The sequence below is a fragment of the Streptopelia decaocto genome (genome assembly GCF_964273445.1).
Source record: "Streptopelia decaocto genome assembly, chromosome: 21".
NCBI lineage: Eukaryota > Metazoa > Chordata > Aves > Columbiformes > Columbidae > Streptopelia > Streptopelia decaocto.
Genome location: NC_138676.1, coordinates 2,705,236 through 2,848,868, shown reverse-complemented (window position 1 = coordinate 2,848,868; position 143,633 = coordinate 2,705,236). Strand labels below are relative to the sequence as shown.

Below are 143,633 nucleotides of genomic sequence, written 5' to 3'. Positions count from 1 at the left end.
GCAAGCATTTGAAGTCACTGGGAAATAGAGATGCTCAGCAAAGCCTTTCCTATGTCAAACAAAAACTGAGTTTAGAGCTTGAAATAGAACAGGTGTGTGCTTAACTTGCCAACTGCTCTGCTGAAGTTACTCTCATTTTCTAGTGAGAATGCTGTTGGTGTCATTGCAGTGTTGGTAATAAATTGAACCAGAAAATGTTCATTTCCTGCTTTGCAGTGATTTTCACTCAGTTCTGAGTAACCACTCCAAACAAAACATGCTGTTTTTTTTCATCTGGCTCTGTTGGGAAATCCAGATTTTTGACCCTTCATACAGTGTTTTTGGCTGAATTTGGTATTGGTACTTCTTTTTAAAGATCAGAGTGTAGGGGACCGTGCATTGGAAGATGTTCTTTTGAATTTTGCTGTTTTTTCACAGCTAATTTACAACACTTCAAAGAGAAACCTTCAGCCTCTGGTTGTACATGGATCTGTCGTAGTACTCATTTTTGTTTGATTGTGGCAGGATTAACCTCTCTGGCCTGCATTTCCAGTGGGGTTTACCTCTTTGGGTTCTCTGCTTGAGAACACCCTAGTGCAAGGGTTGACAATTTCCAACACCATAGTGTTTACCTGGTGATTGCTTAATATACAGGTATAGCAGCACACTTGGGAAGCCTTATAGTCAGGCAAGATGAGACACGGCAAAAGCCGTTTTGTCTGAACACGTTTCAAATTCCCTACTAAAGAGAAGGTGGATATATGTTGCTCTTAAACTGTAGCTGTTCCTGTGTCCTTTAGCAGCCTCAGCCTCCATTACCCAAGTTATCTTTGTTGCCAGGATAAGAAATTACACTGTTGAGAGTGTTGTGGACTTCCTAACATACCTGCCAGGTGTGAAGAAGTCAAAGTTGTCTTCAGACAACTGGTTTGTGACTGTCTATAAGCCTGTAAATATCAGGTGAAATTCTCTCTGAAGAGACAGAGCTTTCTGTTTCCTCAGGGGTCTGCCTTGATTTGTCACATCTGGGGATTTAAATGCCATTCTGGTGCTTTCTGCAGAGGGCCATGCAATCACTAGATATTTTGGTTGTGCATTAAGCTTTAGTTCTTGTAAAATCAAGGGAGAAACAGAATATCAGAATAGGTACAATGTTTTATTAAAGTATTTTAAAAGAGGAGGAGCTGTCCCCCCTCTTTTTTCCCGGGATGCCCAGGATTTTGATTTTGAAAACAGTTTAAACCATAGCAAAGAGCAGTAGCTGTGTCAGGGTGTATGTGGACAGTAGTGTATCCTTTCAGAGAGAAGCAAACAGATGTTCAACCAAAATAAATAAAAGTAATTGAAAATGACCTTTGCTTTGCATTAGCTGCTGCTGGATTGACTGTTTCCTTGTGTTTTCAGCAGGTTTTGAATTTTATATGGGAGTTTGAGTGTTGCTTTAAGCATCATCTTGCCTTGACTTCCCCTCCCTCTGCCTCCACGTTGTTTGGTTTTGAATTAATACCTTTAGATGTCAGACTATGGAGCACTGAGGCAGCAATATTGTCATAGTAACTGGAACTGCAGCACTGGCTTTCAGCCAGAGGAGATGGCCATTCATGGCTTGATGTGGGTGTCTGGAAACAAGTTCTGATTCTCAGGTGAATCAATGAAGTAGTATTTGTGTGTGGTGGGTTTTTGTTGTGTGTTTTTTTTTCACCTGGGAGGTATTTTGAACATCTTACATGCCCACGTACCTTTTTTTACTTCTGCCGTTTTAAAAGATAGGAAGAATGTTCTCTAACTACATGCTCGACATCTGAGCAGTAAATACAGCTCTGTGTGGCGAGCAGCAAAAAGTATGAAACCTGTAAGCTGGAATTTTGTAATCTAGCAATTTGATTTAATTATGGGCAAGTTTGAGGACAGGTTTAGGCACCGTATGTGTGAATGTGGTCTCTGTGTAGGACATGAGAATGTGATAATTGCAGATGAGGGTTTTCTAAATGCAACCTCAATTTCTATAAATGGTGTGTTTGCCCACACTGAATCCTACATTTTGTTTATATTTATATATTGAAAGAAAGTAGTTGCAGTGTGCACACATACACAAATGTAGAAGCGAACAGCAAAGCTCCGTATGGGCACCCGTGGTTTCAGATGCTGCCGTTGTTGGAAGGAATGCCTCATCTTTGAAAAGTGCCACAGGAATGGTGCTGGTTCCCTTCAGTGTCTTTATATGATATATTTCAAGACCCTCATAGAATCCCTCAGTTGTATTTAATTGTACAGGAATTGAGTAAAGTTTGCAATAAGAGGCTAAATTCTGCTGCAGACCTGTTGTCTGGGGTCTCTGCAAAATGAAGCAGTTGATGTCTGAAGATATTTTGATGTCAGGTTCGTCAGGAATCTAATCTGTTGCTTATCTGCTTTGATTTATTTGTTTCGAAGTTGCTGCTCCTGTGGCCAAGGAATTGCCTTGCTCTGTTTTGTGGCGTTCATGAATTTGAGAGAGTGTAAGATGCATTTACTTCGGGGAAAAACCTTGTGTATTGGCTGTTTTGACCATTGTCTTTGAGTTACAGTGCTTTACCAGTTAATAAGTAATTGTGCCTGTCGGCAATTTAAGGCTACAGCGAACTAATTTAACAGGTTTTACGAATTTGAGTGCCACATGTTCTTAGTGATTGATTTTTCTGTTTAAATCTGTTATTACAAGTAATACACAGGATGACCTTTTCCTCCATTTCTTCCTACTCCGTTGCTGTACTAGTCTCGTTTTCTTATGATCAAAAGTCCATTTTGTTGCTAGACCTGTGGCTTTGTCACATTCCTGGCAGAAGGCAAATTCACATCGATGCTGAGCTCTTGGAGTGGTTCTTACACGATGTGTTTGTCAGTCAACAGGCTTTGATGTCTGGCATTTTGGGTTTGTTGCTGCTGAGATCATTTTTCCCCTGGAAGTTTGCAAGAGGTTTTTCAGTGCTGCTGTGAGTTCCGCGCCTGTGGTGTAATACTGCTCTGGAAGGCTTAAGTCCCTTCCCCAGCTGTGCGTCAATGGGAACACTCAAATCCCAGGTTCAGTGGGGCGAAAGGCTTGGCATGGGTGGATCTCCTGCCCAGCTGTGTGCTGGGAAATGTGTGGAGAAACAAGAAATGGGTTACGCATCACAGCAAAATCTGCTGTCTTGTTGAGACCACATATTGGTTTGCTTTCCCTTCTCAGAACCTGTTTCAAACCACTCCCCTTCTGCCTTTTTAATTAAGCAAGAGAACCAAATTGGTCCTTAATACAATTGATGAATTATATTCTGAGGTTCGTATGTGTACAGCATGTTCAACTAAGAGAGATTAGATGTGGGGGGGAGGAGAAAAGGAAACCTCTGTGGCCCTGTGTGCTTTAAAAAGCATCTCTGTATTTCTAACTTGTCCTAATATGCTTTGTCTCTGAGTTGTTGTGTGTGAGGTTTTCCCACTCTCTGCTAAATTAGTGGGGCTATTTTTGTGTGTGTTTTTTTGTTTGTGTGTGTGTGTGTGTGTGTTTTAATATTTTGCTCTAGGGTAGATGTTCTTCAACGAGAGGAGAAAGCTGGGTCAGCTGTGTAGGGAGAGGTCCCTCTGTCTCCCTGCTTTTCCTGTGCTGTGAGCATCTTGCCACTTCATTTGCCTGTTTTCTTTTATGAATAGTGCGGATTTTATAGCATTCTTCCAACTGGGAATGAGTGTGGAGGAGGAGAATGAGGTAACGCTTCCTCAGAGGCGTCTGTTGCTGCTATAATACATAGTGTGCTGCTGTGCTTCCTCCTCACCTGGTGAAACTGCTGTCTCATAGCTGCCGTGCTGAATGTCTGCCTGGCACCCATGGCGCGGGTTTAATAGTAGATATTTTAGTCATCATTGAATGCTGTGGCTTTATTGTTTTACTCACATTGACAAGGATGCCTGTCCTATGTAGAAAATGTTTAAGAAGCCTGCATATAAATAGGGCTCGGAGTATCTGCCAGCAGCCAGAGGAGATGTTTCTAAAGAATTAGCCGCATGGTGTTCTGACTCTTGAGAAAAGTGGTAAAGTAGCAAGTATTTGTGTACTTTTACTGTTTGCCTTTTAGTCAGAAAGGAGCAAAACTAATCAATATTTGTAGTATGAAAGTAAATATTGGCCTCTAAAGTAAACAAGAGGTACAAATAGTGGCAATTATTGGTCCTTTCCTGGACATCTTGGAGATATTTTATAAACATGTCTTGTTGAAGGCAAACAGACATGGGAGAACACATCATTGGTTAGGAGGAATCCTACGTCTTGTACTTTTAGTTCACAATTAGGATAAAGGAGAGAATTTCAAGACAGAGTGAGGTGGATTTTGTCCTTTGATAACCAAGTTTGATAGCGTAGCACCTGTGCTGGAAATAACTTCATGCAGACAAGTTCTTCTGCAGAGCTTTGTTTGTCTTTATCTCTAAGGCTACTGTGTTTGGAATCCACTTGATTCAGCTGTTCAGAGCCTGAGCATGAAGCTTTTTATGCTTTCATAAAGCTGAAACAACAACAATAATCCCAAATTGCTTTCCTTACCTTAATTCTGGGTTAAATTGTCACCTTCATTTTAACCAGATTGTAGCACTTTTTGTGTGTTTTGAGTCCTGGAGCTTTTGCTGACAATATTCCATCAGTGGCCCAGATTGAAGGGGTCAGAAGCCACCTTCTCTGGTAGGATTCATCTGCCTTGACTTGTGCGTGTAAAAATGGGATGGCTGTGTCTGGGCTTCGGCTGCAGCTGATGCAGACAGATAAGCACCTCCCATGGGTGATAAAGCTGACCTGTCTTTAATGCTTGCCTTAGGAGAAGATTAATTCCCCCTGAGCAGTGGTGTCAGGTGTCTTTTCCATGAACTATAAATGTAATCTAGAGTTGATAGCTTGCACTTAAATTTCTGACACAAATCGTAATAAATCTGTAGCACAAAAGCATCCCACTATTGCCGAATGCTTTTTGCAGGTGAAATGTATTTTTCAAAGTCTGTGCACCAAAAAAAGGAGTTTCAGAAGGCTACAGGACTTCATAGCTAATCAGTGTTTAATTTTGTCCCTTCTCAGAGGAGATCTTTTACCTCATTGAGCTCTAAAAGTTCTTTTTGCTTCTCTTGAGAAAAATTGGTGAGACTACAGGGACTGGGATGTGATTGAAATCGGTGTAATTGCTCTCATGTAAACTGAGATTGTTTTTAAGGCTCCAGTTTACTGAAGTGTAGTAGTATCAGTGCTTATTTTTTAATCCTCCCAAAATTCAAGGTCAAGTTGGAGTTTAAGAAGGAGAGACTGTAACTCAAGGGGGTGGCTATAATTCAAAACAACGCTAGTTTGGTTAACTAGAAGGCCCAAAATCCCCAGCCCGTTCCCAGTGGTGGTTCTTTTCAAGTGCCGTTATTCCTCACTAACCAACCCCTGTGTTTGGGGGTGATGGGTGGAAGTGCACAAATAAGAAATGAGTAATTCTTGGCATTTAGGGGTGATGGTGGTAAGGAACAGCTTCTACTGCAGCAGCGAAAATTGGAAACCAAAGAGGGGTAGTAGAAAATGGTGACAGCAGCGATTGCTGCTGCTTCTGCTGGTGTAAACAATTAACACTCTTCATTTTGGATAAAGCCCAATCAGTAGCATTTTCCAGCAAAGGGATGATTCTGACCTACCAGCCCTTATATTGAATACAAGCAAGCATACAAAGTATGTTATGGTGCACAATTCTTAGATGGAGCAAGCAGGGAACTACCATTCTGTTGTTATTAAATTTTTAAAGCCCCATTTCCTATCTCTGTATCCTGTTTTCTTTCCTTGAGGTTTTTTCTTGGTGCAGTGCTGTATTTCTTCTCTGATATTTGTGTTAGTGCTCCCTGCTCCCCATATGTCCACACTCTTCTTTCTTTGGGATGACAGTTTTGACAGAAGGGGATGTTTGAGTGCCACTGTTCGGCCAGACCGTGTTTAGCGCTGTGTCTAACCAGGGTGACGTGGAAGCAAAGAGCAGAAGCAGAACCAGATGGCAACTGCTGCAGGAGCTCTCGGCGCTGCGGGAAAGATCCGCTCGCGCAGTCTGGCTGTGGTACAAGTTCCAAGGGGGCAAAGGAGTTGTTGGTGGAGAAGTAGGACACATCTGGGGTCAGGCAGCTGTTCCTGCCCTGTGGTGTGTCTCACTTGCATTTTCTCTTTCGGCCTGTCTGCACTTGCAGTGTGTTGGAGTTGAACTTATTCTGTAAATTAACAGAGCTTTCTGCCTTTCTGTGCATGTGCTCTGGCATTTTACGGCCCATCCTGGTAGTTTTGCTGGTGTGCAGAGCTGAGCAGGTGCGGACACTTCAGAGCCCAAACCTGGTGTTACTGTTCTGCAGTGCTTTTCCGCTGATATTTATACTTCACTGCGCTGTGCTTGTGTGTTCTCCTTACCCTCATCATTATTTTGACTGGACATTGCCTTTTTACTTTAAATTCTGGAATGAATTCAAAGCCTTTCTTTTAAACACGCTGCAAGCTGCATGTGCCTTTGCTATATCCATTTATTCACTAGGAATTCACTTTTCTCCGAAAAATACTATTCTTCTGAATTGGAACAATTTTTTCTTGGAAGCTAAATGCGAAACGAGTGCCATTTAAACTGCAGGGAGGCACAAAAAGTTCCGTCTGGGCTGCAGGAATGACAGGTACTCAAGGGAAAGGTAATGCCTGCAAGTACTCCTAATGCTGTTTTTACATCATCAGTGACTATTTCTGCTCTGTCAACTTGAAGTTACTTTATCTGAAGTTTGTCAAGTGTGAATGGTGTCTTACTGCTTTTATTGTGTCTGTTCTACTTGAACGTCGCCTCATCTGCTACTTACTAATTCCATTTCCAGCGTTTTTCCGTCCCTCATCTATTTTCTGGCTTGCCAGACAGCACTGCAGAACTCTGACTTGATTTCCGTTTGAAGCATTTCAGCTGACTTCACAGCCAGGCTTTGCAGTATTAGTCAGGAAAACCTGTGGCAAAAGTCTGATTTTTGAAGCAGATGTGGCTATTTCAGTGAAGGGATGTGCCAGAGTGAGATCCAACCTGCTTTTGTGCAGGTGCTGATACAGATAAGGGCACTGGAAAGTCTTTTTGCTTCCTTACAAAAGATTTCATGGGCTTATTCTTCTTTGCTCCACAAACCGCTGCCTATTTCAACAGTTAGTGGGGAAATAAACATGTTGAACAAAGGAGGGATACAAAGCACAAATGTCATTTACTGGAGGCGCAGGGCAGAAACATTAATCCATTTGGAAATGGACAGTATGCCAAGTTCTAATTAAAGTCCTTGTAGGTTTCTTCTGCTTTTCTTTTGTCATGTTGACTATAAAGGGGGTTTTGTGATAACTCACCTTCTGGACAGAATAGATTTGGTAGCAAAGCTAAGGGCGTCTGAGAGGGAGATATAAAGGAAGACCTGGGTATACATGAGTAAGAAATGAGTAAGAAGTTATTCTTGTGGTTGTGTGTTGGTGTGTGGGTTTTTTTTTCCTGATGTTTTAAGTCAAAAATGGGTTTCTGACTTTATAACTTTAGAAATTGCCCTGGTTTTTCCTTTTTTTTTTTTTTTTTTTTAGCAATCCAGTTCATGTATTAAATTGAAATCGGTACAAATTACAGTTAATTATAGTGAGGCCTAAAATAGGTCACATGCAATTTAGAATAAGATGCACTGAAATCCTTAAATCTGTTTGGCTCATGCCAAGATACATTCTGAGGTGTTTCATCCTCCCCTGGCTGCGGTTTTCCCATTTTCTTGTGTGCCATGACCTGAACACCAAGGGGCAAGATGTGCTATTTACTCTTCTAGAAAACAGCTAACATGAGGCTGTGCTGCCATCCAGAGACCTGGACAGGCTGGAGAGCTGGCAGGGAAAATGTAATGAAATAGAACAAGGGCAAGTGTAGAGTCTTGAATGTGGGCAGGAACAACCCCAGGTTCCAGTGTAAGTTGGGGAATGACCTATTAGAGAGCAGCGTAGGGGAAAGGGCCCACACCTGGAATCTTGTGTCCAGTTGTGGCCCCTCAGTTCCAGCAGGACAGGGAACTGCTGGAGAGAGTCCAGCGCAGCCACCAAGATGCTGGAGGGAGTGGAGCATCTCCCGTGTGAGGAAAGGCTGAGGGAGCTGGGGCTCTGGAGCTGGACAAGAGGAGACTGAGGGGGGACTCATTCATGTTCACAGATATCTAAAGGGTGAGTGTCAGGAGGATGGAGCCAGGCTCTTCTCTGTGACAACCAGTGACAGGACAAGGGGCAATGGGTGCAAACTGGAACACAAGAGGTTCCACTGAAATTTGAGAAGAAACTTCTTCCTGGTGAGGGTGGCAGAGCCTGGCCCAGGCTGCCCGGGGGGGTTGTGGAGTCTCCTTCTGTGCAGACATTCCAACCCGCCTGGACACCTTCCTGTGTAACCTCATCTGGGTGTTCCTGCTCCATGGGGGGATTGCACTGGATCAGCTATCCAGGGCCCTTCCATCCCTGACATTGTGTGTTTCTGTGATTTAACTTACTTCATGCCTTTATTTTTTTTCCCCTGGAGTTGCATTTTGGGTCCTGACTTTCAAGGGACGTTTCTTCTGCATCCTGGTTGGAGGTGATAATGACTGAGCTGCCTTGGTGCGTCAGCAGAATGTGGTTTAACCCCAGCGCCAGCCAGGCCTGCAGTGATTTGTTTGTTTGTTTGCAGGGGATACGCAGTCCTTGGAATCCTTTTGTGCTTCACAGGAATTACTGCTTTATGCTAACTTCTTTTAAATGACTCTAAATGCTGTTGAATTAATTATATTGAAGTAACTTCACCAGTGACCTTGAGCAAAAGTTACTTCCAGCAGAATATCTCCTGCATTTATGTACTGAATGAATGCCCGTGCACTTCTTCAGGTTCAGCTATTGTTTCATGTACCCACACGTATGTCCTTTATGGGAACTAGTTATTATTTTAATTGTATGCAAGAATATGTATACATCTTTTTGAGCATTATTGTAGTAGGGATTGCAGAACTGTCTGCCAATAAAAATACGGTATCTAAATATGTGCAATGCAGAGACTTACCTGCAGATGTACCTAAAAATTACTTTGAAAATAGCAATGTGGACTTGGGTTTGTTTATTAGTTTTCTGACAAAGTATATCTACAGTGTAAAGAAGGTTTTTTTCCTTTGCACAAACCTGGGTGCTCAGTAAATTCAGCGGTCTTTTCCTCCTGTTCTCTATCACTAACCCAAACTTCTGTATAATCATTGGTGACAGAGAATCATCGAGCCAACCTGCATGCTCAGGTAAGCCTGAGACTCTAAAAGTCCGTCCTGGGTGAGCCCTGCAGCCCTGGTGTTGCTCCCAGTGGATTAGCTGTTGGTAAGTAATTGAAGGAGTAGGCAGTTCTTGTTGACCTGCTTTTCTCACTAAAGCAAGGAGGCATGTCTGACCTTGGACAGCTTTCAGGAGCTACGCCGGTGAGCAGAAGGCTGTTTACGGTCTGTTATTTTTAAGGATGAAGCTGTGGTTTAAAAATAGTCCTTTCCTAACAAGTATTCTTTAATACAGTTCAAGATGCACAGACAGGAACCTAAAGAAGATACTTGCAGCTGACGTGAACCTGATATGAGCATGAGCATGAGCATCCTAACTGCAGAAGGTGCAATTTCTACCTTTTGGGAAATGTACATCATGCAAAGTAAAACATTGGAGTGTTGAGGTTGTTTTACTTCAAATTTTATCAGAAACTCACCACCTACCAAGTTCATTTGTTTTCCCTTGGCTGCCATCACTGAAAATGGAGCAGCTTTCCATACTCTCATGCCTATGGAGCACTAGTTCTTAGTGCCATCTTACACTTTGACTCCTGCTGATTGGGCTGCTTTTGTTGTCTGCCTTCTCTTTCCAGAAGGGCTGTTGTGTTTCCTAATTCATCAGAACTTAACAAGCTGAGCTTGGAGGAGAAAGGGCGGCTTGAGCAGTTGAATTCTTGCCATAGGAACTGGTTCACATAATGAGATAGTTGACGATGGCATTCTGTTAAAGCTTCAAAAAAGATTGATAATGATTTCCCATCCTTGAATAATTCAGTCTGAGGCCTTTTTATTTTCAACTTGTGTTTTTTGCAGCTGTGGTTTAGCAGGATCTCTGAGGAAATGAAAGTAATTAGAACATTTTAGATTTAAATTTCTAGCTGTGTTAAGTCTGTTAAGGTTTCTTGATCTAACAGGGCTATGCAAGCATGGGGTTGGGCTTTGTGAGGGCAGCTTGTGCACGTCTCACTGCAAACCCATGAGCAATTCGTTGTGAATTCGGTAAGGGGCTACATCATGGTCACATCCACATCTCCGCATTTTTGCAGGAGAACAAAAAATTTATAGTCCCTGTTTACTTAATGGTAGGTCAAGGGGCCAGTCCTGCAAATCATTTCTCGTTGTGGTTGCTTTTGTATGGAAAATTTTGTAGGAGATTGTCTCGAGCTTTTTTCTTCTCCATTTTTTGTTTCCTTATGCTGTTCTTTTAACTTCTAACACTGTAGGCCACAGAGACGCTTTGTGGAGAATATAATATTGGAAAAGAACACTTGATGAAGCAACTTGTGCAAGAGAAATACTCCGTGTAAAAGGAAATCATTCATGGCTTTTAGCTCTTTAAAAACCCATCTTAACACTCCTGCTGAGTTCCTTTCACTCTCAAGTAATGCAGAGGATTAGTCAGCATCATCTAATTAGGCAGCAGCAAAGCAAAAATTTTGTTTAACTGACTCTGCCCTGATTCAGTCTCCTTTCATAGGACTTGCCCATTGAAACCAAATGCAATAAGGACATTTTATTGATGGCATTTGAAATGTCAGAGCAATTGTGAGGTGAGACACTTAAATGAGTTTTGCACCTGAGGAGGAAATTCAAGGTCATCCTGTGCAGTTTCTGTTCCCGTGTTCTGTGGGAGTCTGCGGGTATCTGGAATACCTCTGGGCTGCTTAATAGCTCTGGTGGTTTGAGAGCTTGGATTCCGCTCCATCATTCTGGAAGGATTGGAATAAAAGAGCTGCCGGAGAACCTTTCCTTCCCATTCCTATAAATCTGTGCTGCCCACTCAGCAGTGGTACCTGGCAGGCCCGCAACAGGAGAGCGTGTCTTGGATTCTTCTAGAGCCTCAGGATCCAAGAAAACTGCATTTCACAATATAACAACAAGGACCAGGAGAAGTGGCTTCTATTGAGGTTTGTCTTGGCTCTTCATTTCACAGAAGCACTTCAGCACATACTTAACTACCCATAGACCTGCGTGTTACGTGCCGAGCAGCTTTCTCTGCCTTTGGACCTCGCTGAGGAATGCTGACACTTCAGTTCATGTTTGCATATGAGGACAAGCTGGATTTTACTGCTTTCACAGTGGTTCACATAAGATTACTTACAGCTGAGGAATTTGGGAACAACTCGGCCTTTTCTGAGGAGAGATTATTACTATTAAGTTTTGCCAATTGGGGCATTAGGTCGGCATGAAGGAAGAAATTGATCTTGAGCTTTCAAACAAACAAGCAAACCATTTGTTCTTATGAAAATGAGAGGTTTTTACAAGCATGTAGTTGACACTGTATGCTTTTAAATGAAAGACATTGCTGTGGATGATATATTACCTGCAATTAACTGAAATAGCTGGCATATGATAAGACAGGACAGGATAAGAGTTTTCTGCTTGATTCTGTCAGAACTGCTTACTGCTTTCTAGGGGGAAGTGGCATTAATCAGATCAGCCTTATCGCTGGTATTGATAATGAATCAGTAAATTGTTCCTAAGCCATTATGAATTTTTGCAACTCCCAGTTTCAATGTGGGTCCTTGAAATGGAGCCCACAAACAATCTTCTGGGGAGGGAAGGACATGTCCCCAAGGAGCACCGATTAATGTCACTGGAATGTCCCTCTTGGTGGCCGTGAGTCTGTCTGGCTGTTCTGACCCTGCTACACGAATGAGGTTGGAGATAAAATCCCCTCCTTGTTGTAGAGCTGATGAGGAGCTCTTCTGAGGAAGCTAATTAACCAAAAATGTAGAAGTTGAAGAAGTGAGAAAAATCTGATTATTTTTTACCTTTTGGTATCGTAGAAAGACTGAATATGGAGAAGTTATTTTTCCCTGCCTCCCACAGCCCCTCGGGAACACCATCTGCAAATCATTTCTCTTTTACGGTCTATGGACTACCAGAGTAGATTGAGCCTGTTTTTCCCAGACTTTAGAGGAGAGATTTCTAGGGACAAGTCTACCGAACTTTCCAGTCAAGCTTTGCTTTCTTCCTTATTTTTCTTATTTTAAGGAATGTTCTCAGTGTAACAGTAAAAACAACATAATAATTAAGGGGCTGCAGTAAAAAAAATAAGTATTTTACTTGTCCGACCCATTGAAGACACCTTTGAAATGATGTTCTGCATGCAGATCTTCTCATTCCTGATGCCGTGCTGGGCATACGTCAGTGGCATGTGGAATCGGGGTGACTGTTTCTGGTCCAGCGGTTCCCCTTTGCTCACCTGACACCCTGATGTCGTTTTTGAGCATTCTGAACCTTTAATATCACGTTGCCTTTACAGTCTGGTAGGAGATCTTATTTTCAGAGTATTTTCACTTTGTTATTATTTTTATTTTTAAGGGGTACCTCGTCTGAGGCGGTCCTAAGGTGAGTCACGTCTATATAAATAGAACTGCTGAGCACATTGGATAAGCTGCCGTGTGCAGAGGACAAAAACGCTTCAGAGGAAGGAAAGACGCCTCGTTAAAATAATCACATAATTGGAAATGGCTGTCCTTTAAGAATGCTGCCAAGGGTACCTGCCACATCATTTTTTTCCTCTGTGCACCCCCTCCTTCAAGTGCAGGTTCATTTTAAATTGTAATTCATGCATTTCTTAGACCACTGAAGTTTCAGCAGAAAGCATAAGGGGTGGAGACAGCTGCAGTACAGATGTGGGTGCTGCACGTGTGCTTTTCTGTACCGTGAGTGAAACTGTAACCTTGTTTATCCCCAGTTCCTTCACTCCTGATAAATTTGAGAGTCCACATTTTTATATTCCCTATTTCCAGTATAAGTTGGGGAATGACCTATTAGAGAGCAGCATAGGGGAAAGGGACCTGGGGACAGCAGGGTGACCATGAGCCAGCACTGGGCCCTTGTGGCCAGGAAGCCAATGGGACCTGGGGTGGGTTAGAAGGGGGTGGTCAGTAGGTCAGAGAGGTTCTCCTGCCCCTCTGCTCTGCCCTGGGGAGACCACACCTGGAATCTTGTGTCCAGCTGTGGCCCCTCAGTTCCAGCAGGACAGGGAACTGCTGGAGAGAGGAGAAAGCCTTTCCTTCTGAGCTGAAGTTTAGGGTACTGGGAAGAGCTCAGCACATCAGCTCTCTAGAGGTCTCAGTTTGGGTTCATCCAAAACAGAGGAAGCCTCTCTTGTTGCTGTGAAACCAAGTTTGCCCAAAAATTAGGATTTTAACTGTTTTCTATGCATGGTTCCTACTGTGGTGTAGCTGAGCACATTGTGTTGTGTAGCCACGTGAAATCCCATGATGTTGGAATCTGTATAATTCTTAACGTGATGCTGAAGTTTTTGTGTTCTCTTTTAGTTTGTCACTTGGTCTTTATTGCAATTATCTTGGATATAACATTGACATAAAGCAAGCTAGTTCTTATGGAAAAAATACGGAAGATTGAGTGCAGTGGAAATTCAGACCAGAGGTAGATCTTAGCTTAGTTCCTAGGCTAGGCTTTGAAAAAAGGAACTGTATATGCTTCGTTAGTATGCACCGGGGATTTCTGGAAAGGCTTTACTTGCTGAAAGTCAGCTGCCTCCATGTGATGTGTCAAGGTTTTGTTTCCACCCATTCATCCCTGATCCCACCCAGTTGGTGTGATGTGAGTAACTAAGGGCTCTGAAAAAAAAAATCAAAAAAAGCCAAATACTGGTTGGCTAATAGAGGAAATGGGGCAGCATATTGTGAGCTTTATGCTAGAAAAAAGAAAACTGGAGTCCTTTGTATGATTGTATTTTTAGATACTGGGTGCATGACAGCGACAAGATAGGTGCTTAATGGAATTATAACCTCTCTGCCATTTGATCTGTTTGCCTGTAGCTCAAACCCTTTAGTTCCAGAATCAGAACATTCAGAAGTGTGGCTCTCCATCACACTCTGGGCAGGCCAGTCACATCTTCCAACTTTAATGAGAAAGAGGGTGCTGATCTGTAATGCAGAGTTCTCTCTTTCCGTGTCCAAGACACATTTGAGGGGGATATATTTCATTTATATGCGCTGTTCCCACCGTGTTCCTCATTCCCTGGAGGGCAGGTGCCTGAGGTTTTGCCATGCTGACTATGAGCAGGTGGGTTGCACAGACACACCTTGGCCACAGCTTTGCTAAGCAGCTCTGCAAGCCTAAACTTGTCCTGAGCGGCGGCTTGCTCAGACTGTCTGACAAAGCAAGAAAAGCAGTGTGGGAATACTGAAATTAGTGCTGGTTCCTCTTCACTTTGGGATAAGGTTTCACCAAGTTGCAGGGTGTACCCATTTCATCTACTTCTGGCAGGGATTCCACAAGTGAAGATTGGTTCATGACTTAAAAACACGTGCCACGTGTCCCATGTGGGATATAGAGCCAGGTAGCTGCTCCTTAGCTTCCACTTCGTGCTGTTTCTAGTCAAGCTGTGGTTTTGCACTTGCACTTTTTATAATACAGAATTCAGATAAAGTATTTAAAAGTTTTCATTGCTGGTTCACCTGTGGACATGTCCAAGTCTTTACTGCATTAGTGCTGTGCAGAAGTGTCATCCAACACATCGTGTTGTGCAGATGCTGGTTTTTGCAGTAATTTACCTGCAGTAGAAATATGCAAAGGAATTCAGGGTGGCAATAACTGTCATGGAGGTGTAATAATGCATAGCTGTCTATATGGCCTTTGAAGGTGATTAATTGTGGAGGTGTGCAGCAGTGGCAACGGCCTGGGATTCTGAGTAGAGCCTTGAGCATGGTTGTACGGGAGAATGTGCAGGAATGGAAACGCCCTTTGGGACAGGGATTGGAAGGTGCTGCTGCAGCCTGCACAGCAGTTATTTGCTCTTGGTGGGGAAGGTATGGCTTGAACCAGCCCTTCAGAAATTCACTTTACTTCAACCATAGAAAAGGAGCATCTGATGTGAGGACTTGAAAGGCTTTTCCATTGTTTTGTCAGTCAGAAATTGCGTTCTGGTTTTCTCTTGTGTTGTGATTCACTGAGTCCTTCTGGTATTTAAAAAAATTCATATAACATGAGGTTGAACAGGCTGTAAATGACTGTGCTGTGTGGCTCAGAGAAGGCAAATGTCCTGTCACGTGTTCCAGCAGAGAGCAGTTTGTGACCTATGCCATCAATTAGCAATGAAATAGTTCTCATCTTGGGCCAGGGGCAAGACTTTCTTTTAAATACTTTAGTTTCTTGGTCCCAGCTGTCCGGTCGGTCTGCGTGTTGTCTGAACGAGCTCCAGTGCATGCTGAGCAGCGCCTCAGCTAAAACTGCCGGTGGAATATACGCTGGGAGAATGGAGTTACTTCAAGTCGTTTACTCAAACGCATATCTCAGCATCGAAATATTTTCTCATTAAGTTCATTTGCTTGTGGAATCAAAAGCAGTCCTACATTATCTTGTCATGTATATATTATTAATTGCGATCCATTTTAAATTTAATGAAAAATTATGTGAAGAGCAAGAGAGGAAGCTGTCCGCAGCATCCTTGCTCTTTGCCTGGATAAACTTAAGCAATCAAAGAGGTTAAATTTAAAATCCACTCTTGCTCAGCATTTTTCACTTCTTAAATGGAATGGTGTTGAAACTCTGGGCAACTATCAGAGGAGCAATGAACGTATTGGCAGAGGTGACAAGCCATGTTTGACTTGGATAATCTTTAGGTGGTTGACAGAAACTTCGGTTAGGAGAGAATAGTCTGAAAGAAGACTTCTTGGTGCAGTTTCCCAAAGTTAATTTAGGTATTAGAACACTGAATCATTATGCAAAATAATTATCATTTTTGTGAGCTATCAACCTGGAAGTTAGTGAGTTGGTCAAGAGTGCAATTGTGTCATAAAGAAGCTTTCTGGGTTGGAGACTTGTTCTTAAATTTGATTTGGCACTACGCTCTGTCACCCCAAGGACTAAGAGAAAATGTTTCCAGGCCCACTGGTGATTTAACAGCAAATTGGAGCTTGCAGTCGGTGAGATCATTCTGCCCGCTTCTCTTAATTAAAAAAAACACACCACAATTTGGGTCAAAATTTTAATTTTGTTTTGCTATTATTATGATAATTTAAGCCCTAAATAAGGATAAAATATAGCTGTCTGGAGACCAGATCTTGTCTATGAAAAATGATCCATTACTGTTGAGACTTGTCTCCAGCAGAAATAACGAAGCTTTCCTGCAGTAAAGCTGCATTAGTTTACATCAAACCATAGCAGTTTTGAGCCTGCTCCTCCAAGAGGTGCCTTAAACACCTTTTTAAAATGTGACACTTATGTGCACAGCAGTATTTCTTTATGACTAGTGGATTCTTGTTAGCTGTGAAACAAAATACTGATTATTGTTTAGTGATAGAATCCCAAGCCCTGGTCTTGAATAAAGGTTGTACTGAAAAAGGTACAAATCAAAAGTAAGAGAGAGTCTCTGGCCTTGGTGCATTTACAAAGTGCGAGACAACAGCTGGTATCTGATGAAGACAGAGCTGGAAGGAGGGGCTGGAGATGGTATCGCTTGGCATGACTGACACTGATAGTGTCACAGAGGCACAAGAAGCCACAGCAGGTATGAGCTGCTGTGTCCCAGCCACCTGGGTGCTGTCGGTACAGGATTGCTGTTGGTACAGGATTTCTGAACTGCTGTGCACTAGTAAATGCATCTTCCCTGGAATAGTAATTGGTTCCAGTGAGTTGGCGAGAGTCTCTTTTGGAGCTCTACAGTAAACGTATTTTAATTTTTCCCCACATCTACTTCTGTTTTGCTGTGAAGCACAGTAGTAGAACTTACACCTATCTGAGTTTTTGTGCTTTATGGCTTTGTAAACTGACAACTTTGTTTTTGCTTTGTTGCTGTTTCGTTCAGCTTGGATTGAACACAGATCACTTGAAGTAGCAGCTGCAGAGGTGGGTTTTAGCTTCACTCCTTGAAGGAGCAGGTTACCCTCTATGTGTGGTTACCTTGGGGTGCAGCACAGTATCTCACTGCACTAAAGCTGGGTGGTGAATTTGCACAGGCTTTCTTACGTTGTTTTCACAAGTGTTGGTGCTTTGGGGTCTGGGTCCAATGTGCAGTTCTGCTCCTGGCTCTGTCCTCATCTTCTTGTGCAAACACCTGCATTCTTGCTTCTGTTTTCTCCTGTCATGGAGTTAGACTCTAGTTGATTTAAGTTATTCACTCAAGTCAGGGAGGTCACAACCGCTAGTTGAGGGTTACTATCCCTGAGATGGATCCCTCATAGACTTTGGACGTGGTGGGGGTGACTGAGAGGGAAGGAGCATTGTGATGGTTCCTGAAGCCCAGCAGCTATTACTACAAAGTTAGTTTTTTGTCTAAATGGGCATGTTTACTCCTATTCAGTTGTTCTGTCTTTAGCTTGTCCCATTCCTGTGTGTCTACCTGGGTGAAGCAAAGAGAAGTTAGCATTGAGAGAGAGGGATTTAGAAGCAGTCCTGAGGCTTTCTAGGCACAGAACGGGTATAACCTGTTTGAATTTGCTCACGCTTTGCCAAGCTCGCATCTTCCCCCTCTGCTGTAAGTGCTGAACTGATGGCTGGCATGACTGTGTCCTTATGCGTTAGGTTTAATTAACAAGGTTATTGTCGCTCAGTTATACAGCATTTAGCAAACCACCTTTATCCAGCCATTTAAAACAAAAAACAGTTGCAGAGGTGAGAATAGCTCTGTGGTTTGTTCCAATACAGAGAGATTAAAAGGAGTTGATCAAGGTCACGCAGCAAACTAATGGCAAAGCCAGGACTGAGCGCCACTCATTCATCATCCAAGCTTTCCTCTTTATTTGCTAGACCTCACTGCCTCTTAGGGATATCTAATCATCCAGACTGCTGCAGTGGTGGTCGGATGAAAGATTTCAGTCTTTTAATAGGATTTGAAAGTTGGATAATAATACTCATTTCCTATTTATGGTTTAGAAATGTAATATCAGTTTTGCAACACTACTTTTAAAACTGGCTGCATAAACACAGAAATAAATTAAGCCCTACAAGTCTCCTCTAGGAACACGGTAAATATTTCCATTTTCAAAAGGGAGGATGCTGAATAGCAAACACATTAATGTGATACATCCAAGGTTATACAGAATAGTCTCCTGCTTCTGTGACTCTTACTGGTCCCTTGCATCAGAGTTGCTGAGATTTTATTATTAGGGGTACAAACCTGCAGAGCAGGTTCAGAACATCCCTGCTTAGGTACGAGGTTCACAGGAAAGAAATTCCTTTTCCTCCCTCCGCTCCAGCTCCGAAAGGGTTACAGCTCAAATGCCTGAAACAGCCTCAGGAAAACATGAATCAGTTGGAGTGAGGGAAGGCACAACGGGAACCCAGAATTGCAAGCTGTTGTGTGCTTCTCATTTATGTATCTATCTCTACAGCTTTTTTGGGGGGTTGTGAGTGTGTCTGGGTGTGTAAGTGTGAATGTGCAACATGGAGGGAGGGAGCGGAGCTGCTGCTCCTGCCTCCTCTGCCAGCTCCACGGCAGCTGGCACTGCGGGAACGGGAGGAACGGGCAGCTACCTGAATGGAACGGAAAGGTCAGTGCTGTCAATAAATCACCCACAGATAAATGCTCCTCCCAGATGCTTCACCCCCCCTCTTTTTTTTTTTTAAAACCCCTGTTTTCTCATAAATAGGGTATTAATACCATATCTCTGAGGAATGTAGTTGTTTCACAATTGGTCATAGCCAGCAATGTCTAATAAAAACGTAGAGCATGATTTTAAAAAGGCAAGCGTGCCGTTTTCACTCCACTTCAGTTTAATTTTTAGTGTATTCTTAAGTGTATGTATATGGCTGTATCTTTTAAGTGGTTGAGTATTTGAATGGAGAAAGGTTAATTACCTCCTTCGATCAGATTTACGCTGTGTAGGTTACATGAGCATGTAGAAAGCAGACAAAGTGTAATTTTGCATGCTGTTCTTCATGTGACAGTGCTCCCTGAGGCCTTTCTGGGTAGTGTGTACAATGTGGTTAGTAGCATGACTGAAACTTGCATTTCTTTAATAAAAAACGTATACGTCCTGTCTGTAGCAGAGCATGTACTCTATACTTTGGCTGTGTGAAGACAGCAATGGTCACAAGGGCTCTGTGCTGAGCTTATTTTCTTTCCTTTCTAATGGCTAACTAAGCACTGTTGATACAGAGTGGGCTTAGGAGCGATAGGTCTGGAGGGCCAGGTTACTGTGTCGTTAAAATTCTTGAGGAATGAGACAGCGCTGATTATCTTCATGGCAAATCGGCTCCTTCACCCTAGGCTTGGATTTGTTGCTGTGACTGATAGGAAATAAGCCTATTGCTGTTGCAGTTCAATTGGGATTTTCTACTTCACAGCTGAGAGTGCATAAGTATTTACTGGCGGAAAAAAGGAGGGAGTTGGGGAACCAGCATAATGTGAAACTTGCAGTCTTGGGCTTGCTGTCACCACATACCTGGTTTACGGATCAAGGCGGTTTATACCAAACTAAAAGTTATTTCTGAGCAGAGCTGCTGGAAGCTGGAGACACAGGTTCTTATTTCACTGCATAATGCATTATCAACAGAGTCTTGGTAATTTATGTGAACTCCACCCAAGTCACCTTACACCGGGATGTGTGGAGTTCACTCCGGATTAAAGCTGTAAGGAGCTGGGAATGTCAGTGTGTGCAGTGCCAGGTCTGTGCCTGCAGACAGACAGCGTTCAGTGATGTGATACAGCCTGTGCGTTCTCTTCCAAAGGGCTCTTGTATTTCAGGGAAGTCTGCAGATTCAAATCTGTTTTAGTTCTGGCAGTGACAGTCTCCTTTTTTGTTTTTGTCACTTGTGCAGATAGTCCAGAGCATGACAGAACTTCGTATTAGCTTATTATGGTTCCTCTCAGAAGGGGAGAGCGCTTACACATGTCCCCGCAGTGCCCTGCTCTTCAGTGGAGAGAGAAAAAATTGTATTGTTTATTAGAAGCAAGACTGGCACTTAATAGGATTATCGAAGTATTTTTAAGTTCATGCTCTCTATCTGGTGTTCCTGACTGATACTTGGAGTCCAGGGAGATTTCTGGTTATTGGTGTAAATCCGTCCAGAATGAACTGTGCCGATGTGTGTTTTCTTCCGGGGAAAAGCAAAAAGCATCATTCTCAGGGTTGCGGAATCCTTGCCCTACCTGCACCAGCAGCTTTTTGGCTGGAGTGGGACAGAAGCGAGCAGCTCTGCACACGCAGCACAGCGCTGCACGTTCCTTTGGATAGATAGCATCTTCTTCCAGGCCAGTCAGCGCAGGTTACATTCTGCTGAACCGGTTGTGGGTGACCCGGCACGTCACGGCGTTACCTGCGCTGCGCTGCCTCGGCTCCTGACCGCAGTGCATCCCAGCTCCCCTGGAAGAGCTTTCCCTGCTCTCCTCAGCCCCCCGGGTGATTTCTGGGAAAAGATTCCCTGTGTGTTGTCTGAAGGAGGGGGCAGTTTAATCAGAGAACTAGTGAGCATGTCCTTTGCAACCTCAGGTCTTTTTGCAACAAGCAGCTTATAAAATGTACTGCATAACCAAGGGACAGGTGGAGGAGTAAGGTGATTTTTGCAGTTGTGGGTGTGGACAGAAAGCAGAATTGGGGTAGGATCTGAGCTTTCCCATCATGAGTATAATGACCAAAGCAGGCAGCTATTGAGCTGCTGAGTCAGAACAGGGCAGATTGCAACGTGTGTTCATGTAAAAAGAAAGAAGTTGCATGTGCACCTTTTGTGTGCTCCTTGGAAATAGTGACCAGAGGCAGTGGCGAGGGATGGGAACTAGAGTAGTCATCTCCTCGGCTCCATTCATGTCAATATACTGTTATTACTTCACTGCTTGTTGTTCTTATCTGTTTATTTGTTGAAAAGACTTTCTTTGCACTGTCTGGAGGAGAGTTTGCAGACAAGTGTATATCCAGAAAGCAACTTAGAACGTAAACATCTGTGCATTTCACGCTCCTGCCTGCTGCTTTGTTCTGGCCTGATGGTCAGGACCAGAGCGTGTTTTAGAGTGGGGATGATGGGAGGAAAAGGGGGAGGAATTTGAGTTGGTACCTTTGCTTTGAAGCACTATTTATATTCTAGCTTCTCTTAAACCCTGTGATCATTTCTCGTGAAACTGAGAGTGTGAAGTTTGTTATCCTAGCACCTCCAGAGACACATCGGAGGTGATGTGCTACCTGCGCTTTCCATCAGTTGCTTTTTCTTATGCAACCCATAATCTAATCTGCTTTTCTTCCTTCTTTGCAAAACAGCAGGAAAAAAGCACAATACTTACTAAAAGATCTGTTACGGTTTTCTTTCAAAGCTGACGGTTACCTGTGGCTGGTTGGAGATGCTTAGTGGTGGCCAAGCCCACCCCCAATTACAAGAGGTGGTGGTTGCAATTGGCAGCACATTTGGCAGAGCCAAGCGTGACTGTTCGCCTTCCCTGGTCAGGAGCAATGGGTATGTGTTGGATCATTTAGGTTAGATTATTGTTGTGGCCTCCAATTTAATTTATAAAGGGCTGCCTGGTCTCACATTCCATGTCGGTAAGTCCCATGGCTGAATAGATGTCTGAAGCATCCATAAGATGACAATGCATCACCATAGACAGGCACTGGTAATGGTTTGCTCTCTCTTGGAAAATGAATTAAATGTGATGTGTAGTCCTGATGGAATTAACTGTTCTTCGAGTTGTGTAGTTATGACTCGTTCCCAGTCTCTGAGTGCAACTCACTGTTGGAAACCCAACTGATGGACTCCGGCACTGTTCGCTGCTTCTCCTGTTGTATTATACAGCAGTTTCCCTATTTGCAGTGCTATTGAGTGCTCAAGGATTTCTCAAGGCCTTTTTTTTCCTCAGAGTCTATAAATTAGTGCTCCAAACCTTGCTCAGGATTGGAATGTAGCAGATAAGATTTCACCCTGAAGGGGTATTTTAACCATGCAGACATGCTTTACTTTCTAGCCACATTGCTTCATTTGTTTATTTCAGAAGGTTTTTCCTTTCAAAGTGAAACATAAGAAATTACACAAACTTTTTTTCCCCGAAGCATAAATAAAATTTTTCCAAGCCTTTCGAACAAGGAGAGGAAACTCCAGTGTTACAGCTATAATTTGTACGTTTTCAGCTGCTGTACGGTGTTCACAGCTTCCCTTTTAAAAGGGTCTTTCCCAGCTTCTTGTACTTCCAAGGGAGCTGCTTCTGGGCACACACAAAAATACTTAGATTTTCACAGCTCAGAAATCTCCGTTCCCTATTAATGATTGAAGGAAGCAAGGCCAATGTGAGATATCAGTTTCAGAAGACAGTTGTTGTTAAATCCTGATGTTTGTGGTCGCATTGGGCCATTAACTTCATGCTCAGAAGGTTAACCAAAGCTGTGTTGACTTTTTTCATCTACAAACTAATTTGTTTAATACTGCCGCAGTTGCTCACAGCTTTTTGCAAGAGCGGTGTAATGAGATTAATAAACCTCTGATCGTTTCCATATCTGATACTTGAATCCCCAGGGGAAGCTGCGAAAGTGTCAGAGCTCTGGCAAGGCGAGGAGTTGTTCTTATTGGAGATGAGGTAGATTCGGTTGCTGGGATGACGGGGTGGCTGCTCTTCAATCTGTAGCCTTGGAGCCAGCGTGGCTTGAAGAAGCAGAGCAGAGAGGCTGAGGCTGCCAGCCAGGGGGTTCATTACTGGAACGCAAAGACAAACAGCCCTCCCTCCCGCTGCGATACGCTGAACAGGGAAGCAAGTTTCACAGGGAGATAATTACGCTACTGGAAAAACTGCTGTGACAGCTCCCAGCGCTGCAAGGGCAGTTCTTGTGGGGAGAAAGCCACAGCAGACATAGTTTTCTTCCCTTTTTCTCCTGGTTAGGGATGGGTCGTGCATAGTGTTGCCCTGAAGCACTTGATCCTCACCTCCTTGCCTTTGCTTGCTTTGCCTGCTTCAGGCTAAGTTTGTTTGTGGGTTTGTTTTTCAAGTGCCATAGCCCACAATCTGACTTGTGAAAACAGATTGACACCTGAATTATATTTTCCCCTGTTTATAAAAGTATCCATGATTGATTATGAGTGCAAAATTACTCCGTTTCTCTTTAAAAAATGGCAGGGAAGGTACTTTTTTCTGCATGTTTGTGTATAAACATGCACATGCTTTTTGTTTTACTGGTTTTTGTATATCGTGTTGAAGTACTGTGAAATATCGCTTTGACTTCAGAGAATGGAACGTGTTTCATGAGCTCCAGCTCCACAGCAGCACGAGGAAGACGGAGCGTTAATGTCACTGGGGCAGCAGACTTGGCAAATGAGGTTTCGGGTCTGATTACAGCTGGCAATATATTGACATAGGAGATGGTATTGGTAACAAATATCCATTGAGATGCAAAAATGTTGTTGAACACCAGCTGATGCCCACACGGGCTCTTTAATTAGTACCTGGCCTCATTTTGAATCGTGATGTGCCTTTGTATAGGAGGAATTTTTGACAAATCCAGTGGCTCATAAAATAACAGAAGGTAATTTATTTTTGGCCTTTCTTCTTGTGCGTATGCAAAGTTTTCTTGATAAGAAAATTATTACTGGGGAGTGTGGATGCACAGAAATTGAAAGACTCATAGGAAAGAGATCCTAATGAATAGAGCCGTGCGCTGTGTTGGTGAGGAGCACAAGGGCGAGCGGATGTTGTGCCCTTGGCAGAGTCGCCATGAGCTCCCAGCTGATGCTCCGGCCCCTTGGGGAGCTCCAGCCAGAGCTGACGTGCTCTGAGAACGGCCTCGGTTTGCATTTGAACGGTGTTTTTATCATCACTCATCGGGTTGTGGAAACGCTGATCAGCAGGGAGCGCGGGCATGTGTGCGGCACAGGGAGCGAACGAGAAATACCGGTTTGGGAAATAATTTCATCATCTTCGGTGCTGTTTGAAGAAGGGGAAATACTGAAATAGAAGCTGCAGGTACTTCTTAGTGCTTGTTGTATGCTGGCTTTTGATAATGACTTTACCTTTGCATGCGTGTTTCATAAGAATCGTGATAAAACTGTCTTTCGAAAAATATTTATTAGGGACTCAAAGGGGTCTAATAGTCAATGTCTTCAATATCTAGCACAGTAGAATATGTACTGATGTAACCTTTGACTAGGTGAAATCTACTTGTTTTTGGTGATTCTATAAATGTAATTCATATAACATTTGACGTTTTCCAGTGCTGCGTACAAACAGAACAGGAACTAAAACAGTACATATCAAGGAATAGCTTTTGCTACTATAGTGAAAGTCAAAACTTAATAGCAATTATACTTTTTACTCCCTTTTGTTACTATATAGATGTCCTAAGTATGCAAAAAGAACTGAGTTGACCTTGACCAGCTATCTGCATGGCAGTATGCTGCTGGAAAATAAGGGATCAAACCCAAGCAAGGGCTTGATTCAATGTTTTTTTGTCACCAGTTCTGACTGCACCGCTCTGTGTGCAAACCATTGGTGGTGGCTGTTTACGGCAACCGAGAAAGTGGGAGGTGTTGTCATGGTGTTAGTGTGGCCCAGCGGAAAGTTTTCAGTGCAAACACATGTGTGGTAGGAAATCTTTCCCTATCCTAACAGCGTATTAGAGCTGTTTGCACGTGCTGGGGAAACAGAACGATGGCATCTTTAGAGAAAATACACTGCTGCGTTTACAAGAAACCCAGAGTGTGCTGAAAGCCTTAATTACTCTATAATGGGTATACAAGTTGATATACATTTCCATCCAAGAACAGAAAAGATTGTCTTCTTTTACTAACTGCGCTCCCTCCTGTAGGTTTTCCAAAACCGAACGGGAGGCATCAGGTCTGGATGGTACGGCCCGTTCATTTACTACATGAAAAATAGAGCAGAGCCAAACTAGAAGAGGAAGCTAAGACTTAAGAGATCATTTAGATTTGATGGAAAGACTTTTGGTTAATGATGAGGATTTTTAAGGTTAACTTTGAACAACCTGGTTTAGTAGAAGGTGTCCCTGCCCATGGCACGGGGTTGGAAATAAACAATCTTTAAGGTCCCTCCCAACCCAAACCTTTCTATGATTCAGTGATCTCAGGAAACTCATGGAAATAAGTGCCAGGATGTAAAAATGTAAAAATTTTTGATTAATTACCTGATTAATTTAGTGTATTTGAGAGAGAGCAACAGAGCAGCTGATTCTTCTTTGTGTTCTGTTTGACATGAAGAACAACTTGGGTAGGTAGCACAAATGGTTTTCCAAACAGGGAAAGAATATTAAAGATAATAATAATTTCCGAACAAGGTTTGCAAAAAGCATTTCAATGAGCTCGTTTGTCTCTGGGAAGGAAAAACCTCCCAAGCCGAGCGGGAGCTCTGGCTCGGGCTGTCACATGGAATAGCGTCTCACTCGGTGAGCTGCCCCGGAGCATCGGGCTGGGGTTAAACCAGAGCGGAGAGGGAGCCGCGGTAACCCAGGCACAACCCGGTGAGATGCCCCCAGCTGTGCCCCGTGCGGCAGGACCGAGGAGCCCAGCGCCCGGTGAACCCCATCAGCCACGAGATCCAGCTCCTGGCTGTTCCTGCCAGCTCTATCATACCTTACCATTTTATTCCCCTTTTCACTATGTTCTTACCTTTTTATTTTTTTCGCCTATTCTCTCACAGCCTTCTCTTTTTGCTGAGTTATTCACTGGGCACTAAAAAAGTCTCTTTTGCAGGTGTCAGTTCTAAAATTATCATGGTTATTGAGAGGGGGAGAAGAAAAGCCTGAAGAGCGCTGTTTACTGCCATTTGCCTGGGCACTGAAATTAATGTGCGCTGGTTTCAACAATATCTCATTTCTTCGGGAAGGCTAATAGCCCGGTCACTTCATTTTCCTGCCTTTCTGCACAAGTGCCAATGTAATAGAAATGCTTTTCATTTTGCAGACTACCCTTGGGTGCCCAGGATTAATGCTTTCAAAAGCTTATCTGCACGTTCTGGGTTTTTTTATTTCTTATTCTGTCAAACTGCAAAAGCTATAAATCTGTTCATCACCTGCCCTTTTAGGTTAATGTATTGCACCTGGAACCCTTTTTGATGTCTTAAAAGCAATCAGCCAATGCTTCCACTAGTGGGTACTTTACCCAATCAGTTAAGGCTTTATTTGTCTATTTATTTCTTTTCCCAAGAGGGCATTTTCTTACTGACAGCATGAGTCAGGACAATTAAAGGTTGCAGTGAAATATTCCAGCTTCTAATGTGACGCAACATGAACTGGAATGAAATGTTACCTTAGTCATACTGAAAAAACCCATTTAATGTACTGGCCGCTGTGTTACCCGTGGGACAGAAGTTACCAGTTATCTCTTCCCAGTAGTTTCTTCCCCCCTGCAAGAGCTGTATGGATTAGGTCTAAAAATTACTTCAGGGCAAAATGTTACTTTATTCCTGTTAGTCTTTGGAAACTGAAAAGTGGATTTAGTGGCTGTGTGTAATTTCCAGCAGGATTGTCCGTGTTTATTAATTTCCCCTCGCAAGCCCTTGAATGATAAGAATTGGGCCCTGGGGAGCGGTGGATGTTGACACAGGTTGTCAGGATGATGCCACAGATGTTGTGGTTCTCCCCACTACATCTTCCTGGTTTTCCCTGGGGCTTATTTTGACACAACAGTCCAGGGTCCATGTTGATCCCTCATTGCCAGCCCTGCAGATACACAAATACCCGTGTTTTCACGTGCTGGCCATACACTCCAGCTTTCCTTGCCTCAGGACAGCAGTTTAGTTGTGTTTTCTTTTTCTCCTACAGTGGGAATGCACAGCGCCTTGTGTTACCCATAAAGGCTGGTATGATGGCGAAGGAAAGCATTTAGCAAAGAATTCTGAGTACTTCACCTGTTCAGCTACTCCAGTCAGATTTTCTAGCCTTTTCTGCCCCCCTTTCTGACTTGATGGTTCCCCGCTTTAGCCAACAGATCTATTCAGTTGCACAGAGGTGTTGGCATCCTCTCGTCTTTTATTACCCTGATGCATAAGCAAAACGGTGGCAGAGCTACCCTGTAGAATTTATACTGGTGGAACCACGCCAGGAGCGATTTTAAAGGCAGAGCAGAAGGAAGCGATAAGGCACGGTATTTTCAAGTGAAGAATGATGGAAAGGAATTACGGTTACCTGATATAGTGGTTTTTTTCTACCCCAGCCTTGCAAAGCACGTAAGCATCTGCTTAAATTTCAGTGAACTTCACCACGTGGCTCAGGCCGGGCAGGTACCGGCTGCTCCTCCAGCAGCTGGTTCCAAACGGAAGGGACAGCGATGGTAATGTAGCATTAAATGTTCTTGAAAAGCTCTTTGCATGCAGGTTCGCAAAGGAGAGAATGAGTGTGAGAGTGTGTTCAAACTGAGCAGTGAAATCTGCACAGCTTCATCTGCCTCATCCATCTGCTTGGAGGATTTTATCTATGTGTAACAGATTACATTGAGTCTCACCATTCAGGGCGAGCTGTTGAGCCTCAGCCGACACGGGAGAACCGACCTGTAAAGTTATGCGAGTAAAACAGGAGCTTAAATTTCATGCTGGCTTCTCAGGAGAACAACAGAGGAGGTGCAGAAATATCGTGTCATCTTTCTGTCCTGACCATGTGTGTTTGTTCGGGAGATGGGGGAGTGACTGTCTCCTGCTTTGCCACATTCCTCCTCCTCCTCTCCGCGGCTGTGCTGCTCCCCAGGCCAGCGGTTTGGCTGCTGTGTGCTTATCTGCCTTTGGTGCTGGGTTTAGCTGAGCCGGCGCAGCAGCTCCGCGGGCAGAGGCCGCGGTGACGCGGGGGTTAAAGCCGGCGCGGATTCCTGCTCCTCTGCTTGCTCAGGTGTGCTGCAAAGGGTAATAAAAAATGGCTGATTAGGAGAAATAACTTTGTGAGCAGAGCTTATGGGACTAGGCAGCATTCCAGGCTGCGAACTCTTCTTATTTCTCTTCATTTTCCTTATTTTTTGACGGTGGCTGTCGTTTCTTATGGAAAAGACTTGCCTATCTGCTGCTTTTTAAAATAATTTTTAATTTTTTTTTTTTCCTGCTGAGTCATTGCACAACTCAACAGTCATTTGTGTGGTTTGCTTCCTGGAGTCTCGGATGGGTTTGTCACGTCCCTTGCTCTTTCCTCCTCCGTTTAGTGTAACTGCACTCGTTTCGAGCGCTCTGCCCAGCGGAGCCCTTGCAGATGATCCCGTGCTGCCTCTCTGCGATCGGGGTGAGTGAGACGTGAACTAATGGCAGAATTTGTCCTGTGCTCAGTAAGCTGTTATCATAATGTTAACAATTGAAAATTATTCATTTTCCTTACACAGAGGCAGCCTGGGAATGCAGACATATGATCTCAAAACTGAGGGGACAGAAAACCTTTTTGCTGTCGCTTTTTCATACGTTCTTCTGGCAACTGCTTAGACAATTAAACACCTTAAATATCTTCATTCTCTATAATGCATTACAAACAGGGTCCTCTTTTTGTTGTTCTTCAAACATCTTTTCAGTCTTGACTTATCTATGAATATGTAGCTCAGTGTGTTCCCCTTTTTCTTTGTCCTCCCTTCTTTATGCCTTTAAAAGGGGGTTGGTGTTTCAGGGACGTGCTCGGCCCGCCTGGTGCATAGTTAAAGAGGTTACCTAAACCCACAGAATCGTGCAGCAGTGCAATTAATATGTTTTGTTTTCAAAGAGTGAAAATTCCTGGCTGACACGTTCTTAGTCACAGGTTGTGTCTGTTATGCTTATATTTATTTGCTTATAGTTTGCTTTACAAATTAAAAGAAACTAAACAGAAGTTTGACCCCTATTTTTCTCCCAAAGTGTTTGTGTTTCAGATGCTCCCTCCCCCCAAAAATAATTAAAAATAACAAGAAGAACAAACCTGCGGGTTTTTTTCTGGAGCTCTGGCATTCCTGAAGGATTTAGGTAGTGTTGCATGATGAAGCATCGCAGCGCCCTCGCGACCCCAGCCCCTCCGCTCCAGCATTTGCAAAGAGGAAAGTCCAAATTCTCCTCTCTCACTACAAAGAGACATATGCACACACCAAGATGGGATCTGCAAAAGCCCACCTGAGGGTTCACAGACCAGGAGGTGGCCCAAGTCATAAGAAGGGCTCTGAGAGGAGCGCATTAAGATCTTGCTCATCCTCTCTTTGCGAAGCTGCATCCTAGTGCAGGTCCATGGGGAAGATACATCATTAGGTGGTTGGGTGAGATGGGGAGCTGCTCCTTTTGGAACTGCAGAGCCCTTGCACAGCTCTTCAGGAATCCTCATCGCAGGATTAAAGTGATGTCTTGAAGCTGTGCTGCATGAGCACCTTGATAAAACTGATCTCTGCAGCCCAGTACTTCTGTGTTCCATGGTCCCTTTCTGCATGTACCTTATTGCTTTCTCTCCCCATCTGTCTGTTTTGAAAGCAGTTTGGAAGGTGATGGGGAAAGCAGAGGAGGAGGTATTGCATAAAACTGATTGGGAAACAGCAGACTTCAACACTCCTGAGCTGTGCAAGTGTCTAGGGCCCTAATTATTAATATTGGGTGGTCAGCTGGGCTGGGCTTTTGTTCTCTTTTGCATCTGGCCAGAACGTTTTGAGGCGAGGATTGCGTGAGAGCAGAGTGTGCATGGTCCTCTGCTCTGCACAGGGCGCTGTTCTTGTTCCTGAGCCTTAATTTTTCCCTCCAGCCCCTGATGTTTGGTTTTTACGTGCCTTAGGATAAAAGCTGTGCTACTGTGAATGGTCTTTTATGATTAGGAACTGCAAAATCAAAGTTATTTCCTACTTTAGGCTCAGTCTTCTCTGAAATACTGGACGAGTTATTTGAGCTTTCAGTTACTGTGGGTTTTTGCTCACCTCTTGTCTCTTTTAGTGTGTATAGTCTATGCCTTGATGTTTTAAAGTGCAGCATTGAGCATAATTGGGGGCACTAGACAATAGTGCTTATCATCAGAAGTCCTTATAATATAGGTTATGTGTAGTATTTCAATATGTGTTCCTCTGAGCCACCTTTAGAGTTAATGTTTTTGTTTTATGATGTACCATCTCTCAGCCTCTCCTCCAGAAAGAAAAATAAATCTAAATTAGACTGAAGCCTCAGCTAATTGTTCTTTCTCTCATCATCTCGGTGGCAGCAGGAAACCTAGCAGCAGGGTTTCCATTCACAGCAGACGTGCTGCCAGCTCGGCTGCTTTTGGACCAAAAATGCATGTGTGGGTGTTGAAGGTACAAAAATGATGGGACAGTAGTGGTTGCAGCTGTCTCCTTGAGAACTCAAGGCAAGGGAAATCAATGAGCTCTTTCCTCTAGGCTGGGTTTTTTTCTTTTTAATTTATTTTTTTATTCACCGTAAAGATACTTACCAATTGCAAATTATTCCAAAAGGGCAAAGTAAATGTCTTATGATTATCAAAGGCTGCATCAGCGCTGGGTCTGTTTGCAGTGCTGGCATTGGTTCTGCACAAGGGAAGAATGGAAATGTGCTCTGAACCACTGTGAGATATTTTGACCCCTATGGCACCTTTATCTTCCGGTCTGTCCTGTGCTCAGGTGCTGCATCCACCTGTCAGCCCTGCATTTTCTTTATTGTGCTGCTGCCACTTCCATTGCCTCAGCCCGTGCATCAGAAATTCAAGTAATAAGTGGCTGGCCTGGGCAGATTCGTACTGTGTAAGCCTCGGTATGACCCGTTGGGTTGCGATACACTGGTTTCTGCTGTCAAGAACTAATTACAGTGCACGTTATGCCCCTGTGACCCCCACCTGGTTACATCTGCCCCCGATGACTTACTGTTCTCATAGGACTCCGTTTAATTCCATTTAGCTGGTCAAGAGCAGTCCCATAGGAATAATAACAGTAGTGATTTCTAGACATAAAAAGGCCTGAGCAGCCTCCTCTTTGCTATTTATTAAATTATAATATTAAGGATGTATAACATATTTAATACCATTGAAAAGGAGTGATGATAGCACAGACAAGAGGAGCACTGCTGTAAATATGATGTGAGGGCCACCAGTCATTTTAGACTGGCTATTTAATCAGAACAGCTGGAACTACTCTTTATTTGTTTGCTTATCTTGTATTATTTGTTCAGCTAATCAGGTTCTGATGTCCCAGAGTTCATTTCCATTCTTTTCCTTACGAGAATGCACTAGAAAGTCTAGTTTGGATGGGTTTTTTTCCCCCGGCTTGTTCCCCAGAGTGTGCCATGACCAGCGGTGTCTCTACCTGGTTTTGCAGCGTTTTGCTTCGATGGAAGGAAACTGCCTCCGGACAGTGTTTCAGTCAGAGAAAGGATTTCCCTGTGCAGCATCTCACTGACTGGACGAGTTTTAAATGTTGGTTGATGTTACGAACAGTTGTCACTGAACAGCATGCGAGGCTAATTGCAACTGATTAGTTGATTGCACTTGATCGTTCCATGTGCTTCGAGTGTCTTTTTTCCAGTATGTGCTTCTGTGAGGGCAGATTAAATTTACGGTGGCTTTGTGTTGGCATGGAACTGCAAACAAACAGGAGATCAGCCCAGATAAGTATCTCTGGATCTCCCTTTAGGTTGTTCTTTACAGTTTTGGGGTATTCTTTGATATTTGCTGCATTTGGATTAGCCCATCTCTCTTCTATGTTGAAACTTGAGAGCTGCTTTTAGCAATTTATTACTTGTAAATGAGAGGACAGTGCTCTTTTTCCTTAGAGGTGATCTTCTGTAATACTTCTATATTTTTCCTGAATTAAACAAAAGAAATCCAAGCCAAGGCTCAGTGATTCTGATTGCGCAGTGATTTCCTAATTCCTTTTCTTATACTGGGCAAAAGTGACAAGAGAAGCCTATTCCTGAGGATGTTTTACTGACCATTACTGTATTCTCCTGAGAGAAAATGCCAGGCACCTACTAAAACAATATCTTTTGTGTGTTGTCGAATAGAAGAGCAGGTGTTTAAAGCAATTCCAGTTATGCAAAACCTGGACCCAGGTTATTACATCCCAGTTCAACAAAGCTCTCAGGTATGTGTTCCAATCCGTTCCAGAGCACCAAGTACACGAGACAGGCTGCCCGTTTGTTGAACCGCTTATTCCCCATGCTGCACGCATTGGGGTGCAGGCATTTCAGAGAGCACACCAATTTCACCCCTGGGGATGGGAGGCCTCCCAGCCTTCATCAGCTCTGGAGTGGTGCCCTACAGATGGACATAATGTCATCAGGAAGGTGTTGACAAAGCTGATTTAAAACATGGGAAATTAAACCCACTTTTAGGTCAGCGCTGTCAGCCTTCCGTTCCCATCTCTTCTTTCGTTTTTCCTGGGGCTCTCGAGCTATCTCTCCTTTCCATATTGCATGATGATTTGCTTCCTTTCCACTGTATTAGTTTTAATTTCATGGACACAGTTTGCTTGGAAAATTGGGTTGGGGGAGGGTGTGTGCGGTTTGATTTTTTCCGTCTCTCTCGTGACGGTTCCTCTTTGTGTGTACGTGTGGTGGAGGTTTGAGGGCAGAAATTAAGATGTATCGCTGATTCTGCCTTGATTCTCACTTCTTGCCCAAATATTCAGAAGCTTTTGGACAAATCTCAGTTCTTGTTTCCTAGTTTTTTAGGTTTGTGTCAGCACAGGCCTTACTTAAGTTTGGCTTTTTGGGTAGAATTTATATCCTGGAAAGCATCGCTTTCTGTGGAGCTCTAAATCCTCTTGGATCGTTGGTTCTGTAGGGCAGAGCTGTGCTTTTACACCGGCTGAGAAATTTCCAGGCACAACAGTGCTATATAAATAATAAATAAACTAATAAATCAGTTATCATCGGCTCTCACCTCCTAAATTGAGGTCAGAAGGAAAAGTCATTTGAGAGAGAAGCAGCAATGAAAGTTGAAATGCCTGATGTCCCCATGGGAGACCACAACCTAAAGATCACGCTTGGCATTTAATTTAAAAAATATATAGCCGGCCCCAAACGAGTATCTGTCAAGCAGACGATTAACTACCCGATATGAGGAGCCTGACACTGGAAATGCTTCGTGCTTCCACGCGGGCACGTGGCGTTCCAACTGTTGGCAAGTCATTTGTCAGCACCCTCGTGCCCTCCCAGGGGACAGCTGTTAATCTGCGTGTCATTGGCATCCCAACGACATTGAAGTCCATGACATTTGTGTCGTTCCTACAGCTGTGGGACATGAGACATGCCAAAAAACCTAAATTTTATTTTAAAGTATTTTAAATTTGTGTCCTTTCTCCTCCCCTGTTTAACTCCAGGAGTAGAGTAAGACTTGATGCTCAATAGCCAGCAGAACAGCACCGAAACGTTTAAATTCTTGATAAGCAGATACGATAAATGCCATAAATGATGGAACCAGCAAATTGGCTTTGAGAAGACGGAAAAGGTCATTAGATGTTTTCTTGATACAGTTGTAGCATGTAGAGATGTACAAGCTCGGACTAGAAATTCATCAACTTGACCTAGCAGAGAACTTGAAAGCACGGGTGTGAATGTGGGCTGCGCCTTTTGTGAAATGTCCTGTAAACATTTGTTCCAGTACATTTGATTCTTAATTTACAATGAAGAAGGATTCATTCATCTGAAGAGCGATTGCTTAATGGCCTTTATACAGCCAGAACTTTTATTAATATAATAGTGTCAGATTTCATTTGAAAGGCATTCAGAGCTGCTAAGCAGCTGAAGAAGTGGCATTTTAAATAAAATTATATTTCTGTTCTTATAGCTAGTATCAAATTTTGCAATGAATTTTCAGTCGTTTACAGCTCCCGTGAAATAGCCCAGTGCAGGTTTTATAGAACAGAGCAGCTTCTTTAGTTTGTTTGGCCGTTACTGTTTACCAGATAAATGTGTCAGTGTTTCGTACAAGTGCTAGTGTGACTCCAGGTGTTTTTCCCCTCCTGTGAAAAAGAATCCATGGCAGAAACAAGAAACTGAGTTGTATTACAGCTTGACACGTGTGGTGAATCAGACACGTATACGTTGTATTGTTTATTTGCTCTATACATTAAAATAATGTCAAACATGCATATAAAATGTTTGTATATTATTATACATATGTATATAATATTCCGAGCTTGTCTTGGGGTGAGCCCAGGGAAATCACAACATCTGACTGTTGGGAAAGCTCCTTCCCCAACGGGGTGGCACTAAGGTTTTACATGCCAGAAGACAATCTGTTAATGTGAGTGACTTATTACCTCTATCATCTTCAGCCTTCTTTGGGCTCAAGTCTCAGATGGCATGGAATTAAGTAGCTACTATTGAAGATTATTAAGGCTTCACAGATGGTTATCAAGTGCTTATAATTGTGTCAGAGAGAAAATCTTCAGTATCGTTGCCAATACTTTTGTGGTGCTCTGACAACGTATTTAGTTGCCATCAGTAGTAGAATATTCTGCTTTCAGCCAATGCTCAAAGAATTGATTTTATTTTCTTATTTCCAGTGAAAGTCCAAAACACCTTCAATGGGAAGAGTACTAGGATGGCGTTTCAATGGGAGGGGTTTGGGGTGTGCTTTTTATTACAGCAGAAATGCGATCACAAGATTAGGTATAAAATTATATGAGATATAATTTTGTAACCCAGACATGCCATTACTGCGAGTGTTAATAACTTCATTCCTAACCCTCTTGTAGGGTACAAAGGAGAGGTAAATGCTTTGGCCCAGCTGCCTCTGTCAGCATGGCAACCGATGTCAAGGGTTCAGAACTTCATGTCTCGATGCTTGTTTTAGCCAAATGGTACATAAATCAGCACAGTTACCATTCAGCGAAACCAGCCCTGCTGCATGCAGCGTTGATTATCAAAATAGTTACCCTAAGTAAATAAATGGCGATGTATTGATAAAATAAAAGCCTGCCTGAATCTCGTATTTGATGAAATCAGGATGGATAATACCAGACTTCCAACGAGTCTTTGGTACTTCAGATCTGCGCCGTAATCCCCACAAAGGCGCATTTATACAGCCTGCAAGTGCGATATATAATGATTGTCTGGCTGTTAGAGCAGAGCTGTCATTAGAACAGGCTGAGAAGCTGCTAGGAATACTTCTTAAATTTTGATTTTGAGCCTCTGATCTCTGTGCAGGCTTGAAGTGTACTTCATAGGGTGCTTGAAAGATGGCTCCTTCTCTGAAGAAAAGTTTATCTTGATAAAATGAGATGGATTGGAGCACAACCCTGCCGAGCTGTGGCCATTGAAGGTGGTCACCTTTTGGATAGGATCTGTAAGAATGATGAGTGCTGATGAGTACGATTTCTGGGTTTACGAAAGCATTTATATCGTCGTATGAGCCACATAAATGAGCACCAGAGTATCCCCAATGTCCCTGAGAATCAAATGTCTCTGTCTTCCTTTCCAGAATGATGAAGTCCTCTGTACATTCAGAAGAAGATGACTTCGTGCCAGAGCTTCAGAGGAGCATCCATCCCAGGGAGAGGCCGGACTGGGAGGAGACTCTCAGCGCTATGGTAAAACACCTTCTCGCCTTTTCTGCATGCGTTATTTTTGGTTCTGCACAACCTCGACTTATACTCTAGTTGGGCGTTAAATTATCTTCCCTGAGTTTCAGAGTTTTAAATGAATTACATAGTACTTTCAACAAGGCCAAAATATTTCCCTTCCCCTGGCAGCTTGTCAAGGAACGCTTCTGCCCTATTAATATGTGCCCCAAAGCGAGTCTAGTAACCAATTAAAAGGTCCATACGATGTCACAATGATTTTCAGTCTGCATTAACCTCTTTTTGAGCAAGGCTTTTGAGCACGAAGGGAGCTTCTTGTAAGAACATGCTCTTTGAAGCATGCAGCATTGTGGAAGAAGATTTTAGCAAGATGCTGGTTAAGTCTACAGAAATAAAAGCTCAGCCTGAAAGCTGACCTACCATCCGAGCAAACAGAATTGCAGAAAAGCAGTGCGGTTCTCATGCTCACGGAAGGCACAGACAACTCTATTACCTTGATCTATTTGTTTTCTTTTTAAATGAGTCAGTGAAGTACCTGCGGTTCCACTTTCCCAAGTCCCTCCAGCATTTGCTGAGTTTGGAGGTCAAATATTGTTTTATTAGGAGCCAAGTAGGGCGATCTGATGGGGAGGTTTTGTGAAGTTATCTTACCTCACAGAAGCTTGACCGGCCTTATTTCAATATAGGAATGTCTGGAAGTTGTATGTGCAGGACAGTCAGGTTCATCTGCTGTATGGGGCAGAGGGGTATTCATCCCAGTGGATGAAGTTTAAAGCACCGTTAATATCTGTCTGGGCATGTGAAATAGATCTTGGATTAGCTGTTCTTTACACAACGTTTGGAAAATGTGGAGGTAATCTCTGTGAGCCAGGTATGTATTTTAATTTTAAGCAGGGGAACAAAGATAAGTACTATGTTTTACTCTTTTAAAAAACATCATTGAACCCTATATAAGCCAATGATAATATTTTGTTCCAAACTTTACTTTCAACCCAAAAGATAACACCCCCAGTTCAGTGTCTCCGCCTGTAACATGAGTTAGCTGACATACCTCATTTGTTAGTGTTGGTTTTTTATGGTTGATTTACAATGAAGGAAAGGTTCACCTGCTCTGGTTTGATACTTTGGGAGAAGGCAATTTACACATTCACAGTTAGATGAACACATGCGAGTCATCCCTATGCTCTCTCCCCACTTTTATCTGCAATAGGTTTTGAAGTGCTTATTATTAATTTATATAAGTGCTTTGTTTCCAGAGCTTTTCCTTAACAAGAAATAAACTAAAGGTCTTTCTAAATGTGTGGAGGTTGAATGTCCTCCTACACTGTAAATATTAGGTAGGGCAGAAACTCTGTTTTTAATATTTCTGTCATTGCCAGTTTATTCTGGGCACCTGAGTACCTGCAGTCCTTTGATACTACTTAACTGCTCGTTTCTTGTTTGCGGTTTAGCAGAAAGACAACTGATTTTGTAATGGAGACCTGTTTTTTTTGGGGTACTTTTGGTGGTTCTCGAGACTTCCCTGTGGTTATGAAATCCCACGCCGAAGGAGATGCCGCAGCACATGGACAGACTTTACTGGAGTTAGATAATAACGCAGCTGCCCGGATGGCCCTCAAGGGCTGCTATATTTTGTATCCCCCCCGCCATGGTCTATACATTTAGAATCTGGTCGCGTTAGACGCACGGTTTTGCTCGCTGCCCCTGCCTCCTGTTCCCGCCGCGCTCCGCGTCACCGCCGCACGTGCCGGTTCCTTCCTCTCTGCTCCACTTTGGAAAGTGCGCTTGATGATACCGACTTTCTTTGCAGAACACCTCTGAGTTCTGAGGATGAAAAGTCGTATTTGAGCCAAGTAATATTGCAGTATATGGATTTTCTAACGTTTCACCGAGATAGTAATGTCATTTTAAAGGAAAAGAGTATCTTTTCCTTTTATGGTCCCGAAAAGTGCTCTATTTCTATGTTATAAGAAGTGAAGTTCTGAAAGAGAGCCTTTGTATCATCTTTCTCATATGAACCAACAAAACAACTGTCCTCAGTCTGTCATCAGATTGATATTTGTGCTTAATATGTCATTTTATGTTTTATGTTTATGTTACTGACCATCTGACTTACTCTCAACACCTCTTTATGAGTTCAGTAAGTTGCAGTATTTAAAAAGCAGAGTGAAAACAACCTCTCCCCAAGCAGCCTCGCTCCATCCCCATGGCCTTTTCCTTCCATTCGTCTAAATTTTGTGGGGAAGAAGGATTTAAACAGCGAGATAGAGATAAGATGTTTCCTTATGCACCCTGTTGAAATGGTGCTGTCACAGAAAGCTGCCACCTGAAGCTGCATTAACATGACGGGCACTGGAGATAAGGTGAATATACTCACTCCAAAGCTACCAATAGGATTTTCTTTGGAAAGTTTGTTTTTTCTGTAGCGTCAGCCATTTCTGTAATCTCGGAACGCTTTCAAATACAAGCTGTGGTAGGTTTATCTACAGTGAGATTTTTCCTAGTGCCCTGAGCACAAGAATACAGGTGATGGTTCTGACACCTGGTCACGTCCTGCAGTGATATCTGCAGGAATTCACTCATGAGTTTATCAGCAGGTTGCCTAGAAAAAGTGTGATGCAGGAACCTCTGAATTCCTGACGGGAAATGGTTATGAATCGGTAAATTTGGCAAATGCTAAGTGAGCAAGAAGGCAGGTAGTCGGATGTTGGTGCACATCATCTTTAACAGCTTCTGCTGCTGGAATGTTAGGAAGAATCCAAACCTACAGATGTTTCAGAAAGGCACAGAGGTTAAACCCCGTCCTATGAAGTCCCTGGAATAACCTTAGTTCTCATATCAGGTCAGATGGATTCCGAGAGCTGTAGTATTTTCGGCATTTGAAACTAGATAAGGTAATGTACCACAGATTGTGAAGGTAATAAAGGCTTTTTAATGAGACCTCAATATATCACTCTGTTAAATCTGGGGCATGAGAGAGGAGAAAACTATTTTTAAATGCAATTTATAAAAGCGTGTAGAGATTAGTAAATTGTAACAGTTTAAAGGAAGATTTTGCTGTCCTTAATGTGGGGTTTGTTTCTTATTCTTTGTACAGCACTTAACCCAGTGCTGCCCAGATCTTCATTGTGGCTTCTTCAGGGCGCCGTTTGTCACAAAGATAAGGATGGCACAGAAATGGCATTTTGGATGGCGTGGACAATGCAGGCGTTGATATGATACAAACGTTCCATACAGCACACCAAGGCTGTAATAATATTTTGGGCAAAACAGTTCTGGTCTGGCATTGCACCAGTAACCTATATTTCATTTTCAATTCACATCACATGTTTTCCCTGTTATTGCTGCATGAATCAAGTATTTTTCTTCCCTCGTAAGCTTTTGGCAAGACATTGGTTGGTGGCGTCTGGTTCTTTTGCCTGCTCTCCGCTTGGTTCGAGTCGTTTCTGTTTCACAGGCAAACTCCCAGCGTGAAGCTGGTCCCCGAGAATCTCTGAAAATTAGGGCAATCCCTTAATTGGCACGTTGGCTTCTATCTGGGTTTGCCAATTAAATGAATTCAATTAAACAGAATGGATACCGTATTTTTGGCAGTAAGTATTAATTTATAGCAATCATTTAATTTCCATTGGCGATGCTATAGAAGCGATTGTTTCTGGTTGCACTTACAGTATATGCAGTCTTGCGGTGTAGCGTTGACCCAGGAGAAAAGAATGACATTTTCTAAATTTCTGTTTATATGCAACATTTAGTAAAGAAGGAAGGATTTAGAATTTGCTGAGGCTGGATCAGTAAAGTTTGTTTTCCATCGTGATCACCAGTTTTAATGCATCCTGATTTTGCATTTTATCTGTCTATTGCAGAGTGAATCCAATGCACATCAGTACAGTGTCTTACTACGTGAGATGTTTGGGTCATGTATTTACATGCCACCACTAGTATTTCTTCTTTTATGGTCCTAGGGGGTAACAGCAATGAAAAAGATAGAGGTGGCACTGGAGTTTAATGGCTAATTTTTTGAACGCTCCCAGTAGCCCTCTGCCAAATGACGTAAGTGTAGGTAGGCATAAAAATGCATTAATGTACATTAGGCACTTAAGCCTGGGTTTACTGAGGCATTAGGGAGCCTGAGTGTGTGTGTGTTTATCACACTGTGAGTAAACCACTGGGTTGTGCTCTCTGTAGTAGCTGCGTGGCAATGAAGGCTACGTAACATTGTTATTGGCATAACCACTGGCTGGCCAGGGGACTCACCAAGGTGGGATTTCCTTGTTGATGACTGAATTAATCAGTTGTTGTTTGTGTGATGAGATATTGCTCTCTACCATAACAACGCAAAGCTCCACTTGTCCTTTTATGCCTAAGCCATGGTTAGGATCACCTCATCCCTCTGTGAAACAATGGGCTGTAGAAACTGCATCAAACAAGGGGCTGGGATTTTTGGAGTCTCTTTTTTTAAGCCAACAAGGACCTGGAATTGAAGTATTGTGCTCATTGACTCTTCTCTTTTCTCTGGCTTTTTTCTACAATTCATTTTACAGAAGAAGGACTCTAACCCCGGCTGTCTTTCCCACGCGTATTGTATGTGGGATTTTTGTTCCTAAAGTACATTCCTTCGCCTGTGTGCTATTATGCGAGGCTGTGTACTGTACCGCCGAGAGCTTTGGGAATGGTAATAAGGATCTCACTGCTGCTTCGCTATAGCCATGGCAAGGCCCAACGTAAAGCTGGCAGGTAGTTACCATGCTAATGTCGTCCTCAGGAGCTAACCATTCGCTTTTGCTTGTCGCATCCCTTTTTGTCTCTAAAACCAGTGAGAGCTATGAAAGAAAATACAGCATGGGACAGTTTTGCTGGAAATTCATTGTCCTTTGGGTACATTTGATTCATCTGCAGAGAATCAGTTCAAGTCCACGCGTGTCTTTAAGCTTCACTTAGGAAATCTTCGCGTGACATAAAATCAACCTGCTTTGCAGAGGTGAATTTTGGTCACAATGCCCACGTAGGTTCAAACAGCTGCCAAGCTGCTCGGTCTGTGTCTCAGCTCCCACTTACCAAATGAGTTGTTTTACATGTGAGCCGGGGATGGTTTTACCCATGGATCTGTGAGCCAGTGAACATTATCTGAAAACACAGGAGATGAATAGTTAAGAATTTGTGTTTTGTTCTTTCCAGGCTGATCCTTTAAACTCTGGTCAATGGATGGCCTGGACTAATGCTGAGTCTCAGGAATGAGAGGTTTCCCTTCATTTGCCAGCTCATGGCAGTGCTTAAAAGTGTTTTTTTTTTTTCCTTTTTCTTATTTTTTTCCCGCTTTGGAGTGGAAAAGCTGGGAGTAGAAAACACACATCCTGTGTGGTCTTTTGAAAGAGAAGAATTCCCTGTCAACCCTGGCATGCAGTAAGCACCGGCTAGAACAATTGAACATTGACAGGGAAGATGGAAAATGGAATTAAAAGTCCTCAACTCAAAAAACGATACACATGAAAGTATCTTTATTGAATGCAGATTTCTTGAACATGTGATTAGGAGTGTGTGTAGCCCAGAGTTTTCCTACTGGAAGCACTTGTTTTTTTTCACTGCCTTTCGTCTATTACATTTCTCATTTACTGTGAGGTTTTAAAGGCATCTCGCTGGGTAACTGTTTCCCTGCATTCCCAAGTCCCTGAGCTGGGAGCTAAATCTAAAAAGTCAGCACTCCTTCTAATAACCCCAGCAGTCCTGGCCTTGAGCTATGCCTGCACTTAAGCCAGTCCTACAGCTGTCCTCTGCCACGTCACAAGGGATAGCTCTTTTATCTTCGCAACAAGGATCAGGTTAAGGAGCTACGTGATGACTTAAATTTAAAAATATATATAAAAATTCAACTGTTTCTCGTTCTGAAAACCGCCTTTGTGCTTTTCTGTTGGATCTCAAAGGTGCTTTTTTGCATTGGATTGCTGTAATGAGAGCACGCTAGACCCTTGTCCTCTCGGGGGTGAGATTGACCTGATGCCTGCTCCTTTCTCGTGAGGATGTAGAGGTGGGTGCACAGGCCCCCTGGGCGTGAGGACAGGAGCCTGTCCTTGGTTGCAGCCTTGCAGAGCCGGAGGTGGCTGCTAGACGTGCCGGTGCTGCGCTCTGCCGCTCAGCCCCTGAACAGCACGGGGCTCGTTCTTCAGAAAGTCACTTGGGAAACGCACAGCTGAAGGGGGGGTGTTTGTTTGCCTTTAGTAAAGCTGCTGTAGTATAACAAGCAGATATTTTTGTTTAAGCTGCGAATGTCGGCCCCAGGTACATAAACCAGATACTATTGCTTCTGCATTTTAAATATGGCCCAATATCCTAAGCGGCTCTGAGAAATGTAGCTGAAATGTATTGAAGGGACACAAACATCCTGTATGAAAGTACTTGGAAAACTCATTTGCATCCACTAAATGAATCAATGGAAAGTGGCATTACAAAGAACTTGGCAAATACTTGATTTCCATCACGTTGTCACTGTGCCTCTGGCATTTTGGGATGAATGTTGCACCTTCATTGATGACTGTACATTCCTTAAAGAAGTGGCCCAGTCACAGCCTTCCTGTGCTCAGGTACATTTTAATCCTTTTCAGGATATTGCTTGGGGAGATAAATGCTGCAGAGTCGGGGACCTCTCACTTGGAGCTATTTGTAGCAGTTTGGACACGGTGACTTTCAGTTTAGTGGAAGCATTTTTCCTCTGCTTTGCTGATTTATTTATTGTGGAGAACCAGGATAGTTGCTACAGCACATAAAGTGAGAGTAGAGCTTTGTCTCCTTGGGGTGTGTTAGTGGCTGTGAAGTATGAAGCCAAGATGAACCATATTTATTCTTTCTTCATGCTTCAGGCTGAGTTTTGAGCAGTAATTGGTAGAAGCAGAATGGTGCTAATGGAGATCCTGTCTTCTACCTCGCAGTGATTTATAGGACAGGTTCTCGATAGCGTTGCAAAGTAAGATCTGCCAAGAAGTGGATGCTGACCCAGCTTTGTGTAGCTGGTTGGTACCCAAGAGCAGAAACACCAACGTCAGATCTCAAATGGCATAGACTGGCCGCTCCAGTTCATCCTCTTGATCACACAGTAACGACTTCTACTGAAACAACATTCCCATTTGCTGCTGTTCTTCAGTGAAGAAGTAAAACTCTAGCAAAGCTTGGTTTCTTTGGAGAGCTCTGTGAGGTTTTGTCTTTTTTATTCCCCTCTCTTTTTTCCCCTCCAAGAAAATGAAGGGGAAATGAAAATGATGTAAAGGAAGGACTGTCATGGAAACCAACAAGCATTTTGAGTCAGCTCTGCCGTTTTTAGAAACAAGGCCGTGTGCTGAAAGAATCCAGAGCAATCTGGTCCCTCCAAACTGGCTTTGCCGAGAGACTGATGGTAGGAAGATGCATAAATGTTGTTGCCTGTCTAATAGTTACTCTTGCTTTGTGTCAAGCTTGGCTAAAAGTACCTTTCCTCCTCAGGGATTTTATAGTAGTATTATGGAAAACCAGTTAAGTGGGTATGGGATTCCTGGAGGTCGATGGGAGTCCACCCTTTCTTCTCTGGTAGTGCATCCCAGTGCAATTCTGCGGCAGCAGGAGAGCTGTGGGGTTTGCGAAGGTTCCACATTGTCCCCTATTGAGTATATCAGGGTGGAAACTTTATCACATTATGTTCACTGGACTGTTTTCTTCAATTTTATGTGTATTTTTCAAATCGTGTTACATTTCTGGATGTGAGGGAGACAGGTTGACATGTTTTCTGATAGATACAATAAGACTTTTTAGGAGAAAATCCTTTCACATTATGCAGTGGAGTTCTTAGCTATAAATTATTTATGACTAAGGTTTTGTGTGCTAGAGAGCGCAAAGCTCAAGTTTTCCAAATGATGTCTATAAAGGCCAAAAATTTCAAACCTGCACGCTTAAAGCTGGACACCCCGGTTCCCAAGCAACACTTGAAAACTGCACAAGTGATGTAGCTTCTTCAGGGGTCCCCTGATACCCACCGAGCAAACGGCCGTGATGGTTTAATAATGCAATGACCGACCATCAAGACTGTCAGCGTGGGAGAACTGAGGACCCTGGTAAAGTCAATTGACTGTGTTCTGCATCAAGTCCTAATTTGTTTGTGAAGTTTTGGACCAAAGCAGATTGATGCAGCAGTGCCAACGAGCTGTGTAAATGGCACTACAGGATTTGCATAAACAGATTTGCTGTGTGCAATTACTGGGCTTCCGCAGAACAGCGACGCATAGAAAACAGGGAGGTGAGAAGCAACGGGTGATGCTAGCTCGCTAATTTTCAGGTGTAAATAATTCAACTATTTCAAAATGATTTTTAAAATTAAATTGCCGTGACACAAATCACAAAAGCTGACAAATCTCATTTGGAGTGTTGTGTTTGGACAGGAGGGTAACCTAGGGTGACATTGTGCCTGCCAGGTTTGGGATCAAAACAGGTTCCAAGGAGTGGTGAATAAAATGTGGTTTTCTGTAGCTATGTGTCTTTGGTTTAAATGGAAAGTAGTTGCAGTTTATTTTGGAGCAATATGGTTTCTAAAATTGCAATCAGTTTCTTTTTTGCTTATCTATCCAGCAATTTCTTCCTGGTGTTAGTACTTCATACTAAAGATTTTAGCTTGCACAAATTCACCGTGTTACCCTTTCTCCTCAATTGTGAGACTTACGAGACTGTCGTTGTACAGCCGAGTCCAAAGAGCTCACATCAAGTTGGAAAAGCAACCCAAGTTAATGACTGTATTGCATCTCATCGGAGTCCTTTTAAATGGATCCGTGCTGCTGGAAATGGGCTGGCAGGTATCTCCTTCAGCAGGGTCTGGACATAAGTGGGAAGAAGAGGATAATCCCCCTTCTTCAGAGGGACGCTGCATTTGGGTCTCCTGGAGGTGGGAGTTTGGCCTCTGCTGCTTTGAGCCGGATCCAGGGCAGTCTCAGGCTGGCTCGGGGCCCACGTTTTTCTGTCAGGTCTGTTTATCCATTTTTATATCTCACCAGCTTCTACTGCTGACAGAGGAGAAAAAGTATTTTTCTTCCTACAGAAATTCTGTTCCTTAGAAAATTAAGGCGAGCACATCCAGCTTTGCCTGAAAGCAGCTTACAGGAACTGCACATTTATTACTGTAATTAGTTATTTTCTTATGTAAAAGACCTGTAAGATTTATTAAATTGGTGATCCTATTAATGTTCAAATTCACAATGAGACTCTTAAGTGTCCTATTCCATACTAAAGCAATTGTGTGCTTAGTAACAGTCAGACAAGGATAGATTTATTTAAGAATATAAATGTTGTCCTTGCCTTTCTTCAGTGAGTTGGGTGTGCACGTTCTGCGGGACACTGGAGTTGAAGTATCGCTTGTGTTCAGGGCTGAGAGAGGCGCAACAGCAGCATAGGGGAAAGGGACCTGGGGGTCCTGGGGACAGCAGGGTGACCATGAGCCAGCACTGGGCCCTTGTGGCCAGGAAGCCAATGGGACCTGGGGTGGGTTAGAAGGGGGTGGTCAGTAGGTCAGAGAGGTTCTCCTGCCCCTCTGCTCTGCCCTGGGGAGACCACACCTGGAATCTTGTGTCCAGCTGTGGCCCCTCAGCTCCAGCAGGACAGGGAACTGCTGGAGAGAGTCCAGCGCAGCCACCAAGATGCTGGAGGGAGTGGAGCATCTCCCGTGTGAGGAAAGGCTGAGGGAGCTGGGGCTCTGGAGCTGGACAAGAGGACACTGAGGGTGACTCATTCCTGGGGATCAATATGGAAAGGGGGAGTGTCAGGAGGATGGAGCCAGGCTCTTCTGGTGACAACCAGTGATAGGACAAGGGGTAATGGGTTCAAACTGGAACACAAGAGGTTCCACTTAAATTTGAGAAGAAACTTCTTCCCGGTGAGGGTGGCAGAGCCTGGCCCAGGCTGCCCAGGGGGTTGTGGAGTCTCCTTCTGTGCAGACATTCCAACCCGCCTGGACACCTTCCTGTGTCACCTCATCTGGGTGTTCCTGCTCCATGGGGGGATTGCACTGGATCAGCTTTCGAGGTTCCTTCCATCCCTGACGTTGTGTGATTATGTGATTCAAAGGTATTCAATTATGTTGAAAGGAGGGAGCTCCTTTCTAACAGCCACAGCATCCCTTTTCCCAGGACAGTGCTGGAAATCACAGGAGTTTGCATGAGGAGAACTTGTGCTCTGCTCATGTTGGTTGGATGAATTCAGATGTCTGTGGTGCACGTCTGCATCTGAGCCGGGCTCAGCCTGGAGTCCCGGCGTCCAGGCAGACATAGATCCTCCTGCAGCAGGGTGGCTTTTCCCCCAGTCTGGTTTTCGGAAGCCGGTGACCCAGACCCAAGGTGCCTGTTCATCTCTGGTGCCTGAGTCGCCTGCGGTAGATGACGGCGTTGAGCGCGCACCGCGTGCATGTCTGAGCTGAACCAGGCGAATCGCTCCCTCCGGCTCTGCTGCTGTTGGGTAATGAATATGGGCATGGCGAATGGTTTTGCCTTATTTACTGCTGCTCTTTGTGATGTGGTGAAGCACATGTAAATTTGACCCGTGGCAAGATCAAATCAGAGCTTCAGGGAGGGGGATGAGCAAGATTCTCCTGTTGTTCATCTCATAGGTGGGCTGCTAGCTGGAATTGTGTAATTGTCTGACTCTAAAGTTTTGGAGGTGAAGACCTAGTGATTTCTGTGTTTTACATTGCAGCCTACAGCTGTTTTCTGTTATATGTGACTGTTCAGGCATCTTTTGGTGGAGCAGCTTAGGAACATTGGTGCTGCTCTGGATCAGGGAACTTATCTGCTCACTCCTGTCATTAGAAAATGGATTTGATGTAATACTTTTTGTATTCCATACCTGTAAGAGAGGCAACACTGAAGTGCCTCTTCCTCTTGCTTGAGCATTGTCTATTTTGGACATTAGTCATGTTTACAGTGCACTTTATAAAGCAGGAAAAAGCTCATTCAGCTGCTCATCACTAATGAATTATCTCTGGCCAACAGCAGAGACCATGGTTTCCTCCTTCAGGAATTTTAATATTCATGCACTTAGACCAATAGCTTTTTTAAAAGCTCACCTCCCACATTAATTGGATTTTCCACTGTATGAGCTATCCAGCTTCTTCCAGCCCCTCCGCCTGAATCTCAGTGCACAGATGTTTGGAAAATCAGGTACTTAATGAGCAGTCCAAATATGGCGTGTAGGAGCGCACGTTAGCCTCCTACCTCTGGAAATCTCTTTAGAAGCCAAAAATAGTAATGAAGAAATACTGGATCTTGCAGTTATTACTAAGAATTAACATGCAGTCATTTTTTTCCCCTTCTTTTTCCTTCTGCAGGCAAGAGGTGCCGATATCCCCGACATCGCGGGGGAGCTGCCGCTGCGGACCTGCGGCAGCACAGCCAGCATGAAAGTGAAGAATGTGAAAAAGTAAGAGCGCTGTTCTTTGATTTTCCTGTCTGTGGGGCTTCCAGTGTTGATATCCTGGCTTCTAGCTGTTGTGCTCCCATTTTTGATAGTGTCTTCATCAGAGCGACCAAAATCCATGCGAAACAAAGTAAATTATAGCTAAAACTGGGGACACGAGAGGTTTTGTTGGCTGTCTCAGCTGTTTCTGGCCATAGAAGCAAAGCTTGTCACAGTTTCAAACCTCCCTGTTGCTGCGGTTTTAAAGTTTTGTGATTTCTTCCTGAAACTGATTCATTTAAAATGAATAAATAAGCAAAGCTAAAGAGAAGCCCAGGCGATGTATAAATGAGCTCATTTTCCCTGCCTCCTTATGCTCTGGGAAGCTAAACCAGGACAAGTGGGTGGCCTAGATATATTTTATATTTGGCACTTTTTCCCTCTGAAGAGGTGTACCTGCCTCTCCATTGGAATGGATTTGGCACAATTTTTCTTTTTTAGGGATTTTTTTTTCTTCTCTGACCTCCCAATCTCATTTTCTCCCAGCGAATGTAAACCAATTTACGCTTGCAGCGAAGGTTTCAAACCTCCACCCTGCAAAAGCGATCAAAACTAAAACTGTTACCTGACTTCTCTTTGCTAAGGATGCGGAGTTGAGGACCAGAACTCCCCAATATTTCTCGATCTGTGCATCCTGATCGCCTCTCGTTGTGCTCTGATGCTGTAGGGGAAATGGCTCTTTGCTTGAGCGCTGAGCAGCCAGATGCTGCATCTCACTTCCCACTTATATTCCCGTGGGAAGAGAGAGTTAGATAATGACAATCTCATTGGCTCAGCCCCAGAAATATCTATAGGAGTCTATAATAGCTTCAGCAGAAGCAAGAGCATGTTGCAGAGCCAGAGGATCTCCCCATCAGCCATCACTGTAGCTGGAGACACTTGGGAATAATGATGCCTCACTTTTGAATTTTAAAAAGGCAAAGGATAAATAGCGTTTGTTCTGCACCCTCAGATACATCAACCCGGGACTGATGGGCTGTGATGCCTTTCACAGGTAAAGTTCTCCTTTCCTATGTGTCTCGTGTAAGGCTGTTTATTTGCACTGCAAAAATGCATTTGTGAAGGTAGAGCCGCTTGTCCCTGCACCGTTTCCTAAAGATGTGGGCTTTGGTGTTGATGAAATGCCACACGGTTCTTTAAAGATGCGGTGATAAAAACCACTTTGCAATTTAGTTTTCCTTCCTCGCTCAGTTCCTTTCTCACTGTTCTGGTGCATCAATCAGCAAATCCCTCTGTTCCCTTGGCTTTAGGATGAGAAAGTCGTGATTATTTTGTATCAGTAACTGCATTTTATAACAGTACTTGATGCTGAGCATTGTTGCAGTGATTTGCATCCATCTCATGGTGTGCTTTTGATGTGCTCCAGGTTATCCTTTACAAAGGGTCATTTCCCGAAGATGGCTGAATGTGCACATTTCCATTATGAAAATGTGGATTTTGGCAACATACAGGTGAGTTTGAGATTTCTTTTAAATACAAAACAACATTGTGTTTGGTTCCCAAGTAACCTGGTGGGGGCGGCAGCAGGGGGACCTCCGCTAAGGTTTGGTTTGTGTGTTGCAAAACGTTTAGTGATAAGAAGTTAAATCAATCAAGTCTCTTTACTTCTGTGTTCTGAGCCAGAATGTGTCCTCAGCCGTGTGGCCGCCCCTTGGAGGCAGGAGCTGCTTTTATTTCCACTGGATTTGACTGATGTTGCTATTTTAAGACCGCATCAAACGCTCATTATTGAGGCATCTGTAATAACTGCATGCATATTTTTAGCTTGTGTGTGTATCTTCAAACAATTGTGTGAACGTATTTATGTAAACATAAATAATTCCAATTTATCCATTCTCTTCACGTTGTCTTGGCTCTGCATTGTGCATTGCAGCAGCTGTGTCATCAGAATACAAGAAGTGGGTAGTCAGCCCGAGCTGCATTTCTAGAATCGCGCAGGCTTCGCTCCTTTGTGATCCAGCCATCAGAAATACAGGCAGGAGCGTTTTTCATTGAGCAGCACCGGGGAGGGCTGAGAACCCACAATCGCTGCTGGTTTCTCATCAACGGGGCACATCTTGTTCTGAGCTTCGAGAAGCAGGAACACCTCCAGCATCTGCCAGCCCTGTAGCCAAAAAGAGGTTACAACCTTTTCATTTGTAAAACATTTCCTGTAATACGGAGTGAATTATTTACAGCCTTTCATGTTTCCGGACTTGACAGTTTTGCAAGCGGAATTATGCATCCGTTTTTTCTCTCTCTGTAAAAATTCCTGCTGAGAATGAGTTTGGGTTCCTACCGAGGTCTCTGGACGTTGGGCTGCTGATGCAAACAGGAGCTTCTGAAGCAAAACCGTGTTTCTGTATTTTCAGTTTCTTTGTGTAGGAACGGTGTGATTCATCTATGTCCCTGTTTGTTGTCTCCTGGTAATCTTCTGATTTAACACCACTGATTTTTCAGTCGTTTTGGAGAGAAGTTTTATGTTCGAGTAGGTGTTGAGCAGGTTTCTATGACTTCGTAGAATGGGTAAAAATATCTTCAGAACAGAGCTTTTCTCCTGAAATACCAAAGGTTAGAGCATTGCAGTATTTCCTTAGTAGAAGACCAGTATTAATGGTAAAATAAATGAAACCTATTAATACAACAGCAGTATTAGTTTACAGACTTAAAAATAGGTTCCCATGGGGCTCATACATTTTAATCAAGTGGCATTTATTAGTGGCTCCTTTGTGATAGCAAGGTAGAGCAGAGAACAGCAGTAGGCAGGAGTGACTTGTAAATGACAGCTTGGCACCTAATAGTGAATTACCCGGTTGCATTGGAGGGGTAGTGGGTGTAAAACTCCTTTCAAAATCTATTCACTGTTAAAAATTTGCATAGTAGAAATGCAGTATTATCTGGCGGTGTCAGGAATTGTGTAATGCTGTCTATTAACAGCCTGGCCAAATTTCAGGTTGTTTTGTAACGTTTATGTCACTTTTAATATGGTCTCATGGTGCAATCGGTATTAATATCTTGGCTTTTTGCCTCATGAGATCGTTTTAAATTAACTTTCTGAGATGTATAAAAAAGGATTTGTTCTCTTCTTATCCTAGCACCCTGCTGACATAAGTAGGTGCGTTTTGGGATGCTTTTCCCTTTAGAAGTGTTCTGCTATGCTGCAATGTGTTTAACCTGGCCGGAAAGACACATGTTGCATCAGCAGGAAATTGCTGGTTTACCGAGGAAAGGTAGTGATGTCAAAGCCCTGGTTACAGGGTGAGCTTTACACATTGCATCACTGGCAGAAATTCACTGGCATTTTGCCAAAACCTATACATTTATTACTGCATTTAGTTTTTAAGGCCACATAATTGATTTTTATTTTTATGATGAAAAGCCGGGTACTGCGTAGTAGATTTATTTTAGTTTCACATTGGATACATGTTCAGGAGGCTTGTTAGCAGGGGCAGAGCTGTGGCTCCCGAAGGAGATGTCACCATGGCTGGGTGGCGCTTACATCGCCTTGGCCGGTTCTGCTGCCTTCCTTCTCTGTTCAGCTCCGCTGCCTTTCCACAGGCCCTGGCGAACGTCAAAACCCGGTTCATTAGGATACAAACCACACGTTGCTTGCACACGTATTGCTGCACAGGGCACCTGAGCGGTCAGTTCAGCACTGAAGTTTGAACTTTTGAAAGTCCTCAGCATCAATTCCAGGGCTGACATTAAGGCAGAAAGGCTGGACTAACGCGGAGAGAGTTGATGCGCACGCACCGAACAGCACGGTATCTTCCAGACACCCACTGGAGTTGCAGTTCAGTGCACAAACATGGTGCTGGGCCCTGGCTGATTCCATTGCACCATCCAGCTTTTCGTTTTTAGCTGTGGAGCTGCTCAGGTTAACGCATTCACACGTAATTGGAGCATCTCGGTCCAGCAGTTGTGTCGCAGGGCCTTTTAGTGAGCTCTCGGGCTTGTTAATACATAGGGTCTGAACTACTGCAACAAAACCCTGTGTCGCTAAGTTATACAGAGTAGAATATTCCCCCAACATGCTACAGATGTGATTTTTACTTAGTGCTATGTGCCATTAATATGAACAGGAGAAATAGTGATGGGGTGTTCTGTAAATATATTTACGTCCTGCCAGAAATACTTTGTTCTTCACTTGAAACAATTATGAAATGATCTTTAGCTGAGTATGTTTTAGTAGTGGAATATGAAGAGCTGATCAGCTCGGTGCTTTCCAGATAATATTATTTGCTGTCTGAGAAACCCATTGCTAAGGGACAGCAAGTGCAGCGTTTCCCGTTCCCATCCCTTCAGCAATCCTGACGCAGATGAGCCCTTCGAGCAGCACGCCCGTGTCCCTCTGTGTTCACATTTATGTCGCTGCCTTCTAAAAATAAACCCTGTTAGAACAGGGCAGGATTAGGGCGCGTGGAAGAGCCTCTCCTTATCTGCTGAGCCTTGGCACTGCGAGCGGCAGGAGCGTTAGCAGCGGCCAAGGAAGTCTTTGGAGCTGAATCGCTTCCGAGGCTTCGGCTGCCAGGAATTCCGTGGGTGTGTTGTATTGTTTGCTGTTTAAGGCCTTTGGCACGGTGCAGCGTCCAGCCGAGCTGACGGGCTGCCTTTCAGTGCCCGCCGTGGCTTGCTCCCCTCATTGTATTTTCCTGTTGTGTTTTAAGAGTTCGAAGCGTCACAAAGGGCAGTTCACTTCTTCCTGTGCCTTTTGTCAACAAAGCCTGTTGAGAAGGTGCTTTTCGGGGTCATCATCCTCTGATTTGCCTTTTTTCTTTTATTTAATAGTAAGGAGTGCGGAGGAGAGAAATGTGCTTGTGAAGGTATCTCTGTTAATTATACAGTAATTGTTCTTCCTGAGATGGATTGCAAAGGAAACAAAAGTGGTAAAGCCCGACCAGGTGCCTTACTCTGGACTTAACTGGGGGAGTTTAAGAAAGTTTCTGGCACAGGTGGAACCTCTCCATAGCTGGGCTGGGTCTGGGAGCAGTGCTCCCTGCTCTGTGTGTGCAGCTGGGCAGCTCAGCTCCAATCTCCTTCCATCAGTGATTCCAAATGGAGCCTTCTCAGTGCCTTTGGTGTAGGAGGCTTGTTCTGCTGTGGGCAGGATCGTTCTCATATCTTGGCAGTGTGAGCAGTAACGTCTTCATTTATTCCGCTCATTTGCAAAGTGTTTAAAAAGGAAAAAAAAATATTTCTTTTAAAAAGCGAAACATGAAACAGCAGTTAGGAAATACATCCTAAAAATCACAAAAACTGGCCTGAATTTTGCTCTGTATTGGTTTCGCAGCTCTGTATTGCTGCGAAAGCAAATATTGCTGGGTTTTGCTTTGTCTTTCCGAATGTATGAAGTGGCTATGACATGCGTACCCGTATTGCTTACAAAGTAGTGCTTCTTTCTATCTAGCTTTTCATCTCTGGATGCTTTTTATCTCCCCCCAAAATGACTTTGCCATATTCCAATATCTTATGTTCCCCTTCTTTCGATCAAGGGCTTCCTCTCTCACTCCCCATCTTTTCCATATGGTTTCTTTAATGTTGCCTTCTCAAGTGGTCGGGGAAGATGTCGCAAGGGCTGTTTTAAGGACGTGGGTATAGAAAAACAACTCTGCTCATAGTGTAGGTGGAAACTGCTTCTATTAACTTAATTCCAGCCACAACTCCCTGCACATTGGCACAGTCTCCTGCCAAGGTCAACACATTTCAAACATTTGGAGACTCTAGGCCAAGCTTCTTGATGCCAAAAAAGTTAGGAAAATATTCGAGTAAGTTCACCTCAGTTTTTGGATTCTTCTGTTTCCCAGTCTTGCGTCCAACTTGCCGCTAACTCCTCAGAAAAATTCCTCCTTGGAACAAGATCACACCTGCGAAATTCCAGCTCGCTTGGTTTTCTGCCACTGGAACGGGGAGCAATCCAGGCTGGGCTTTATCGTAGGGCAACTTCAAGTATGACTTTACTATTCCTGCTCACACATTTACTACTTGTTTTACAGTTGTTGCTTGCTGTGGATAAAGGGAACGGCCTTATTAGTGATCCAGCTTTATTGGGCAGGGTTGATGGGAATTGTCTACCAGTTATTAAAGCCCGCTCGACAAACTGGGAGGATATCTGGGGCAAAAACGGCAAATCTGGGATAGCCTTTTTATGACAAAGCTTTCATGGAAATCTGTGCATAGCGGGCTCTTCTCTGCACTCCAATTTGGAAACAGCAACCTGCAGAAATCCAGCCTCTTTCTTTCTTCCCCTGCATTTTCACTGAAAATATAGCAAACTTGTTTGTGGATTTGTAGTTTTTATTGCTGCATAGTGGCTGTTTGATGGCACAAGTAAATCTTGGAAGTGAATGTGTAATAAGCCCAGCTGTTAATGTTGGCATTGACCTCCTGCTGTTTGCCACCATCATAAATCATCTTTAGCAGCGTGTCACAGAAATGTATAAAAATTGTTTTAATTAGTAACTGGAATGGAGTTGTGTTGGAAATTTTTTCTTCCCTGAGGTTTAATGACCTGAAAAAAAACAGAAAGATGTATTATATATATAATTAAAATATATTAAAAATGTGAAAAGAATCCTTGGGCTCCAGAAGAATAATCCCTTTTACACTAGTGTTTCATAGTTTGAAAGAGGATTAAACCCTTGTGTTTTTGTAGGTAGTAAGCCATACTGGTAACAGGAATGGTGTTAAAGTGCAGCAGAACGTTGTGCTCATAGATGTGCGGGTGTGATTGAATCAGTAACGAACTCCCGTTGATACGATCCCCCAGACTCACAGCAGCAGGGCTGTGGTTGGGTTCTCTGCTGGAGGTTTGTCACACCGCTGGATGTATTAGCTGTTAAACCAAACATTACGGGCAACATTTACATTTAATGTTTACCTACCTGCAAAAAAGGCAGTTTGTTTAGATTGTGCTGATGTCCCAGAATTTTGAGGTTTGATGACAGAGTTGGCAGCTCAGGGGTAGCAAGTCTGGCTCTGAGTTTTTCAGCTGTTCATTCATTAGCTTTGCTTTCCAATGGTGTGTGTGTCCCTTCATCCCCTAGTTATAAATATTTCCTTCATTTCCTGGTGAAGAAGCCCAGGTAGGATATAACCCAATCTTGCAAAATTTGTATTCTTGGCTGTCTCTGGCTTTCTGATGTGTTGCTTTGAGCAGACCAGATATGGTCCGTGTGTGTTGCCAGGTAGGAACCCGATGGAGAAGGTTTATTTGTGCAGGTTGCATAACCTGGTGTCCAGGTAGTTTCCAGTCTTTGAAAACCAACGCTTAGTATTTAGGTATTATACATGGAAACATTTGCTGGGCTGTGACAGGATCCCTAATGCAATGTGTAAATCAGAGAGGATGATTCTAGATCTTCTAAGCTGAGGCCCAAGTTTTGTTGTTGGTTTTAACTGTTGGTTTTAACAGAGAGATTTGTGTAGATTCCTAAATTTCTTCCTTTCAATGTTTTGTTTCCCAGAAGGCAGAGGAGCCTGTTCAGGATCCGTGAACCTGCCTTAAAATTAATCATGTTCTGTTGGGAGACTGCTGAAGCTTATAAATATGGTTATAAAACAAATTACCTTACTGGAAATCTCACTTCTTGGGTGGATGGTATTGTCTGGTCCTGACAATTTATGTTTGGATACTAACAAAAATTCTTATACGTTACCTTGACGTTCAGTCCAGCTGTATAATTGACCTTTATGGTGCTTGAGTGTTAACCTTATTTATGGCCGACATGACGTGTCAAAACATTCAGGCTTTAAATTAAATGATTTTGGGCCAAGTTCCCGTTTAGCAGCTTGAAGTAGTTCAAAAAGCCAAAACATATTCTGTTGTTTTTCCAGCATGAGTCCAGGAATTTACTTTGAAATGTTGGTAAATTATGTACTATTTCTTTATCTGCAATAATTATAGGTGTAGCAACTCTGGAATGGGCAGGGAACCCAGTGGGAGCTGGAGCCCTGGGGTACAAAGGATTTGCATGAAGGAAGGGTCATATCAGGACGAGGGTGCTGCCTTGCTAAGGTGGGGAAATTCAGGGTTATTTAGGTGTAGGGAAGGTGTGAGGCTTGAGAAGCATCAGCGTCCCCTTCCACGCACCTTCTCCTGTGGCTCAATGTTTCAGTGTCATGATTTGCCGTTTGTTTTAAAACTAACTACAAGCTAGATGGAGTTTGGAAACTCTTTTTGGAGAAGCGAGCTCTTAGGCTAGCGCGTGCATTTTGAATTATTAAAGCATTTTAGCAGTAACACTAGACCTGCGATGTGCACTTTGAATACACCCCAGGCGAGCTGTGGTGGTTTTTATTTCCCCTGGTACAGGGTCCCTTCATTCCTCTGAACTCTTTTAAGCCTCCCTGTATCCCTCGGTTTCTAGCTGCTTGAAACTAAGTGGAGTTCAAAGTAAGCAGAAGATCTTTTTAGAGCTGGTTGGCGCTGATGCTGAATCAGAGGGCACAGTGAAGCTTTAGTCCCCGAGTGCTGCTTTCCTCTCAACTGGCTTCAATTTTTCATGCCTATCTAATATCATCAATATTAACAACATGGGCCATTCATCAGCCCTCTTAGAGGCAGTCCAGAACATAATGTTCCAATTTTCTATTATGATAAGATAAACAAGGAGAGATGGAAGACTTGGATTTTAACAACAAAATATCCATGTATTCTTAGAAATCTTTGTTGTGTATCATAAAGATGCGTGCACTGAAAAAACAATTAAGACGTGGATGATGTGTTAAATTACCTGCCAGGATGATGCGCGTGTGTGTCTTGCAAGTTGCTAATATCAGATTATGATAAAACAGCCACTGTAAAATAAACTGTATCTGCAACAGTAGCAGTAAGACTAGATCTCACTGTTTTTATTGGGAAACTAGCGAGTTACTGGTACCAAACTTAATTGAAATACCAGCATAAGAAAGCAAAACAAGAATTCAAATTTTGCATTTGTCCACAGAGCTGCTCGGGGGCTTCTTCTGGAGCGGTTCTGCTCTTTGCTCTCTGGCATAAAGTAGTGCTTTCCTGTGTGACGGCCCCAATTTGTCATTAGTAACCACTAATTGCTTCCCTAGTGACTTCAGCACTTGGCCGTTTACCTTGAGTTACTGCGCGTCGGTTCACCTGCCCGGGGAGGAGCTGAGTCACGCTGGGTGCTGTGACAGTGCCGCCCAGGGGACCGCAGCGTGCTGCGCCAGGTTCACACCGGCACCCGTGCTTCTGTTCAAATGTTGGTAACGGTTCAGTCATCAACACCCGTTTCCCTTGAAGTCTGCAGAAACTCGGATCGAGCGAGGGCTGCCTGTTTGTGCTTCTCCATGGAGAACAAGCGTCAGTTTAAGAGCTTCCAAAGAATATATCACCCCGTGGCAGGATTATACCGAAACCATTTATCTCGGGAGAGTGCAATTAAAAGCTTCAATGCAAAACTAAACGTCCAACCCTGCAGTTCCAATGGGAAGTTCTCAGGTCGAGTCTTCGGGGCATAGTCCTGTTTCCAGTGTGACCCGAGTGGTTCACAGCTCGCCTTCCCTGAACTGTCATCTGGGAATTTCAAAGGTTAAAATGTTATTTTGCAGGAATCCATCTTTAGCATCTTGTGACCGACAAAGTCCATAAAAACTCGGTTAAAAAAATCCTCTTCCCTTTGTTTTTTATTAGTCATAATGCTGCAGTTGATGTGTAGGAGCATGGGATGCTTTTCAGTGCGATGTAAAGAGTTCAGTTTCCCTGGACTGACAGCTCCAGTCTTTCTACAATAATGTCTTTAACAAATAATATAACTGAATTATATTAGAATGTATTCGGTGGTCAGTTTAATGACAGACTAACCTTTTTGGAAACTGGGGGCTGTGTAGCTAAATACTGAAAGCACCGGGTTTCGCCCAGCCCGATGTGTGAAGGTGAGTGGTTGTTGATCTTTCCCACTCTGTGGGGTCGTGGAGGAAACAGGGTGAGCTTCCCTCAGCTTCTATCGCTTCCTCCTGCCAGCTAAAGGGAGATTATTGCCCTTCATTTGCTGCTCCTCTTGTCAGCAAGACAAGTTGGTATATAGCCAGATAATAAATAACGCTTTTCCTGGGGAAGGAGTTCTCGGCTGTGGCTGTAGTGACACTGATTTCCCCCTCCCTGCCTTCTCTCTTGAGCTTGGTCCTGCAAATTCTTCAGTGTTATACGTGATGTGCAAGGCTTGTTTGCTTTTGCTTACAGTCTGTTTCTTTTTGAAAAGTTTTATTGGTGGCTGCTTATCTACTGAATGTGGACGGCTTCATTCATCACGGGTGAAGACCCTGCAGACCAGACTTGCAGTGGAATTTACTTGTGCAAATTGGGTCAGCGTTATTTATTCTCATTTATAGAATCTACTTTATCATTCGCAAAGGTAGACGCTGTCATCTTGTTCAGTTAATTCTCTTCATCCGAGTCTAGAGGGGGCTGTATACCTGCAGGCAGTACATTGAAGAATATGGATCCCTCTATACTTTGTGACAGAGACATAAAAATGGGAAATGTGGAGTAAAGGCCATGTTTTCCAGTGCTCCTGGAAGGCAGCGATGACTGATTAGAAACCACACTTCAGGAACACAGCAGGATAAGCTGCAATACTCTGGAATGACCGGACAGACAGGTCTGTGGTATAAAAGGTGTTGGGAGGAGATTGCGCAGCACCTATGGACAGCTTCTGCAATCTCATGAACGCTGGGTTTGCTTCCTCCCGCCTCCTTTGCCTGCTGAGCGATGGGTCCCGCTTGTTAAAAATGGTGAAGGGGGGCAGCACGCCAATGGAGCTGCTGCTACAAAACCCAGGAGGGTGCAATTCCTGATGAGATTGCAGATTTATTCATATTCTGCACCTCCGAATATGGTACAACCAGGCTCCTGCCTTCCAGGCTCTTCAGGGTATGTTTGTTTTTCCCTTGTGTGCATTATTAAGTGTTGTTTACTGCCTTTGCTCCTAAGAGCTTGATTCCTCGTTACTGGCGCTCTATAAATGCATAATAAGAAATGTTACTCAGCATAGCACAGTTCTTGATTTGGCCTGTGCATTAAAAACAACATGAATACCTTCCATTCGCAGGGCATGAAGGTGAGAAATCATAGCACATACTTTTCTGCACTGGAAAATGTGACAGAGACAGGATCAATGACTACCTTGAACTAATTAAGCTTCTCATTGCTGCAGTACTCTTTCTCCCATCAAAATTATTGTTTCTGGGGCTTTTTTGTTGTTCTTTCTCCTCCCCTGGAGCTGCTGCTGATATTTCAGGTACAGAAGGCATTTTTTCCAGTGTCTTTGATTCTTATCAGTGTGGGAAAAGAAGTTAATATTGATTTAGCGGGGGAGAAAACAGAAAAAGTGAGTAAGAGACTAATAGCCTGGCACGACAGGACTGTATCAATTTTCAGTTCTCTCAGAGGAATAATATGCTTGTTTCCAGCAAATGGAAAAGTAGAGTCTGACTAAAACTGTCACTGACCTCCCCCAGGATTTGATGGATTTTGGAGCCCAGAGAAGCAAAGGCGCTCATAAGTAACGCACTGATTTTAATGCACTTTCCTTGAAAGTCAGCAGTTTTATGAAATGCCGTATGCGGCAAGATGAAAAGTATCTATATCTTATAGAGCCGTTTAAAAATTTATATTCACTTGGCTTCATCTTTTTTTGACTATGGATGAATGCATTTCTCAATAAACTTTAACATATTATAGGTTCTAGGTGGTTTATATCCTTAACATATGTTGCCAGCGTATAAAATGAGCCTGTTTTAAAATGATGGACGAAAACTGTACAGCAATCTCATTCTTGGCCCATTCAAGTGGCTTTTCTGTGTAAGTAGTTGCTGAATGGGCTGACTATAAAAACGGGGCCTTTGGTCCGATGGAGGGAACGTTGCGTTTGTGCACGTTGATTTGCAACAGCCAAAGCATGGATCCTCTTTTATCCAGTGGCGGCCAGTGAAAGAAAGGGCGCTTTGTTTTGTGGCAAAGCCACTTTTCTTTGAAAGAAATAAATAAATAAGCCAGCTCCTTTAATTTAACTGCCTCTTTGTTTTTGCATGAAGCCACCAAGTAGCTGGTTCCTCTTCCAGAGCCGTCTCCATTGTTTCGGTGCTGTAAATATTCACAGTTGTGCTGAGCTTTGCTTTCGTGAAGGAGCGGGATGGCATGAGCCGGGAAATTGCCGAGGAACCGGGATCATTGCCGAGTCCCTGCGATGGTTTGGAGTGCGATGCCATCTAGTGCGCAAAGGGCTGTCGGGCTTCTCGAACGCTGGAATTGTGTGTTTAAATCCAGTTGGTTGTTACCGTTGTGCTTTCATTACTTAGGAAACAGAGTTATGAATCCATGCTGAGTTCACATCCCAACCTTCCCAAACTGGAGGCCATTTGAACGTGACTTTGCTGTTATTTTGTGTGTGACGTAAGGGATTTGCTTGCAGACTCGCTTCCTTTTCCAACACTGTTTTTGGTATCATTGTGTGATATCTGAAATGTTTCATTCTAAGTACTGCCAGGAGGGGGGCTGTGTCTCCCTGGGTACGACCCGACCTCAGCGCCGGAGAGAGCTCATCTCTGAATAACCTTGCTTTGCTTTCAGTTAATTGTGAAATCAGACTCCAATAGGGTGTGAAACGGAAATCCAGAGGGGTAACACCACATGCCTTTATTTACATGTGTTAATCAACACAGACCCAAACAGCAACAAATTAAACCGGAGCCATTCATAGAGCCTGAAATGCTCGACGTTTGGCTGGGAACTTGGAAGAATGTTTGGCTTTGCAGGTAGGTGGAAGGTCAGTGGCTTTTATTTTAAAAAGAAGTACCAAACATGCCAGAATACTATCAGAACCCTGAAATTACTGTAGTTCAGAAATGCCAAATGTAGCTATGGAAACCCATCATTACATCGAATTAGCTTTGCTTTGAACAGTAACGTGGAAGATATTTACTTTTCCCTTTTTGAACATAGCCTGTGGTGTAACGAATAACACACAAGAGCGGGCATGCGGACCTTGTATATCAAAGTGCCTATTTCCAAATGTCTGGTATTATATTCACCAGGGTCAATTAACTAGTGACTAAAGGTGGTTTCCTTTGGAGACAGACGGGTTTTGCATTTTGGCTGCTGGCTCTGAAATGGAAGGCATCGCAATGTGATGGGAATTCGTGTCGGAAGCAAAGTTTGGTTTGCAGCCAGGAATATTTTTTTACTTAAGTGTTTAATTCGGCTCAGGGAGGGAGAGAAGAAATGTTAATATGATGTTGATCATGCTGGAGATAGTGTTTAAGAGTTTTGTCTCTGGCAAAACACATTATGTCACTTCTGGCTAATTCCCTCAGTTGTTCAACAGATTTCCTGGGAACCTCGTGGATTTTGATGGTGTTCCTTGGTTTTGTTGGAATGATGAAGATGGTTTCCCTAGGAGAGCTGAGGCAGGTTCACGGAAACTTTTGCAGTATTCCTCTGGAGAACCTCACAATGCAGGGTGAACGGGATGGATTGTAAGGCACGTTGACTGCTGTGCTCACCAGAAAGTACATTTACACCTACGTGGTGCCAGGGCTAAGATTTAGCATAACACCCGTTAGAAGGAGCGGTCAATGGGTACAAGGAGTTGTGGCTACATGGTGTGGGACCCTCTGCGTACTCTTGGGTGCACATCCCTCAATGTACCAACATGGAGAGCTCTTCTGCAGAATTCCTCTAGAGTTCCGCGGGGGTAAACCTGAGATGCAGCCGAGTTTGTTCCCGCATCAGTACTCTCCATTGGAAACACAGATTTACTGTGCTACAGTATGTCTGAAATGCAATCGGGCTTCTTAGCTACATCCTTGGCTTGTGCAGATGTTTGTAAGGATGCACGCAATAATTTCATTTCATAAAGTCAATTCCGAGCACAGTCAAAATTTTGACTGGTTCAAATGTGATTTGTCAGCTGAGGGAATAAGAACATTTTTGGTTATTTGTTGGTGTTTGTTTTTCCCAGGTAGAAGGAAATTAGCTATCTGGTAGGAATGATGTGAGCAAGCAGCATAGGTGGTTTAAAAGGGAGAGCGAAATGTTTAATCAGGCTTGTCTTACACTGGTAAGATCCTCCACATACATGAATAATACATGCTACTAGTTAGCAAAATACACACAAAATAAGGCTGCTCCTGAGGTGGCTTAGGCCATGTAGTTTAAATGCACTGACATCTTTCATTCCCTGATGTTTTTCTTTGTGCCATCACAGCGCCCCGTAGTCTCATTTATTTAGATGTAGGAGAAGCAAGTTTTTTCAGCTTGTCATACCTGGAAATACAGCAGCCAGTGGTGCCTTCAGATAGTTTTCCGTTGTAAAAGTTAAGACGACACTTTGATGGAAAGGGGATTTCCCGAGGTTTGGGAGAAGCAGAGTTTTGGGGTGTGGGTGGGGAGAAGAAACTGAGTTTCTTTTTAACAGTGTTAATTCTGTATTTCTTTAAAGAGCTTGCATTGAGCAATACCAATTCTCTAGGGTATTTTCACGATGGGCTGCAAAGTTTAACTAGAACTTGGCCGGGGAGCTCTCTGGCCAACCGCTGTAATAAAGGCATGAGGTTGTACTAAGAAACCATCACATAATCTGCAAAATGCCCCTTTCTGGATAGAAATGACTAGACTTTGATATTTTGGACCAGCAGAAGTGCTGTGAAGTTGCAGCAGCACTATTACATGCTGTGGTGTTCGTTAGAACCAGTAGTTCTTTGGATGGTTAAATTACCATGTGCGCTTTCAAGCTGAACCCCAAATGTGGGGCTGAAGGGAAGGGGGGATCCCCTTGTTAGTGGTTATTGGAGCTCGGGTGCTGAGTGATAAGATCCTGCCAGCGAATAATGATCTGCAAAATTTGATTCATTCTGTGGTCACAGTACGGACCCCTTGGACAAGCACACATATTTATGCTGTTAACTGAACAGGGAAGATTTTGACAGCAAACTTTTCATCATTTAAATACTTGTTTACTTTAGGGAATACGTACAGCGAACAGAGAGCCGTTGTGCCTCGGCGTTGGGGCACACATCCTGCATCCATGTGCGGCTCGCACAGCGCCGGGGGCTGGACAGGAATGTCACGGAGCTTTAGTTGGAGCAGTTTGGAACAAGTGGCACAGACAGAGGACTCAGCTGCGTTGAGCCGCGCTGGCTTCAGGCATGTGATGGCAGTTTGCTGTCAGGCTTTTGTGCCGTTTGAGCTGTAGCAGCAGCCTCGTGCGCCGCGTCCGAGCACAATCCCTGCATGCATTCCCGCCCTCTCTGTTTCTCTTGGCTCTCGTTAAACTCCCCAGCTCGTCTTGTGGGACCTTTCCAATGAGCGAGCGAGCGAGGGAGAAAGGAACTCCACTGATTTCTCTGCAGCGCAAATTGAGCATGAAATGGGCAGTGTGGAAACGGCTAACGGGGCTATGGAGGCAGATCTTAAACGCTATTCATAGACACGTTCATCCGAAGAAGCAGCAGCACCGGGAGGAGACGAGAGCGAGTGAACCGAACGTGGGGAGTTTAATTTGATTTTGCTGGCCTGGAGTTGTTGCATTTCGGAGCTGATGCCTGGAAGGTTTTTGCAGTTACCTGCTGGGAAGCGGCGGAGAGACCTGGAGCTGTTAGGCCTTGGCTAGGGATCCCGTCCATGGAAAGAATAGATCATTGTAGGCAGGGTAAGTCATACTCAGCCTTTGAGATCCTCTGTGCTTGCTGTAAGATCCTTTCTGTTTACTGGCACAATATAATAATAATAATGCTAAAATAAAAACAGCTGGAAGAATGCTGTAAGGATGGCACCAAACGCTAATGTGATGGTAAAGAATGAATCAGATGACAGTTTCACAGGCAGTGTTTTCCTTGCAGAATGATCAGATGCAGTTTAAAGGGCGAGTTTATTGCATTTTTGGGTAGGCTGCCTTGCATTACCCGTTTTAAAGCTCAGGATAATGCAAACTGCGGCTTTCCATCCGGAGATTAACCTGTGGCCTTTGGAAACATTCTTGCACTGAGGACGTGGGTCGGAAAGCCGTATTAATGAGAAATATGGAATTAACTGGGGGTGGGGCTGGGGACCATCCCCGTAGTGGTTTCCTCCCTCCGCTGACATGCGTGGCTCTTCAGATACACGTTTTTAAACTTCTGCTGCATCTCCTACAAATTAGAGAAATGGCAAAACAGAAGCGTGTTGCATTTCAAGGTGCCAGATGCATTCCAGTGTTGCTAATAGTGCCCAAACCACTTTTCTTTGCGATGAGAAAGGTTTCTTTTTGAAATGAAGTTTTACATTTCATTTCCTTTTCTTTGATCTTCCATTCATCTTTCTTTAAAAAATAATCCTTGGAATATAAAGTGATATCTACTGATAAAGAGAATGCATATTAACTCTGAGCTTTTATCTGGATAATTTTATAAACCTTTATTACATGTTTCTTTTTGATGCAGATACATATGTATGTGAAACATAGATTTGGATGAATCTTTAATCAGGTGCAGGGACATAAAATACTCAGTTGCCGTGCTCACAGGAACCATAGGAAAATATGCAGTAGACAGATAAGTTTTACAAGATTACATGTGGTTTTTTCATTCATAGCCAGTAAATTATTAACTGGACAATATCAGCATCTGGGCTTTCCAGGAATGGCTTTGCCCACGTGTCCACCTCTGAAATTCCAGCACAGGCAGCTCAGTCCTAGTCCAGCCTCTCAGTAAGTGGTGCAAATTGGTGCAAAGCATCTACGAGACGCTTGCAAGATAATTACAGGATGGCCATTGCTCCTCCATTTGGAAATGCTCCCTGTGAGCTTGTAGGATGTGTTGTAACTTCACCCCTTGTGCTGGCTCAGCTCTCCTTGGCTTTTGTGTAGGAGAGTTGGACTTAAACCACTTCCTATTTCCTGCCTTTGCTCATTGCTTTTCATATGCCCCCAAAAGCCTTTTATCCCTCACACCCCGATTTGCATATGTGAATAGCAGGAATCTCTTTGCATACTTTTTATTTGCTCCTCTGTTAGTTGCGTCGGGCCGAGCGACACCTTTCATTGGAGTGTTTGGTTGGTGTGACAGGAGCTGGTGATACTTGTGCTGCTCAAAAATCTGAGCTTAATATTTGCCAGAAGTCAAAGAAACCGAGAGCTTTTTTGTGGATTCTTTGTGTGTTGGTGTTTGGCTGAGCAGTAAGGAGGACTCGCTGCTTTCAAAACACGGCACGGTTTGCAAGGCAGTGCTGGTCGCACACCAAATTCAGCAGCTGTGAGATTTACATTAATTACTGTGAATCTATTTGACTTGTGCCTTTTTTCTTGGGCTGATCCCTCACAAGGCACTTCTGTGAGTAGCTGCGTTTTCTGTTTCTTTCTTTCTTCTTCTATCTTTCACGTTTTAAAAGCTAGTCATTCATAAGGAGCAACTTGATATCCACTGGAGTTCTAGGGTGCAAACTCCAAACGGCTTAATCAGAGTCCAATCTCAGACGTTTGAGACAGAGCGAGAAGTTCAACATCCTCAGCCTGGTCCAGAAATGCTGTTTGCATCATGCCCTCTAAATGGAACTTTCTGTAAAGACGCTCAAATACGTGTTCAAATGTCAAAACCAAATCAAACCCCTCTTCTTGGAGCCTGGATTATTGCACCTGGAGGTATCTCTGCCTGCAATCGCTGCAATGTTTGTCATTATATTTTGTCAGCAGTGTAATATGAATGGGGACCTACATACTTAGTCATTTAACTCATCCTCGCAACTGAATTTTATTAAGGAAATGTTTCATTTATGCAACATTGTTTTACAGAGAATGAATTTGAAAGAGATAAATTGCATAAAAGAAACATTTCCATCATAGGTGTGCTGGCAAATCTGCCTTTTACCTGTGTATTTTTTGCCACGGTATGTCTCTTGGTGGTCAGAAGTAATAGATGGAGTCAGTGATTCCCCAGCTGTGGTCACAGTTCCTGAGCGCAGGGACTTTCCGCCTTGGCACCATGTGTAACGTATTACCCAGCTGTATGTCTGGCAGAGGTACAGCCGCCCGTGTCCACCGTGAACAGCGCTTTGAGCGCCGCCGCTTCGTGTCGTGTTTCATCGCCGCCTTCTGACACCCCAGAGACTGGAAGTAGCTTCCCCCATGAGAAAAGGAGAAGAAAACCAGGTCATCATGGAAGCAAAAAAACCATGCAGGCAAGAAATCTGTGAAGCAAATCTGGTGGTAGTTCTGTGTTTCTCCCATGTCACCCGTATTTCATGACAAGTGAGTTGAATTCTGCTTCACACAAAGGAGCCAGAAAATGCAGGTTTCATCCAGCTAAGGTGGAAAGCAGTTTTCAGCCTAGCAGCTTAAGCTAAAAAGTTCTCTCACTAACAGTGTTTTGAGTCTTATTTATGTCCATTATTTCTGTAGCCTGGAATGCATGGAAGTTTCTCAACGGCCAGTTCATATAGAGCTTTAAAGACAACACACAAACCCATGAAACCCCAAGCAGAAAACCCACAGGTGGCAAATACAGCTGGTGGAGTTCCAGGATGTTCGTTAGTTCGTTTTTAATAACATCAGATATTTTAACTTTGTGAAAACATTCTGTTTCCAGACCCTATGAAGTTGTTTTTGCCTAATGGAGTTCCTAATGGCCGCATCTGTGGAGTTTTTATGAATATTTCATTGCTTATGAAGATTGACCTTCTTACACATTTAGAGGAAATAAAAGCGTGAGACCACATGAGAATATGCACATATATATATATATATATATATAAGGCACACATGGGACTGTTATTGCATCCAGTATGATTAAAGCACCTCAAGGATCCTGCTGTGAGTTAGAATCTACCCTTTTCTATAGCTGTGCATATTTATAAACGACGGCAGGATTTATTAGTCTTGAAGGTGCAGCTCAGTTGGAGGGATGCTGACTGCTGAACAATCATCCTTCCACAGAAATAAATGGTCTGCTGTGATTCGCAAGCTTAAAATAGTTTTGAAAGTAACTACAGGCAAAATAAACATCCCATAACCTTTTAAATTTACTTAGTGCTCCTACTGGCATATCATTCAACCTTCTGAATGCACCTGTGGTTTGATGTGAGCTTCTGTCTACTAAGAGAACTGAATCCAGAGTTTAATTCCACCTGTATCACTAGTACGTGTTCCCCTGGTGTTTTCTACTTCTGCTCAATCCGTGGCAGGAAACCAGGATATCTTCACGAGATCGTTTTGCCTTTTTACCGCAGAGGTGCGTTTGAGTTTAATTTCCACCTCTAAATACAAAATTGGCCTATGCAGCGAACCTCAGTGCCAATATCAGGAAACTCGGGTGGCCGAAATTACTCGACGTGATGCTTCTGCCCGACCGTATCGTACGCGCTTTACAGAATCGCCATGAAAATCCAGCCGCCCCGGGAGAGCTTCACTTACATTTCTTTCACATCGGCGCTGAGTGTGGCAGACCCGCGGTGTTTCATTGATTGTCTGGAGATAATATATAATATATAATACCATGTGCCGTGCCATTGAGACATACAGCGAGCGATTCTGTCACGCTACAGTTGGCTTGGAGTAGTAATCTCTGTGGCGTTACAGGAGATGGGTTTTCTTTTTTGTCTTGTTGAGCTCCTTTTGAGTTTTTCTTTGAGATTTCAAGAAGAAATGGAGTTTTTGGATGTAAAAATATTCTTTACACGTCTTCCTTGTCTTTACTCTCATCATTACTTCAGGATATTTGCGCTTGGGTAACGAAGCCGCTGTGTCTGCAATGTGCTTTTCCTGCTCCCAAGCCACAGTTCAGTACGAAAGGAGAAAGCAGGAGATGGGGAACTGTGTGGGAGTATAATTAGTACATTTAGCAAGATAAATCTGGAGAGAGGGGGGAAAAGGCCAGATAAATACATTTATGCTGTCAGAATAATTAGTTAGAAAATGTTGCCCTGTGTATAAAGATTCGCCAACCTAAAATTTCAAATACAATAAAATAATAGCTTCAAATACATCAAAAGACAGGTCTTGAAGGTGCCCATTACAAGCCAAACTGCTGTAAGTCATGTTTTCAGCTAAGAGAGGGTGAAGGGGTGTTTGAATCACCAGGGTAAGCTGGGAGATAGAGGCAATATTGTCTGTTAGGGGGCTGGAGCTCAGAGAGGTAATAAAAGCTTTTTCTTTAATGAGTCTGCATCTCTGGATTTGATCAGTGTTTAGGCTTTTAATTTCTTCAGGATTTGTCCCAAGGATATTTGGGCGCTAGAAATTTTTAAAGAAAACATAGCAATATTTCACAGGAAAATTAGCCTCATGTTTCTTGCTCTGGGCCATCAGACATACTTTTCACCCAATCCATACATTCCAAAGTGATGCATAAAGGTGGCATTTTGTCCTGTGGTTTTTCCCTCATCTGATTTGCTAAATTGCACAAACATCATGAATTAACGAGCGGACAGACATCAAGGAGACGTTAGAAGTGTGGTGGTTAGCAAGAAGAAATAAAATAAGTCAGTTCCTAATACTGTCAGAAAAAATTATCAGATATATAATAGTGGTTTGGAACCTTAATGAGCTTTTGCTGCGGCTGAGTTTGAGTGGCAGAAATTGCAGCTGCATGTGTCCGGCTGCTTTTGCCAGGGGGTTAACCTTAAATCCCACTTTGGAAAAAACACAGAAAGATTACCAGGTTTCCTTGGAACAATGACACATCGTCTGCCAGGAAAAGCATCAGCCTTTCCACTGCTCGGAAACTGTTCTTGCCATCTCTTGTTGTCCTTAACCCCCGTTCTGGAAGATCAATGCACACACAGAGAATTTTACTCTGTAAAACTACTGAGGTTTTGAATAAGACTCTGAATATCATAACTTACCCCCCTGTTTACTCGCTGTTTGTCTCTACAAGAGGAATAACCAATAACTTATCCACTGCAGGAGACTCCTGTAATCACTGTTGTTATCTGCCAGCTCTCCAGGGATGAGCTGTTGCTTCTGAGACAGCAGAGACAGTCACAGAGTCACAGAATGTCAGGGGTTGAAGGGCCCTGGAAAGCTCATCCAGTGCAATCCCCCATGGAGCAGGAACACCCAGCTGAGGTTACACAGGAAGGTGTCCAGGCGGGTTGGAATGTCTGCACAGAAGGAGACTCCACAACCCCCCTGGGCAGCCTGGGCCAGGCTCTGCCACCCTCACCGGGAAGAAGTTTCTTCTCATCTTTCAGTGGAACCTCTTGTGTTCCAGTTTGAACCCATTACCCCTTGTCCTATCACTGGTCGTCACCCAGAAGAGCCTGGCTCCATCCTCCTGACACTCCCCGTTTCCATATTGATCCCCATGAATGAGTCCCCCCTCAGTCTCCTCTTGTCCAGCTCCAGAGCCCCAGCTCCCTCAGCCTTTCCTCACACGGGAGATGCTCCACTCCCTGCAGCATCTTGGTGGCTGCGCTGGACTCTCTCCAGCAGTTCCCTGTCCTGCTGGAGCTGAGGGGCCACAACTGGACACAATATTCCAGGTGTGGTCTCCCCAGGGCAGAGCAGAGGGGCAGGAGAACCTCTCTGACCTACTGTCCACCCCCTTCTAACCCACCCCAGGTCCCATTGGCTTCCTGGCCACAAGGGCCCAGTGCTGGCTCATGGTCACCCTGCTGTCCCCAGGACCCCCAGGTCCCTTTCCCCTACGCTGCTCTCTAATAGGTCATTCCCCAACTTACACTGAACCTGGGGTTGTTCCTGCCCAGATTCAAGACTCTACACTTGCCCTTGTTCTATTTCATTACATTTTCCCTGCCGGCTCTCCAGCCTGTCCAGGTCTCTGATGGCAGCACAGCTTCCAGTGTCACCCACTCCTCCCAGCTTGGTGTCATCAGCAACCACTGTTGAACGCTTTGATCAGTTACCATAAATGCTATTTACAGATTATTTCAGATGATACGCATTAAAACTCTTACAGGGGTATCACCCAGCCCCTGCTGTCTTTGGTCTGTCCTTTGGGAAGATGAAAAGCAGTTTCCCACTTGGGAGTGAACCAGGTTCTGCCTGTGGGTCATGTTCAGCGTCCATAAGGTGAAGAGAGACCTTCGTCTGTGCTCCCTGGACTTCCAGTCAGAGCCAGCAGCTTTCTAGGGTGTTGTGTTTGTACGGGATGCTGCGGGGGAAAGGCTTTAAACATTGTGATATCAACGGCTTTTCGAAGACGCTCTTTCCCTGATCAGCTGCTTCTGATTTTCTCCTGCTTGCATAAATGAAAATACAGAGAGTTTTGATTTTTCTCCTCAGAAGTGTTTCTGCTTTCACTTGTTGGTTTTGTTTCAGTTTATTTTGCTTTGGTCTTATGATCCATTTGTAATTCTGGTTTTGGGGAAGAAAATGAAATGTAAGCCATTTTAAGTGTAGGGTAGCAAGACCAGTGGGAGTAGCAGGATTAGTATTAATAAGAGCAGAATTCATCATGGCACTCAGCACAGGTACAGGAATGACATGGTTAAATTTCTCCTTACTGCTCTGAAAAAAAGCACATCCTGATGTATTTAATGACCCCGTACGTGATCAATGATGCCATAAAACTCTCTGTTGTGGTCAATTGCTTGACCCCACAGAAATTAGGAGATATGTTTTATTATCTAATGTCTGCTTGAACATATAAAATTAAAAAATGAATAAAACTAGGGGTGGGGGGAATCACTGTTATCTGATATATGAATATTTATAGAGATATTTTCAGTGAACAATCAATTTTGCAGACTTCTAAGCGAGAGGCTGGAACAGTTTGCCTTCCTATGGTTGTTTTATTTTGGAACCATATTTTTATTTTTAAACTGTCAGGTGAGAAGCCACAACCCAATGGCATCCGAGGGTCTGTGTGAGCCGTGAGCAGAGTATTTTCTATCTGACAGCTCCAGGCAAACACGCGCTTCCCCGATTCCCCGTGTCTTGGAGCCGGTTGATGTACGGTTGTGTTTGATGCGTTATTCCATGCCTGGCTTAGCCCTGCTCACTGACCTGGCCTTTCTCTCTCCCTGTTTTTCTCCACCCCTTGGTGTAGCTTTCGCTCCCGGAGGAACAGAATGAAGTAACGAGGAACGGCTGCGAATCCAAGGAGCTGGTCTACCTTGTGCAGATCTCTTGTCAGGTAAATGCCGTATTTTCTCCCCCCGCCTCGTTTTGCAGACTGTATTGTGTGATATTTAGCGACGTGGCCTCGGAATATTTTGATGTGACACTTTCCTGCAGCATTTTTTCCACTTGCTCACAAAATGATGCTGTGTGTGGTGCTGCCACCAGCTCGCTTTCAGGAAAGGAAAGGAGCAAGGGGAGAAAAGGAGTCTGTGAAGCAAATAATCCTCACTACGGTTAGTATGGGGTATGAAATGGCTGTTTGTAGGAGACACGGTGCATTGACAGATTTAATTGAGAGTTACTGCCTGCGTTTGGTCATTTTTCTGGTCTCGGTATAGCAGTTCTTTCCACGATTCATCTCGGCACTTCAAGCATCCATCTTATCAATTTATGCTGAACGTTAATGGCCATCCCTGTGATGTGTTTTCGGAGCTCTCTGTGTCGGTCTGCTGACGTTTCTCAGGTACTAACATGCAGCATATGGAACAGGCACGCCTGCATTTGAACACACGGAGTAATTCCTCTGTCAACCCTTACATGCAAGTACACACGTGCACACTGGATACATACATGTGTATATAGTGCTTTTGGGAGAAGGGGGAGAGGCTGGAAGCGAGTAGCTCTCAAAGCTGCCTGTGTTGGGGCATTTTGCTTGTATTCTTCTAACCCAGTTGTAGCTGGTTTCATACAAAATAAGCACTTTTCAGGAAAGCAGTCCAAGCTATAATAACAAGCAGCGCTCCACAGTTGAACAGCGGACACGTGGCTGTGTCCCAGCCAAGAGCTGCGCAGTGAGCGGGAGGGAGGAAATCAGCCTTTGGCTACGTTTGGGACCACATTCGCAGTGCTGAACGCTGACATGAGCCTTATATTCTTTCTGAGTATTTCAGGTGGTCCGATAGAAATGCCAACATTTTATAGAAAAATGTTTTTCTAACCACAAAACCTCCCGCTTCTGATCTTTCTACCTACCGTGCTGACATCTTAAAAGATTAACGGGACACCTTCAGGTATAACTGTGTCCTTAAACCCTGCAGAATGTGTTTGTGCAGGAGAAGCCCCAGGGGCAGCACACAGCTAGAGCACCTTTTTCATTTCATTTCATTTTATTCTATTTTATTTTATAAATCCTTCTGGCCAGCTCGAATTTCTCTCCACTCCGAGTCTGTGATTTGCCTCTCGCATGTCAGTCTATGTCCCTGTCCCTATAATATTTAAAAAGCTGAGAGACTCGTGGCATCTGGATTTGATGAACAGAAAGGCATGGAAGGAGCTGCACAGCTGAGCATCATTTCTACCGTGGAGATTCTTCACCCCTGACACCTCGTGGCCTCTCTGAATGTCCAGGGCGAGATTCCATCCTGTCACGCGTTGGATACCAGCGCGGCCTGGATGGATTTGGCTCCACAGTAGAATGGAACGGGAGGTGTGAAATAGCTCACGGAGGGGAGGGATTTTGGCAGGATGCGTCTGTATCAGGCCCAAAGTATTGAAGCAAGGAGAGAAATAAAGCCTGTAAAATCAAGTTCACTTTGCTCACCTTTTGGATGTGCTGCCAGCATTGGTGTTCAGCCTACGGCAGCAGCTTGCAAAAATCCCTCATTTCTCAGATGGACACAAAGAAAGCAAATTCTCTTAACGAAGAGTAAATCCACATAAATTTAAAAGCTTTAAGATATCCGTGGTTTGTTACAAAAACAGCGTGAAGAAGAGCGAGGACATTTGGCCATCCTGGCGGTTTTAGATTACGGATCTTAGAGACATAGGCTAAACACCCAGCTTTGGGGTTGGATGCGTTATGCTGCTGTGCCTTGCCCAGTCTGGACTGTGCAGATACAATCTGTGTGTTCTGTGGTCCATAAAAAGACATTCATTTTGTCATTTTCCTCTGTATCAGACAGCAAACCAAAGCTTTGAACATTAGACTTTTAAAACCTTCAGCTCAGCCTTAGCTGCGTTTGGCAGACGGCAGTTCAGCATTTACACTGAGGAAATTCTATCCCACTCTTTCCCATCTGTAAGTATAATTTTAGTGGTGTGAAGAGAATTATTGTTCCATGTGTATTTTGCAAAACCTTCCCAGATAAGGTTTGAAACACATTTTTTGGGGAGTTGCGTTTGTGAGACATTTCTGCTGCGAAATACCAGCTTTGTGTCGGGTTCAGAGGGGCTTTTCTTAAGCCTCTATTCAGCTTTTCTTCTACTTTGGGACCTTAAAAAATTAATCCAGTTTATTAGCTCTTAAGAAGAAGTGGGAATATGGAGAGAGCTGTTCCAGTTGTTTCTGAAGAGTGGGAAGATAGGGTTCTTCTTTTGATTCCTTTGAACAAATTTAAACAAGAACACAAATGACAAAGGTGAAGGTTCGTCGAGGTGTAAAGCAGGCTGCAAATACGCCTTTGCAATGATTTTGTGTTTGTTTGTGTGACATTACAGCAGCAACTGTGTGCATACATGTTTAAATATCACAACGTTAGAATGGCCAGTCTCAGCTTTTCTGAAAAATGAAAGCAAAATAAAAAGCACGCAGTACTAATTAAAACGTGAGAATTGAGTTATTTCAACACTTGGAACATCATTTTTGTGTGAAATTTTGAATGGCAAGGAGAGAACAAGAGACGGGTTGTGCCAGCGTTGAAGTTCTAAGGGAGACCTTAAACTCTGGCTGTCTCTTGTGGGTCTCATCCTTCGTTTTCATTATCACGAGTAGATTGTAGAAGCAGAACTGACAGCTCAGTGTCTCGTGTTTGGAGAACAGCGTTTGCAAAGCCCTGCAGGCGACCCCGTCCAGCGCCCATGGCTGCGAGCGCGGCTGCAATAATGAGCGTTTGAGAGCGGTGGTGAGAATGCCAGGAAAAAATGGGATCCGGGGAGGAAGAACAGACAGGACACCCCATCCTGGGTGGTTTGTGGGGAGCAGAGAGTGGGATTTACTTTCACAGAAGCAAATGTCTTACTCAGTAATGTCTCCAGTATGGTTTGCTGGACCATGTGGTAGTTCATACTAAAAACCACAAATCGTTTCCAGTAGGATTTTTGAGTCAAACATTCAAAACCCTTTTGTATGATTGTTTTTTCTCCTAAAGACTTGTTCTATAATACATTAATGGTTTTGTCTTGTGTGATTGAAGCTCCAACACCTAGAGAACAGTTACTGAGTAAGAGCTCCTGCGAAAGGCTACAGTTCTTTAAGAGCCACACAGGTTTACTCATGGAGTTGGGTCCCTCACGTGTTTGCGAGTGTTTGGAAATCCCTGTTGTGATTCTGGGTAGCAATTTGTAAGTCTCCCAAAACTTCTTTAAACCTGACCGTAGGCCTTTATGGACAAAATACTTTTAGCCTGTCTTTCCAGATGTTCAGAAACATTGGAACCTCTGTCCTAAGCGTTTCTCAAGTGAGAAGGGCTGGTTTAGTCAAAAGAAAGTGACTGAAATCCTTGTTTCCGCAAAGCTCATCCATCATTTGGTGTTCTGTGCTTGAATGGTTGATCGTGGGTCATGTACTACATGCCTTCTGCTCTCAACAGCGACAAATGAAAACAAAGTGACAATAATAATGTGGATTAATAAAGAACGCGTGAGGCTGGAAAGCGGCCTGAGAAGTTCTGTTGGGCTCAGCTCAAAGCGCTGCCAAGGTGTCTTCAAAAACCTGGCTCTGTTCCAGGCTTTTTGAAAGTAAACCAACATCTGTAGGGAAGAAAGTACTGAATTGCAATAGAAGCCTTTAGGAACTGCATAATTAAGGTGCATCACTCTGTAGCTGTTATGATAATACTTAAGGATTTTTCCATGGTGGAAACGTCGCAGCTGAAGTGCATGGTCAGCATAGCCCTGGGCTAGGAAGGGACGACGAGCACAAGGGAAGAGAATTTCTCAGAATAAAATGCAATATCACATAATTTTGCTGCCATGAAAGGGTTTTTTAAGCGACAGGAGCTTTTACAATTATACGGTAGTTTGTTAACGTCGTGTCCTTTGGGCGTTTTGCCTTCAGAAAACAAGCTCTGGGATTAGAGAGATCAATCAATTGCATTCGACGTCGCTGTGGAGCAAAAGTGAAGAGCAGTGTTGAAACGCGAGAGGACAGGATGGCGATCGTGGTTTCTTTCTGGAAGGGACGCGTTTTGGCAGGGCTGCCGATGGTCCCGGGGAGCTCTGAGACAAGGCCAGGCCTGGCCACTAATTGAAGAGGACACTTGGGTTTATTCCGAACAGACGCTGGATCCTGCCCCGTAACTACCAAGTGGAAATGCGTTGCAGAGGAGCAGCCTGCCTGCAATTTTACCCGTTTTACCACCTCTCCCAGAGCTGAGCTTGGTTCAAAGTACAATGAGGATTGTGGTGGATGTTCCTGCAAAGCATCGTGAAAAAATCAAAGCGCACAGGTATGATGCCTCGAACCTGAAGGACTTACACGTAAATAAACTTCATAGGCCTTGGAAAAGCACCTACACTTCCAAATGACAGATTCATTAGATATAAAATGTAGAACAAGCAGGTTAGTGAAGAACAAAAAGAAAAGGCAGCCTCCAGGCACAGAAACCACATCAAAATACAGGACGTGTGTAAAGACGCTTCAGCAATAAATCAAAGATGTGTCATTTTCATGGCGTGTAGCAAATATTTACTGTCACCAAACAAAGCGGCAAAGCTCTCCATTGGGAAGGTTTTCCAAGTTACATCCTACCGGTTACACTGAGGGTTTAGTTAAATGTATGGTCTAAACCAGTTCCTCTCATGCTCTGATTAATTTGACCTGGCCTAGCAGGACATTTCTTATTATCTTGGTGATATTTCCTAAGTACCATTAAGATCTTTTGCTTCCTTCTGGGCTGTCATGATAAATGGGTTTGTAATGGAAGTACACCATGTTTTTAATTATTTCCATGCTTCTAATTTTCTGTTATTTTGCAAATAATGTGCTAGGCGTGTGTTCTGTTGCAAGGCAGCCACAACTGGGGTTACGCGGTTGTTTTTCCAGCTAAGTTTCCCACCAAGTCTTGGACCTACACAATCTTTTATTTCTGGCAATTAGTTTTAACAAAACCAGGCTTATGTGCTTTGGTCACTTAAAAAATAGTTAAAAAATCAGCTGTTTGCTTCAGTGACGAGCCCAAGAAATGAGACCTTAGGAAATGGAGATTTGTATCTGTCTGAGCTCCGGTTTGTGCAGCGACCTTGGGCAAGTCATTCTGAGTTTGGCTTTGCTTTGTGTTACTGACCTCAGGCAAGTCATTTTCAAAGGGTTTTCTTGTTGGGTTTGTTTGAAAGGATAGTGGTGTTTGCTTACTTTGATGAAACATCGTTTTTCCTCTGCGGTTCAGTGCTGAGTGGATTATAGTGTATTTGGGACACAGGGTAAAGGAGGTGTTGTATTTAAACATGCGCAATGCCCGTATAATAAATTGAAAATACATATGCATTCACTCACTGCTTTGTTACCTGTAGGACGGTAGAGTTTTAGTTGTGGTTGCGTAACAGTTGGTCTGTCTGTGGCTTTGAAGTGTTTCCTCTGTGGCTGTAAAGCTCCTGTTGGGTTATTACTTTAATTTTCTCAAGTGTAGAAAAGCAATATCGATGTAGTGAAACGTTGTAGTGTTTTTGGTGTTGAATGAGGTCGCTGCTGTTTCTGCTGCTTTGGTGCAGCTGAGAGAATTAAGACTTTCTTGTGATTAGTGCTGCAGATCCGAGGGGGAGCACTAAATGTTGTCCAGTTCCTTCCTAGATTACTGCAGTGATTCCTTCCTATCGAGTTAAATTGTGCCCTTTGTGAGCATGGCTGTCTTCTTTAGAATTTACCACTCAGGCTCCAGATCTGCTTAATGCAACTTTCAGAGCAGCCTGAAGCACGTGTGCTTTTGGAATTTAGTTGCGGCGCACTCCAAACTGTGTAGGGTATTAGGAAGTGTTCGCATGGAGGGTGCTGGAGTAACTTTCTGCGGGTGGCAGTCTGCGTTGCGAGCAGGGATGGCTCAGGGAGCCGGTTGCTTAGCAGCTGCCGGGTGCCGCAGTTTGCAGGTTCGGAGCTGCGGTTCGGGGTTGGTCACCTTTCTGCACCTCCGGGAGATGCTGGGGCCAGAAACGCTGCTGTCGGCCTGGGGTAAGCTGTCCCTGCTCCTCCATCCCCCCCCTGCTCGCGTTGCCGGGATAATATAGAACGGGATCCATCAGAAGCCAGGAGAGCGCTGCCCGTACGGTCCATTCTGCACACGCCGTCCCACGGACCAGCAGTTTGCCGACCCCAGCTATGCCTGTCTTGTCTTATGATAAATCGAGCTCTTACTGTCTTAATTCATACTAAAAAGAGACTGCGAGTCTACAGTCTTAACAGAATTAATGGCGGAATTGCGATCCTTTCACAAACAGGTTTATTCTCTGTGTGGGCAGCGTATGAGGTTGTATGGAAATGGCCTGTTAAGCGCAGCTGGCAGAAGCAAACAAGGGATTGCGGCGATTTCTGGGTCTGTTGTTCCTTATGTTAGTGACTAAACCTTGCTCCGCTGAAGGTCACACTGGCAACTTATCAAGAGAGCAAAAAGCGCTTAATTGCAAAAGGTGGAGGAATTGGGAAGGCTGTCATCTTTTTGAAGATAATTAGACCTGTGCTCCTGTTTTTGTTTTTCTCCTTTAGATGAAAAGTAAAATGACATAATGTATAGAAATTACAAAGCATTTGTGTCCTGTGTCCTCCTTGTAGGCTTGTGAAATCCGGATGATTTCTTGTGGTGTGAAAGCAGAGCTTATGGGCACAGGGCACCGGCTGGAGTTGTGTTACATAAATTTGACAGAAAATACAATAGGTTTTACGTTTATAGTTGCCTTGCAGGCTTTGGATATTAATAGGAAAGTGATGTTGATGATTTTCCTGATAAATTAATACAGCAGAATTGTGATTGGGAAGCTGAAGCTATTTTGTAGCCTGGGTGAGGAGGGCATCGCCTCCGCAGCTGGAATCACACTTTACGGCTGCTTTCCCCATGGAAAGCTGAAATGAAGCCGTGTCTCTCAAGCACGCACTTCCCTGCTTTCCAGACTGGTTGCCGAGCATCCCTGTGTCAGTTCTAATCCTTGGCCCTGCCTTTGAGTGGCCGTGTAACCTGGAGCAAGCTCATTCTTCCTCCAGCGTTGTCTCCGAGCATCGCTGTGCCACGGCAGCTCCTGGATCAGTACGGTCCCATCCTTTCCCCCCGGCTGTGGACTGTGAAGCAGAGCGTGTGACGCTGAGAGAGACGTTTTCCTTTTTAAACAAGGCCACGCTGTTGGTTTTAGGAAAGACAAGACTGGAGAAGCGCTTTGCACTGGACATAGAGGGTGGGGGAGCTTTGTGGGGGTGCGCGGTCACATCCACAAAACAGGAATAGTCTCATTTTAGGAAGCGTTGAGAGGATTAACGACTGGTCATAAAGCACTTTGACCTGTAAACTGCTGCATTGTTACAACATTTTTTTATTGATCGTAATAGGCCATGAAGCATTTAGAAGCAGTCATTAGATATTAAAAGCTTCACAAAGCAAATTATGCTTTGCTGACCTGGTCCCTTCCTTGTCCCCTGGAGCAGTCTGCATCTTGTCAGTATTTTAATTGAGGGAATGACATGCACTCAGGAGTGAATCTGCAGCTAGTGGTGTTCATCAGAGATTGTTTATTTTAATTGAGCTGCACATTTGCCTGGGGCACGTGGCAGAAGTTTTGCAAGCTCCAATTCTGCCTTCAGATCCCCAATTGTTTAATCTTCTATCTATGTGAATCTAATTTTACACTATTTATGGAACTGTTTTGTAATTTGCATTTGTGGAAAGACACCTTCTGTATGAAAACACTACAAAATCCTCCTAAGACTAAAAGCTTCGTATAGATCCCCTGATGCTGAGCCACATCCAGCCCCACAGGGAAATTACTAAAACAGTGGCTTGGGGCACAAATGGCTGTCTAGAAATTCAAACATGAAAATACTAGTGAGGCACTTTCATCACTTTCAAATGCTTTGAGAAAAGCAATGACCAGATCTGCCTGCTCCTTCTGCACTAACTTCCATTTTCCCCATCTAACCCCAACTAGCGAGGAGCTTATAAACACGTGATTGTTTTTCCTGTCTCTCCAGGGGAGGAGCTGGATCGTGAAGCGGAGCTATGAAGATTTCAGGGTGCTCGATAAGCACCTTCACCTGTGTATCTACGACCGGCGGTTCTCCCAGCTCTCCGAGCTGCCCCGCTCCGATGCCCTGAAGGACAGTCCGGAGGTGAATTATCAGCAGTTAAAGCACAGTCACCACCAAGGGGCTGCGAGGCATTTTTGAGCGTGTACAAAGGAGTTTTAATGCAGCATGCATTAGATTGGGAAATTGATTACTGTCAATAAGGATGTGTTTCTACCCTTAATTTCACTGATTTAAAGCAAAATTCCCTGCAATTTAATACGAATTAATGTGCTGCAAAATGCCGAATGGTTATGGAGAGTGTCAAGAAAGATGCTGTGCTATTAAAACCTTAGATAAGAGCTTTGTTACGTCCCTGGAAACTTTTGGCTATTTCCTGACTTGATGTTAGCAACTTAACATTCCTCGGAAATCATGCTGTTCTGGGGCTGAGCGCTGCAGGACTAATACCATTTGGAATGCTGCACTAACATTTATAAACTGAAAATTATTTCTAATAGCATTTGCATTAGTGCATTATTTAAATGGTCTTGAAAAAACTTAAACAGTGTTTTTTTTCCTCGATGAATAAGAGGTGGTTTTCATTTCTTACCTGAATATCTTTACCTGGAATATGGTGAGCTGGAAGTCCTTTGGCTTCTTGGCTGTTGATAATTTAGAGATTTATTTATGTCCAAAATAATCTTCGGGGAAGTAGCAGGTGCATCTTGACTGCATCACTGTGGCTGATGCAGAGAGGGAGGCAGTGTCATGTCACAGAATCCCAGAACGTCAGGGATCCACATGGATCCACAGGGATCCTGTGGCAATGGATAATTTATGGTCTCTCCAAGTCTGAAGAAGTCTTTCCAAATTACGGTGTATTAACAGGAACACTCATTTATGTCTTTCCCTTTCTGTTCCAGCTTGTCACCCAGATGCTGATGGCTTACCTGGCACGTCTCTCTGCCATCGCGGGCAACAAGATCAACTGCGGACCCGCGCTCACGTGGATGGAGGTGAAGTACAAAGCTCGGGTCATCCTTTATTTCCTCGCCCTGGCAGCAGAGAAAGCCACAAAGGTGCTCTCTGCCTTTGCAGAAAGAGCTATCATCCTTCCAGACCTGCGGGTGCCACTGAAATGGTACCCGAAAGCTTTATTTCCCGTGCTACAGGTGGCCATGGAAGGTATAGTACAAAGATCTAGAGTTAACAATATAGGAGCTGGGATTTTGTCACTCAAAGACACGTCGTTTTTCTGATAATCAGAAAGGGAGGTGGCAATCCTGGTGGAGCAGTGGCTGGATCAGGGGCTGCCTGGGGAAATCCAGTGCATGGCTGAAATCTCTAGGGAAAAGTTTGCAGAAAGCACGTTTTTTCACTCCTTTCTGACAAGACAATGCTGCAGCTGTGACAAGTTTGTAAAGCTATCAGAGCCGTCTCAGTTATGGTGTTTGTCTGCTCTCTTTTTTGTATTATTTTTCCTTGCAATAGCTGCAGAAACAATGAGGATGATCTGCTCCTGTTTGCCATCGCTGCTGGTTTAACTGCTCAACAGAGCCGGCGTTGTGCTTGCAGAGACACTGTTTGTGTGTTGTCAACTGCAGCTGCAGCTTTGGCTTCTCTGTTAACGGTCTTCTCCGTCTTAAACAATAGACCTCATTGGGCAAAGAGTGCAGGAAAAATGGGGCGAAAGTGCTCGAGGCCACCTGTCTGTGTCAGCGATGCTGTTGCTAATTAGTCTGAGTATTTCCATTGCCTGATGATATTGCTGCACGCCAGGAATAGCAACAGCTATTATTAGACCGTTGCAATTCCTTTTGAAATGGCTGCGATAAGGATTGAGTGCGGTTTCCTGCAATTTTCCCCGCTGATACGCTCCTCACCCTTAAATCCTTTGGGAGAAGTAAAAGCTTGGAAACCTTCTCAGCATGAAGGGGGGAAGGAAGTTATTGAGAAAAACGAAATGAGAATTTACAGCGACACCTGGAAATCACAGCAAACCTATTGCTCCTGCAGTACAGAATAACCCTTCTGATTAACTGAGAGTCTCCCAAATTTTACACGAGTGCGAAAATATAGGGATTTTGAAAGTAGGCTGATGATCACAGCAATGGGAGCGATGTTTTCTTAGGAAAAAGAAATAATAGGGTGGGAGAAGGTGGAAAGCGACGCTATAGCTTTTAGTTTGACAGCATTTCCTCCTTTCTTCAGTGAGCATTAATTCCACTTCTCGGAGACTTTTTGTAGTATTTTCATGTTGCCATTTTAAGTACTTCAAGAAAAACAATATGATTTGGTGTCGAGGCATCATGTTCAGTGTCGTGTTCCTGTTTGTACGCAAAGATGCACAAATGCAGCTTTTTCCTCATTAGTTGGATGGGGATTAGGACCTTCGGAAATGCTCTTTGTGGGTTGCTCGTCCTCCCTGTGTCTGTGCCGTGCCCCGAGCTCCTGTCCCGGGGGAGCTGGGCTGTCTCTGCCATGTGTGAGCACCACGAAAACGCCTCCCGCCTTGTGCTCGGCCGCCTCACGCTCCGCTCTGCTCTTCATTGCAGATTGATAACAAGGGGAATCACCTGCTGGTCCATGAGGAATCATCCATTAACGTTCCCGCTATCGCTGCTGCCCATGTTATTAAGAGATACATCGCTCAGGCAGCAGATGAACTGTCCTTTGAGGTAAATATTAAAGGAGCTTATGTTCCTTGTTGTGATATACAGAAGAGCGTAACGTGTCTGTGTGTATGCGCACACATCGGGAAGATATTCAGACCCTTTCAGAATGTTTTGTGAGGTGAAGCTGAGAAGATTCGATTAAACGTTCGATTTGGATTGGGTGGATGCAGGGAGTTCATAGCCCCCTGAACTGAATGAGGAGTTCATAGCCCCACTATGGGGCTGCCAAATAGTGAGCCTTGGGGGGCTATGGGGCTGCCAGATAGTGAGCCTTGGGGTCTATGGGGCTGCCAAATAGTGAGCCTTGGGAGGCAGTGGGGCTGCCAAATAGTGAGCCTTGGGGGGCAATGGGGCTGCCAGATAGTGAGCCTTGGGGTCTATGGGGCTGCCAAATAGTGAGCCTTGGGGGGCTATGGGGCTGCCAAATAGTGAGCCTGGGGGTGCTATGTTCAGTTCAGTCATCTTTAAAATATAGCTTTACTTGGCATTAGTATCTCCTGATTAAATAGATCCTGCCAAGTGCTCCAGCCTGCTCTCTGAGCAGCAGCAGACCCTGCACAGTTTGTACTGTGCAGAGGATTAAAAGTATGTTGCATCTGTTGAGGAAGACTGTCCACATATGTCCGCATGTGGACGTGTGCCAATTCAATTATTCATTGGCCACTTTACACAACCGGTGCTCCTGTTAGCAAGGCTGTGTCTGTCTCATTTTCTGTCATGGAATGAGGTTTCAGGAAGACATGTTTGCTCCCCTTGGACATTTTCCTTCCTTTTGCTGTAACACCGCATCGCCCCTCCTCTGTTTTCTATTTGAGAAAAGCACATCTGGGGCAGTTTGGGAACTACAAAGGGATCTCTTTTTGCTGTGGAGGGAGACAAGAAGACATATAGGGCACGTAGTAAAAATTAGTTCAGCTACTTGAGAATATTTTCCGACGTGTTTCACACCATCACTGCTTACTTATGTCTGCGGTTTAATCAGAATGCCTCTGTACCCTTTGGCAGAGAGCCTGCGCTTTTGAGAATTGTTTCCTTCGGAACAGCTGTATCCTGTATTTCGTATAATGCAGTAACTCTTCTGCCTCCCAGGTTGATTTTACAAAGGCAGATGTCTTGAGATTGGCATTGGTGCGGTTGCTCACGAGTGTTACAGTTTTGGCGGTGCTGAAGAACGCGGTTATTTGAATTGTGCGTTCCTCACAAGCTCTGATTAATGTTGCAGGTGGGAGACATCGTGTCTGTTATCGATATGCCGCCAAAGGAGCTGACCACGTGGTGGAGAGGCAAACACGGATTTCAGGTGGGCACGAGCATCACACGTGGTAATGCAACTTAAATAAAGGCAGGAAACTCAGCAGCATGTTCACAGAACATGTTCCCAGCCGGGACACTGAATGGACAGCTGGCCTGATGTTTGTGCAGGCTCAGGTTGCGGCCCCCTCCAAAGCAGCTGACACTGTTATTCAAATCGTCCCATTCCTTCCACTATCTAAAACAAGATCAGGCAGAACATGGAGGATGCGGAGAAAAGCAGTTGGTGACACACTGACTCGGAGAAGGCAGCGCGCTAACCTCTGCTTTCACATCTGCCTTTATTGGGCCGTGTCCATGTTCCTGGTCTCTGGAAAGGTTCTAGCAGAGAGATTTAGATGGAATTTTCAAAACATCCCAAACATACCTGGGAATTACGTACCAAAACTTTTGTGTTGAAATGTCACTTTCCTTCCAAAAAAACAGTTGTTCCCTAGCTTGGATTTTCTCATTAAGAAATGTTGGGAAAAACAGAACCCAAAAGCTACTGAAGGTTGAGGTAACTGACTCTCTACCTCCTCACTCTGTGGTGTCTCACATTTCGTCTCCATTCAAGCAGGAGGGATTTTCACGCTGCAGTTGCTGTCTGTGAGTAGGCGGAATTCAGAGTTTGCTCAGGAGAGGATCAGGGTTGACCAGCCACTTGTGTATTTTGGCCTGGAAATCTTCTCAAAGTAGCTCAGCTTTTCCCTGACAGACTTTCTGTGCCAGATCCGGACCGTGGTTCTGCCGTTAATACCGGGATGTGTGCGGCTGGACCTCCAAACATGACAAATCCCAGCTGAACGGAGCGTCAGTGCTACTATTACATCGCTGTCTGATTAACCAGAGCTCGTGAGATACGGCCTTTGTTGGCTTTGTATCAGATGTGGGAGTCCAGATAATATCTCACTTGTAAAATCAGAGCAGTGTTGACATATGAGAGCTGCTCTGAAATTAAATTTGTTCCTAGAGTTACCATACTGATAATTCTGGAACAAACTTGACTGTTGTTCTTCTAGTTTTGAACAGTGTCATGTCTTTGTGGAACTTCTGTTCTGCTCTTAGAAGCCCTAAAGCAGTATTAGCTGTACTATCAAGTTAATGAAATGCTTTAGCACGACTCGGAATGATCCGTCTATGCCACATCTGACTTCCAAGTGAATCAATAACACAAACCAAACCTACTCTGTGCTCTGTGCACGAGTGCAGGCATGTCTCACAAAACAGACCCGAACAGCTGCAGAAACACAGCACCGTGTTTCGGCTTAACAAAAAAATTAGGGGTGGAATAATCTCGCGTCTTAAATTATAAGCAAGAATCTTTCACAATGTGACTCAGATTCCTGAACCACGCTGCTGGAAAATGCAGCAGCCACAATATATGTTTCAGTAGCTCTCGGGATGTGTTTGCACAACTGCAGAAGATGAAGTCAGCGTGTTTTAAGCAGTACTGCCCGTCAGCTGAGGTGGGGAGCAGCCTGGTCCCTTCATAAGCGATGCTAACTCAGTTCTTACTGCATTTTTCCTGTGAATTGACAATTTTTGTCATTTCTTCGAAATGGACTTAGCAGAGCTTTTCATTTCCATGAAGTGCCCTTGGCTACCAAGAAACACAAATTCTAGTGTTGTACTGAGAGGGAAAGAGTTTTTAACCTGTGTTTCAAGTTCAAGACCCATAAGCTATCAGGATACAGAAGAACTACATTTCCTGTTTTACTGGAGTGTTTTGACCATGCAAACGGCTGCACTGAGACGGGAATTCAGAGAGGGGAAACTTCTCTCTAGTGTTAGTACAGCAGACCTAGAGATGTGTTACAGAAATGTACCTGATGAATACGTAAAATAGTGCATAGGTGAAAAATAATATTATCATATTATGTATAAGAACTGATGAAGCTGTACAGGCTGTAAAGCATTTATTATAGGCAAACAGTTCTGTTTGCATTTAGGAGCAATAGCCATTGTACGCGTGATAGGAAACTGTTGATTCCGTTATTTTAATTAATAAAATAAATCAGCAAAGACTGTCTTGCCAGATAGTCGTGGTTCTGATAAGGGCTGAAAGGAGGAGGTGCAAAGACCAAATGTTTGGAGAGTTTCCTCATGTTACTTCCCAGGTTTTTGCTTTGTGCTGGGAACGGAACCAGGTTCGCTCAGATGGAGCCCAGTTTACACTGGAAATAATGTCTTGATAGGAGGAGAGCAAGGGTCTGCCAAAAGTGGGGAAAAAGCACTTCTTGCCTTAAAAGAACTTACCTGGTTTTGGGCATTTAAACCAGCTGTGACTTGTGGATGTCTGTGCACAAGTGCATTTATTTCTGCCAGTGTATTAGAAGGAATAACAGGTTTCTCTGTGTTGTGCAAATGAACAAGAGGCAGCTCCGCAGATCTCCGCAGGAGAGCCAGTCCCGTAGGTTGCAAATGTGTTCCTTTCCAACCCAGCTTTGATTCAGCCTGGAAATCACTGTCCTTGGGGAGTGAATCACCACTCTTGTTACCCTTCAGCTTTCGTGCCTCTCTCGCTGTACCTGATCTAACGACTGCATCACAAGACACTTAATCCTCTGCAGAACAAAACAACCCACCAGGCTTCTTATCATTTTCTCTGGTTAAACTAAAATGATTTTAAAGACATTTTTCCTCAAGCCTTTTTCTTTTCAAATGCCCTTAGTGAGTCACTGCTTTCATTGTAAGATTGTTACCTAAATTACAGCCACCTCCACATTAACAGCCTTCCAGGCCTCTTTGTTCTCCTTTTCCTTCATGCTTTGTCTTTTCCATCAGCAGCTCTGTTTCAGACAGCTGAATCATTAGGGACAGGCCCTTTTTTGATGCACAACTGCCCTTTTGATGTTCTGAATAATTGTGTCTTTTGGATGGAGTTTCATTAGTTGCACTACTGCTCAACAACAAGCTGCAAAACTGCTCCAGGTGACACAGAACTATTCCGAGTGTGCATAACTGGGCCAGACTGGACTTTCTCAGAATCAGCCTGGACTTACATAAGCCTGAATTGGTTGCTTTCAAACCATATTCCATGCTGAACCTGAACCATGCTGTAAGATGGAACAGATTTCCCCAAAAGGGACGTGTTGTGTCTTGGATTGGTCAGGAGTAACACAGTGTTAGTTCAGAGCATGGATTGTTTTCTCCTTGTGCATCATTTTCTAATAAATAACGTCTGTGATGTGAACGCGGCCTGGGAAGACAAGAACACATTTTTGTGGCTTTGGAAACGGCAGTTTCTAAATGAGAAGCCCAAGTTTGATTTGTGGTGCACACGCACAGATTTGGGAACGCGGTGCGAGAGGCAGCACATCGTGATTTAGAACAAAAAGGAAACAATTTGGAATAAAATTTAACCCATACATTAGCCTAGATCAAAACAAACAAATACAAAAGGTCTCCATGTTTCATTTGCCATTTATGTTGCTGCTACTTTCTCATTTGTTTGAGTTCTCTCCTCGAACACTGAAAAAAGATATAGTATCTGTTGCAGAAATATTTACATACAACAGTAGGCTGTGCTTTCCTCCTTTGGTTAAGGTGTGTAGTGATTTTTTTTAACCTTTAGATGACCTTATATTTTTCTAGATATATATACTACCCTTGCTATTAATTTTTGTACGTTGTCAGATCCTTTAATCCTGGGTCAAACTCTAATAGTGTCTTGCTACATCTGTTGAGATTAACTCTTGGACTAAACTCATTTATTTATACAAAATCATGGAAAACTTTCCATGGGAGGAGAAGCAGCATCTTTTAAGTGAGTGGGAACAAGGCGCAAGTTATAGGTTATGGCCCCGAGGATGATCTCATGGGGATCTTGCAAGAAAAAGCAGAATAAATAAGTCAGAAAGTATAAACCATCAGCACTGGTACCAATACGGTAACATCAGAGAGCTTGTCAACAATAGCACAAGTGAAACTTCTATTTCCCTAAAAAAATCCATTATAATTATTAGTTGTGAACATGGCAAATATGATACATAGAGAACAGATATAGTGTTTTATATTTGGGGGAGGTTCCAAGATATCTCGAAGCAATGACATAAGCATCTTGGGTCTTCTTTCATTTCTAAATTCATGTTTAGTGTCGCATATTGCATCCAGAAACAGGAGAAACATTACGTTAACAATCAAAGGCAAATGAGCTTTTGATTACAGTGTGGGATTTTGGGGTGGATTTTGATCCACCATTTTTCATTATGATTAAGGGAAGGCTGGTGTCTAAGTACTTCAGGTTTCTTTATGCATCTCAGGCACAGACATTGCGAGCAATTAAGAAAAGTTCTCGAAGCATTGAGATTGAAAGGAATTCTATCATTTCAGTCTCCCAAATGTATCGTTTGTGTGAAGGGGCTGAGACTCATAACTTAAAAATCATCTCCTGTATCTCTTGCACAGGAAATACCCAAGAGAGACTCTCAGCTATAGGAAAGTATTTAAAAACCATATAATGCATTTTGTTTGAATATCGGTACTTTATGTGCCGATCAGCCTTTTTCTCAGCATCTCCTGGCAAAGCAGCATCACTGAGCTGTGAGCTGCACAAAAATCACCGCTACATCACATAACGCCGAGACATCGTCTCCTTGCAAACCTGGCACGGCCAGCGAGTGCGACCTGGCTGGACCATCCGTTATTTGGGGTTCGGATGGGATGTTCAGTTCTGTGAGTCCCTTGAGCAGAGGCGTCCCCTTACCCTGCTGGGTTCCAGGGCTGTGGGGAGGAGAAGTTATCTGGTTTTACTATTCACTGTCGCTTCCCTTAGGGAATTTGGAATCATTTCAAAGTGTGTGGTGTTCACCTGGCCGCACCATGCCCGACACCACTCCTAAATTGCTTGGAGTTTTATGGGTGAAAAATCAACTTGGAGTAAGAAAAGATGTTTTTTTTTTCATTGGATCCATCAGGGAATTGTGTAAGATGGATAAACAGAGAAGGGATTTTTTGCCAGACTTGCAGTGCTGTGGCTCCAGGGAGTTTCCTAGATGGACTAACAGGACTGGCAGCGGTCCTGGCCCAGTTCTGTTGCTCAGATGAGCTTGGGGCCCGTCCGCTGGCCCTTTGCCATGGATTGTCGCAGCACTTGCCCGAACCGCGGCCGCGTGGAGAGACTTGATGCGTTCAGCTGTCCCAGCACATGCCTGACACGGGCAGGAAATCCTGCCCAGGATGGCGGTGGCGATGGAATTACATGGCACAGCACACGAGCTGGGTTGGGTGAAGAGGTAGGATAGGAAAAGAAAATCAATCTGGAAATATGGACTAAGGATAAAAGTTGACAGTGTCTCCATTCTGGTTTGACTTTCAATTGGAACAAGAGCAAGAAGGAAAACACTGGAGAAAAGGTTGGGATGCTGGGGAGTGTAAAACTCCCGTCTGGTCACATCTTGAAGCCTTAAACAGCAAAAGGGAAATAATTTCACTTCTCCCCGGATACGGAGACATTTGAGGGGCATGTGAACTTGTGCGTGCACAAAAGTCCTCCCCAAACTGTTGTTTCTAACCCTTCTGCTGGATTAGTGTCTGCAGGGTCTCCAAAGGGGGAAAAGGTCAGTGCAGGAATGCTGCAAATTAGCATTTGAAAGTAATTAGTCACAGGACCTTGCTTGAACTGGGGGCTTGGAGTCGTCTCCATGGTCAGGGGTGCAGCAGAGAAGCAGCTGCATTCAGGGCTGTCATAATTTTGTGTGGAGCCCAGGGTGGGGCGTTGCATCTTCAAATATTTGTAAAGGAGAAACTTGCCTCTGGCGTTTCTTTCTGGAATATTCTTTCCGTTCCAACTTGATGAGCTGATACACGGAGAAATCGTAACAGTTGAATAGCTCGTGTGGTATGTTTGTCAGCTGTTCTCTGAAATCACTTTTCAGTAATGGATATTGTGGCACTATTCTCCCTTGTCCTTTGCTGTTAGGGAAACTGAGGCACAGCGGCTGCACTGGGTTGTCCGTGGTCAGACGCAGATATGAGAGCACACACCAGCAGCTCTGGCTCTTGTTGGAGATTTTTTTTGCTATGTAGTGCTGTTTCTTCTTAAAAATACTTGGTTTTATCTGTAGCCAAATCACTGGGTTCTTGCTTACAAACTCATTTTGCTCTATGCATATTTTATTAATCCTGTTCTCACTTCTGAGATTGAATGTCTTACGCTGGTCATTTTCTGTTGGATAATGTTACAGAGCATCAGACAGGCAGAGTTCGAGGAAAATGCTTAACAGTTCAGATCTTAAAAACACTGCATTCAGTATTCTGCCTCTCTTTGTGTTTTACTACAGGTTGGATTTTTTCCTAGTGAGTGTGTTGAACTAATTAACGACAAAGTTCCTCAGTCCGTGACCAATTCTGTGCCAAAACCAGGTATGTATATGACATTTTATGATGCAGTGACATGAAATGGAGCTGTGTTTTTGGTGTTCCATGTTTAATATTTCCTTTATACATACTGTGTTATAATCTGTGTGTTGACCGTCCTTTTTACATACCATGTTATACTTTCTACATGTATCATCCACACTTTAACTCTCTCGGAATCGTTGACACTGTTGAATGTCTTTCATCTTCTGCATGATTTGAAAGATTTATAGCTTGTAAGAATTTAAGATACCTTCAGCAATCTGTAACTACTGATTCCGGTAGTTCTTGTTGTCCAGAGCATGTTGTATATTAGATTTTTTTCATACAGAACATATAGGCAACCCAAAAATGTTCATGCTGGCTTAGATGGAACAGATTAGTTAGGTGCTGGAAACTTCTTTGTGTTTGGGGATTGATGGAAGTAGTCAGATACAACATAACTTGGAATTGTAATTGCTTCTGCTCCGGGTATATGGCGCCATCTACTTCCTGCTGGCTCTGGACAGGGCTGTATGGTATGAAATACAGGCAGATTAACAGCAAGCTCTGCTGAGGAGAGGAAAAACAAACAGAAAATGCGATGTTGGCTCCGATTCTGCTTGTCATCCCAGTGTCCGCGGGAAGTGGCTGCAGATAGATGTGCTGCCATAATGAGATCTCTGCAGAATTTACTGGGGGTGAAGCTTTTGTTTTATTCTTCCATTTAAAAACAATACTATACAGTCCTCTATATAAAGATATATCTGTGTATCTTGTTTATCAAGAAGAGCAGTTTGAAATTGCTGATCTTTCTTAAGACGTCATGCAGGCGGCAGCTTGAGTTGGAAAGCTGGTTAACTGGTGTATTTTTAATCTATTTTCTCTATTTTAATGATGTTCCTTATGGAATTGCTGCCTTGATACTTTAAAACAAATAGACGCGATTGAAAAGTTTGACTTCCACTGAGGGAAATGCATTTTATCAGATCTTGTGTTAGAGCTTGGAACCTTTAATTCAGTGGTAAAAAGCCCTGACCACCCTGAGCTATTGCCGCATCGCGTTAACCTGCACGCTGCCGGGGCAGGGAAATGGTTTTCGCAGCCATCGGTATCTCCAGCCTTTGTTATTTCTGGGAACAAGCGAATGTATTTTCTGCAATCAGTGGCACGTAGCTCATGGGCGACTCCAGGCACTGCAGCAGGTGCTCGTTCCGTGAAAGCAGCGTCTGCCTCTTGTTGTTTGAAGCTGATCTCTAAATACCGGGATCAGTCACTTCTCTGTCTGCTGAAGCATGTGGACAAGGGCAGCCTTAAACCTAAATACAGGCCGGGCCGATAGACACAATCACAAGCAAGTGGTTATTATTAAATACAGCTCAGGCAATTAAATGTCATGAGCTGCTAGTGAGTAGTTTCTTGCTACGTTCTAATGAGAGATAACGAAACAGCATAGATTAATAGATTCTGTTTGGCTTTAACAGCACACCAGGGGGTGGATTTCCTCTTCCAGTCCTGGGAAATGTTGGTTATAGAGTTGATACCAAAAGCCCAAGCCCTATTAAAAGTAATAAGTTGAAAGATGCTGCCAAGGCATGAGGCTGTCCCTGGTGGCCTTACAGTTAAAGGCAAAAGACGCTCTAGAGCTTTCAGATGGAAGGGTTGTGGGTGTTTCTGTAATCCTTCCTGCCCTTCTTTTGCACACACAGTTTATGACACCATCTCTTTGTAGCATTATGCTTTCTGTTTTTTCCACCTTGGGAGGTAAGAGTGCTGGAAGGAGTCGGGAGGAGGTTCCTGTGGGTACCGCACGTTGAATGTGGTGCTGGAGAACTCGAGGAACCCATCTGCCTGGAGTCAAAAATGATGTGTGGTGCATTTAGTGTATTCTAATCAATGTCTTAAACAGATATTTCCCATACGTTTTAATAGCCACATAAATTAATTTCCTCCCTTTACCTATACTTCAAACAGCAGATTGGCTTTTCCCAAGCAACAGAGACTTTTCTAAAAGGAACCGCTTGGAGCTTTTGTCCTTACTCGACATTAGCCGGGTATTTCATCTAGAATTAATGTGAAGCTTTAGATTTGGGCTTGATAAGATGTATTTATCAACATGCAAGCTTTATTTTCTTTAATCAAAATATGCTGTGCAGAGCATCTAGGACATTTTGTGTCTCCAGCATAAAGCTCTTTGCCGTGAAGGAATTTACAAACATAGAACTCCTTGTGCTGGTTAATTGTCCATAGATTTGGCTGGGTTGAGTAATCTAATGGAAAGCAGATGGAAAGCGAAGAACTTCCTGCTCTGCATTTTTATTATTATTTATAATTAGAGGTTTTGATTTGCAGAAGTGATAGGGACGGCATTTTAATAGAACCATAAAATATTGCAATGGTTTATAATGCAGTACAAGTAATGAAAAGGAGACACAGGGAATGGGAGAGGAGGGTCGGATTGAAGTGCAAACTCTGCTTTTAAAAACAACCATTTCCTTGAGTGTGGAACATCAGTGATATTGCAGCCAGTGCCCGCAATAAACGAGCGGAGATGGACCATACAGGAAAACTGCCCATTTGATTCAACTCTGAAAATTAAATGTAATAAGAAAGAATGTTGGTTTTACCTTGAGTCACCTCTGAGATGTATTCGACAATGAAGTTTGGATGATCAAAGTGATCGTCTCCTAAAGTACTGCTAGGGGTAGATGCGCTTGCAGAGATGGAGATATATATATATATGTGTGTGTGTGTGTGTGTGTGTGCATGTATGTGCACAAGCTATTGCCTGAAAAATGAAGTCAGCCTCATTATTGCTCAACAAAATTGTTTAGCATTTTCCTTTTTCAACCATTGTACACACAAGAAAGTCATACAAGGAGAAAAATGGGCACTCAGGAGGCCTTGGAAGTGACTTGCTGAGTGGCATTTTCTCTTGAATGTTGTGTTTTTCCCCCCTTTTTTCATGTCCAGTGCTGTAGGAAACGCCCTTTTCTCAGGTGGGATGCTCCTGTTTCCATTTATGCAAAAACCCTGTGAGGTTGCAGGAAGGTCATGGGGCCCATCGAACCCCAGATTTCTTGAGCACTCTCCTTTTTTCTGATGTTTTCCTGTATTCTTATTCAGGTGCAATGCACTAATGGCAACTTCTTAGCCTAAATTATTATATTGATATCTAATATTTCATAGCTAATACCATTTACTGACAATTTAGCTGAATTTCAGTACTACAATAGATGGAATAATCTCGTATTTATAAAGCTTTTTATAGAGATACACAGTAAAGGTTGCATTTGAATATCAGATATTCAGTGAGAAGTGAATCTTTTGAATATTCATTGTGCCGCTTAGAAGAAAAAAAGTGAATAACATTTTTGGGTTATTTTCCTTCTAAGTGATCATTTGGGAGTTGCCTGGAGGTTGTGACGGTGTTTCCGCTTCTCATTCACTTCTGTCCATCTCCGGTTGGTCTTTCCTGGGAACAGTGTGTCTGTCCGTGTGTTCCTCCTCATCATTCTGCGTATTTCTAGTTTGACGATATTTCAAATCACATATTGCGCTTCACCTCATGCAATTTGTTTCATGTCTTTTGCTGTCGAGTAGCGTCTTGTTGTGTCCCAAGTCTTTCCTGCAGTCTGCCCGCAGTAAGTTCATTTGTTGGAAGGTCCATAAAGGTGGGGGCAGCTGGTTTCAGTGGGGAAACAGATGCAGTTTGCAGAGGGTCAGTTAGAGCTGAAGTGAAGAAATAAGGGATAAGTACGTAATATTTCCCGTCTTAAAACAAAACAAACTAGCGTTTTTTAAACTTTGGAGTCATTCTCACCCATTCCTCAGTCTCGCTTGGGACAAAAGAATTAATAATTCTTGGGTCCTAATGAATTGTTTAGGGAATTAAGCACCAAACAGCTTGAAGGGTTGGGTCTGCAGTCGTGATTTGTGCTGCACAGAGCTAAGCTGAGCTTGATATGAAATGAACCCCTTTTCAATGGGTGTTTTAACCAACTGCTTTTTGTTTGTTTGTTTTCTCTTCCAATGACACGTTCCCAGTGTCCCCTGCCCACGGAGCCCGTCCAGCGTCCTGGAGCTACTTCCCCCCTTGTACGTTTTCACTGATTCCTTTTTGCTTTCCCTCTTTCTCTCCGTATCTCTTTTTTCCTCCTTCTGCACACTCAAGTCGGTAGCACTGATTTTTTGAAGGATATTCAGGGGAAACAAAGCAAACCTTTAGGCTGTCGTGCCCTTTTAAAAGCTCTTTGGGTATAATACAGCAGGGAAACAAAGAAGCTGGTTCTAACTCTTTGCTGTTGGACATGATGCAGTCATTTTGAATCAAGAAAACCATAACTGAAAGAAATTAAGTGCCAGGCAACCAAATACGACATGTCAGTTTGAAAGAAAGAGAAGTTAAAAATAGTGATGGGGAGAAATTAAACATGGCTCTGGAAGTTTGTTAGATGAAAGGTTTTAAGACAAATACAAGGAATGGCCAGATTTCTGGTTACTTTTTTGGCCCTCAGCTGAGACCCGAATAGGGGGGCAAGGGCTGGAATATGGCTTTGAAACTGGGGCAAAGTGCCTCTGAAAATGAGCTCTGAATCTTTAATCTCCCGACCAACCAAAGACCATTACTGTGCAAGTTGCAGCTATGTTTAAAGTCACTACCACTTGCCAATGTAAATTGAGGTCTATTTGATATCATTTTTGAGCTCTTTTTACAGTGAAAACTCCATTTACGGTGATATGTGTACATAATACGTGTGTTTGCGCTGGAATTGAGAATGAGCATCCACTCTGGTTATACCTGAACCAGCTTTAAGCCCAGTAGTTCAGGTACCAGCAGCATCCTCCTTCATCCCCAGCAGCTCCAGTTTGCTTGGGATTTGGCTGCTTATTCAACTTATTTCATCTCACCTCATCTCTTTTGTTTTGCTGTTCATCCTGTGGCCTTGGCATATCACTGCATTAGACCTCTTTTTGCACATAGACATTGCTAGTCCTTCGGGTCTAGAACATGCCAGAGAAGCAACACCTTAGAATGGATAATGCTGAAACCTGGATTTCTCTGGCGCTGTTTCTCTAATCACTGTCTCTGCAAATCAAACTGTTCATCTTGTTCCAGGAGATACTTTAATTTAACTTTGTCCTTTCTCTTGCCTCCTCTGTGTCCCTCTCCCCACCTGCCCTTTAATGATGTGCAGATCTGGAGCTGGATAGTGTAAAGCCAGGCTCTGCATGTCTTACAGAGGCTCTGAACCAGGCCCAGCTGAGCTCAGGTAGAGCCTATTACATACAATTAGTCTCTCGGTGTCCTAACCAAGTCTAACACTGTGCGTGGTAGCAATAACCATTTACTAACACCCTAGGTTTGCTTACGGAAGCTAGATGTAGTTGAAATAGTTAATTACACATTTGTTATATATTAATATCTGTTGGCTAGAAAAGTCAATGCCTAATTCTAAGAATCTACCTTCTCACAGGCAGATTTTCTGCAAGTTATTTCATTCAAGTCAATTAAGTCCAAATCTTAAGAGTCCTGCTTAGCCTAAACTGGGTCTTACATTGTGAATGCTCTGCAGTGTCGGTGGCTACGTGGCCATTAGTCTGTGTACCATAAATTAGCTGCTTTTTTGCCTCTTTTCCCCCCGACTGCTGACATTCTAAATATAAAGTGTTCTTCTTTTCCCAGGCTTTCAATTTGTGCCTCAGAAAGATACATCCAAAGAGTGTGCCAAACCTATTTGGCCATGCTCTGGAGGAAAGAACTTGTTCGAATAAGAGAGAAAAGAAATGTGGTTAAATACTGTGGTTTTATGGCAATGGAAATGTGTACCCAGTTGCACAGTGATCGCAGAAAACAACTGTGTTGTGTTGTTGTTGTCATGGCAACGTTGATACAGCTTTTCAGAACTAACATTAAGTAAAATTAAAGCATTCTAGTGGCACTAAGGAACTGAGGGATGTCTCTGGTACGTTTTATGTCAGTTATGGAGAGGTATTTGATAACAGACATTTCAGTTTGGTTAAATCATATCTAGACTTTTGTTTTCCTGCATCACCCAAGTGCTTTAAGAGAAAATTTAGTTGGAATTTTAGGAGAGACAGAGCAGCAGACTGTCAGATGGGTTTTCCAGCAGGCTGGATCAGGGCTATACAGTAAGGCAGGCAACATGTCACACTTCTTGCAAAACGTTCAGACAACATGTTGTCCTCTTGCATCCATCTGCCTGCTGAAATCCTGCCCTGTATTTCCATCGTCGTCTTCTAAAGCCACCGAGGGCGGATTTATTTTTTAATTAGGCTTTATTTTATTCCTGTAGTAAGTGTTGGATGCTTGCGTTTTTTAGCAGTATTATTTTGCTGGTAATCGTTTGCATCTTGGATACATTAGGAGAGCCAAACTTAGTCTTCCATCATCATGTTACATTCCTTGCCTTCAGTGCAGTGAATTCTGATAACGTGCTTATTTAGTCTGAATTGTTTCAGTAATTACCTGTTTTTAGGAGAAGGGGGTTTATTGCCGTGACTGCCCAGGACTGAGCACAGCTCTACCATGTGCTGTTGCAGTGCTTAGTCTTTTTAGGTCCTTAAATTCATGTACAGAACTGAAGTACAAATCACAACTGCAGCAGCATTTTCTTGCTTTTCATTCCCTCGGAGCCTTCCCTTCTCTTTGCTCTCCCTCCCTTGTTTCAAGTGATCCTTTCTCCTTTTTTTCCTTCCCATTTTATGGCAGAAATAGAAAGGGCTGAGAACTGTGGGCTGATCTGTGGAAATGCTGCTATATAGAGGATGCATCTGGGCTGCTATGAAAGTCGCACCATCAAAATCTGTGATTGTGATGGGAAGGATGAGAGAACAGCTCCCCAGAGCCTGTGTGCAAACTCAGGGTTACAGATTCTGTGTGTATTAGCCAAGCAGGTATGGGGACGAGCAGCCCAGCAGCGGCAGCCTGGCTCCTGCCCTGGCTGCGGACACGTCTCCAGCCCTTTCTGAGGGACTGAATTCAGCAAAAGGCGAATTTTCAATCTGAAATACTTCTCCTGTCTACCTAAATAAAATCTATAAATCTTGCCTAGCTCGTAAGTGAGAGATGAGCAAGAATTTGAAGTATTTCAAATAAGTTCCTAAGGATACATAACATTAGGAAGTCACTGCATTATTTTCTTCCTTCTTAATCCTTTAATCCTTTAACAGTGCAGATGTTTTCTGACAGCAGCAGTAAGAACCAAGCAGGCATTGTGACCCTATTTCTATGCACTTGTGGCTGTTTCTTGCCCACAGCCCACGGAGTTTTAGGTGATGTCGGTAGTCGCTGCAGTATTTGCAATCTGTGCAAACAGATGTTTTTGTACCATTTTCTAGGTGCTATGGAAATGCATCCTGAAGGTTGTCAGGTATCTGTGAACAAGTTGGTTGACATTTTCTTCAAGATGCCTGATTTGAAAATGTGGGGGATTTTTTCCTGTAGAAAAGAAGGGGTTTGGGTATTACTGATGAAAGATCTGGGCAAGCAGGAAACTTGGTAGGGTAGGAGACTTGGTAGTAACTCTCTTTGAAAAAGGGGGGTTTGTCTGTTTGGGCGGTTCTTGCTTTGGGAGTATTTGATTGCAGGATAAATCCAGCTGAGTAAGAGGCAGCACTGAAAAACACTGGCTGCCCAACTTCTAATAAGGGCTTGATGCTTCCTTCAGTGGTTACGTTTGCAAAACCAGAAAGTGGAAGAAGCTCCAAGGATATATTAATAACATTTTTTAGGTTACTCTGCCTTCCCAGTTCTTTTGTCTGAAATAAGTTTTGGAGGATAGGTTAAACTTGAGAATGCTTTAAGGACTGAATTTGTGACAAGTGTGTGGATGCAGCTTTTTTGTCCACGATTTGAAATGCTTGGGCTTATAAGTCGTGTTTAAGAGACAGTTATTCATTATCTGACTCTTCTGCTCCACCGCAAGCTGATGAACACAGAAGTAGTGGAGAATGCATCTCTTTGGCTTGTTTTTGTTCCTTAAAATCTCCTGGCAAAAGAAATCAGGAACAGAAAATAAGACTTGGGGTGAAGATGGAGGTAATACCCGCATTTCCAGCTGAGGGAGTTCTGCGTTCCTGGTCATGCAGCTGTTGTTACATTCCTGCTCCGGTTTGCAAAAATGGGATTGTGCCATCTCTGGCCATTATTTGAAACTGCACACCAGCGAATGGGGTGAACTGGAACAGTCTGTCACACGCTTCATCAGCCTTGCAGGGCTCAGCCTGCCCAAGGCCCTGATGTAGGGACCATGTAACACATCCCGGCAGGTTTGGGTGGCTGGGAGTGCTCCTGCTCCACAGTCCTGCATATTGTTTTGCTGTTTGGAATGGTCGTACATACATGTTGCATGTAAATTTTGAACAGTGTTGCTTCTGTTGTATTCATTCCCCGTTTGTGTTGGGATTTTACCAGCTGTCAATGGATTCGATAGGAAGAACACTCGTGGGATGGGGAGTTGGTACCAGGAAGAAGGTTTTTGTATTCAGAATTATACATAAGCACATGTAAAACCGGATTTAGGAGTCATGCTTGGCTGCTAAGGAAAAAAGTAATGTGATAGTATGATTGTTGTCCAAGCAAAGCAATTCCAGTAATAAATACCGAGGATACTAAGTGGCTGGGGAACAAGCATTATGTGGAGATATGAGTCAACAAACAATTTTCAAAATAACACATTTGCTTGATGAGAAACTGTGAACACCAAAAGGAATGAGTCGTACCCTTCTGATGACCGAGATGTCTGCATAAATAGCAGCAGATTCCTCTGTAATCCTTCTGACCCTGAGGTTCTCCAACGTATCTGGTGAGCCCACATTTTAAAGTGCGTGACGGCAATTACCGAGGTTGATAAAATGCGCTGCGGCCTCGTTTGAACTGAGGAGCTCGGGGTCGGCGTGGTTAGACAGAACAGCGGCGGCATTGATTCCTCGAGCGGCCATCAATGCAGGTAACGCCACCAGCTTCCCCGGCACTGCAGAGACTGGGAAACTTGGCTGAAGGTTCCCCAGCCCCGTGACACTCGTGGGTTTGTCCCTGCTGGCCTCGCTGTGGCTGAGCAGGGCTGCCCCGCGTGGGCTAAAGTCGAGTTGCGGCCCGTTGCGCTTTCTGCTCCGCCGCGTGGTGCGTTGCTACAGTGGTTTTTGGAACTGGGCATAACCCAGGTCGCTGTAAAATAACCCGTGTCGTTTTGCTTTGTTTTTAAATAGCAGAACTCCCGGAGAGTTTTTAATTGTGTTTGTTTTCAGTGATCTGATCGATGCGGCCGCAAACTGTGTAACAGCCGGTTGAAGTGGGAGGGGACGTAATTTCTGTAGCGCTGTAATTACATGAACAGAACAGACACCCTGGGTGCAAAGTGTCTCTGCTGTCCCGGAGCTCAGGGACAGATGGGCCCACGTGATGCGCTTCCATCACAGCTTCCAGGTGTGCCCAGCCTTTCTCCCTTCCGTTTGGAGATGCTGAGACCCCTTTTAGCTTACACTTGAGGATTTGCAGCATGAGCAGTGAGACCTGCACTTAACTGATGGTGCAGATGTACTCTGTGGTCTTTAAAATTGAGTTTTGCCATTGTTGCTCGGTAGTTTTTGGGGGGCGCAGGTGCAGTTTAGCAGCATGCAAGGAACGAGAAAGCTGTGCATAAATTTGAGCGTAGCTCTCCTGGCCCCATTCTTTGCCCCCGTGTGTTTTCCCAGCTGGAAAAGGATGCCAAGCCGGGTCCATCCTGATAACAGAGGCTGACGCGAGGTCATGGGTTATGTTGAGACAACCCAGAGCTCTGACACTCCATTGCCGATCCCCTGCCCTTTGTCCGCCCCCGCACCGCGGGTCACTGCCCAGCGGGGGGCCGAAGGGCTCCGGGGGAGGGACCCCCAGCCCCGCTGCGCTCCGGGGGAGGGACCCCCAGCCCCGCTGCGCTCCGGGGGAGGGACCCCCAGCCCCACTGCGCTCCGGGGGAGGGACCCCCAGCCCCGCCGCGCTCCCGGCTGCGCCGGCGGGACCCCCAGCCCCGCCGCGCTCCGGGCTGCGCCGGCCGGCCGCGGGGAAGCGGAGCCGCGGGCCGCTGGCAGCCGGGCCCCGTGGCTGCCGGCGGCGCGGGGAAGGAGGCACCTGCGGGAGGTGGAGCCGGCGGGGCCGGGCCGGGCTGGCCGGGGAGGGGCCTGGCAGGAGCCGCAGAGGCGGCGAGTCCCCCCGCAGCTCCCGATTGGCGCTCCGGGCTGAGCCGAGACCCCCGGGCTGCGGGCTGGGACCGGGACCCAGCGCAGAGCTGCCCTGGCCGCCGAGGAGGCGAGCGAGGTAAGCGAGCTCCCCTCTTGCTTCTCCCTCTCTTTTAGTTTTTATTTTTTATCTTCTTCGCATTAGCGTCTTTCTTATGTAAGCCTTGCAGATTATTTTTAGGTTCCTGAGCCCACTTGTTGCTTAGTAACTCGCCGGCTATTTAATTTGTGGTTTCGGAGAATTAATGTATTTGAATTAAGAATTTTTCTTTGCTGGCAATGTTGCATGGGGAAGGAGGCGGCTCGATATACAGTGCTGGGGTTAACACCTCCCGCTGGGGACAAGGGTGCCAGGCTGGGCTGGGGGCGTCCTGCACATGGACAGGACATCGTGCCTGGAGCAGAACTGATCTTACACAGGAGCAGCACTATCCGGGCTCTTAAATGACTTGCGTGGTGGAGGGGTAGCCTGGGATCATGTTTTTAGGCATGAAAAATACCTGATGCTCAATAATTTCCAATGATGCTCTCTCATCTGACACCGTGGCTGCTGTGACACAGTTTGTTTCTGCTGTGAGAGTTGGTCCTCAGGGATCTGTGCCCTTGGCCAGGGTGCCTGGCTTGGTCATTGGCTTCTCTTGCCAACCGAAAACTTATTAACACCACATATCCCTCCCCCCCCTTACTACTTATTTAACTTCCGTTTCCCTTTTGCTAATCTCTGACTTGAGGCTTCTCTTGCACCTTTCTAGTCGCTGGGTCTGTAGTTGTAAACTCTTTTATTGCATTTAGTTTAGGGTCATGCCTGTGTAGCAATCCGGAGCCTCTTTCATGATTCCCACCCAGATGCCAGGGGAGAAGGAATTTGGGCTCTCGGGCCCCTCCGGCGCTTTGCGCCTGGTCCTTGGGCTCGCAGAGCCGTGAGATCAGTGCTGCTGCTCAGATTTATACCTCGCTCCCAAAGAGGCAGCTGACAGATGGGAATGTCTACAATTTGAATTTCAATAGATTTTTGCATATCACTGTATCTTTTTGTTTTCCCTCCCTCCCCAGCCTGGCACTCTAAGGACACAGGATGCATTCCTAAGCATTAATATTATTGACGCTGCTGTTCAGGAGAAGGGGGCTTCCTATTTAAAAATGCAAGTGCTTTGTTTGCTGGAGCCCCAGGGCAGCGAACAGCACGCTCTGAAAAATCAAATTCCCAGGGAGGGTTGTTACTGTGATCACAGTAGACACTTTGCAAGGAGCCATGGCTCGTCTGTTCGCATTTGTTCAGAAAACCTCCTAGAAGCTATAGTCCATTTTAAGGACTAAATGCCCTGCAGGATCTTATTATTTAAGACAGAGAAGACAGGAGGCCTTCCTGTTCCACTCTTCCCCCACCTCTTTTGTTCTGGGCACCACACAGGCACGATAAAAGAGTCTTGTTTGAAATCAAAGCTCTGGACTGGTAAGATAAAGGCAGAGAATAAAGCAGGCAAAACAATACAATATCTGCATTCCTAAGTCGCAGAAAGCAGATTTAGTTCTCTGCAAATCCCCAAACGTATTGGGCTCAATTTTCATTTTCGATAAAGCTTTTTTACACTTCTTTAGGTGTGTGAGGAGGATGTATGGGAAGATGTCATTTTCATCCTTTTTAAGGCTATTGTATCCTGCCAGTGCTGTATAAAGTGACCGTAATGTGAATGAGGCTCATGTTCCTTGTCTTCAATACTGTTTCCACTCCAGGTGAGTGGGAATTTTGCTTCCAAAGGCAGAATCAGCTCCGGCCTTAATGCAGGTGCACGTAGCAAAAGTATAATGAATTTAGAAAGTCGGGGTTGTAAGTAGAAAAAGAACTGGAACTGTATCAATCTTGGAAGAGTAGGTGACTGTAATTTGAAAATAACTGGTCTGGGCTGCGAACAGCTGCCCTCTGGCTAGTGAAAGTGGAGATCAGCATCGGACTGGGAGAGCAGCAGTGATCTTACTGGTCATACTGGGAGTACCGCGTACTTCAGCAGAGCCTTCACGCTGAGGACTGGAGTACCAGCTGCGCCCTGTGGGTCAGGAGAAGGGAGGCAGTGTGCGTGACCCGAGTCTCCTCCTTGTTCCACATGGATTGCTCACGTCCCTTCCCCAAGGAGTAAAAGGTGCCTTCCCAAAGCAAACACCCTCTCGCTCCAGGATTGGGCTTCGTCTGCCAAACTCCTAATTATTCACCTTCTGTTGTTTGTTGATTCACTCGGATGGCTTTTCATCCCTTGCCTCCTCCCACCGCCCGAGCTGGACCGAGCTGCCGTGCCAAACCGGAGCGACTCGCCGCCGTGGTCACTCTGGTTCTCCTGCTTTAGCTGGTGTCAGGGCTGGGCTGAAGCGTGATCTGTGTTTGAGCGGCTGGTGAAAGCTCCGGGCTGCGTGCGTGTGTCCAAAGTGCTTGATGTTAGTCAGGGCTGGCTTGGGTTGCTGTCGGTTTGGGGCAGATCTGCAGCCCTGCCGGCAGCAGCAGGAGGAGCAGCGTGGGTGAGGCAGCCACGCTGCAACTTCATCTAAGCTGGTGTGAAGATTTTTGATCAAGGAAGGACCCTGCATGGGTTAGCAAAACCATCCCGATGGTTTTTTAGCTTAGGTGGCATCTTGGCTCTTGGTTGCTCCCACCCGTTTCCCTTGTTTGCAACTATCCGGAGAGTATCTGACATGGAATTACCTGGTTGATGTTGATGCTTCCTTGGTTATTGATGTTGATTCTTATCTGCGTGTTCTTTGTGCTACTGCACCATGTGAGGTTCAAGATAAGACACTGATAACCTGTGACACCTTTCGTGGGACACACCTTTTGGATCGTTATAAAATAGGGTTTCTTGTCAAACTGTAGGAATTCTATATTAGAGATACATTCAAGTTCCAGTATCACCTTCTTTTTAGTGCAAATTTAGTGTTGCGTGAAGGCCATTTGGGTGTAGCTTGTGCTTGGGTGTGCAGGGTCAAATGATCAGGACATCCTAAAGTGAAATGGGTGGAAGATTTAACGCCATCTCCTGATAGACAAAGCTGAGCTTTAGTTGTACTGCTGATACTGTTACCTGAGTCAGAACATTCATTTCCAAGGACTACATTGAGCTCTGCTACCTCACCGAGGGTTAGCAAAATGTAGTACGAACGAAAGAGAAAAATATACATTGCAGGTGTTTCTCACTAATTGTCTCCCAGCTCTGCATTTCCCAGTTGTCTCCACTTGTCCATCCAGTCCCATCGCTGGCCTCGCGGCCTCTGTCACGTCACCTGAGCTGCCCCGTGTGCTCAATGCCCTCATCTCTATCGGTTTGTTTTCAGCTCCCACTTGTTTTCCAGTTCTGGCTTCTGATAAATTGCTTCCTTTGAACCACAACCCCATCTATAATTATTTCCTCACCTCCAGTTACAAGCCCTCAAGGTTTTACCTGCCAAGGCCCATCCCTGCTCCGGGTCACTCTCTTAGTCAGCGCTGCTTTTTTTTTCCAGATACAATTCAAACATGTTAATAGAATTAATAGATTTACCTTGTCAGCCCTTGTACCTTTGAACCCTCCCTCTCATTTCGCCTTCAGCTGACTGATTCCTATCTGCGAACCAGGCACCGTGTCCCTCAGGGCAGGTATGTTGCACTGCCAGGAGTTAATTCAGAGATGTCCCGCGGTCTGTTTGTTCAGGAGGTCAGGTCATATTATCTTAATGCTCCCTCATGGCTTTACAGTCTGAAATAAACAGGCACAGTTTGCTCTGGAAGGTATTGCAGATTTTTGGTATCGAACTTTGCTTTCTGTGGGTAGGTGGCACTTGTGCATCTGCCTGACCTTGTGCTTATAGTTCTTATTCCATTATAAAAACAAATTTGGCAACAAAAAGCATGGAAAGGAGGTTTTGTCATTGTCAATAGTTCATGGGGTTTGTGTACATTTCCTCATTGACACAAATAAACCTTCTCCAGGCAGTTCAAACTGCAGCTAATCCTTGTGCATATCATTACAGATGTGTGTGTGTGTGTGTGTGTGTGTGTGTGTGTGTGTGTGTGTTCAAATAAATAATGTTGAAAGCAATCGATGCTGCTGGTCAGATACGCTTTAGCTTTTGAATTTGCAGTCTTCTCTCTCTGGGAGAGGATTAATTAGACCCAAATGCTGCGAAAGCTGACAGAGGTTGTTGTATAATCGGGGAATGATAACGTGCCGAGTGAGTTGCCAAGTCTCTGATGCCAGATGTTCCTATGCCAACCCAAATAAGCCGCTCCTCCAGCTTGAGCCAGAGCCTGAGCTTGGCAAGGACAAGGAAGAGCTGCCGTTGAGTTGAGATTATTGCTTACAGGCACAAAGGATGACTCCAGAAGCCTGGGCAGATGCAAAGGCGCAGTTTCCTTAGTCCTAGACTTTGTAAATAAGAACCTGCTTCACTTTACCCGTGTACGGTGCTTGTGACAGCCGGAAGCGTGTGCTTATTCCTGGCTGGTTCTTGTCGTCACAGTTAATTTTATGAAGGTTATCGGAGATAGAAGGATATTTTTAAACTCTAAATCTATGGAATTTCAAAATCTCTTCCTGAAAATCTCTGTGACCAACGATTGTAGAAATCAGTGCCATTTTTGATATGGTGTTGGTTGGTCCTTCTTCAAAACCAGCATCCTGTTCAAGGACTGAAGGACGGTGCTTGGTGCTGCGTGGTTCCATATTCTGGATGGGTTTTTAGGGCTGTATAAATTAGCTTCCAAAATAGAATGTGCTGTGGCAGGAGGAAAGGAGTAAAATGTCTTGTTGCTAAGGAACATGACAGAGAACGGGGAGCTGTGACTCAGTCCTTGGCTGGGTATAATTTCTCTCCAGTAAGGTGGGGGTCCACAGGGCCTGTCCAAACGTGACGGGATGGATATTAAAACGATTTACGGAGCAGGAGCCAAGATAACTGATGCAGAGGGGGGACCAGTTGAACTCGGTCCGCTCAGGCAGTTAAAGTGTGTTCCCGAGCGTTTGCAGAATCAGCAGCATAGGAAATATGTGGCAAAACCAAACCCCGTTTCCCATCTCGCAGTTCCTGGTGCTGCTCTTTCTGCAGAAGAGACTGTGGATGCTCTTTCTCTCCCTGCAGCAAAGTTTAATTTAGAGGAGAATGGGTCTCGAGGGGCTAATAGCCTGGAAAAATTTTAGCTCGACTTGCTGTAAATTTCTCTTCAGAGAGGACAGATTTTGCTTTTGTTTTGCAAGACCTAGCTGTGCTTTTTTTGCGGCGTGCCCACACCTTTTTCATCTTTCATTCTGTGGCTGGATATTGCAGTTTGTTTATCTGTTTTAAACTATGCGGCCACACGCGTTCTTGCTTTTGCCCTTCGCACCAGGCGCTCGCAGCGGGGTCTGCAGCATGGAAATTACCGTTCATGACTCCAGTGGGCTGGGAACACGGCTCAGCGTCCGCCCTCCAACATCTTCCCTTGGAGTCCGAGTTTCCTCACCCCACATCAGAAAACATCCTGCAGACAATAATCCTGCAAAGAGGAATTTGGTCCGAGCGTGAGTTCAAACCTCAGATATTGGAGATAGCAACAGGAGATAAAGCAGCTGCTCTGTATTTGTTTAGCGCCTGTTTGTTTTCCCTTGGCAAAGTCTAATAAGGTTGCAGGGAGAATGTTCCATAAGAAATTGCCACTATCCCCTTCAAAATCCATTGCTGGGTCAGCTGGACATCCACTGGGCAAGCACATACCTGCTTTGTGCGCATAAATGTGCAAGATTTGATATCTGTTAATGTTTGTTTTCCGCTGTTTGTTTGCCCTGCTCTTTGGAAAGATGCAGAGTGAGATGGGAGATGGTGCGAACGATGGGAGATGCTGTCAGGGCTGCAGGGTTGACCGTGTTGTATTTTGTTCTCAGAACGTTTGCATCATGGGTTTTTTCTTACTGAAAAGGGAAAGAAAATGCAGGCATAAAACAATTTAGGGGACACATTTATTAGAATGGTAGGAGTCACCACGATTCAAAGCCAGTCTGCAGCATTAGGGTGAACAAGTCTTGCTTTTAATGAAGTAATTATTATTCAATAGTTTTCATCAGTGTCAGGGGAATTTTGGGCCTCGGTTACACTACAAAAGCTCGGTGGTACAGCAACCCCGGCATGGTCGGATGGATCCGTGTTCCTCGGGGAGGCACAGCTGCCCAAAACCACAATAAACCCTGGCACAAGCGTTCAACGTTTCCTTTTTCCTCCCTCCCTCCCCACCGTACAAAGGCTTTGGCTGCTCTACTTACGTCAGTTAAGGGTGTGATAGTTTTTCTCACTCCGAACTGACACATTTAGTACCAGGATATTAATCCAAACCCACCTTTCTGAGGAAAATTAGTCCCTACTTCTTCCAGGAGACCCTCCATTTCTTGGTAAACAATTTGGTTTATAGTGGTGGGACAATAAAGGCAGAAGAGGGCTGATGGGTTTATTCGCACCTCCTTAGTTTGTAACAACTTTAGATTTATTTCTAGGCTAAACCCTGTGCCTTCATTCCGTAATTCCTTCGCCTTCCCTGATTGTGGGTTTTTCAAGACCAGCAGACAGGTGTGTGAGCAGGAGAGCATCCCGTGCTGGTGCTGGGGGGGCAGCAGCGCTTTGGGACCGGGGTTTTGGAGCAGAAAACATTGTTCTGCAGGATTCTTGGTAGCAACCTTGGCATTGGTGCTTATCTGCTGCTTCAGCTAAACTGAAATGCATCAGAAATTAAGTTTCTCTTGGACTGCATTGCTGGTTTGGGGGTCAAATGATACCGGAGGACTTGGAAGCAGGATGGCAAACGTTTCTCTTTTATTGCTGTTGGCAGAAAGACAGCGCGTGGCCCGGCCTCCCGAGCTGGTGGGGACGGCTTCGCCTCATCAAACACCTACTTGCGTCTTTGTTCTCTAACCTGTCAGCAAAGAGATGGCTGCTTGGATTTTCTCACCGTTCTCTTTTCTTCATCAGTGAATCATTCTTGCGTAGGTATAGGACTCTGAGGTTGGTTTAGGCTGAGAAACTCTTCATACGGAGCAGGCAGCGATTCGGAGAAGAGCCGTGCGGGAAACCATGTTTAACCCATGAACCGTGCCAGTGTTGCACCGGCCACCAAGAAGTGAATTGCTGGGTATTGAACTGGCTCTGTCTCGGGCTGGTGCTCTGGGTCGCTATGGGGGTGTTTGTAGGAGTGGACTTAACGATGCAGAAAACGACAATTATTTTAACCTGTACCGAGTGGCTTTAAAGTCACAGCAGATTTATTGTGTTTTTAAGAACTCAGGACTCCTTTTGGTTTATTCATAAAAATGAATATCAATACCAAGCAAAGTACGTCATGCAAGTATATCTGTTGCACCTTTTACTGGTTTTGATACCTGAGGTGACACCCAGAAGTCACTTGCTGACCTGGTCACCAGCACGAGTGGAGTTTCTGCAATAACAGAATCAGGTGCATTTTTCTCCGTTTTAAGTCCATTATCTGACAGACTCATTTTTCATTAAGTCAAGCAAGATACATCACTAAGGACTTTATACAGTCTGTGAAATGATTCAAATGTACACATACCTATTGGTAATTGCTTTGTTTGTCCTTCTGTTTGACTGTTGTAGAAGCATCTGTCTCAGGTTTATCCTGCGAGCCCGAGGGTGCAAACCCTTTGAAATTCCACATGAGTCGGGATGAGGCTCTGTCCCCATTTATTCTCAAGCGGGACTGATAGGGATGATAAATGAGCCGTTACTTTGCTGTGATGATGGATACAGCCAAAATCTCCCCTAACTTTGTTTGACATGTCAGCGCAATCTGTTCATTTATTGCGTGTAATTAAAAAACTCCCATCAAACTGAAAACAGTCCTTTAATTAAAGCCCCCGTAGCTGCTCTTTGTCATGCCCGATGCTTCTGCCTTTTGTTAAATGATTCAGGTTTGATTGTTGAGAATGGGGTTTGCTGGAGATTTGGGGGTTTCAGGTATTTGGATGTACCCGGCTGCTCTCATGGTGCTAAAAGGGACTTTATCCAACAGCAGAGCTCTATGAATACACAAAAATATGCTGAAGTCATTGGCATCAGGTTAATTATAAATGGAGGGGCTGCGTTAATATCTGGTAAAATAGAAGGGAGAATACGCAGCTGTTTAAAGGGATTAGAACATCATGACCAACATAACCTTGGGACAAGGTTTCTCAGGTGTCTGGGTGAAGAATCCCCATCTGCCGGTATGAAGCACCGCAGCACAGGTCTCTTTTGCTGAGTCCCGGCTTCCGAAGCCGCTTGCAGAATTACAGGTTGTACGTGTTACAGTGACACCGAACAGATGCACCTTTGTCACTGGGGGTCTTTGTACCTCTCCATTTTGTTCCAAATAGCGTTGCTGTGCTGAAATTTGATGACAGCACTTAGGATTTTAGTGCAGGTGGAATATAAGGTTGTCTTTCCAGGATGCGAGGCGGGAGCAGGGCAGCGATTGCCAGTGTTGCCTTGCGGGGCTGCAGGAGCTTTTACAACTTCCTGGAGCTGTAAAGGCTTCGCAGCCTTTGATACCCACCAATTTGTTCTTTTCCAGAGAGTTAAACTGCTTTTAAATCATGTCCACAATGGCGCTTTTGTTGGGGAGGCCGGCGCCCTCTCGCTTTCAGAGGGGCCTCAGGAAGAGAAGTTGACTTGCAAGGGCTTTGTTCTGCGTCCCATTCAAAGCTGAGCTCAGCGTCTCCTCCCCCTTGGAACTGATTTGTGTCACCCCCTTCTGCCCGGGATGGTTTGAACAGAGTGACCGACTTCACCAGTATAAATAACACAGAGCCCATGTGGCATTGGTAACGGAGCAGGAGGTTTGCAGGGATGGCTCCTGAGCCGTGTTCTCATCCCTTTGTGGACTTGTATTTATTCTGCAGGGGATAAACTGCATCTCTTCAAATCCCCTGATGTAGTTTTCTCTTAAAGAAATCAAAGACTTGAGTCCAAACAAAGACTTGAGAAGACTCGGGGAGGTAATAATGCCCTGGGATGGGCTGTACCTGCACAGATAGAGCCGGTTCATGGAAATTGCAGGTGTGCTGGGAGGGCAGTCGCAGCACTTAGAGCTGAATGTGCCCTACGTTCAGATATTATTAGTCATCTGTTTGTTCTGGAGGCGCCTACGACTCTTAGAATGAGAGCCAGGAACAAAGCATTTACGCTGTGCATTATATACCATGTTTGTCGACGTACACGCGATCACTGGTTGTGTCAGTTCAGCCCTGGTGGTTTTTCCAGAGATGGGAATTGGAGCGCTCAGGTGCTGCCCACCATCCGTATGTCGTGACAGAGCTTTACAACACGCCCACCTGAAGCTGCTTTGCAGATCAATGTGTCTTTGTGTTAAATTCTTCTATTCCAGCTGTCTCCTGTTGTTTAGGCACTAGCCAAGAATTAAAACAAAAGCCAAGTCTCTGTTTAGTATCGGACGAACAAAATCTGTTTCTGTAAATAATGGATATTGACGTTACTAGAGTTCTTATGTGCTCTGTAGAATATGCTTGGCCTTACCCAACTGAGTCAAATCTAAACCGAAGTGTTTGGTTTTTTGCTTTATCTTGTTGCGCAGTGTCAAAGAAGCACGGTAAGCTCATCACCTTCCTTCGGACATTCATGAAGTCGCGCCCAACAAAGCAGAAACTGAAACAGCGGGGAATCCTGAAGGAAAGGGTGTTTGGCTGCGACCTGGGAGAGCATCTTCTCAACTCTGGACATGACGGTAGGAAACGCTCCGTTCCTGAGTTCTGCCTCTCTTGGGAATCTTTATTTCATATCTAACAAGGGGCTAGTTGGTTACCAGCAGAGAAATGTGTGATAAAAATTGATGGCTGAGAGATAAATTGAGGCTGATGCTAATAAGTAGCTTCATGGTTCGATGTGGGAGCACTGAAGGTGCGGAAGATGGACCTACTGCAGACGAGTCCTCAGCGTCTTGAAGTCTTTGAAACGCGTGGGGTAGCAGAGGGGTTTCTCTGTTAAATTTGTTTCCAGTGGTGCTTCAGACTCCTTGTTCCTCTGAGCGCCCTTCAGAAAAGGGCTGGTAAAGGGTGAGGAGCTGGTTTTGCGCTTTTTCCACCTGATTCAGCTGGTAACAGCACCGTGCACTCCCTTGCCTGACAACAAGGGGTTTACTACCAGTTGGTGAGTAATATGAGCTTGTTCTTACGGAATCGGGACTGCAGCAAGGCTCATTGGGGTGTTCATTGGAACCAGTGGAGGTATTTAATGCTGGGGCTTGAAAAGCAAGTGTGAGCCAGAAACTGGATGGTTTGGGGACAGAAGCAGACAGTAACCTGTGTAAAAACTGCATCACAAGCAGGTTATATACGCTGCCGAGTAGCTGTAGAGCTGGTTGGATGTTTGTGGAGTCTCGGAGGGCAGGAGCCATGCCAGCAGAGCGAGCTCATTAACGGGAAGGAGAGAATTCTCCTTTATCCCCAGCCCTCCTCCTGTCCGGTTTAGTTAGACACAAGTCAGCAACCATTCCAGCTTTTCCCTGCCCTCTGCACTGACTTCTTTCCCTGGCTTTAAGGGGCACACATTTTATTTAGCAATAAAAGACCCATCCTGAGCCGAACTAAACTGTTCTAACTCCCCCGGGGGCTCCTGTTTGACGGTCTGGAGGAGCTCACGTCTGTCTCTGGTCGCTCCCCTCCCATCCCGTGCCCCGAGTGTCTGTGACCGAGCTGTGCTAATGAGGCCTCTTCACCTGAGAAGTTACCTGTCGCTTTTCACCCTCGTGTTAATAACTCTTCCCCAACTCCGTGGAGCGAAGCAGATCCAATTTGAACGTTGCTAACAGGGACCTGTCTCCATTCCACACAGCAGGGTTGGATTTTTTGGTGTGATTCAGCTCTCTGATCTGCATTCCAAGTGACGTAATGCCCGGGATGGGTTTTGCAGAGACGGTTCTGGGTTCCTGCGGATGGAGCTCCGTGCATGCACAGCATTTTAAAATCCATTTTAGAACCTGGAGTGTTCATGTTCCTCAGTCTCGGAGCCAACTGCTGATGTGCCGGAAGGGGGCTGAGATACCACAGGAGACCTTAAATTGAATTAAATGGAGCAAAGATGCAGCTCCGCGCCTTCACCTCATAGGCAGAACATAAACAAGTATTTTATGGGAGGACAGAGTACTTTTTGAGAAGTCTGTGCACGGCAACACTTCGGCATTGCAACCCTAACACATCCCAGTTCAGATAAATGAAAGACAGGCTCATACATTAATAGATTTGTGTAAGTTAATTATGGTTTTGATGTGTTGCTGTCCAATACCCAAAAACATTTAGCAGCACTGGAGGAGGAAATGTCACTGTCCACAGTGTTTAAAATGAGTGGCAAGGCGTTCACATGCACCTCAAACATGCAGTATTGAACCAAACTGGACTTACGGTAAGAATTTGATTTACTCTCAGCTTTGGGAAGCTGCCAGTGCTTGAATTCTCAAGAACTTGCTGTGCAATAACACAAGCAGTCCTGATTTTACAGTCATGAGCATCTGAAACTTTGCCTTTTAGAAAGGAAATGTTGAGAGAGGAGCAGACGGAGGAATAAAGGGATAAGGGAGGACAAAACGTGAAATAGGTCGAACGTGGTTGCGCTGAGCGCTGTGGAGGCAGCTGGCTCGGATTGCTGAGCCAGGAGAAGAGCGTTTGCTGCGCTGCGTCCGTGCGCTCGGGGGAATTTGCAAAGGCAGAGGAGACGTTTTACCCACTGCAGTGTGTTGTCTTTCCGTGGGCTCAGCAAGTAATCGCTCTCCTTCTGCCTCCCTCGCGTTGTCAAAAGGAAGATAAATTGGCATGGGATGTACAGGAGGAAGCGATGCAGAAGTGTGACCTGTTACGGAGCAGGAGCGCAGCAAGATCATCCTGCAGAGCTTTATACGCGCTTTGCGTTCAGCACGGGCCAGGTTCTGAGGTAGCAAAGCATTTGTTTTTCCTGAGTGTTTTAGCCTTGCGCTGCATCCTCTCTCTTCTGAAAGGTTCTGCTGGGCCTGGCGTGACAGAACTTGCAGGGCATGGTGCGTGTGTTTGTGGAATTTCTCCGTAGGGGAGGGCGACTGGGAGGGATGGGCTGAGTGGAGCAAGCAGGCTGGCATTGCCGCTGCCTTGTCATTTGGGGTGAAGATGCTCTTTGTCATTTTTTTAATTGATGTGTATGGATCTGGGAGGTGACACTATCAGCAGGCACAGGGAGGGAGGTCAGGATTTGAACAAATATTTACCAAAACAGAAGTAGGGATGAGTCCTGCACCTTAAAATCTTCCTGCGTGCCTGGTGATTCATGGCGGGGATTGCAGGGATGACTGGGCTGGCAGCTGGAGCCAGCCAGGGTTTGGGGTTTGCTTGTGTCTTTCCTAACTCAGTTTGTAGCGTCCTGTCACTTTGAGGTCTCCAAACAGTGATGGGGTCCTTCTGTGGTTGGAGTTCCAGCTCCTTTCCCAAGGGTCCCTGCAGACAAGACAGCACTGAAGGGAAGGAAACATCATTGTCTGGTTCCTTAGGTGAGGATCTGAGTCACAGGATTATTTTTTCACCATAATCTGTGCTCCAAGCTGCTTCGGAAAATGGGAATGGGATTGTTCACTTCTCTGTTGGGTCTAAATTTTGTGATGCTCCCTTCAGGTGCATCTTCTGGGTGCTGAGCTGGGATCCAGGTCCTCATGAGCTCAAACCCACACGCCTTTCATGACCTCAGGGAGCTTATTTGACATCTCCCCTCCATCTCCACGCCTCTAACATCAAACTCAGAGTCCATATCTAACCCCAGGTTGGGTTTCTAATACTTGTGAAATACTTGGAGGATTAAAAGTGTGATATAAACATGGTTGGGTTTGCATAATTTCACAAATCTAAACGTGTCAACCATTTTGGAAACCAAACTGAATTCCCTGGTGCGCTTCTGTAAATCATGAAAAACCTGTGTGTTTTAGGTGCCTAAATACCTCTTCTGATCGGTCAGTATCTGCCTGTGCACACACAAAGCGTGTGACGTGAAACCTGGATCCAGCAGCCTGGACACAAATACGATAAGTGACCCAAATTGCAGATGAGCAGAGAATATCCCACGTCCTGTGGATGCTTTCTCTGCTACACAAGCTCAAGTTGATGCTTTTAAAGGCCAATAGTTTGGAGCTATTTTGGGCAGATTTCCAAACATAACAGGCACTGTTATTGCTTCACCATCTGCCCTCTGCATTGCTGGAACTCCAGATTATTTGGGACAGGGTTAGCGTGACAAAGAGGGACATGGGGTCCCCGTGGAGAATTACTTGTTTGGGGAAGTACTTGCAGAAGGGGAATACAAGCGTTTGCAGTTAAGAAAAGAGACAATTTCTGTCTCTCTTCTTTTTATTTCCCCGGCCTGCAGCTGTGAGAAGCGGAATTCTTGATGCCTGAGTGACCCGGTGGACAGCAGGGAGTTGAAAATTAATCTGCATTTTGAAACACTGCAGCTGTAGGGGAACAAACAGCAGAAAAGCTGTTGTGCTCCGTACAAGAATTGCTTGTGCTCTCCACTCGTAACCAGGTGGATACTTGTTCCCCTCCTCACTCATTGTAGTAAGTGCCATTGATCTAAACACTAGGACGCTGACAAATATGAATGTATTAGTAGCATCTTTATTCTATTTGTGGATTTTTTGTACTACAAACAAAAAAGCGAGCCCCCAATCTCTTGTACAGGTGCAGTAAGGACCCACGTGCAGACCTCAGGTGCACAGACGTACCCCCAGCATGCAGAACGTCACCATCTCAAACGTGGTTTATCTGCCTGCCCAGCCTGATGCAGCACGGTGGGATTTACATTCCTCAGGCTTGAACTTTACCCTTTGTTTTGACACAGTCCCTGGATAAGCTGCCATAAAAACAAAAGTCCGGTTTTAAGAAGCAGAGTCCAGCGCCAGAGGCCGATTCCACAAATGGGCGCTGCTGGGATCTGCTCTTGGCTCTGTCTCGTGGTTTATGGCCCCCCATTCCATTATTGCACTTTCCCAAGTGCAAAAGTCACACTTTAAATAAAAACCTTGTGTGTTACCAGGAAATGGTGCAGCTTGTGGTAGCTGGCTCGGACTTAACAGCAGAAAGAATTTAATGGGGGGACTTCTTGGGGATCAAGAAGAGAACATCTTGGAGCAAATCTGGTCTTTAGTTGCTCTTCTCTCTTACTCCTGGTAATTCAAACATGAGGACGCAGATTTAGGAGTGAGACAAAGTCCTTAGAAGAGAATGTTTTAAGGTTAGATTTTTTTTTTCTTGGTGAATGGAGAAATGAGGAGTTTAAAATAAGGTTCCTAGAAAAAGTTACAGTGTGAATTATCACAGCCTTTCACTGTTGTTTTAGAAAATACTTGGACAATCCTTTGTAAAATTGAGCTAAAAATAGGAAGGAGGATCGGGGTAGAAGCAACTGTATTTCTGTGGGCAAGGATATTCATCGTTGGGTTGTTACCTATTAACCACACATATGGCAAGAGAGATTTTTGTCTAATTTGCCACTTTTTGCGTGGCACTGGCTGTTCTTGGGGTGCATGTCCGCACCTTCCTCCCCGTTTGCAAAGGCAGCCTGGACCATCGAGCTTCACCTCAGCTTCATCTTTCTGCTGTTTAAATTTACATTCTTCTGGCTCAAAACACAGCCCCTAACTTTGTTATATTGGGTTTTATTTCATATGCTTCCTAAGTATCATTACCTATACTTGCAAGCCGTGGTTATGAACTTCATTGAAGCGGTTCGGAGCGGCACTCAGGACAGTGTATTTCGCTGCATTTCAGCTGCGATGGCCCATTAACCATCCAAGGGTCCAACTTGTGCACCAGTTCACCGTAGTGCTGCAATACTGGGAGGAATGGCGCTGCTTGGGGAGCTTGATGGGAGACCTCCGAGCAAATAATTCTGATTGCAGTAACATACTAAGAAAATCAAATTGTTTTTAAAAAGGCAAACCTCCCCAAACCCAGGGAAAGAATATTACAAACTATTAAAAAGGGAAAAGATAAACCCAAGATGATAGGAAGGGAAATGTGCCTGACTTCACGCTGGATCAAAACGTTCTTCAGAATGAAAATCGTAAAACTTGTGCTTCCTCTTAATGGCAAAGAATTAACCGGTTGACGAGCCCTAAGAGATGCAATAAACCTTTCAAACCAGCTGAGAGATGCTCAGGAATGACTTGAAAAATTTCCTTTAGCTGCTATGGGGATAAAATACTCTAGGGCCTCCTTTGTTGATGCGTCCGCATTTCCAGCCTTTTGCGCTTGTTTTTCTGGAACTACCTGTTATTTGAGACAGCAAAGGGAGGGAGGAGTGAGGGAAGGTGATGGAGTTTTGGAACAGGAGACGTCTATGGTGCCAAGATTCTCACGAACAGGTTTGTGTTCAAGCGGAGCACCTGCCCATGGTCCTGCTCTTTCATTCCGGTGGTAATGGATACGTGTGTCTATGCGTATATCTAGATGTGTGTTTAGGGCTTGGGATTCAAAGGGGAGAGGGAGGTTAAACATGCGTGTAATTATCAGGTGTGATCTTTGTTCAAAAATCAGCAAATTCAAGTCACCATTCCAGCAAAGGGCCTTCAAGGATAATTATAGCCCTACTTAAATTTCAGTCACTTCTCCAACCATGCAGAATTCCCCCAAAATATCTGTGGTGCTGGCATATATATATTTAGCTTAAAGAACAGATCGTCCTGGTAACCAGATTAGGAAATGCGTAGAACAAGCCTGCTAGAATTTTTTCATGGTATATTAATTCTTCTTACTGCCCAGGACCTTCCATGGCAAACAAGGACTTTAGGAAGCGTATTGTTGGTGCTCCATCCCTCACCTTCCCCCCGTTCTCCCTGGACCCGATTCGCATTGTCACAGCAGGTTGCTGCTCAGCTGACCTGCTCCATAAACACCGTGTGTACTGTGCTGTGTGTTTGCACAGGCAGATAAACCCGCGAGCGACGAGGGTTGGGAAGCACAGAGCTCGCTGTGTGTGTCACAGGCCCTCGCTTGGGAAGCCTCACAGCCTAAGGTGCTCTCAAAAATCAACCACTAACCGTGCCAGTATCTACAGCCCCGGCCTTTGCTGCGGTGGGTGCTGCTGTTCCCATCTCTCTGCTTTTCTGCACCAATCTCCACCTGGGTCGCACTTGTCTCCCAGTTCTGGAAGGCAATGCAAAACATATTTTAGCCCTTTTTGGCAACTTCTTCAGTATGATATAACTCCTTCCCTGCCCGCTTAAAGCCTTCAAAACTTTCTTCTTCAAGAGGTGTTGAACGTTTTTGTGTGAAGGGTGTTATCCTGCAAGAATGTTTTTGGAAACGCTATTAGGATTTAGGGCCATCTGTTCCGCCTGCTCTGCTCTCAGACATTTAGCTTACGGTGTGGATGACTGATGCACATTTTACGAACATGCTCTCCAAATGTGTGTTCGCTCAGCGGCCAGAAGTTGTTGCTTATCCTGGCTCAGATGCCTAAATATGCATCTGGTCGATTCCTAATCCAACAATTGCGGTGCTGCGAGGTACCGATAGCTCCAGAGTGGATGCTGATGTTTCCTTCTGCAAACATCTTGTGGCTGCGTTGGTGGAAGTTGAAATTTCCATTGCACGTACAGGGGGGAGCAAAGGTGATCACTCTGCTGCTTTTCCTTCCCCCAGAAAAGCAGCGTTTGGTTTCAAGGCTCTTTCTCTGCCGTTGTTTAACGCGCAAGCGCTCGGTGTCTTTCCCCCAGCTGTGTGTTTGCTGCAAGCCGGGAAGAAAGCGGCAGAGCACCCAAGTTCAGCAGCGCTCAGACTGACTGGCAGATGGCATTTGCTGCTTGATATAGGGGATTTGCCACCTGACCTATTCAGGATCTGTGTCACGTGGCAGATTGATCAGACCTGGCATCTAATGGAGGAGTAAATCTGGATCACCATGGGAGGTGTAGCACAAAGGAATCCACAAGGATCTGAGCTTTTTCCACGAAGTTTTGCTGATGCTCACAAGAGCTCGATCCTGATTTTCTTCCTGTGTTCAGGCAGTTTTATCTTCTTTTTAAAAATAAAGCGATTTGCTCCTCCTTACGCTTACAAGGATGGACGGACAGCGCCGGCAGTGGCTGCTGCGCGAGGCTGAGAAGTCAACTGGAAGGAATTGGTTGGTGAAGCGGCTTGAATATTAACTTGACACCTAATTATATCCTCTGGGCTTATTTTTTCCATTCTGTCATCCCCTGGTGTGTCTGCAGTTTCTGTGAGTGTGGGATGTTGTGTAGCTGTCTAAATCCAATCACGCTCGGGTAGACACTGCGGATGAAATTATCAGCTGTAAAAACTCTCCTGGCTCTGCTGCAGCAAGTAGCATCTCCAAAATGTTTGTATTTGTTTAAACCAAGCAGTATAGGTTAATCCTGTATAGATTTGAAAACAGGGGAGGTCTTTGGCCAAAGAGAGTATTTGCTTAATTTTATAGCTCTTCTACAATGGAATTTAACAGCACAGTTTGTGTGGGAGTTGTGATGGGATCTGCGCTGCCTCTGCTTGACCAGAACTGATGTTTTTCACCCTGATTCATATCCTGGCATTTCTTGAAAGCAGAGAACACCTCTGACCAGTTTCTGCACCAACTCCTCAAGTTAAATTTCTTATAAGCTTTCTCCTCTAAGGAAGAACTAAAGCAGCTGGGCTTAGCTTATGGCATCTGACAAGACCACAGCCTGAACTAGGATTTTAATAACATCCTGAACTAACCAACAACACTTGTTCTTTAGTCCCCCAGGTTCTCAAGAGCTGTACTGAATTCATTGAGAAACATGGCATTGTGGATGGGATATATCGTCTGTCGGGGATCGCGTCCAACATCCAGAAACTACGGTAAGTACAGACCTGGGGGTATGGGGAGACTGTATTGGGGTGCGCTGGGATCCTGGTGTCCCCGTGCTGGCACAATTCATTCCTGCTTCTCCTTGCTACCGGAGCAGCTCATCTTGCTGCTTTGGACTCCTGGCATTTTAGCAATTAATTGGGAACACGCAAGGAGTACTTGTGTAATTGATGGCGGGTGGCATTGCCGGGCTGTGCAGGGGAAGGCGAGGTGTTTGTCCTCCCCATTTAGGAGCTCTTCTCATCACAGTAAATGGTCTTTGCCCTTTTGTGAGGCTGGTTTCCCTCCCATCGTTTTGTATGCGCTTTTCTATTGCGTAGGGACTGGGAGAACCTAGCGGGCTGTGACTAATTCCCGTGGTGATCCTGCCCCAGCCTCAGCGAGGGGTGATTTCCATGTGAAGGATTTCCCTTGGCCCGGCTCTTCCCGAGTCCAGTGGGCAGGTTCGAGCAGTGCAGTTTCTGTACAAACCCTCACAGGGATGGGTTTATTCTGGTTCAGCTGAATCCTGTGTCTCACCATAGCGAGCTGCATTTCAAAAACCCGCTCCCGAGGATTTGATACGCAGGCTCCAAAGACTCTGACCATAGCGGTTGTCCACAGGAGTCTTGGCTGAATAAAATGCTTGCCCTTGTTACGTACCTTTAATTCCCCATTTTGACTTGTGCTGGACCATCTTTCAAATCGCTGCCTTAGTCTGTTTTTTCCCCTTGTGTTGCCAAGACCATTTTCTCCTGCGTTGTTTTCCAAAGATGCTTTAAAAATGGTTTTCTAAAACTTGAATGGCATAATTCCCTGGTATAGTACAGAGAATAAAGTGACAGCCTGTTTTTTCCGTTTTCTGAGATGCTCCAAACACAAAAGGCAGGGAGTACATGGCATGGCTTGTAAACATTGTCCCTGTTGTTCATCTAAATCACTACAGATTTTCATAAGTGTTTGATTAATGTAGGACACGTTGCATTGCTGCAGTTTCCAGCTACATAAACAGATCATTAGGCTTATTCCAAAGCTAGAGCTGCTGTATCTTTACAAATGAGTCACCGTTCTTAAGTTTCACACAGAAGAATTGGATCTCCCAGATTTAAAGGGCTTTTTGGTTGAAGAGAAAGTCAGAGAATTTATTCCACATGGGGGATTTACTCCGGGACAGAGGTTTGCCCTTTAGTACTGCATTAGCCGCCTTATTTGTCTGGTAGGCAGAGCAGAGCGAGTGTTGAGTTGGATGAGTATCCCTGAATTCTGGCTCTGGCTTTTTTTGAGAGCCCGTGAAGTTGTATTCTCCTAACAAAATCTTCCTTTGGGGTCGAAAGAAATAACGTGTAGTCATCAAAACAGCAATGCCGAGAGAAGAGGGGCTGAGCGTCGGGGGTTCCCTTTCACTGCTCCGTGTTTTCCTGCTGCAGGGGTAGGTCTCTGTCGCAGCGGGAGATTTATTTCTAGGGAAAATATACTGGAGTAGGGCAGGATATGGCCGGGGAATCTCAGCCAAGGCTGAGTTTATTTGTACAGGCTGGGTTGGTGGTTGTTTTCCCTTCTGCGCTCTCTCTTCTGCGGAGCCAAGTGTAGCAAATAAGTTTCTCTCCCAGATATGAGTAAGTGATGAGTCAGAACGTGCCCGTGGAAGAGGAGTGTACTGAACACTGGGGATCGTGGCTACGGACACCCATCGGTTGGGGAGAACCTTGATTTCCTCCTGTGCTGTCTGTGAGACGAGACCTGGGCTGGACTGTTCATGTCTGAAGAAGCGGAGACCTATTCTGCCCCCAGGCTGGCGTACGCTAGAAATGGTTTCCTCACAAAGCCTTTGGGTTTATGAGGAGGAAGGAGCTCCTTCCTCATCTTCCAAGGGAGCGAGCCAGCCCTTGGCCTTCTAAGCTCAGCTTGTATTTCATAAATGTTGGCGATTTTGTTTTTTAGTCTCTCCCAGTCACAGCCCCTGGGAGTTAAATATACAGGTTGTGTCCATGGTCTTAGAAAACATTCTCTGGAGACTCTGTTAGAGGAAAAGGGATTGCAGACTAGTTGTAAAACTGATTTTAAAAACCTTATTAGAAGCATATAAAAGTCTCACTTTGGAAAAATCGAGTCTAGCAGCACCACAGCCATAGGTCAGGTGGCTTTGGTGACTTAGTATTTTTTTCCTGTAAATCAGGAAACTCGTTTTTCCTTACTGTAATTTGTGCTGGATTTTATTTTCATTCCTCCTTTTCAAACCCCTTTGCTCATTTTTCTCTTCGTGTTTCCAGGCACGAGTTTGACTCGGAGCAGATTCCTGACCTGACAAAGGATATTTACATCCAGGACATCCACTGCGTGGGCTCCCTCTGCAAACTCTATTTCCGCGAGCTCCCCAACCCTCTGCTCACCTACCAACTCTACGAGAAGTTCTCCGTAAGTACAAGGCGATGCCTTTCGCTTTCCCGTTCAGCGTGACTTCATCTGCACAGGCTAAACAGAGAATCCTGAAAAGGATCCAGCAACAAGCTGAACTTGTCTTCCACACACTTTTCTTTGTCTTATTTCTGCTTAATTTGGGGTTTTTTCATTCCCCTTCAGGTTTTTGTCCCCCGTATTGATTTTAGTTTTGGGCCCCCAGTAGAAGGTTACTGGGGCACTAATGGTGCTTTGCAAGAATTCCCCCATTGTTTGCTGTTCCCCAATGATTCCTCAAACAGGAATGGGATTAGAAGCAAATGCTACTTGGATCTACACCCGCTACAAAAAATTGCTTTGTAAAATTAAGACATAAAGTGGCCCAGATCTTGATTTACTTGGCCTTTCTCACATTATGATGGACGCCTCTCCAAAGGTAGAGAGAGCGACAAAATCCACCCCGCTACTGAAAAACGGTACATTTGCCACGTGGTTCAAGATGCTGTGGCAGGTATTAAGTTTTATTTGCAGTTCAATCCCCTCCTGCCTTGTTCCAGGACGCTGTTTCTGCTGCTACCGATGAGGAGCGGTTGGTGAAGATCCACGATGTCATCCAGCAGCTGCCGCCTCCTCACTACAGGTGGGCACAACCTTTACTATTTTCTTATTGCTGGCATTGCAGGAGCGAAACAATACAATTCCCATTTTCCCTCTCGAGATAGCCACACTGTACCTCTGTATATCAAAATGGTTGATGGTTAGATGTACTGGTGGCATTTAGATTATTCCCGTCCACCTCGGTGGTTGCTGGGTCCAGCCCTTGGACTGAGATATCTGTTCCTTGAGCCAGGAGAAAACCCTCTCACCGCGCCCCAGTGTAATTATTTGCTAAAGACAACTTTACTATCAGGCTTAGAGTACATAGTTCAACGTTTTTTGTTCTGTGAGCTGTCACACCAAACTGAAGTAATGAACTGCGGTTTGTTTTGTAAATTGAAGCATGGCTTTGCTCATTGGTGCTGAACATTTGCCTATCTCCTGCTTTCCAGGACGCTGGAGTTCCTAATGAGACACTTAGCTCGTCTAGCTGATTACTGCTCCATCACAAATATGCACACGAAGAATTTAGCAATCGTTTGGGCTCCAAACCTCTTAAGGTACCTTTTGTCCTCCCTACCCCCATTTAAATACAAGGTAGATTTTTTTTATTTATAGCAAACTGATACCTGTTGTGCAGAAAATATAACTTCCAGCAGTTGAGAAGGATCTTCCTGCCTTCCATCCAATGTGTTCTTCTCCTCCCGTGAAGTTTCTGATGGGAAGTTATGCCGAGCAGGGGCTTTTCTAGATTATAATTTCCCCCTCTCCTGATCAGATGAGACTAATGTGTCCTTGACCATCCAGGAAAGTGTGTTCAGTGGCATCACTGATTTCCCAGTGCATAAGTCTCTAGAGTCTAATTTGACAGCTTTTGGCTGTAAAAATTCAGACTTATGGAGGCCAGGAAGCAACCCTACCCAAATGGAGAACATCTTCCCGTGTTCCCGTTTCGTTTCATCTGCCTTTTCTTCAGATCAAAGCAGATCGAGTCTGCCTGCTTCAGCGGAACAGCCGCCTTCATGGAGGTGCGGATCCAGTCGGTGGTGGTGGAGTTCATCCTGAACCACGTGGACGTCCTCTTCAGCTCCAAACTCAGCTCGGTCATACGTGATGGAGCAGGTGAGCGTCTTCCTCCACCACCTCTACCTTGAGCAGAAAAGGTAGCAGACCTTTAATGAGTATCTGAGCCTCTCATAGGACATCTTAAATATGGTTTTAGTATAACTGAGAGGACAGATTTCCAGGGTGATGATGTTAGAACCTCTTGAGTAACTGCTAAGACCATAAGTATATTTTTTCCAATGAAAACGAGTGGAGTTACACCACGAAGAACGTTTACTCTGTTAGATCAACAAACGTGGATACCACAAGCTATTATTACTTCTAAGCAGCATTAAGTGGTACCATCTGCTTCAATAACCTGCCCTTCCTATGAAACGTGCAAAGTCCATGCAGTTACCAGCACCTGTGGGGTGCAAATAGCTGTTTTTTCCACTATATTTGCAGTTCCCCACTTTTAAGCAAGCCCTACCTCTACTTAATAGCTGAGTTGCTCTAAGTCCAGCTTGTGTTCCTACTGGAAGGCAATTTGAAGTCAATAGGAGCCAGGGGTTAGCTTGGCTGAACAGTAATAGCCCACAGCAGGCTGAGCTCTGCCAGGGGAAGATAAGCACACTAAGAATCCCAGCCAAATTATTATCCAGGCTTAGAACGGCCTATGTAAATTCAGCTAATTGTTTAATGACTCGGTCACTCGCATTCGGTGTGCTCTGACACGGAAGTGGTGGGGAGAAGGGTCAGGCTGTTTCACAGCGTATCAGCGTCTCTTCGGTGCTTCCAAGAGCCTGGTGTTAAGCGCGGATTTCTCCCCGTACCTGCCCGTAAGAGGTGCAAATGGTGTTCCCAAGCCTGCTTTAGTCTGTAGCAGTTTCAGTCGCATGTAGCATTTGCTGTTGCACCGAGAGGTGGAACCTGGAAGTGACTGAAGCTGAGCTTTATCGGAAGAAAAACCATCACTTTTGTGACAGAATTTTGCATACCGATGAACCTAAAGTAAAGTATGTCAGTGGAGGTTTCTAAGCTACCTGCTTCCCTCTGCTTTTTTTCTTTCTAAAACACACTAAGCTGCTCTAATAATAGAGAACTTTTTTTGTCATACATACCTCCGACAAAATGGTTGTTGTGACCACGTCTTTCAGTGGCTGGGATGACAAAGATTGCGGAAAACACAGCACCTCCCTAGACACACAGACCCGGAGCTGTGATCCCAGTCCCGCTGTTTTCTCATTCTCCCTGTGCGTTTCCCTTCCAGGGCACAGCTCTTTGTCCCGGCCCAAGTCGCTGCTGGTGTCCTCTCCTTCCACCAAGCTGCTGACGCTGGAGGAGGCGCAGGCGCGGACTCAGGCCCAGATCAACTCTCCTATCGTGGCAGACAGCAAATACATCGAAGTGGGAGAAGGTCCTGCAGCTCTACAGGGGAAATTCCACACAGTCATAGACTTTCCATCTGAAAGGTACAGACGAGTTTCCTTTCCAGCATCCGGCAGAAATTTTATTTTAATTATTACTACAGCAAAAACTTGCTGATATTCACTTAGACTGGTCGTACATGAAGTTTTCTTGCCAGTTTTCCACCTGCTTTGGACAATCTGAGGACTCGGCTTAACTGAGCTGTGTGATAGACTTAGTTCAGCCGCAGAGCTTCTGCGCCACTCCCTGCTTTTTAGCAGGGTGATCATTAAATGTGTAAAGCCGTGTTGTATGTGATGCATATGCACTAGTCATGCACACAGATGTGTCAACAGAGCGAACACCTGGAAACATTGGGGTTTTCCAGATTTCAGGACTAATTGCCTGTAACAAATCCAGGTTCCCCTCGAGGTGCCATCAAGTCTGTCCAGTTGCTCCACTAGAAATTAAGTATGACAGTGGGAGGAGGCGGATGTGATTTACAGCACGAGAGAGAGATGGTTTTGAATACGCTTTACAGAGAACTGGTGCATCTGCCAGCTAAATGAAAGCCACCCCTTAGCTCCTGCACTGTACACGTATGGAGCCTTTGCTCACCTGCGCGCCATAGTTTGGTGGGATTTACCCACCAAGACTTTAAGGCCGAACCATAAGAACAAAAACATCATCACCTAGTTAAAAGAGACCGAGTTTCTAAGCTTTATTTCAGCAGAAACCAGGTAGTGCTAATAGCAAATAACCATTGGCAGGAATTAAACGCAGTTTTCCCCTCCAACAGTTTGCTCTGTTCTCTCACTCCAGAAAAAGGCCGCCCAGCAAGATGAAGAAATCGCCGGTTGGCAGCTGGCGTTCCTTCTTCAACCTGGGCAAGTCGTCATCCGTGTCCAAACGCAAACTGCAGCGCAACCCCAGCGAGCCCTCGGAGATGAAAGCCATAGCCCTGGCCGGTAAGGGTGCAAACCCAACTTCCAAAATCCTGGGCTTTCCGGCAATGCCGAATTCACATTTTCAGTGTGATTTTATCTCCTTCTAGCGTTCAATCCGTGTATAACACCTTCCATTAACATATCTTTCCTAAATTGATCTTGCATTAGCTTGGAATAATTCCTTCTGATGCATTGGTGTGCTCTCAAAAGGCACACAATTAAACTAAACCAGGTAAAGGTGCTATTGCACAAACACATTCACCCCACCAGCTGTACCACTCTAACTGGAGAAGGCACCCAACAACCTTTTATAGCTGCATTGTGGTCCCTTCCAACCTGGGATTCTTTGTATATATAGACTCTGAATTCTCAGCCGTTTCCATATATTGTTTGCTGTCTCTTTCCAGATTTAAAAATAGCAACAATATGCTTTTGTGGTAAAACACCACAAATCCCCAAACATGGCCCAGTGAGGACTTTTATCCCATCTTCTCCCTGGTTCCATTTTTAAATTATAACCCTCAGAGTCTCCAGTATAATAAACACATTATATGACTGTCCTTAAAGACTGTCTGAAAGGGGCCGCTGCAGGGCCATGTGCAGCAGGACTACATCTGCCTTAGACAAGAAAGATTTTGAACAGTGGAATGGGATAAACGTTTCTCTAAAGGCTTTGGAGTAAAGACAAAACCAAGAGAAACCCAACCTCCAAACAAAGAGGCAGAACTGTGACTCCCAGGCCACTGGTACTGTTGCTAGAAACCCATTTGTTTCTTCCTGCCACCATAGCCACATATAAGCTATTGTTATAATTCAGCTTCTCACTGTCTCGCTGTGTTTCCTTAGGTGGACGAGGAGACAGCGGGACCCTTCGCTCGGCCAAAAGTGAAGAATCGCTCACCTCTCTGCATGCGGTTGATGGTAAGACAAGATCGTACCTGCCTTTTAATGTGTGTGAATTAAAAGATGCGCTCTGACATTACTGACTGCAAATAGTGAACAGGGCAGATTTTCTACCCATCCAGTAAAAGCTGGACTTGGTAATTAGTGAAGCAGCTTACCGCTGCCCAACACGTACGGCTATCACAGAGCAATGTTCTTCAGGTCTTTGTTTTCCTTCTGAGGTGAAAAAGGCAAACCTCTTGCTTTTGTATAGCCAGCACTGCTTACATTTTTGCCTTGCCACCTCCCCTTTTTGTTCTCAGGTGGAAAAGATGGCATCAGGAAGGAAGATGCTTTCTAAGAAAGCCTTAGCTCTACAGCACACTTATGCTAGCTTTGCTTGCACAAACAACTTAGTTTCAGACTAGATCAGACGTGACAACTGCTGTAAAAGAGTTTGAGCAAATGTAATAAGCAGTTGCTGCTAACTATAGCACTTTCACATTAGAGTTCACCAGGTGAGCATCTCACACACAGCCTTGAGACTGCTTTAAAAACACAAACCCATCGCCTCCTGGGCAGTACGGTTTTGAGACTAACCCTTGTGTATCTGTTCATTCCCAGGTGAATCGAAACTGTTTCGACCCAGAAGACCCAGGTCCAGTAGTGACGCGCTGTCCGCCTCCTTCAACGGAGAGCTCTTAGGAAACATGAATCGCTGCAACTCTTACGACAACCTGCCCCACGACGACAGCGACGGGGACGAGGGGCTCATCCATGTTCCTGCCCTGATTTCTCCTCGATCTGCCGAAGACGTCGACCTGAGCCCCCCAGACATCGGAGTCGCCAGCCTGGATTTTGACCCAATGTCTTTCCAGTGCAGCCCACCCCAAGCAGAGTCCGAGTGCCTGGACAGCAGCACCTCCCTGCTGGAATCAGTCGGCATTAATAAGGAGAAGCCGAGCCTGCTAAAGAAGGATTTAGAATCAGGCAGCCAGTCCCAGACACCAGGCAGTGCCACGAGCTCTGAGCCAGTCTCCCCTTTCCAAGAGAAGATGAGTCCCTTCTTTACTCTGGACCTGAGCCCCACAGAAGAGACAGCCTGCAAACCTCACACCTTCTCGCCCAAGGTGGGCCGAAAGCCCCTCAAATCCCCGCCGCTGCCCACGTCAGAACCCGCCTCCTTCGCGCTGCCCAGCCGCCTGTCAGAATCAATCGGAGGAGCGTCCATCACAGCCAGAAACTCCTCTGCTTCCAGCTGGAGCAAAGGGCTCGGCATCGCCGAAATCACAAACAGGTCCCCAACCCAGATGTCCTTGCCCCTGAAAAACAGTGACACAGGAGCAGGGGAAGGAGCCCACCAGGAGCTCCAGCACGCCCAGCTGGTGGCTGCTGGCAAGGCAGAGGTGCCAGAAGAAGGGGAGAGACCAATATCGAGCAGTCAGAATAAGACTGTACCCACTGGACACACACAGCCAGGTACAGTGCATTTTCCTCCATTCTTTCTTTAAGTTCCAAAGGGGACCTGCTCTCAGAAACGTCCTCCTCTGCGTGCCTTTTAGGAGAGGGGATTGCCCGTCGGTTCTGATCACAAGTGTCTTGCAGGGCTGTGCAGATCAGTAAGGTCTTAACCTCTGCCTTCTCCCTACATCACACAGATCGCAGATAAGTTTCCATAATCCTTTGAATACCGCTTTTTTGTTCCCCCATCCTGTCATATGTGAAAATCTGTAGCATGTCCTTCTAAACCATTTCAGCCAATAGACCATCTAAGACTTTTCATTTTTAAATTAAAAATCTGCCAACGCTTGAAGAAAGGACCTTTTCATCTAAAACCTTATGATCAAAATTGCGTAAGGGTATCTCATTCTCTTCTACCTACTTCCTACCTCTCTAGAAATGCAAGAGGAGCCTTTAGACAATCTCTTGTGTTTTTTTTCCTTCTCGTGATCAACTGCTGTGCTGTTGAGCAGCGTTTGCATGTGAGACAAAGATAAAGTGTTTCACATCGGAAGGAATTGCCACTGTGAAAGCATGGAAAGCATCTATTTTTCTATAATAGTCGTTAAGGTTAGGTCACTCTCCTTACTGGGTAACGTACAATCACTCTCTCTCTCAATTTTCCCCCCATTAGGAGCAGTTGCCCTCGACTCCCCCCAGGATCCTGTTCCCGTCAGTTCTGTGTCTCTTATCCCTCCTCCTCCTCCGAAAAACGCGGCGCGCATGCTAGCCCTAGCGTTAGCCGAGTCCGCGCAGCAAGCGTCCGCCCAGTCCCAGAAAAGGCCAGGAGATGCTCATTCTGAAAGCACAAATTACGGAGAGACGGAAGCTGGCACAGCTCTAGAAAAGCTCCATCTCTCTGCCGGTGCTCCGGACAAGCTCCACCCGTACACCAGTCTGCCCGAGAACCGACTTCACTTCCAGACTGGGGCACCAGTAGAGCAGGATGGCCAAGGCAGCGGCGCACCCGGGGAGCAGAACCACCCGCCGGGGGCACCTGGGAACCGGGACCCAGGGGACGTGGCCGGGAGCAGAGATGGGGAGCAGGAGCAGTCCGGCTTCCATCCCGGTAAACTGGGGGACAAAGATCACGTCCCCTCCCACGCTGGGGACTGGGAGCACAAACCCCACCATGCTCCAGCTGCACTGCCTGACTGGGAAGCGCCCACACCAGACCTGGCTGTAGATAAGCCCCAAATCCATCCCTGCACCTCTGGGGACAAGCAGCACCTTCCTGCCTGCACAGCCGATGACAAACTTCAGTCCTCTCCTGTTGCAGCCACCGGGGAGAAAAGCGCCTCGGCTCCGATGCCGTATTTAACAACTATCCAAACAGCGACTGAGCCCAGCCGCGGGCCGGTGGCTCTGGCAGACGTCCCTGTCACAGCCGCACCGCGCACGGCCAGCCAGCCCGCCCCGGCACACAGGCAGGACCACCAGTCCGCAACGGGACAAGTGCCAGCGGCCTCAGCAAAAGCACCAAGTAGTTCCAATCAGGTACGTGGATGTGTCCTCCCGGCCTTGCGTGTTTTTGCAAGCACAGTGTCCATGCACGGCTTGTATCCCAATATACCTCAGTTTTAAGGAGAAAGAGCATCTGCTGGGGGTGTCTGATGCAGGGAATGCCAGTTTAAAAGTGCCAGAAACAAGGAAGAGTTTTTGCATCCTCTCTTCTGGGGGGCTGACAAAACCCTCTTCCAACATCGTCTCTGGGAAAGCAGGTCAGATTCCACGTGTGAGTGTTAGTTGTGGAAATGTCCGCTCAGAAATCCAGATTGCTGCCCTTGAACCATGCCCACCTGCAGCCTGTCTTGGGCACCACAGGCACATTTCAGGCAGGGATTTCTGCTTCATCAGCTCCTCAGGAGTTGAAATCCAGGTACACTTTCATTAGGACGAGTATAATACATTGATGAGCAGACCACCTAAGAGAGCACTCCTAACAAAATCTCCACAGCACAGAATAACCAACTTACATTGAACTAATCTGTACAAGCATCTGTGAGATTTTAACTACAGATTTGGGGTGCTTGCTTGTAACTTCTACCTGTTTCTTCCCTATAGGTATGGGGCACAACTGCACCCGAAAAGCCACCTGAGCCCACGCCTGTTTTCGTCTCCGAAAACAGTTTGACCGCCCGCTGCTCTTCTTCCGTGCCCACGGGCCACCAGAGCCACCTGGAGAAACCTCGGGAGAGCACCAGGGCTCCCCCGCTGCACCTGCGCTCCGAGTCCGTCCCCACTCACTCCTCCTACAGCTTCACGCCTCCCGTGCCGCCCGTGAGAACGCTGGAGAGCAAAATCGCCGCCGCCATGCACTCCAGCAACGCGGACGCCATCAACAACTCCAATTATCAGGCCTTCCTGTCCTCGTCCATGCTGGCCTCCTCCGTGGAGGAAGCGCTGCTGCCGCCACCGCCTCCACCACCCAAGCACGCGTCCCTGCAGCCCGTGTACGTGCCGCATCCCAAACCCGAGAGCATCCCCGAGCCCTCTGGTCCGGACACCTACCTGCACCACAAGCCGACCTCCATCCATCAGTACAGACCCGAGAGCGTTCCTCCTCACCTCTCCTACCACAGCAAACCCGACCCACACCCAGCCTACCCGCCTCGCTCGGAGACACCCGCGGCCGCCCGCTACAACACCTACGTGAACCAAGGCAAGAGCACCCCAGCTCTGCACTCCAAACCTCGCAGCCGGACGGAGTTCGTGTCCTCCGTGAGCCCCACGGGTCTGCGCAACGCCAGCTACGCCGAGGACGCTCCTCCGTACCCCACTATCCGCAGGGTTCAGTCGCTGCACGTCCCCACCCCTGCCGCCACAGCCATCCGCTCCGTCCCCATTTCGCGGACCGAGGTGCCTCCGGACGACGAGCCGGTGTACTGCCCGCGGCCGCTGTATCAGTACAAGCCATATCAGCCCCACTCTGACTACCACGTCACTCAGCTGCAGCCTTATTTTGAGAACGGGCGGGTGCATTACCGGTACAGTCCTTACTCCAGCTCTTCCAGCTCCTCTTACTACACCACAGCCGATGGGAGCTTTTATGATCTGGATCCCTATAGCACAGTGCGGGTCAGACCTTTCCACCCCCTGCCCAGCCGAGACTTTGCGTCCTATGCGTCCCGGCTGCAAAGCAAAGGTCTGTACCGCTATCCCAGCCTGTCTGCCTACCCTCGGGGAGGGCTCATCGGCCACCTGGCAGGCAAGGAGCACAGCTTCATCAGCAGAGACGTGCCTCCCGCGCCGGACATCAAGCACATGTACATGTCGTGGGACCTGGAGGACATGGAGAAGTACCGCATGCAGTCCATCCGGCGGGAGAGCCGCACACGCCAGAAGGCGAAAGGGCCGGTGATGTCCCAGTACGACAATGTGGCCCCGGTGCTGCAGGAGGAACTGGGGGGACTGGACGTGATTCACTTGCGCAGCAAATCGGATCCTGGGAAAACTGGTCTCCTCACCGTGGCAGAAGGGAAGGAGGGGAGGTACCCGGCCAAAGCGGCTACACCCGAGGGGGATGAACGTTACTACATGCAGCACCCCGAGCCGGAGCCGGACAGAAGCCACTACCACGGAGGAGCCTACGGGAACGGGCAGGCGGAGAAGCCGTCCCTTCCCCAAAAACAGAGCAGTGTCCGCAACAGGAAGGGGCACGAGCCGGGCTGCAACGCCAGCGAGCACCGGACGCACTTGCAGCAAGACGCGAGCCACAGGCAGCCTTCCGAACCCAAAAACGGGCCCCCTTACCCCGAGTACAGACCCAAAGGTGGTCCTGAGCCCCCCGAGCCCATCGGTTACCAGCACTCAGGTGGGAAGTACATCCCGGCGAACCAGGAGACCCTGAGACTGAACCACAAGGAGGTGAGGTTGGCGGAGGAGAGGCCGGATTTGGAGAGGTCTCGAGCCAGACCGACCCTGTCCACAGAGAAACACTCCAGAGACTGCTATAAAGAAGAGGAACACGCCGCCTCCCCCATGGCACCGCCGCCCAAACCCGAACGGAGCCACAGCCTCCGAATGCAGCACCCCGAAAGCACGGAGAGGGACTCTGCCCTCCTGTACCCCTACCAAACCCTGGGGAAACGCCAAAGCGCTATGACTGTGGTGTCCCAGTACGATAATCTGGAGGATTACCATACCATGCCTCAGCACCAAAGAGGGGGCTACGTGGGAGGAGGGGGGTTTGTGCCCCCCGGTTTTACCCACGTGCACAGTAGAACTTACGCCACGGCCCTCGGCCAGGGAGCCTTCCTGCCGAGCGAGCTGTGTTTGCAGAGGCCTGAGACAGAGGTGCACGTCGAGTGAGCTGTGGGGAACGCAGGGATAGAGTCTAAGCAGCCTCTGCTGGACAGTGGACTGTTTTATTTTTTCAGTGACAGAAAAAAAAAGAGAAAAATACCCCAATCTTGCCCCAATGAGCAAAGCAAACCCCACCCTCAGCCCCCCTCCCAGCCCACCGCTCACCGTTTTTACCTAGTAGAGATTTAGCTTTTTCACGTAGTTTTGAGACAACTGGAACGGCAGGGCAGGCTCTTGGCACACAGGCCGGGTAGAGCCCAAAGAGATGCTGTTGGGGCAGGGAGGGAAGGAAAAACCTTCCTGGGATTCGACGTTGGCGTTTACCAGCGCTTCTCACTGCACCTCGTGGTCCCGTGCACGTGGGACTGTGCATGCTGCTGCTCACCCGCCTGTCGTACACGTATTGTCAGCCAGCTATGGAAGCCAAGTAGGGCAGGTTTGCATTTCTCATCACAGAAGTACACCAAACCACACACGCACAGTTGGGAACAGCACAGCATTTCATGGCAACTCCTCTTTGCTGCTATCACAGTCCAGGCAATTTAATACCATGTTGTGGCTGGCCAGACAGTATCATCTCTTTACAAAAATATTGCTTTCAAAATATTAAAAAAAAAATCTCTAAAGCATTATGCCCAGCTTGTAAACTGAAGCCCAACTTCCAGGCTGGGAACGACTGTGTAAGTGCTGAGTTACCTGCATGAGCAGCTATTTGCCCTGGGCCGCATCCTGCCGCTCTTAGATCGGGGAAAGCTCTGACCTTAAACCAAAGGTCTGCAGGACACAGTGCTGTAGCCTTTGGATTCTGCATCGGCAAGGGGATCCCCCCGAGGTGGCGGCGCAGGCGGAGCAGGTACGTGCTGTCTGCGCGTTGTGAGGTCGTGCCGCCTCCCGTAGCGCAGTGTAGCTCACCCCAGTATTCGGGCAGCCGGAGGGACAGAAGGCCAGTGCACTCTCTAGAATACAAATAAAATGTTGTCCTAGGTCATTAAAAGCTTTCCGTATTGTCAAAGAAGCCAGGCAGCATTGCGCTTGCAGCCTTCCCAGGGCTTGCTACACCCCCCCGTTAAAAAGCACATCCATTTCAGTAGGCAGAGCTTGCAAGCAATACTTGAGATATAGGAGGTTTTTTAAATGTCCACTGATAAATTCCAAAGCCATTCCTGTCTTGTGCAGTTGAAGAACTTCTCTACCTGTTTGGAACCTCTCATGTTTTACTAAAGCCCTGGAGGTCGTGCAGTTGGCACACAGCTGTGGAAGGCAAAAGGAACTCCCATTTTTATTTTATTTTTTTTTTAACAAAAGTTTCACAGCTATTTCGGGGGCTTTTAAAGCATAAGGAAAACCTGCTTCTAGTAGCTAACCAGCCTTTAGCCGTTCGCTGCTTTTAATCTTGTAGCCTCCTCTGGAACTGTTTCGGTAACACTACCTTACGGTAGCGTTACACTATTTTATTGTGCAATGCTGTTGTTTTAAGCATTTTCTTTAGAAGAACTGTTCCTATATGTTACAGAAATAAATCTGGCAGTGAGAAAAGAGGAAAAAAAACCAGCGCAGTGATCCAGGTTACCGCGGTCTCCTTGAGAGTAATTACCAGGTAGAGGGCTTGGGTTTTTTGTGAGATAATATTTTTGCATGCAGTTGAAGCAGGGACAAGGTGTTTGGTTCAGGCTACTTGGGATTCAGGTAACAAGAGCTGGAGGTCAAAGCTCTCTCCACGAAAGCCTTAACTCCCTAGTCCTGCCCCTGCAGCAACGCTCCTAAACCTCCGCTTTAGCCTTATGTCAGCCAGGACTATCCTGCTCTGAGGGGGCTCCTGATAATTGTGAACGCCTCTCTGGATTTTCCTGCTCAAAGCCACTGTCTCCTTCTAGAGATCAAGTGCCATCCCTGGCCAACTCGTATTCCTTGAACGTTAGTGCTGCTCCTGCCTGAGCCTGGGCTCCTCAGCTCGCTGCGTCGGGTGATGCTGGAAGCTCTCAGAGAACCCAAACGTAATTTCTGTGCACCAGCGGTGAGCCACAAATACACAAATTTAAAAAATACACTAATTAAAAAGGTTAAGGCACTGGCTTTTCCCAAATGACAACACCGATGAGCACCTTTCTTGTTGGTGTTGCTGCTGCCTGCAGCTTAAGCACCTCCATGCGATTCTGCAGTCACCCCTGCATCCACCCCACACCAAGCCATACAGCGAGCTATGCAGTTCTGCTCTTGCACTGTGGTTAAGCTCATGGTCCTTAGAAAGTGTTTTACATCCTCGTTAATTCAAGATAAAGTTATATTTTTCAAAAAATCACAGCTGAGATGAAACAGGGCGTTACGTGTCAGGGCGAGGAGGGGAGGTTGCTCCAGTTGTCTCAATGCAGGTCAGTTCTTGGCGTCCTAGCAGAGAAATGGGAGAGAGCAAGGGGACGGCGAGGCAAATAATTCGCTGGATTGAAGTCCGGTTCTGCTCAGATTAAATAATTTATTGCCTAACCTTATCTCCAGCCAGATGACAAGCATCTGTGCTCTTAAATAATTCCCTTCTACTTGCCACAAGCTGCCTGCCTCTGAAACGGCCACTTGCTAAGTTTGCAGCCGCGTTTCTCCCCCGTGCATGCAGGAGTTAGTGTCCAACAGCATCCTCCAGCTCCGGATTTCCAGCTCCGCCTTGAGCGGAACATGCGACCCATAGGAGACCCTCCTTAAAACTTAGGTGAGTAACGAGGACCCGGCCCCTCTGAAGTCTTAAGTGAAGCATTAATTTCTTAAGAGTCTTATCAGGTGAAATATATATGCATATATGACAAACCACCCACAACTTTGTGCCTATGTCTTTCCAGAGAGCCTCATGTGATGCTCATCGTTTGAAGAGGGGGTCAGTAGGAATGCACAGCAGTAGTTAAGTAGCTACACAAAACCAACTTTAAAACGTCCTGTTCCTCTTTAACCCCAGAAAGGGACAGAACCTCACGTGCACTCTGCCATCCATCACAGCGACTGATGTGTTACGTGTTAGGAAACCTGGAGGAGAAATTCCTTTGATTGTTTTTGTTCAAGGCGGCTTTAGGCACGCAAGTGTTTTCCCAGAGCCTCGTGCTCCAGATCCCTGGCGTTGAAAGGCGTGGTCTGGTTAAAACCAACATCCAACCCAAAACCTGCGTGTGCCGAGTCTTGCCTGGTCCAGTTGTGGGGAGGGAAGAGGGGGAGAAAAGGGTTGTTTTGCAGTTCATTTTCCTGCTGTAAAAGACTTGATTTTTTTTGTTTCTTTTCCCTGAGCTGCATGAGAGAAACATCCCAGAAAGCCTTGGGTTACCTTTGGAGTTCCCCTTCACTTTAATTTATATAGTGTCTTTTTTTGTGAACTGGTGTAAAATGTATATGCCGACAAGCTCATGTATTTTTATGTAAATATTTTTTGTGGTTTCCCCACTTGCCATTCTCTGTAAATATTTAGAATTCTCATATTCTTCTCACCTTGTATGATGCAGATGTGGTTTTGTTCCTGTTTTTTATTTGTACTGTAATGCAACAATCCAGACTGAGGTGTCTTGTGGTATTAAACAAAAGCAACAGTCCCACTGAGCTCACACTCAGATGTACAACTTGACAGCATTAATCAAGCCAGGTTAAAAACTATTCCTGTGTGTTTGTGTGTATTTTTGCCACTGCTTCATTAATTATATTTTAAAAAAAAGGGAAAAAGGCCGTGCTTTGGAGGGTGCTGGCAGGCGTCTCTGAAGGCAATGGAGGAGGTGACTTTGTGGAGCAGGATTGCTCCCCTTAAGCCTGTGCCACTGCTTATCTGTCCAGTTACAGCTGCGACTGCTTCCTAACAAAAAATAAACCAGCCTGGGCTTTTTTAGTCTCCCTTTCTTCTCACCCAGCATGTCAGCCCAAGGAGAAAGAGCTTGGTATTTGCACAGAAGGCACAGGGCAGATTTAAGTCAGGACTAACAGATGGCACAGGCCACCTTGGCCCTTGGAGCTGGCCAGGAGGGATTCTAGGCAGCACAGTCTATTGTTCCTAGTTAATTAACAGCCAAAAGATGATTAAAGGAAGCTAGTTTCATATTTTCTTAACATTGTAAGAAGGGCATTCAGCAGGCTTTTCAACCAATGAATGTTTTGCTTTTTAGAAGCGCTGCCAGTAATAAAACCAACTTAACAGTCGTGTCCTGGCCCTTCGCCACGCTGAGCCCGTGGGGCACGATCTGCCGTGGGCATCGATCCGTCGGGCCTGTTTTGAGATGGGTCTTTTGAAATCTCCACCTAACCCACTCCTAAACCCTCGCTTTACCATCCAGGTTTGCTTCTTAACGTACATTCAGCCTCTCCAGGTCACTGCTCGAGAAAGGTCGCCCCAGCAAGTCCAACACCCCTGTTCTCTGTTCCCATCATCTGCTCGGCACCAGGAATTCCTGCCCATCCAGAGCAACACAGACAGGATGAGGAGACCTCATAAAGGCTGCCAAGCACGGAATTCCTGTGAGCACTACACAGGTGCATTAAAACAGCGGGCGTCAAGCTTTCCATGTGCTGAGCACCGTCAGAGGCACCGTTGCTGCATCCAGACAGGCTTTCACTGACCTCCGTGCTCACTGCCCACCCCTGCTCCGATGTGCCCGATGAGGACTCAGCTGTCAGTGCCACTGAAGTTGTCCCTGCGGCCACCAAAGACAGAGAGAGCACAAAGCGAGGGTGAGTTAGCAAACAATGATCTCGACTCTTCCCGAGGCCGGGAGACAAAGTCGCACCTTAACTGAAGCTCAGCAGATTTTCTGCACAGTGCACAAACCATCAAGGACAGACTTAAACTTCACAGTGCCTGAGGCCTGTTAAAAGCCTGGGCGTTATAAAATGTGTTTTTCTGAAAGTGCTGCCACCAGGCAGCGCTGTGAAACCACATTAGCTGCTAAAAAACTGTTCAGGCCACTTAAAAGGACTATATTTCCATTCTAGTAGTTTCTGTTCAGGTTTCCAACTCCTGATATCTAAGGAGTGGATTTTTTTTTAACTTCTTGTTTAAAAGTCCCGGTGCTGGGTCTGTGTGGTGTCACCTGGGGGCTGCGCATCTTTTAGGTCACTGTGCTAAGCTGGGGTGATGCTGCTGAAGGGGGCTGAGTGGTGATAATGTAACTGTCTCTAATCATTAACAGGTTTTAGGGGGTGTCAAGGGGCTGTATCCACCTCCCCCCCGCCCTGCCTTTTCCTGAGCTGCCCTTGCACCTGCTAATCATTAGTGCTTCATTAGCTGGGGCTTAATTTCCTGCCCCTCCCACTGCAGTCACAGAGCTCAGTGTGGAGGGATCTTTCTATGGGTGCAGTTCTAGCCTGGGAAAAATCCCAGCTCATTGTCAGCCCCCCCAACCCCCCCAAGCAGCAGCCTCTGGGGTTCAGTCCCCTGGGGGGGTTACACCCCAATAGTTGTATATGGATGTTCCCAGCCTGTCTTTAGGCACCCAAAGGTGAAAAACTGTCTTGAGGAGAGTAAAACCTGGGTGATGAGTGAATTAAAATCACAGCTCACCTCGCTGTTCCCCCGAAAGCGTGTCTGTAGGGCTGGGGGGTTGTAGCTGGGGGGGGTGGGTTGGTCTCCCCAAGTAAGAAGCAACAGGAAACAGCCTCAAGTTGTGCCAGGGGAGGTTGAGGTTGCGTCTTGGGAACAATTTCTTCCCCAAAGGGTTGTTGGGCGCCGGAACAGGCTGCCCAGGGCAGTGGTGGGATCACCATCCCTGGAGGGGTTGAACAGATGAGATGAGGTTTTTAGGGGCATATTTTAGTGCCGGATTTAGTTATGGTTGGACTCAATGCTCTGGAGGGTCTGTTCCAACCCGAACGGATCTCTGATGGCTCCGGGGTGCAGGCGACCGGCCCCTCCCGGCTCACAGCCCCCAGAGGAGCCTCCACCGGACAGACCCGGTGAGTTCGTGTTGGGTTTGTGCTGGGGACCCTGCGGAGGGGCCGGCGGAGCCTCGTCTGCCTGTCGCCTGCTCGGGGAGGTAACTTGGCTCGGGCACCGCGGGGTTGCCGGTCGCTGTGTGCGGCTCGTGGAGCGCTGGCTGTAATTGTGGTTTCTGGAGAAGGACGATGCCCGTGTCGTCCCACGGTGGCTCGCTCTTTGGTGGATAATTTTGGCGTGATGAGCTTAGAGAAGTTGGTTTGTGGTGGTGCCAGTGCTGCTGCGAGCTGGCAGGTGTTGTTGAATATCTCCTGGTGCTATTATGGCCTCGAGTTGCACCAGGGGAGGTGTGGATATTGGATATTAGGAATAATTTCTTTGAAAGGGCTGTCGGGCACTGGAACAGGCTGCCCAGGGCAGTGGTGGAATCACCATCCCTGGAAGGGTTGAAAAGATGTATAGATGAGGTTCTTAGGGACATGGGTTAGTACCAGAGTTAGGTTATGGTTGAACTTCATCACGTTAAGGGTCTCTTCTAACCAAAATGATTCTATGATTAAGTGCTCTCCTGGATAAAGTAGATGAATTGGATCAAAGTTTGAGCTGGTTTCTGTTGGGGTTATTTGGGGTTTTTTGCTTCTGCTAATGTTTGCAGCATCTCTGGATGTCCAGAGCTGCTGCGGGACTTGTGAGCAGAGCAGCTCCGGTTTCCAGCAGCTGGTGCCTCGGGGAGACGGTCACGGGCAGGAAGGTGTCACCGCTGCCTCGGAGCAGCTGGCCCGTGTTGGTGTGTTCATAGGACGTTTGGGGCAGGAGGGGTCAGTCGGGTGCTCTGGGAACCTCGGTGTCCCACAGCCACTCGGGGGGAGCCGCTCTGCGCCGCAGAGGAGCTCAGGTTAGCGCTTCTGCTTTGGCCTAGAAAATGGGACTTTATTGATTTTACTAACTGTAATATTTTATTTCTGTTAACTAAGGGGGCAGGGCCTTTAGGAAAAACCTTCTGTCTCCTTCAGCTAATTTTATCTGGTGCATCCCACATTTTCCCTAGGATGACTCTAATTTTCTGGGTGTTTAATTTGGGCTGAGGATGTCTGTGTGTGTCTCAGAGCAGAGGGGCTGCGGGACACCCCTTGCCCGAGCTTTGCTTGCAGAAGGACAGACGCACTGTATCTGCTGCTCTTCAATGAGCCGTTCCTGCAGGTACCGGCCTTTGGCAGCGCAGGCTGGGCTTGTCCCTTTTGCTTCCGGCCACAAACATCCGTCTGCACTTCAGGCCTTGTCCGTTTGTGCAATTTTGAGCACCAAACCCTCCCGTGAGCTCCCCCCCAAAAAAAAAGGGTGCACAGTGTGACAGACACAAACCAGGGCTTCCTACCCTGGATAAATCCATCCCCTAAAATGCATTTTGAATGTATGCAATGGTGTAGTTTAAAATGAATGATGTAATTTTAAAATTTTGCTTTAACAGAAAAAAATCACCCTGGCCTCTATTGTATTGATTTCTGGACCACTTTAGTTACCTGAGAAACCCGAGTCATGGATTCCCCTGTGTGCAGTCAATGAGCATCAGCTCCTCAGGTGAGGGGTTTGTGGCAGCTCCGGGGAGGAGCTGAGGTTCCCATGGACAGGGCAGATGGACACATTTATACTTTACAGTGTCTGAAAGCCTGGGTATTAACAAATGCTTTTTTCTGAAAGTGCTGCCACCAGGCAGCGCTGTGAAACCGCATTTGCTGCTAGAAAACAGGCCGCTTGAATGGATGATGTTCCCGTTCTTGTCGTTTTTTTTCAGGTTTCCAACGCCTCATATCTAAGCAGTGGAATATTTATTTCTTTTTAACTTCTCATTTTAACACCGGTATGTTGAGTACCAAGCACGTGCTATTGCTGCGGTTCTGCAGCCGTCACTGTTTTGTCCGATGTTGCGACATCCCAGCCCATCCCTCGGGTCATTAGTTCTGCAGGTTACAGAGCACTAAGTGAAGATGTGACCTGCAGAAGTGTCGGTTCAATAAGGAACGGGCTGTCCTGCTTGATGCAACGCACGGGGAAATTAAAGTTGCCCCGACACATTCCCTGTTATGCCACCCAGTGCCCCCCCGCAAACTCCACTGGCCTGATTGAGACAGGAGAAGAGAAAGGCGAATCTCCCCACAAGGACGGCGTCTTACCGCTTCACTGAATTTATTAATTGTGGCCAGATAGAGTCAGTGGGGCCGCCACCTTTCTGAACAAAGAAAAGTCACCCTTCTAAATATCAAAGGCATTGGGAGAAGTGAGATCCTCGCACAAAAGGGCAGTTTGTCCTGGTGGCAGTTGTGTATTTAGAAAGACGCAAGGCTTGTGGAAAGCCTGACAGGTTGCACAAAGAAGAATAGTTTACTCTAGCAAGCACTGGAACTTTATGTGTTATTAAAACCGTTTGAAGCCGGAGAGCTGTAAACCTTGAATGGGAACAAGAGACCACGTTCCAGCGGGGGGTGCGGGTGATCTGTGCCACCCAACCCAGGAGGTGGTTCCAATGCTGCTCATGGCTTCTGTCCCCGTTTGCAGCAGCCCCGTGTCCTCTGCACCCACAGAAAATCCCAGTGAGAAGTGCTCAGGATACACCTCGGAGAAACCATTCCTGACCCACGAGTGCCAAACGTAACTCAAAGAAAACTCACACACAGAAATGCAGCAGGGAAGCAGAAAACACCCAAGAACTGAGTGAGATGAGAAGGGGGATACGGCAAGGCCACAACAGACATGCCAGTGAAAAACAAGTCTCCCCTCCTCCAAATTAACACTCGTCCTGTAGGGCGGACAATCTCATCAGGACTAATAGTCCAGGAGAAGCTCATTCTGCTGCACTTGGAGTTATAAATTCAAACACAAGAATTAGAAAAAAGAGAAGTGCCAGACAGGGCCAGGTTTGGAGACGGGCGGGCAGGCAGCCAGCAGCAATCCATCCAGAGATGGGGAGACATCTGCCTTGGCCTCTCCTTCTGTCAGCGCTTGCCTTTCACAACTTGCATTTACTTTATTAGCATCTTTTTCTTCAGACATCCTCTGGCTGCTTTTTTTAGAGGGGCATCTTAATCAACGCGCTTAAGGGATTTTTTGTGTGTTTGTTTCACACCTTTGGCTTCTTTTCTCTGGATCCGACTCAAACTCTGCCAGCTTGGCTCCCTTTATCCAGCCCCAAAAGGACGGGAGCTGGAGCACCATGTCTCATCTTCTGCCGCAAAAACCAGGGATGGCTGCACAAGAAAAACATGTGAATGCATCCCACCGCAAACCTGAGTCCCACACTGTGGTGGCTGTTAATGTTTCACCAGTATGAAGTGGAAGCTTGTTAATAATAATGCATGATGCAACAAATTCCCAATGAACGCTTGCTGAGCAGCATGGCCGAGTACCAAAGATACATTAGCATGGTCTGGAGCAGGCACCGATTTCTGCAATAGAGCAGGAGAAGCTGGTCTAAACTTTCTCATATTCTCATATTCCCCCCATGCAAAAGGCTCTTTTGGAAAAGAACACAACAAAGGCCTTTTAAAATGCCTTAAAACGAGGGACAGATAGGGCATCAGCAAAACTGGGAAAAACCCCTCTGCCTCTCAAGAAGGGGCAATTTATTGATCGCGAAGCATATAGGTACAACAGCAATTGATGCCATGAGAGCCCATGAGGATTTAAGTTAACCATTCTTTTTCCAGAGCAGGATTTGAATAAATAATACAGGGACAGACATGACGCTGCAGAAGAAAAATTAGAGAATAGAGGCTGAACAAGTAAACACGATCCATTCTGCACAGTAAGACAGACAGGTTGGGAGCTTTAGAAAAGGATGATGTGGCCGCACAGTTAAAGACCATCATAAGCCACACACACAAAGGTGCAAATCTCTTTGCTGGCAATTCCTAGCATTTAAGTACATCACTTTGTAACCTTAGGACCGTGTTTTTTTGTGGGTTTGTATCACAGAGGTGACCTCTGCTTCTGCACATGCATTAGAATTCTTCCCTAGCATGTGGCTCTGCTTTACCTCCAATCCAGCAGCTCTAGTGTCCTTGTTCTCTCATCCGGGCTGCTGGGGATGGATGATGGAGCGGGGTGAGGACGGAAGGCAGCGGCCATGCCCGTTTGGAGTTCCACACCAGACTGCGAGAGGCTTCAAACCCGAACTGGTTCAGTCAGAAGGAAGCTCTGTTGATTTGCATCTATACACAATAACACCGGCGGCAAAGAGACTCTGCCAAAGACTTGTCTAAAGCCCCCATCATGAAGGGAAAGAAAGGAAACTAGGAATGAGGAATACACTCTCTTTTTGCCTTATGGATATTGCAGTTTTCTGGGTGGAATGTGTAAAACCAAGAGCCAAGCTCAGTAAATTTTTTAAGTGGGACATGACAATAGGACCCCACAGCCACTACCCGAGACATTGGTGCCACGAGCGCCTGATTTATACCCCTGCCTTCAAACGACTCTCATGATTTATTCTCACGTGCTGATGTGAAATGAGTCAAACCCACAGAGCTTCCGAAGCTCCCCAGCACTCAGCAAAGCCCGGTCCAGCCGGCTGGATGTTAAGCTTAGCTCAGATGGCACAAAGAACTACAGCACTGTCTTCAGAGGTAATTAGGCAGCTAATCGCTTTGGAGAAGCTGAGCCTCTAATCACTAGCTGGAAATACGAAGCAGACTTACTTCTTGTTTGTTTCAGCAGGCAGAAGAGTCGGATGGAGAGCTGTACTGAGCTTTCCCAGCTTGGAGCTTTGCTTTTGGGCGCTCCCAGGACACTCGGGCATCCCGAACACAGGCTCCGATACTCTGCAGTTGGACCAGCGCTTGAGGAACAGAAATGCCAAAGCAATTAAGTCTGAAAAGCTTCTTTTTCTCTCTATGCGTTCAAATTAACATTTCCCAACCTGGGCACATCCACCAAAAATTATCAATATACTGTTTTTTTCCTAAAGACCAGTGGAAGAAGAAAAGAAAAAGCTGAAAGCGAGACATCAGAGAGATGGGACAGAAGAGCCTCACCTGAAACTACCAAGTTTTTCACTCCAAATTGAAACGTTGTCCTTTTTGTAATATGCAAACGTTTCATCATCATTTAAACCCACTTTGAGTTTACCTGCTTGCAGCCCCATTTTGCCAGAGGTATCAAAATGCTCCGGACTGAGGACAAAATCAGTGCTCTGTGCGTTACCCGCGCGGTGAATTATCACTCTGCTACTGAAACTTCAAGGAAAAGCGGCAAGAAAAGGACATTTCTTCCAAGGCTTCTCTACGCAGCGATAAATCTTTCAGCTGCCATCCAAGCTAATTCTACTCTGCCTTTAACCAGGAGCGGATGAGCTGTGGTTTTGCTTCTAGGACAAGGCAGATTGATGGAAACACATTTCCACCCCCTTTTCCTGCGAGGGGGCTGCTGAGAACACCAGAGAAGCTCAGCCTGGACTATCTGATGCCGACAGCACCATCAGCCCTACAAAAAATAATATTGTCTAATTTCTCTCGCAGCTGAGACACTATCATACCCTGTATTCATCAGTCTGAACACACACAGAGTGCCTTTTTTGTGTTCTACCTCTACCACTGGCTCAGGAATGTGACATTTCCATAATACCCTTGGTTCCGCTGAAATCGAGATAATTTGCAGGCCGTGGCCTTTCAGCAGGTAGGAGTCAGGACTGACTTTCATACATCTCAGTATTATATGCCCTTTAGCCTTTCCAAAAACAAGCGCAGAGCTGCTGCCAGCCCGAGGGGAAAGGGCAGGGGCTGTGGAACGCACGAGCCCCTTCGCTTCCATTATCAAACCTGCGCCGCGCTGCCAAGTTGGAGGAGTATTTTTAGGCCTGGGGATTTATCAGAGACTTATTAATGCAAAAGTGACACCAATACACTTGCAGTGTTCTGGTTTCCCTGTATTTGTACAAATTGGGTTGATTTCCTTCCCTTCTCCAGCTTTTCTAGACAAGGAAACTGGTGCTTATCCAACCGCTGTGAGGTCTTGGGCAAAGATACCAAGACAGGAAGGCATGTATGGGGGGCTCTGCTGGGATTTGGGGGGATACAGGTTTTGAGGGGACGCAGGATTAAAGGGGACACAGGATTAAAGGGGATCCAGGGCCATCTCCAAGGTGAAAATTTCCATTCCTGACACGAATACCAAGCTCTACACAAACCCCAAAGTCAGACCGGGCAATGAGCCTGGGTGCAAGCCTAGTGTAAACTGATTATCTGTCATTCACAGACCAAATTTTCATGTTCTCTGGAATATCCTGCCTTGCAGAGACTCTCTGACATGTGGGTGATCAAGGCAATTAATCTGTATAAGCTTTGTGTAGGTAAACTGGATTAAAGCCCTGTGTGGACACGTTAATCCAGAATTAGAAGCAGGCTTCTTTTAAGTGAGCTTTGAAGTACACACATTTCATTCTGAAAAAGAGCAGCCATACTACAGTTTAAGTAATTCACTTTACATTTATGCTGTTGGTTAACTTAGACTAATTTCCACCCAAGTAGCCCGGTTTAAATAAGCCTGAAGCAAGACTACAGACCGGCATCCTTGAGCTGCACTGGGTGATTTGGAGCTGATACAGGTCAAACAGCAGCAAGCAGCAGGATTGTGCACCGTCAGGGATCTCCCTGTGTCCTCGGCAGCGACAAAACCCACAGCAGGGCCGGGCTGGTGAAACAATCGCTCTGGGTTTGCTGCTCCAGGTTCGTGACTCTGCAACATTTGGGCTTTCGGCCCGTTTTTCTGCAAGAGCCGTTTTTGGCTTGGCCGTGCAGATTATTGAACAGAAGGACAGGGGAGCAGGGGAAGGGAGGGAAGGAAGCATTTTGTTTCTCCGGAGAAAGCTGCTGACAACCAGCAAAATAAAATCCCCTGGAGAGAAAGTGCTTGACGAGAGACCGAGCCATAGGAATCATGTTAACGGCATCGCAGGAGTTACCGGCTGACGGCTGAAAAATGAGAGAGCTGAATAGATGGTGCTGGTAAAACCCTGGATGGAAGAGCAAGGGTGTGCAAGAGGAGGAGCAGGCAGGTTTGCACCCGGGAGCACGGGGCTGATTTGCTCCAAAACAAGCAGATGATGGGATATTTCTTTCCTTTGCACAACTCTGCACCCCCATTGTCTCACACAGCAGCTGATTTCACCAGGTCTGTTTTCAATACAAGGCTATGGCAGCAACAATTGCAAATATTGAACACGTTCTGAAGCAATTCACTGAGCTGGAAAGAGACGTTATGGAGGGGACTTTATCCAGATAAGCAGCAACTTGGCTGCAGAGACAGACACTGATCAGAATGTATGATTTGTTTCGTCCCTCTGAGCTAATTTATATTTAGTGAAAGAACAAACACAAACACACACAAATATCCGAGACAGATGCTATCCTATCTCTAAAAGGAAAAACACACCTTCTAGAAACATCCGCAGTTAACAAGCTTTAAGATTCAGCAAAAAAAACCCATACCAGCCGAGTTTTACTAGAAAGCCAGATCCAAAAGGTACCTGGAGGGCATCATTTTGGAGGATAGAAGCCCTAAAGCCAATTAAATATTGTGGAAACAGGTGAGCAGAGGGAAGGAAGGCCAAGCAGCATCCCTGATACATGGGTACAACAAACTGGGGTTTGCTGCTCCCAGAACGGCTTCTTTAGAATTTAGTGTCGTTCCTCATGTGCAAATCCTTCCTGCAGATGCGACCGCTTTATAAACAGCAATTAAGTTTGGACCTAGCCTAGAAACTCAATGAACTAGTTCAACTTTTGAACTGATTTGGTTAAAGCAGCAGTTTTTTCCCAGCATAAACAAGGCATGGGTTAAGTACAGCTATTCCATCAAGAGCAAGCACAGGGGGAAAAAATAAGAGCCTATTCATATCTAAGAGAATAACGAATTTTACCTCTTTCTGTTCACAAATGGGTTGGAGCAACTTACAGTTTTCTTGAATCTATTTATGATGGGAAATTTGCAAGATTATTCCTGCAAATAATTAGCTATTGATCTCTAAGTTTGCTTAGGGAAATGTGCTCATAA

The 143,633-nt window shown here is 45.3% G+C and overlaps 1 protein-coding gene across 1 annotated transcript; it reads left to right on the top strand.

Moving 5' to 3' along the window:
* The first annotated feature begins 28,317 nt into the window (after nucleotides 1–28,317).
* On the top strand, nucleotides 28,318–133,273 carry ARHGAP32 (Rho GTPase activating protein 32). The gene is made up of 23 exons (XM_082070513.1): nucleotides 28,318–28,394; nucleotides 35,514–35,622; nucleotides 46,937–47,028; nucleotides 48,017–48,058; nucleotides 48,431–48,515; nucleotides 70,036–70,122; nucleotides 78,211–78,348; nucleotides 79,170–79,262; nucleotides 80,802–80,924; nucleotides 82,144–82,221; nucleotides 88,496–88,577; nucleotides 108,361–108,510; nucleotides 116,533–116,635; nucleotides 118,895–119,039; nucleotides 119,579–119,661; nucleotides 120,071–120,178; nucleotides 120,595–120,740; nucleotides 121,933–122,134; nucleotides 122,892–123,037; nucleotides 123,863–123,937; nucleotides 124,523–125,377; nucleotides 126,033–126,895; nucleotides 127,463–133,273. The coding sequence occupies exons 2-23, from the start codon at nucleotides 35,515–35,517 to the stop codon at nucleotides 129,707–129,709; spliced, it is 6,051 nt and encodes a 2,016-aa protein (XP_081926639.1). The 5' UTR covers nucleotides 28,318–28,394; nucleotide 35,514; the 3' UTR covers nucleotides 129,710–133,273.
* The last annotated feature ends 10,360 nt before the right edge of the window (nucleotides 133,274–143,633 follow it).

What these genes read in the sequence shown, in the direction of transcription:
- ARHGAP32 (XM_082070513.1), top strand. Translation starts at nt 35,515, where the DNA reads ATGATGAAGTCCTCTGTACATTCAGAAGAAGATGACTTCGTGCCAGAG. An exon ending in AACTCTACGAGAAGTTCTCC is followed by an intron (nt 119,040 to 119,578) that starts GTAAGTACAAGG and finishes GCCTTGTTCCAG; the next exon opens with GACGCTGTTTCTGCTGCTAC. An exon ending in ATAGACTTTCCATCTGAAAG is followed by an intron (nt 122,135 to 122,891) that starts GTACAGACGAGT and finishes CTCTCACTCCAG; the next exon opens with AAAAAGGCCGCCCAGCAAGA.